Here is a 144,179-nt window from a genome sequence, read left to right as displayed (position 1 = left end):
CCCCACCTCGGGCCCGGTTAATAACGGTGGTCTTTGTTGAGCGCTTGCTCTGTGCCAAGCACTGCACTAAGCGCTGGGGTAGATACAGGATAATTAGGCCCCACATGGGGCTCACGGTCTCAATGAGAGGGAGAACGGGGATCGAATCCCCATTTTGCAAATGAGGGAACTGAGGCCCAGAGAAGCGAAGTGACTCGCCTGAGGTCGCACAGCAGGAACAGTGGGGGAGCAATTAAAATGCCATAATTCAGAGGAAGAAATATAATCAGCAAACACCCAGGGAAACAGATCATCAGGCAATAGAAAGAGACCTCGTGAAAAGAGATTTATTATCGTTATTGGGGGCTGCCTCTATTGGACTCAGAGGAACATTTTAATTAACTGAGTTAACTACCTCAGTTAATTAACTGAGTTTTAATTAAAACATGCGAAGCAATCTTAACAATCTCATTATTTCCTTATTAATCCAGGGCTCTGCGTGTCATCGATGCTCAATATGTATTTTCGGATGATGAATTAGGATCTTGTGGCCAAGAGGACCCTCTGAAGACCTGAACACTTGGTTTCGAAAGAAGGCCAGAAGTATGTAATACTGCTTGCATTTTTTTAAAATCGTATATATTAAGCGCTTACTATATTCATTCATTCATTCATCATCATCATCATCAATCGTATTTATTGAGCGCTGACTATGTGTAGAGCACTGTACTAAGCGCTTGGGAAGTACAAATTGGCAACATATAGAGGGCTCACAGTCTAAAAGGGGGAGACAGAGAACAAAACCAAACATGCTAGCAAAATAAAATAAATAGAATAGATATGTACAAGTAAAATAAATAAATAAATAAATAGAGTAATAAATATGTACAAACATATATACAGGTTCAATCGTATTTATGTGTGCAGAGCACTGTACTAAGCGCTTGGGAAGTACAAGTTGGCAACATATAGAGGCGGTCCCTTCCCAACAGCGGGCTCACAGACTAGAAAGGGGAGAAGGGAGGACAAAACAAAACATATTAACAAAATAAAATAAATAGAATAAATATGCACAAATAAAATAAATAGAGTAATAAATTCATACAAAAGAGTAATAAATTCATACAAAAGAGCCAAGCACTGCTCTAAGCACTGGGGTAGATACACAGTAATCAGGTTGTCCCATGTGGGGCTCACAGTCTTAATCCCCATTTTACGGACGAGGTAACTGAGGCACAGAGGAGTGACTCGCCCAAGGTCACCCAGCAGACAAGTGGCGGAGCTGGGATCAGGACTAAGGTCTTCTGTCTCTGAGGCCCGTGCCCTATCCAGGCTGCTTGATTGATTAATTGATTGATTGATTGATTGATTACCTGGCTGGCATGCAGATGGGACTTCCCCATGAACTGGAAGAGGTTGAGGTTGCTTCTCCTGAGGATGCCGGAGCCGGAATAGAGGATGTCCAGGCTGTAAATAGATGCGGCGTGGGGGTCGCCTGGAATCAAGGGAGAGGAGCCGATGTGAGCCAGCCCGGTGTCCGAGACCCCTGGGGGATTGGAGGGGTTGGGGGGGGGACCACAGCCAACCCGCCCAAGGCTTACGTACGTGCCACGTAGCCGGTGTAGGCGGAAGACGAGCCGCTCCCGGAGAAACGGTCGTAGTTATGGGTCACCATGTCCTTAAGGACTCGGCGAACCATTTTGCTGCGAGGAGAGGAAAGCGCGTGCTCTGTTATTATTATTGTATTTGTTAAGCACCTACTAAGCACCTACCGGGCTCAGCAGAAGGAGCCCGGGCTTTGGAGTCAGAGGTCATGGGTTCGAATCCCAGCTCCACCACAAGTCTGCTGTGTGACCTTGGGCAAGTCACTTAACTTCTCTGGGCCTCAATTAACCTCATCTGATTAAGACTGTGAGCCCCACGTGGGACAACGTGATCATATTGTATCCCCCCAGCGCTTAGAACAGTGCTTTGCACATAGTAAGCGCTTAACAAATGCCATCATTATTATTATTATTACTATGTGCTGGGGTGGATACAAGCAAATCAGGTTGGACACAGTCCCATGTCCCACGTGGCGCTCCCGGTCTCAATCCCCATTTTACAGATTAAAACTCCTTGAGGGCCCAGAGTCGACTGATCTCTCATTCATTCATTCAGTCGTATTTACTGAGCCCTTACTTTGTGCAGAGCACCGTACTAAGCGCTTGGGAGAGGACAATACAGCAATACGGACACATTCCCTGCCCACGACGAGTTTACAATCTAGAGGACCTGGATAGCGACTACTTATTCCACTGGCCTCTCCCGAGCGTTTTGGGCAGTGTCCCGCACACGGTATTTGGAAGCTTCTCAAGGACCAGGATAGCGTCTAACTTACTCTACTGAGTTCTCCCAAGTTCCCGGAACACCTCCAGCCTGGAATGCCCTCCCTCCTCATATCAGACAGGTAAGTGCTCTCCCCCACTTTGAAACCTTACTGAAGGCCCATCTCCTCCAGGAAGCCTTCCCTTTTCTCCTCTTCTTCCAGTCCCTTCTGCGCCGCTCCGACCTGCTCCTTCATTCATCCTCCCTCCGCATCCCAACAGTATGTATGTATGTCATTTACCTATTTATTTGTCTATTTGTTTATTTATATTAATTAATTCATTCATTCAATCGCATTTATCAAGCGCTTACTGTGTGCAGAGCACTGTACTAAGCGCTTGGGAAGTACAAGTTCGCAAATATAGAGACGGTCCCTACCCAACAACGGGCTCACAGTCGAGAAGGGGGAAACAGACAACATTAATGGCGTCTCCCCCTCTAAACTGCAAGCTCGTGGTGGGCAGGAATGTGTCTGCATGTTGTCAAATCGTACTCCCCCACGCGCTTAGTACAGTGCTTTGCACACAGTAAGCGCTCGATAAATACGACCGAATGAATGAAAGTGCTTCGGACAGCACATGGTAGACTGGAAACTCCTCGGGGGCAGGAATCGTGTCCACTGATTCTGTTGTTCCCTCCCAAGTGCTTCGTTCAGTGCTCTGCGCCCAGTAAGTGCTCGATAAACACGACCGGTTGATCGTCCAAAGTACCTAAAGGTGCGAGCATCCACCCGCCCACGCACAAAAAACACACACGCATGTTCACACGGAAGTCGTAACATACCTGGCAGGCATTTCGAAATGCAGAATGTCTCGGATGGTAGAGATCATGTACTTGTTCATCTCCTTGGGGAGCTCTCCGATAGAAAGCAGGAGGTTTTTGACGTCCATGTAGGAGGGCTTATTGTGCAGGATGACGGAGGCCGCCGTGGTCCGCACGGTCTTCTCGTGGACGTTTCGGTTCTGGTGGTAAATCCGGTTCATCGTCTTCTTCACCTACATCCCCGGATGGGCCAGATTGAGTCCAAGGCTTTCCCAGTCACCTACCTTCTCGGCTGCTCGGCTGGAATTCTGGGAAGGGGGCCGGGCCGGAGCAACGGGGAGCTGGGAAGCGGCCTAGTGGACTGGGAATCCGGAGAACCTGGGTTCTAACCCCGACTCTGCCGCTTTTCCGCTGCGTGACCTTGGGCAAGTCGCTTTGCTTCTCTGGGCCTCAGTTACCTCATCTGTAAAATAGGCTGTGAGCCCCACCTGGTAATAATAATAATGATGGCTTTTATTAAGCGCTTACTATGTGCAAAGCACTGTTCTGAGAGCTGGGGAGGTTACAGTAATAATAATAATAATAACGATGGCATTTATTAAGCGCTTACTATGTGCAAAGCACTGTTCTAAGAGCTGGGGAGGTTACAATAATGATAATAATAATAACAATGGCATTTATTAAGCGCTTACTATGTGCAAAGCGCTGTTCTAAGAGCTGGGGAGGTTACAATAATAATAATAATAATAACGATGCCATTTATTAAGCGCTTACTATGTGCAAAGCACTGTTCTAAGAGCTGGGGAGGTTACAACAATAATAATAATAATAATAACGATGGCATTTATTAAGGGCTTACTATGTGCAAAGCACTGTTCTAAGAGCTGGGGAGGTTACAATAATAATAATAATAATAACGATGGCTTTTATTAAGCACTTACTATGTGCAAAGCACCGTTCTAAGAGCTGGGGAAGTTACAAGGTGATCAGGTTGTCCCTCGCGGGGCTCACAGTCTCAATCCCCATTTTTCCAGAGGAGGTCACTGAGGCCCAGAGAAGTGAAGTGACTTGCCCGAAGTCACACAGCTGACAAGTGGCGGAGCCGGGATTTGAACCCATGACCTCTGACTCCAAAACCCGGGCTCTTTCCACTGAGCCACGGTGGTACATGGACTGTGTCCAACCGAGTGACTCATAGCTACTCCAGTGTTTAGCACAGTGTCCTGTACAGAGTAAGCTCATTGCGGGCAGGGAATATGTCTGTTTATTGTTACATTGTACTCTCATTCATTCAATCATATTTATTGAGCGCTTACTGTGTGCAGTGCACTACTGATAAGTACCCAAACAGTACAGTGCTCTGCATACAGTGAGCGCTCAATAAATACCATTGACTGACTTAGTAAGCACTTAGCAAATACCATTAAAAGAAAAAAAGTGACTTTCACCTCTCCGCCCCCACGATCGGGTCGCGTTCTGATTGACCATGGCATGTTCCAATTTTGCGTGAGGCCTTCCGTTTTTATCACCTCATCGCCCATCTCCCCTTAGAATAATGATAATTTCTGGGGTATTTTGTCAAGCGCCTGCTGGGTGACGAGCTCTGCAGTAAGCGCTGGGGTAGATCTGAGATCCTGAGGTCAGACACGGTCCCCGTCCCAGACACGGCTCCTCTGAGAAGCAGCGGGGCTCAGTGGAAAGAGCACGGACCTCGCAGTCACAGGCCGTGGGTTCTAATCCTGCCTCCACCAGATTAACGTGCCTCAGTTACCTCATCTGTAAAGTGGGGATGAAGACTGTGAGCCCCACGTGGGGCAACCTGATGACCTTGTATCTCCCCAGCGCTTAGAATAGTGCTTGGCACGTAGTAAGCGCTTAACAAATACCATCATCATTATTATGGCTCCATCCCCCCATCTCACCTCTTTCCCTTCCCCACAGCACCTGTATATATGTATATATGTTTGTACATATTTATTACTCTATTTATTTATTTATTTTACTTGTACATATCTATTCTATTCATTTTATTTTGTTAGTATGTTTGGTTTTGTTCTCTGTCTCCCCCTTTTAGACTGGGAGCCCACTGCTGGGTAGGGACTGTCTCTATATGTTACCAACTTGTACTTCCCAAGCGCTTAGTACAGTGCTCTGCACACAGTAAGCGCTCAATAAATATGATTGATGATGATGATGATGATGATGATGGCTCACAGTCTAAGGGGGAGGGAGAACGGGCACAGACGCTCATTTCACAGATGAGGAAACCATGGCGGGGAAAAGTGATGTGACTCTCCCAAGGTGACCCGGCACCCGGGTCTCGGGACGCAGGTCGTCAGCCTTCTGAGCAGCCTGGGTAGGGTAATGATGGCATTTATTAAGCGCTTACTATGTGCAAAGCACTGTTCTAAGCCCTGGGGAGGTTACAAAGTGATCAGGTTGTCCCACGGAAAGCTCACAGGCTTCATCCCCATTTTACAGATGAGGTAACCGAGGCCCGGAGAAGTGAAGTGACTTGCCCAAAGTCACCCAGCTGACAATTGGCAGAGCCGGGATTTGAACCCGTGACCTCTGACTCCAAAGCCCGCGCTCTTTCCAGTGAGCCATGCTGCTTCTCCAAGGGTAGCCACGATGGAGCCAAAGTGAGAGGGAAAAGAGAAAATAGGGCCCCGGGGAAACAGAATTCGAGTGTTCAAAGGAAAAAGTCTGTGAGCAGGGAGTCTGTCCCTGTCCACTCACTCATTCAATCGTATTTATTGAGCGCTTACTGTGTGCAGAGCACTGTACTAAATGCTTGGAAAGTACAGCAACAAATAGAGACAATCCTTACCCAACAACACGCTCACAGGTTGTGTCAGTGCCCTGGGCTGTCTGGGGGACAGTCAATCATATTTATTGAGCGCTTACTGTGCACAGAACACTGTAGCAAGTGCTTGTGAGAGTACACCATAACAATAAAAAGTATGCTGTAAATAATAAACAGGAACACGAAACAATCCTGAAACACCACCAGGAAACAAATCACTGGGCTGTCGGCAGGCATTTCCATTTGAAAAAGCCCAATTCCTAACAGCCTCTGAAACTTTCCCCACGCTTTTTTTCTGAGGCACTCATAAAGACGTCCAAAAGTGATCGGCGTGATAAATGTTGCCTTTGGATGCCATCTCATTACCAACTTGACATTTTGACGGCTTCTGTTTCAGCAGGGGGAAAATCCAAATGTGTTTAGAAACACCAACTCTGAATGCATTCCAGTCCAACCGGCGAGCCCCAGACTGAATTCTGTCCCCTTGGGTTGGAACGAGAAGGGTTTGCCTTTGGCGTTATCTTCCTGTATATATGGATATATGTTTGTACATATTTATTACTCTATTTATTTTACCTGTACATATCTATTCTATTTATTTTATTTTGTTAGTATGTTTGGTTTTGTTCTCTGCCTCCCCCTTTTAGACTGTGAGCCCACTGTTGGGTAGGGACTGTCTCTATATGTTGCCAATTTGTACTCCCCAAGCGCTTAGTACAGTGCTCTGCACATACTAAGCGCTCAATAAATACGATTGATTGATTGATTGATTGATCCCGCTAAACCAGAACTTAAATTAGGGAAGAAGAGAAAGACGGGAGCAACCGCCTGGAAATGCATCCCTGCCTTTTCACAGGTCTACCTCCTCCAGGCCAAGGAAATGGGGGGTCAACCGCAGATGAGTAAAACTTGAGCCTGCTTTAAAGAGAAGGCTGAAGGGATAAAAGTGGGACTTTCGCTCCCTTTTGTACCTCGTCGGTGATGAAAGAGACGTCGTATCTCTGGAGCACGGTGATGGCCAGGTGGCTGACGGGCCCCTCCCCAGACTCGGCGTGTTTCAGCAGCAGCGGGATTCCCTCAGGCAACAAAGCGTTCTTCAGGGCCAGGAGGTACATCTTCACATCCCCCTTGGATTCCGGCTTCTCCAAGCCTCCCAGGATCAGCTTCTTGGCCTCCACCACCGCCTGGAGAGACAGAACGGGCACACCTCCTCCATCCCCCATTCAGTCGTATTTATTGAGCGCTTACTGTGTGCAGAGTGCTGTACTAAGCTCTTGGGAGAGTACGATAGAGCGATAAAAGCGGCACATTCGCTGCCCACGCCGAGCTCACAGTCTAGAGGGGCATTCGGGCATTAGAGTGCGTAAATAAATAAATACCACCCTTGGTATTGATCGAGCTCTTACTGTAGACAGAGCGTTGTTCTCCGGGCTTGGGAGAGTCCAGTCCAACCGAGTTGGGCGATATTTGCCCTGCCCATCAGGAGCTTAAAGCCGCTGTCATCCGGCTAAGGTGACCAGATGCCCCAGAGCGGGAGGGACAGTCCGGCTTTCCGGGACTCTCCATCCCGATCCCGATTGGATTAGTACAGCGCTAAGCACGCAGTAAGCGCTCAGTAAATGCGATTGAATGAATTCTGAGTTTCCGACAGGGCAGCGGCGTGGCTCAGTGGAAAGAGCACGGGCTTGGGAGTAAGAGGGCGTGGGTTCTAATCCCGGCTCTGCCACTCGTCTGCTGTGTGACTCTGGTTAAGCCACTTAAGTTCTCCGTGCCTCAGTTATCTCATCTGCAAAATGGGGATTAAAGCTGGGAGCCCCACGTGGGACAACCTGATTACCCTGGATCTACCCCAGCGCTTTGAACAGTGCTCGGCACATAGTAAGTGCTTAACAGATACCATATAATCACTGTTATTATAATTCCCCGAGGGCTTCCCAGGATTCCGCTTTGGATCCTGCCCACCCTCAGGATGGGGCCAGCCGGTTCGGAAAAGGAGCGGCGCGGTGGTCTCACTCACGGGAAGTTTGCAACCTTCGTTCTGGCACAGTTTCCGGACGAGGGCACCCAAGATGATCACCACCGTCTCTCTGATGTCGTTGCTTTTGATCGGACTCCGGAACTTACCCTAGTGTGCAAATGGGAACAATATCGGCTCATTTATCCACAACCTCAGGAAGCAGTGTGGCCCAAATGGGTAGATCACAGGCCTGGGAATCAGAGGACTTGGATTCTCATCCCGTCTCCGCCACTCGTCTGCTGCGTGACCTTGGGCAAGTCGCTTCGCTTTTTTGGGCCTCCGTTCCCTCATCTGTAAACTGGGGATTAAAACTGTGAGCCCTATATGGGACAGGGTTTGTGTCCAACCTGATTATCTTGTATCTACCCCAGCGCTTAGTACAGTGCCTGGCAAAGTAAGCACTTAGCAAATACCATTAAACAAAAAAAACAAGTATACCATAGTGGGGTTTGGCAGGGTGGCGGGAGGCACTGTTGGAACAAAATCTGTTTTTTCTTCCATAACACGAAAAACAGCCAAATTTAGGTTAGCACATCATCCCGCTTTTCCATGGATGTTTCCCTATTCCATGTCCTGGCAGGCGTCGTGTGCCATTCATACATTTATTCATTCATTCAATTGTATTTATTGAGTGCTTGTTATGTGCCGAGCACTGTTCAAAGCACGCCATCTGATGAATCCTTAGAGTTTAGCTTTACGAATCAATCAATCCATCAGTGGTATTTACTGGGGGCTTACTGTGCGCAGAGCACTGTACTAGATGCTTGGTAGAGTTATAAACTGTGATAATTTGGCAGCACTTTGGCTAGAAAGATATTCTGCGGAGTTGAGAACATGGATCTGTGCTTGTGTTGGCGTACAGCGTGGCTGCCAAAACAACTTTTTATTGGATTGTAAAATGTCATTAATTTCCTGCTGTTTCTGGTGTATGTCCCCAGTTTATGACTACCAGTCTCCCCCATTTGATTGTAAACTCCTCTTTTCCTTTTATTATCTTCTCCCAATCCCCTAATGCCACGCTCTACACCCGTTGTTGGGTAGGGACCGTCTCTATATGTTGCCGACTTGTACATCCCAAGCGCTTAGTCCAGTGCTCTGCACACAGTTAGCGCTCAATAAATACGATTGAATGAATGAATGAACAAACAGGCGCTCAATAAGTCTACTGAAGGCGTGCGATGCGGGATGGCCTATTCGAAAGAACGCGGGCCTGGGAGCCGGTGGCCCTGGGTTCTAATCCTGACTCTTCCTCTTGTCTGTTGTGTGACCTTGGGCAAGTCAGTTCACTTCTCGGCACCTTGGTTTCCTCATCTGTAAAAAATGAGGATGGAATACCCGTTCTTCCTCCTACTTGGACTACGTGTCCCATGCGACAGAAGATTGCCTCCAGTCTGTTTATATTGTATCTATTTTAGTGCTTGATACCTGATAAGTGCTTAATGAAATCCATTATTATATTTGAATTGGAAGCTGGGTCTTGGAGGGAGCGTAATATAGCAATAATAATAATATAATGCTGGTATTTGTAAAGTGCTTACTATGTGTCAAGCACTGTTCTAAGCTCTGGGGTAGATACAAACTAATCAGGTGGGACACGGTCTCACTGTCTTAATCCCCATTTTACAGATGAAGTGACTGAGGCACCGAGAAGTAGTGAAGTGACTTGCCCAAGGTCACACAGCGGACAGATGGCGGGTTTAGAACCCAGGTCTCTCAGACTTCCGGGGCCGTGCACTCTCCACTAGACCACGCTGCTTCGGTATTTGTTAAGGGTTTGTTATGTTTATTATTAAAGAAGCAGCGTGGTTCGGTGGAAAGAGCATGGGCTTTGGAGTCAGAGGTCATGAGTTCGAATCCCAGCTCTGTCAATTGTCAGCTCCGTGATTTTGGGCAAGTCACTTAACTTCTCTGTGCCTCAGTTACCCCATCTGTAAAATGGGGATTGACTGTGAGCCCCACGTGGGACAACCTGATCCCGTTGCATCCACCCCAGCACTTAGAACAGTGCACTGCACATAATAAGCGCTTAACAAATGCCATTATTATTATTATTATTATTATTATGTGCTAAGCACTGAACTAAGCCCTGGAATAGATCTAAGATAATCATTCATTCATTCAATTGCATTTATTGAGCGCTTACTGTGTGCAGAGCACTGTACTAAGCGCTTGGGAAGTACAAGTTGGCAACATATAGAGACGGTCTTAATCAATTGCATTTACTGAGCGTTTACTATGTGCAGAGCACTGTACTAAGCACTTGGGAAGTACAAATTGGCAACATATAGAGACAGTCCCTATCCAACAGTGGGCTCACAGTCTAAAAGGGGGAGACAGAGAACAAAACCAAACGTACTAACAAAATAAAATAAATTAAAATAAATATAATATAATATCGTCAGACACACTCCCTGCCCACAGTGGTGGAGAGAAAGAGTCCAGTGGATCGAGACACGTGGACAGTGAGAGCTTCTGTAATAGAAGAACAATTTGTGAAATCTCCCTCAGGCCTGAGGACAGTGAGATCCCCCCCAAGTCCCTCCTTTCCCTCCCGCCATTCCTAGCGTTCCTAAGCGGGCTTCACAATGCGTCTCCTTCCCTAGCCGGCCATCGCCCCGGGACTCACGATTAAGGCTTTCAGGAGGGCTTCGTCGGGGTGAGTTGCAAAGCCACAGGCATAGAGGAACCTCTCCTGGAGAAGAACGCTATCGTCGCTTTTGAAGTCCAAGAAGTCCAGAATGGCCTCCAGAGAGGCCGGCGTCTGAGCGGAGGTCACGGCGTCCACCAGCTGAGGCCTGCAGGAGCGGAACAGGAATGGACGTGTTATTCCGGGAGCTGGAGGAGACCGTACCGCGTCGGCCTCCTCTCCAGCCCAATCTTCACTCCGCTGCCTCAGTCATCTTTCTAAAATGCTTCAGAGAAGCAGCATGGCGTGGTGGCTGGAATCCAACTCTGGGAATGAGATGTCGCGGGTTCTAATCCTGGCTCTGTAACTTGGGCAAGTTACGGCACTCCCCGTCTCCTCCTCTCCCCCGGCCTTACCTCCTTCCCTTCCCCACAGCACCTGTATATATGTATATATGTGTGTATGGATTTATTACTCTATTTATTTTACTTGTACATATCTATTCTATTCATTTTATTTTGTTAATGTGTTTTGTTTTGTTCTCTGTCTCCCCCTTCTAGACTGTGAGCCCGTTGTTGGGTGGGGACCGTCTCTTACTGTGAGCCTTCTAGACTGTGAGCCCACTGTTGGGTAGGGACTGTCTCTATATGTTGCCAACTTGTACTTCCCAAGCGCTTAGTACAGTGCTCTGCACACAGTAAGCGCTCAATAAATACGATTGATTGATTGATATGTTGCCAACTTGTACTTCCCAAGCGCTTAGTACAGTGCTCTGCACACAGTAAGCGCTCAATAAACATGATTGATTGATTGATATGTTGCCAACTTGTACTTCCCAAGCGCTTAGTACAGTGCTCTGCACACAGTAAGCACTCAATACATACGACTGACGATTGATTGATGAGTGGAAAGAGCCCAGGCTTTGGAGTCAGAGGTTATGGGTTCAAATCCCGGCTCTGCAAATTGTCAGCTGTGTGACTTTGGGCAAGTCACTTCACTTCTCTGGGCCTCAATGACCTCATCTGTCAAATGGGGATTAAGACTTTGAGCCCCCCCGTGGGACAACCTGATCACCTTGTAACTTCCCCAGCGCTTAAAACAGTGGTTTGCACATAGTGAGCGCTTCATAAAATGCCATTATTGTCATTATTATTATTCTCTGGGCCTCAGTTCCCTCATCTGTAAACTGGGGATTGAGACTGTGAGCCCCACACGGGACAGGGACTGTGTCCAACTCGAATTGCTTGCATCCGCCCCAGCGCTTAGTACAGTGCCCGGCACATAGGAAGCGCTTAACAAATACCATCATCGTCGCTGCAGAAACTCCTCTGAAACTGGCTCTCTCTACTCCACCCAAGCCAATAGCCAGACTCCTCTTCTTACCCCTGACGGTTTCTCCTCCCGCACTCGACTGAAGCTTTCTGCCCCCGCCTAGAGAGGCCTCCCCCTCATCATCATCATCATCATCAATTGTATTTATTGAGCGCTTACTATGTGCAGAGCACTGTACTAAGCGCTTGGGAAGTACAAACTGGCAACAAATAGAGACAGTCCCTACCCAACAGTGGGCTCACAGTCTAAAAGGGGGAGACAGAGAACAAAACCAAACATACTAACAAAATAAAATAAATAGGATAGATATGTACAAGTTAAATAAATAAATAAATAAATAGAGTAATAAATATGTACAACGATATATACAGGTGCTGTGGGGAAGGGAAGGAGGTAAGATGGGGGGGATGGAGAGGGGGACGAGGGGGAGAGGAAGGAAGGGGCTCAGTCTGGGAAGGCCTCCTGGAGGAGGTGAGCTCTCAGCAGGGCCGAGATCCCCTCAACGATCCACCTCTCTCCATCCCTTTCCTCCAAAATCCTGCTAAAAAGCCACCTCCTCCAGGATGCCTTCCCCTTCACGCTCTAGTCATTCCACTACTCTTAGAGATTTATCCGATTGCTCCCCACCCTCCAGCAGAACAATTACAACCTTGGTTTCGCTCAAGTGATCACCACCTCCCTCCCGTCCCCGGCTCCCCGGCCCAAGTTACTTACAGGATGTCTTTATTTTCACTCTTCAGAACCTCAAGAATCTCTTCTTTCTTAGCACTCCTGAGGCGCAAGATGAAAGTCAAGAAAGTCCTGGCCGCCTCCGCCTTGGAAAGATTCTCCGGCTGCATCTGCTTGCGGACTGTCTTCCAGAACTCGGACAGCTGTGGAATACAAGCACCAGGTCAGCCATCCATTTCTTGGCTTTGATTCTCCATCGCGCCTTGCACGATCTCTTTTCTTCCTCAGGAAATCATTCCTTGCCCAACGACAATACCCTGATTTTTCAGGGAACGTTTATTCCCAAAGCGCTCTCCTAGTTAACTTATTTAATTCTGTAGGTTCTTGTGCCTCCCTGTAAGTAGGGAGAGGAGACAGATACTACCATCCCCATTTTGCCGATGAGGAAACTGAGGTACATAGAGGTGAAGTGACTTGCCCACAGTCCCACAGCAGGCTGGGGACCGAGTTCAGACTTGAACCCAGATCCTCTGGCTGCCGGACTTGGGCTCTTCCATGCCACCATACTTCCTGTCCCCTCTCAAGCAGGATATTTTGTTACCCTGGGAATCTTGCATGGTGGAGTTTTCTGCTGGAGGTGGCATTCAATTTTGCAACCTCAATTCACATGCGTTGCCTAGTGGAAAGAGGGCAGGGCTGGGAGCCAGGAGACTTGGGTTCTAATCCTGCCTCCTCCACTCATCTGTTGTGTGACCTTGGGTGAGTCACTTCACTTATCTGGACCCCCTTTTCCTCATCTGTCATTTCAGATGGCCATTCTCCCTCCTCCTTAGACTGTAAGTCCCATGTGGGACGGAGATTGGGTCTAGCCTGATTATCGGGTCTAGTCTGATGGAGCGCTTAGTACACTAATCCCAGCTCTGCCACTAGTCTGTGGTGCCACCTTGGGCAATTCATTTAATTTCTCTGTGCCTCGGTTTCCTCATCTCTAAATTGGGGATTAAATCCTACAGCACAGCCTAATAGATAGAGCACAGGCCCGGGAGGCTGAAGGGCGTGGGTTCTAATTCCAGCTCCGCCACTTGTCCGCTACCGTGACCTTGGGCAAGTCATTTGGCTTCTCTGGGCCTCGGTTACCTGGAAAATGGGGATGAAGACTGTGAGCCCCACGTGAGACAGGGCTTGACAATGGGAAGCGCTTAACGAACACCATCGTTATCATTATTATTATTATCCCCCGTTCTGAAGCGATCCCCCACCCCGTCCCCCAGCATCACGTCCCCCTTACCGAAGGGCAGTTCTTGCACTCGGTGTGGACGAACTGCCCCACGAGAGGGCTGTTGCTGTATTTGGCGTCGACCTTCTTCACTACAGCTGCTGCCTGCTTCCCGGGGATGAGCCCGGGCCCGACCTCCGTGCTTTTCAGCTCCAGCCTCTGCCTGCGGAAACCCAGACAAACAGCTGAAGAGAACGATGGCGGAGAATAATAACGACGATGGTATTTGTTAAGCGCTTACTACGTGTGAAGCTCTGGGGTAGACACACAGTAATCAGGTTGTCCCGCGTGGGGCTCACGTCTTATTCCCCATTTTAGAGATGAGGTCACTGAGGCCCAGAGAAGTTAAGCGACTGGCTCAAAGTCACACAGCCAACAAGTGGCTGAACCAGGATTAGAACCCATGGCCTCTGACTCCCAAGCCCGTGTCCTATCTACTGAGCCACGCTGCTTCTCTAACTGCTGCTAATGCCACAGGCGCAATTTGGGGCAAACAGGGCTGTATGATTTGTAAATATTAATTGGTCGTGACTCTTTAGCCGAACATTTCCTGGGCTTCATTTCCAGATCCCCTGAAGGTTCGGAAGTTAATGCGTAAGTGTCTGCCAACGGCGTTGTATTGGACCCTCCCAAGCGCTTAGAACACAGTGCCCTGCATATGGTGAGAACCCAACAAATATCACTGATCGATGGCGTGGTAAGGAAAATTTACCCCAGGAAGCTGATGTCAGAGAAAGTGGACCCCGTCAATGGCCACTGGGGAGTGGAACCTGGTTGAGGAATCTCTGCATTATTTTAATACTTGTTTATTTGTTTATTTTAATATTTTAATATTTTTTTATTTGTCAAACCCTGGATGCAGTGTTGCAGGGATTAGCTCGGAGTGGATTTTGTCTAGAGCTGGACAGCTTGGAAGAGAGGCCAAGTCTTCCCTAGAAATCTTGGGTTTTTCCCACTTCCATGGGGAGACTGTAACCCCTAGACTGAAAACTCCCTGTGGGCCTGGAACGCATCTCTTATATTGTTCTATTGTACTCTTCAAAGTGCTCAGTACCGTTCTCTACAACCAGTAGGTGCTCAATAAATACAATTGACTGATTGATTAATGAGTCAGCGCTCAGAACAGTGCTTGGCACATAGTAAGCGCTTAACAAATAACATCATCGTCACCATGATAGGTGGACTGAGAGAGAAACAGAGGGCGGACTGGAGATTTCTCAACTCTGAGCTCCTCCAGGGAAGGAGTCGGGTCATGGGTTCTAATCCTGGACCTGCCACTTGTCTGCTGTGTCCTTTGGGCAAGTCACTTCACTTCTCAGTGCCTCAGTGCCCTCACCTGGAAAATGGGGATTGAGACCGTGAGCCCCACATGGGACGGGGATCGTATCCAGCCCAATTGACTGTACAGTGCCTGGCACATAGTAAGCGCTTAACAAATACCATAATTATTATTATGAAAGTACTCTCTGGTACTCTACCAAGCAGTATAGTGCTCAGCACAGGGAAAGTGCTTGTGAAATGATGATGATTGATTGATCGATTGATTGGCTGATTGGTGGAGACCTGGAGTGGGGAGGGACCAGCAGGATGGATTGGAGCTGATCACTCTTTTAGCCTCTTCTTTCATTCCATTGTCTTCATTGACTGTATTTATTGAGTGTATTTATTGAGGAGGAGGGGAAGGGGAAGGGAGAAGGGAAGAGGAAAGGGGAAGAGGAAGGGGAAGAAGAAGGGAAAGGGGAAGAAGAAGGGGATGGGGGAGAGGGAGGAGAAGAATTTCCAAGCCCTCCTGTACCACATAGCACTCTCAGTGGCTTTATTCTACGCTAAACACCGTCTCGCCGAAAGTAAACGCGTCCATGAGGCGGGCTTACTTGGACACGATTTTCCCAGTGAGGCTCCTTAGGTAATTCAAGCCAAAAGCGTGGATTTCCTCCGCCATCACGGCAGTAACGAAGCTGTCTTCGATCAAGTAGGTAGTAGTCGACGTGGACTTCGAGCTGATACCTAGAACCTGAAAAATTGAGAGAGGGTGGAGTTAGACGGGAATCAGTGCCTCAGTCTAGGCACCCAATTAATCGGTATTTATTAAGCGCTTACTGTGTGCAGAGCACTGGACTGAATGTTCGGGGGAGTCCAATACAACAGAGTTAGTAGACACTTTCCCTGCCCTCAAGGAGCTGACAATTTAGTTGGGGAGACGGTATTAAATAAATTACAGCTAGGGAAAGGAGCAGAGTTAAGGATACATACATAAGTGTTACGCTGTAATTACTCACATAATTGCTTCCACTGAATAATTGCCCCAGCCCAACTTTTGAGTCAGAAATCAATCAGTCAATCAATAAATGGTATTATTGAATGTTTACTGTGAGCAGAGCACTGGGAGGGTACAATAAAACATACTTAGTAGACACATTCCCTGCCCTCACAGAATTGGCAATCTAGCTGGGGAGACAGACATCAAAATACATTACAGAGAGGGAAAGCCGCAGCATATAAAGATATGTTCACAAGTGCTATGCTAGAATTGCTTCCACCGAAGAATTGCCTCAGCCCAATTTTTAAGGAAGAAATCGTTTAATCGGTGGCATTACTGAGCACTTACTCTGTGCACGTAGGAGGGCAAGGTACAAGGGAAGGTCCTTCGCTTCCCCACAGCACCTGTATATATGTATATATGGTTGTACATATTTATTACTCTATTTATTTATTTATTTATTTTACTTGTACATATCTATCCTATTTATTTTATTTTGTTAGTATGTTTGGTTTTGTTCTCTGTCTCCCCCTTTTAGACTGTGAGCCCACTGTTGGGTAGGGACTGTCTCTATATGTTGCCAATTTGTACTTCCCAAGCGCTTAGTACAGTGCTCTGCACATAGTAAACACTCAATAAATACGATTGATGATGATGATGATGATGATGATGAATAGAGTTGGCAGAAATCAACGATTCTTTTTTTTTATACCAAATCACTCTACCTTGTGGGCAGGGAAAATGTTCACCGTGGCCCTGTGAGTTCCCACCAGGGCAAAGTCCTCATACCTGATTTTGGGTAGTGAATCCGGGCCTGGCGATTTTGCAGGTGTTCAGAGACTTGATTTTGGTGACTTTATTTTGCTGGGCTTGGTAGACCACTTGGCAATTCCCAGAGATGTCCACCTCGAAAGAAATGGAGGAAAATGAGGGTCCGTGCTCAGAGGCGGGAAGAATGGAGGTTTGGGTCTTCAACTGCCCAGCCTTGCTCCCTCTTCGTCTGGTCCCGTGCCCTGATTTCTACTCCAGCCAGCCTTTCTCTTGGCCTCATCTTTAGTTCCCTGCCTTACGACCTCGCTTCAAACCTTGACCAGACCCTCCCCTCTTTCCAAAGCCACTTCGTCTATTTGAAGGCGGTCCCCCAACCGGAAATCCATCCCCGATCCTCCATCTCCTCCTCACAGTTCCCGCTCTTCTGCTGAGAGCGTTATCAATATTAAAAGGACACACAACCATCAGGATGGTAGGAAGCCCACGCCTTATCCTTAGTGTAGCCTCTTCTTGGGAAAACCTCCAGGCTGAACCGAGGCCTACTTATCCTGAGCAGTAGATAGCCATGCTCTGGGTTTTCCTGGCATCGAAAGGGGGTGATTCTGCGCCTTTTAGCCCTACCTCATTTACAGTTCCAGAAGTCAGCTGCATTTGAAAGAGGCTGGCAACACCCCTCTTGAGGTTCTCGATAGCCACGGGCTCATTGGGATGGGAATAGTAGTCCGTCACCTGAGGAAAGAAAATGAAGAAATCAGCCAAACAACATTGACTCTCAGATCTGGTAGTCTTAGGGAAGATGTCCGTGGGGAATTCTAAGGGAAAGCTGGAACCTTTTTTTTTTTTAATGGTATTTGTTAAGTGCTTACAGCGTGCCAGGCACTGAACTAAGCGCTTGGGATAGTACAAGAAAATCAGTTTGGACACAGTCCATGTCCCAGTCTTAATGTTTAATCCCCATCATCATTTTACAGATGAGTGAACTGAGGCCCAGAGAAGTTAAGGTACTTGCCCAAGGTCACCCGGCAGACATGTGGCGGAGCCGGGATTAGAACCCAGGTCCTTCTGACTCCCAAACCTGTGCTCTTTCCACTGGGCTATGCTGCTTCTCTGTCCTGTTATTCCAACAGAACATTTTCCAAGAGGAAAACAAATCTATTAGAGGAAATTTTCACTCTCTGCCGCTCACTGGTCAGTTAATCAATAATATTTACTAAGCACTTAACGCTGTGTGTAACGCTGCACTGAGCACTTGGGAGAGTACAATAGAGTATTTATTCATGATCTCTAACCTCCACGGCCTTATGCTATAGCAGAGGAGACAGACGCTAAAATGAATAGTAGATGGGGGAAGAAATTGGGTTTAAAGAGCGGTGTATTTGTGCTTTGGCGAGAGGGAGGCTGAGGGGAATAAAATGGGGAGATGAGCGAGCAATCAGGGAAGGCTTCTTGGAGGATTGCACTTTCAGTAGGCTTTGGAAGAGGGGGAGAGGAGTGGACAGAGGGGACGGGTCTGTAGGATGTGATGTAAGCAATCGTATTTGCTGAGCATTTATTTACTGTGTGCAGAACACTGTACTAAGCCCTTGGGAGAGCATAATATAAGAGTTGGTAGACCTGTTCTCCACCCACAGTGAGCTTGCAGTCTAGAGGGGGAGACAGATATTAATATAAGTACATAAATTATGGATATGGACATAATAATAATAGCATTTATTAAGCGCTTACTATGTGCAAAGCACTGTTCTAAGCGCTGGATAAGTAGCGTGGCTCAGTGGAAAGAGCCCGGGCTTTGGAGTCAGAGGTCATGGGTTCAAATCCCAGCTCCGCCACTTGTCAGCTGGGTGACTTTGGGCAAGTCACTTCACTTCTCTGTGCCTCAGTGACCTCATCTGCAAAATGGGGATTAAGACTGTGAGCCCCACGTGGGACAACCTGATCACCCTGTAACCTCCCCAGCGCTTAGAACAGTGCTTTGCATGTAGTAAACGCTTTATAAATGCCACATTAAAAAAAAATTTAAAAAGTACTGCAAATCCAAATGCAAGGGTGATGCAGAAGGGAGTGGGAGGAGAGGAAATGGGGGCTTAGTTGGGAAAGCCACTTGGAGAAGGTTTTGAAGGTGGGGAGAGTCGGTATTTGTCAGATATGAAGAAGGAGGGGGTGCCAGGGCAGAGGCGGGTTGTGGGTGAGAGGTCAGTGATGAGAGAGACATGACTGAGGCACAGTAAGCAGGTTGGGCTTAGAGGAGTGACGTGTGCGGGCTAATAGTAATGTAATAATAGTAATAATTGTGGTATTTGTTCAATGCTTTCTGTGTGCCAAGGCCAGGCAGATCCAGTGGGATTTTCCATTAAAATCCCCTCAAGGAATGTGTCTGTTCATTATATTATTTTACTCTCCCAAGTGCTAAGTACAGTGCTCTGCACACGCTAAGCGCTCAATAAATGCGACTGAATGAATGAATGAATGAGATCGAAGGTGTGAGAGACAAAATGGTCGTAGATGAAGATGGAGAATCAAAGGTAAGTTACAAGCAGCGTGGAAAAGTGGAAATCACTTGTGTATATGTGTACATATCTGTAATTCTATATTAATGCCTATTTACTTGTTTTGATATGTACACATACCTATAATTCTATTTATTTATATTGATTCTATTGATGCCTGTTTACTTGTTTTAATATGTACACATATCTGTAATTCTATTTATTTATATTGATTCTGTTGATGCCTGTTTACTTGTTTGGAAGTCTGCCTCCCCCCCTTCTAGACTGTGAGCCCATTGTGGGCAGGGATTGTGTCTCTTTCTTGCTGAATTACACTTTCCAAGCGCTTAGTACAGTGCTCCGCCCGCAGTAAGCGCTCAATCAATACGACTGAATGAATGAATGGAAATGAATGAAGGAAAACCATACGGCCCCACCTGCACTAATAATAATGGTGGTATTTGTTAAGCGCTTACTATGTACGAAGCACGGTTCTAAGCGCTGGTACAAGGTGATCAGGTTGTCCCACGTGGGGCTCACGGTCTTAATCCCCATTTTACAGATGAGGCCCAGAGAAGTGAAGGGACTTGCCCGAGGTCACACACGGCTGAGGTAGGATTCGAACGCATGACCTATGATTCCTCTCCCCCTCGTCCCCCTCTCCATCCCCCCATCTTACCTCCCTCCCTTCCCCACAGCACCTGTATATATGTATATATGTTTGTACATACTTTTTTTTTTGCTCTATTTAATTTATTTGTACATATCTATTCTATTTATTTTATTTTGTTAGTATGTTTGGTTTTGTTCTCTGTCTCCCCCTTTTAGACTGTGAGCCCACTGTTGGGTAGGGACTGTCTCTATATGTTGCCAATTTGTACTTCCCAAGCGCTTAGTACAGTGCTCTGCACATAGTAAGCGCTCAATAAATACGATTGATGATGGTGATTGATGATTCCCAAGCCCACGCTCTTTCCACCGAGCCCCGCTGCCTTGTTAACGACGGGGCTGAAATGTCCCGGGAAATTTCGGCCAGGCCCGGGAGCATTTGCCTTCCTCGACCAGTTCTCCGAGCTCTGCAGTTCCCACGGGGAGCTCTTCCCCATCCCGTCTCTCCCGTGGTTGCGTGACCGGGATTTGTCCCCGGCTTCAGTCTTCAAGGCTTCCTCCTTCAGGGACTCCATCGCTCTCTCCGAAGATACCAAAGATACCTCCCGCACTTTGACCCCGGGGCTAAGGGAAGTCACCTCCGCCAGGCAGGCCTTCGGAGGCGGTGAGGTGGCAGACACCCCGCGGCCTTTGGACGAGGAGAACTCAATCCCACCAGAAAAACTGGTCACTCCTCGCCAAAGACTTTGCCCACTCAACTGCCCCGCTGGGTGTTGTAAAAGATTGGCTTCCATTAAGATTATAAATGCAATCAGTTCTTTATCAGCCCCTGGAGTCTTGCCACATCACAGACGATTCAGAAAAGAAACCTGACCGTGTTCGGCTAAGAATTTTTGCCCTAAAGGGGAATCAACTAAATACATTTTGAGGAAACTGAGCGTGCATTTCACTCAACCGAGAATAATGTATCGTTCTGAAAGTTCGAGAGGAGTCGCTTTCTGGAGTTTCACCAGTTTGGTACGATACTATTTGTTTTACTTGTATATATTTACTATTCTATTTATTTCGTTAATGATGTGCGTCTAGCTTTATTTCTATTTATTCTGATGACACCTGTCCACATGTTTTCTTTTGTTGCCTGCCTTCCCCTTCTAGACTGTGAGCTCGTTTTGGGGTAGGGACTGTCCCTATATGTTGCCAACTTGTACTTCTCAAGTGCTTAGTACAGTGCTCTGCACACAGTAAGCGCTCAATAAATACGATTGATTGATTGTGAGCCCATTTTTGGGTAGGGACCGTCTCTGTATGTTGCCAACTTGTACTTCTCAAGCACTTAGTACAGTGCTCTGCACACAGTAAGCACTCAATAAATACGATTGATTGATTGTGAGCCCGTTTTTGGGTAGGGACCGTCTCTATATGTTGCCAACTTGTACTTCTCAAGTGCTTAGTACAAGTGCTCTGCACACAGTAAGCGCTCAATAAATACGATTGATTGATTGATTGATTGTGAGCCCATTTTTAGGTAGGGACTGTCTCTATATGTTGCCAACTTGTACTTCTCAAGCGTTTAGTACAGTGCTCTGCACACAGTAAGCGCTCAATAAATACAATTGAATGAATGAATGACTACTAGTAAAAATGTCATCATTTATTCATTCATTCGCTCATATTACTGAGTGCTCACTGTGCGCAGAGCACTGTACTAAGCACTTGGGAGAGTACAGTACAATAATAAACTGACATATTCCCTGCCCACAACGAGCTCACGGTCTAGCGGGCATTTCTAAGAGGCCTTCCCCAATTAAGTTCACTTTTCCCCAATTTTGTCTCCCTTCTGCTTCATCTACGCACTTGGACCCGTGACCTCTGGGTACTTAGTATTCATCCCAACCCTCAACCCCACAGTGCTTATGTACATATCTGTAATTAACCCCTCTAGACTGTAAATTTGAGTGGGCAGGGAACGTGGCTACCAACTCTGTCATATTGTACCCTTTCACACGCTCAGTACAGCGCTCTGCACACAGTAAGTGCTAAAGGAATACCACTGATTGATTGAGAAATGGTATTTATTAAGAGCATGTACTGCACTAAGCGCTTGGGAGATACAGCAATCCTTCAAGACATGTGCCTTGCCTTTAGGAAGCTTACACACTTAAGCGGTAGATAAATATTAAATCTTCAAAGGACAACTGTCAAACTGGTTGACTTTTTTATCCCTTGGGCCTTGAATTTGGAATTTTTTTATCGTATTTGTTATGCGCTTACTATGTGCCAGGCCCTGTAATAAGCGCTGGGGTAGATACAAGCAAATCAGGTTGGACACAGCCCATGTCCCACGTTAGGCTCACAGTACTCATCCCCATTTTACAGATGAGGTCACTGAGAAGTTAAGTGCCTTGCCTCACGTCACACAGCCGACGGACGGCAGAGTCAGGATTTGAACCCAGGTCCTGGGATTAGAACCTGGGCTTTATCCAAGAAGTTGGTTGTTTATTGTGTGGAGGGGGCAGGGATTGAACTGCCAGGAAAAGGAATAGCGAGATTAAAATTAACGACTGTATTAAGCATTTTAAAATCAGTCGGGGACTGAAGTGGAAGCAGTGTGGCTTAGTGGGATGAGCCCAGGCCTAAGAATCAGAGGACCTGGGTTCTAATCCCACCTCTGCCACTTGCCTGTTGTGTGACCTTGGGCAAGTCACATAACTTCTCTGTGTCTCAGTTTCCTTAACTGCAAAATGAGGATTCAATGCCAGTTCTCCCTCCTACTTAGACCACCGGCTTGGGAGTCAGAGGGCTTGAGTTCTAATCCCGGCTCTGTCACTTGTCTGTTGTGTGACCTTGGGCAAGGCACTTAACTTCTCTGTGCCTCAGTTACCGCATCTGTAAAATGGGGAGTAAGACTGTGAGCCCCACTTGGGACCACTTGCTTACCTTGTATCTACCCCAGTGCTTAGAACAGTGCTTGGCACGTAGTAAGCACTTAACAAAAACCCTGATTATTTATTATTATTTAATCCATGAGCCCCATGTGGGGCAGGGACTGTGTCCAATCTGATTAACTTGCATCTACCCCAGTGTTTAGAACAATGCTTGGTACATAGCACTTACCCAATACCATAAAAAATTATACTTAGCAGACTCAGCGTTTTTCTGCTTTTTAACATTTTTCTTTGCTTCTTGGAAAAGTTATTCAGGCTACTCTGGCATCTTCTTCCTAGATACATCCCCAATCTGCATTTCACTTGCATTTCCATAGCACATGATCAGGGAAGGTTTGTACCACCTTAATAGCTAAGATGCTTACTAGTCTGTTTATTCTAACATCTTCTTTACTTTTCAAATTTACCACTAACTTCTGAAAGCCACTGGAGTCCTCTTATCAGACCCGTCTCCACATTACCACTCGCTTCCAAAGTCTCTTTCCTTGGACTCTGGCTCAATATCTAGATTCCCTCAGCAAATTATTCCTCTTATCTAAATTAAATCCCTTCTCCTTCCTCCTGCTTTTGGTTGACTACTTGGAACTTTCTCAGTGATTCTACAACTGTTCCTTTCATTCCCCTGGCTAATTTCATTTAATATCCTAATTTAATATCAGATGTGCATTTCCCAAATGCGTCACTGACAAATGAATTAATGGATGAACTGCATTAACCAGAGGCTGGATATTTAGCTTCAGGGCTTCCTATGCCTTTTCTTTCTCTGCACACAGTAAGCGCTCAATAAATACAATTGACTGATTGATTTCTCCTTTTCCAGCAGCTGCCTTCCCTTTGACTTTTTTATTGCTCAGTAGTCCCTCAAAAAAGAGTGCGTGGGGGCAAATAAAGGGTGAAAACCAAATCAGGTGGAGGAGCTGTTTGTTCACAGCTCTAGTGGAAGAATTATTATTACTCTATTTATTTATTTTATTTATTACTTTATTTATTTATTACTTTATTTATTTATTTATTTTATTTGTACATATTTATTCTATTTATTTTATTTTGTTAATATATTTTGTTTTGTTCTCTGTCTCCCCCATCTAGACTGTGAGCCCACTGTTGGGTAGGGACCATCTCTATATGTTACCAACTTGTACTTCCCAAGAGCTTAGTCCAGTGCTCTGCACACAGTAAGCGCTCAGTAAATACGATTGAATGAATGAATGAAAGAATTGAAATTATTAGGTGGCACCGAGGAGAAGTGTAGCCTAATGGAAATGGAAAGAGGTTTCTCCTTGTAACCTCCCCAGCGCTTAGAACAGTGCTTTGCACATCGTAAGCACTTAATAAATGCCATTATTATTATTATTATTATTATAAGAACCCAGGCCCAGGAATCAGAGGACCCAAGTTCTAATCCCAGCTCTGTCACTTGTCTGCTGTGTGACCCTGGGCAAGTCACTTAGCTTTCTGTGCCTCAATTCCCTCATCTGCAAAATGGGAATTAAATCCTACTTGGAAATCTGGCGATTCATTTTTGAAAGACTTGAAATGGAAAAACCTAACTGTCAGGGCTAGAAAATGCTGAGCGAAGCGATTACCGCTGGGACCCGACCTGACTTTTTTCTTAATATCTGTGAAGTGCTTACTGTGTGCTTCTAGGCGCAGGCCTGTGACCTTACAGGAGACTTGCCAGCATCCAGGCAGGAGGACAGACAGAAGACAGACAGACAGACAGGTAATTCCGTTCCTGGACCCACTTCTGGATGCAGTGTGTGTGTGTGTGTGTGTGTAGTGAAGAGAGAGACGGGGAGAGACCCTCAGGATGGCCATCCTTCTTGATTCTCACACTCTCACGGCCACTGACTTTTCTCCAAATAGCAGCCTCGGGCCGCTGCCCGTTTCATCTGCCTCTCCTTGTGGCCCTACCATGCTGACGGTTTGACCCGCTGAGAGAAGACAACCTGGTCATCATGTCCTGTGCCCCCGGAAGGACTGTGGGAGGGCCAGCCAGAGGAAGAGACCAAATGGGAGCGAGGGCAAGGAGAAGGACAAGGGAAAAAAAGGCAGGATGGTTCCATCGCACTGGGGCAAGGCGGGAGTGATTGGGCCCGCTGCCTTCCAACCCGGCCCCCAGTCACTCCCGCCTCCATCCTCCTCCTCAGACGCTCCCCCCCGACCACCCCGGGAAGGGAGTACAGTGCTCTGCACACAGTAAGCACTCAATAAATACGAGTGATGATGATGATGGATTGGTAGGCCTGCCGGTGGGGGTCCCAACTTCCCCGGACCCTGGATCCAGCCCGGCTGACCCCGGGAGGGTCCAGAGACCCAGCCACATCCCGGGCTACGCTCTCTCTCACCTTCCCGTGCATCAGGTGGAGAAGCACTGGTTTCTCCAGAGAGGCCAGGTTGTCTTTGCCGAGGATTTTCTGGGAGTTTTTCCCTTTGAAGATGTTCTTTCCTCCCTTGTGTTCGTTCGCATGGTCCACGTTCACGTTCGTTATCTGCGAGCCAAAGGAGAGACAAGTCTCAGAGGAAAGCCCTCACTGGGCAACAGGCCCTGCTCCCTGCCTCCCCTTACCCCCCGCCCCGAATCCCCCAGCGTCACCCTGAAGCCTCCATCCCATCCTGCGTTGCCGGTGGACAGGACCAAAGCAGCCACAGCATATTCCCCTCCTCAAAAATCTCCAGTGGCTGCCAGTCAACCTACGCATCAAGCAAGAACTCCTCACTCTCGGCTTCAAGGCTCACCATCACCTCGTACGGTAAGCGCTCAAAAAACACGACCGAGTGAATCCTTAAGATGTCATCATCCGTAAACGCGGGCCTCTGCCGGGATGGTCGGAGCCCCCAGCTCTGGCATAGCCAAGGGATCATTTCCAGGGCAACTGCGGGACTCCCAGTTTCTGGGGGTCGGGAGAGGGAACTCATGGGCCGCCCAGCCCTGGCCTCTCTGGCTAGTCAGCGGGGCCGGTGGTCCGGGGCCCAAGTCACGAGCCCCCTCCCCTCTTCTGTCGTGGGGCTAAAGGGTTTCCTTACCTCCTCCCTCCTCCCCCCCTTAATAATAATAATAATAATGGCATGTATTGAGCACTTACCATGTGCCAAGCACTGTTCTAATTGCTGGGGAGGTTACAAGGTGATCAGGCTGTCCCACGGGGGGCTCACAGTCTTAATCCCCATTTTCCAGATGAGGTAACTGAGGCCCAGAGAAGTGACAACTTGTACTTCCCAAGCACTTAGTACAGTGCTCTGCACACAGTAAGCGCTCAATAAATATGATCGATTGATTGATTGATTGATTCTATCCATGCCCATGGAGGGAACCCCCTACCTGTTGCAGCCCGGGGTCCAGGACAGTTGAGGGTCTGCTGACCCCAACCACCTTCCTCCTTCTCCTCAATGGATCAGTGTTATTTATTGAATGCCTATTCTGTGCAGGACGCTCCTCAGCGCTCTCCCCCATCCCCACACTCATTCGTTCCTTCAGTCGTATTTATTAAGCACTCATTGTGTGCAGAGCACCGAACTAAGCGTTTCCTTCCCCCATTTTACAGATGAGGAAACTAAGGCACAGAGAAGCCCCCTTTTTAATATTAATAATAATAATAGCATTTATTAAGCGCTTACTATGTGCAAAGCACTGTTCTAAGCGCTGGAGAGGTTACAAGTTGATCAGGTTGTCCCACGTGGGGCTCACAGTCTTAACCCCCATTTTCCAGATGAGGGAACTGAGGCACAGAGAAGTTAAGTGACTTGCCCAAAGTCACACAGCTGACAATTGGTGGAGCCGGGATTTGAACCCGTGACCTCTGACTCCAAAGCCCACACTCTTTCCACTGAGCCACGCTGCTTTTTTCTCTCCCCCTCCTCATCCCCCCGCCCTACCTCCTTCCCCTCCCCACAGCATCTGTATATATGTTTGTACAGATTTTTTACCTCATTTATTCTACTTGTACATATTTACTATTCTATTTATTTTGTCAGTGATGTGCATTTAGCATTACTTCTATTTATTCTGTTGACTTGACACCTGGCCGCATGTTTTGTTTTATTGTCTGTCTCCCCCTTCTAGACTGTGAGCCCATTGCTGGGTAGGGACCGTCTCTATATGTTGCCGATTTGTACTTCCCAAGTGCTTAGTACAGTGCTCTGCACACAGTAAGCGCTCAATAAATACGACTGAATGAATGAATGAATGAATGAATGAATGAATGAGAGTGATCAGTCCAGGGTGCCACAACAAACATGTGGGAGAGCAAGGATTCATTCATTCATTCATTCATTCATTCATTCAATCGTATTTATTGAGCGCTTACTGTGTGCACAGCACTGTACTAAGCGCTTGGGAAGTCTAAGTTGGCAACATGTAGAGACGGTCCCTACCCAACAGCGGGCTCACAGTCTAGAAGGGGGAGACAGACAACAAAACAAAACATATTAACAAAATAAAATAAATAGAATAGTAAATATGTACAAGTAAAATAAGTAGAGTAATAAATCTGTAGAAACATATATACAGGTGCTGTAGGGAGGGGAAGGAGGTAAGGCAGGGGGGATGGGGAGGAGATGGGCTTTCAATAGGGGGAGAGTAGTCGCCTGTCAGATCATCATCATCATCATCAATAGTATTTATTGAGCGCTTACTGTGTGCAGAGCACTGTACTAAGCGCTTGGGAAGTCCAAGTTGGCAACATATAGAGACAGTCCCTACCCAACAGTGGGCTCACAGTCTAAAAGGGGGAGACAGAGAACAAAACCAAACATACTAACAAAATAAAATAAATAGAATAGACATATGTCAGATGAGAACCCACATCTCCTCCCTCCAGTCCTACGCTCCTCCCGCCAATCTGAGTCCAATCAATCAGCGGTGGGATTTATTGAGCTCTTACTGTGTGCAGAGCACTGTACTAAGCGACTTCACTTCTCCGTGCTTCAGTTCCCTCCTCTGTAAAACGGAGATGAAGACTGTGAGCCCCACGTGGGACAACCTGATTTCTTTGTCTCTACCCCAGTGCGTGCTCGGCACACAATAACTACTTAACAAATACCATAATTATTATTGTTATTATTATAATCAGTAAACATGTACTTTTCCCCCCCAAAAAGCACTCACACAGGGTCACACCTGGGGAGTTTCCAGTCCTCTACCTGTCTCGACTACAGGAGGGAGAATCAGGCAGAGGCCTGGCTGTTTCATTCCTAGCATGGGCAGTGGCTAGCAAGTGGCAGGCCGTCTGATACAGGGAAGATTGGGAAGCAGCAGTATGGGAGAGAATCAAAGGCGAAAACTCTTAATTTACTGTGCGGAGGGAAGCCGTAGTTATCCAATTCTGGATTTTTACCAAGAAAACTCATTGGATCCACTACCAGAACAATTGCAGGTGGAGGTGGGACATTCTGGGAGAGATGCGTCCGTGGCGTCGCCTGTGAAGACGACTCGACGGCATTAGACAGGACACATTCCCCGCCCACGGTTCCATTTTCCAAACCCTTTTGGGAAAGGGATCGACTGCCACAGAAAGCACCAGGGTCCATTCGAACGAACGCGCTGCTTAGGTTCGTTGCGCTCATTTTCCAAAGAGCGGGGAAAGAAATGGCTCGGTGAGGTGTGGGAGAGGATAGGATCTGCGAGCCTAAAGGCTGATGCTTCCCGGTCTCTAGGGTCCCAGGAGTCGGACGGCTAATGTCGGGATTGCTCCGTTAGGAAGCGAATGTCCGAGGTCGTGGAAAATCCGAGGTGGTTACTAAACTTTGACGTCGTGGGAGAAAAGAAGATAGAAAGACCTGGTCTGCCCATCCTGAGATCGTAAGCCCCTCCGGTTTAAGCAGCTGGGTTTGTGATCAATTCCCACGGTGATAAATTCCCTGCCAATTCCTGGATCTACTTTAGTCCTTTTTTTGTAGAAGCGGTGTGGTCTAGTGGATCCACAGAGGATCTGGGATCTAAACCCGGCTCTGCCGCGGAATTTTTTTATTAATGGCATTTGTTAAGCACTTACTATGTCCCGGGGGTCGATATCAACCGATCGATCAATCAATGGAAGGTATTGAGCGCGTACTGTGAGATGAGCACTGTACTAAGCACTTGGGAGATTACAAGATGATCGCGTTGGACGCAGTCTCTGGCCCCACATAGGGCTCAAAGTCTTAATCCCCATTTTACAGATGAGGTAATTGAGGCACAGAGCCGTGAAGTGATTTATAGGTTGCCAACTTGGACTTCCCAAGCGCTTAGTACAGTGCTCTGCACATAGTAAGCGCTCAATAAATACGATTGAATGAATGAATGAGTGAATTTATCCAAGGTCCCACAGCAGACAAGAGGCAGAGCCTGCTGGGTGACCTTGGGGAAGCCACTTCATCCTGCTGGGCCTCAGTTTCCTCATCTGTGAAATGGAGATTCCATCCTTCTTCACTCCCCACCCCCTTAGACTACGAACCCCATGTGGGACAGGGATGGTGTCTGATTGACTGTCTTGAATTTCTCCCCAGCACTTAGTACAGTGCCCGGAACATAATAAGCGCTTAACAAATAGCACGGTTATTATAAATAATTGAGTTTCCTCCTGCTCTTGTGTCCCAGAGCAAGAATTATTCAGAAGGGTGTGTGTACCTCAAAGACTCTACCTAAAAGGTGTCTCTTCTGGATTAACATAATAATAATAATAATACTAATGACTGTGGTATTTGTTTAGTGCTTACTACATGCCAGGCACTGTACTAAATGCTAGGGTGGGTACAAGTCGTTTGTATTGGACACAGTCCCTGCTGGACATGGGGCTCACATTCTTAATCCCCATTATACAGATGAGAAAAGTGAGGCATAGAGAAGAATAATAATAATGATGGCATTTGTTAAGCTCTTACTATGTGCCAAGCACTGTTCTAAGCGCTGGGGTAAATACAAGGTAATGAGGTTGCCCCACGTGGGACTCACAGTCTTAATCCCCATTTTACAGATGAGAAGCAGCGTGACTCAGTGGAAAGAGCCCGGGCTTTGGAGTCAGAGGTCGTGGGTTCAAATCCCGGCTCCTCCAACTGTCAGCTGTGTGACTTGGGGCAAGGCACTTCTCTGGGCCTCAGTTCCCCCATCTGGAAAATGGGGATGAAGACTGTGAGCCCCCCGTGGGGCAACCTGATCACCTTGTAACCTCCCCAGCGCTTAGAACGGTGCTTTGCACATAGTAAGCGCTTAATAAATGCCGTCATCATTATTATTATTGTTAGATAACGGAGGCACAGAGAAGTTAAGCAGCTTGCCCAAGGCCACACAGCGGACAAGTGGCGGTGCCAAGATGAGAACTCACATCCTCTGACTCCAAGGCTTAGGCGCTATCCATGAAGCCACAGTGCTTCTCACAGTGCTTGGCACAGAACAGGGGCTCAACAACCACCCCAACTGTTATCGTCAGAAGCAGTGTGGCCTAGTGAAAAGAGCCCCGGCCTGGGAATCAGTAGACCTGGGTTCTAATACAGGTTCTAGTACAGTGCTCTGCACATAGTAAGCGCTCAATAAATACGATTGATGATGATAATTCCACTCCTGCACCAGCCTGCTAGGTGACCTTGGTCAAGTCATTGAACTTCTCCATGCCTCAGTTCCTCCAACAGATTCATTCATTCAATCGTCTTTATTGAGCGCTTAGTGGGTGCAGAGCACTGTACTAAGCGCTTGGGAAGTCCAAGTTGGCAACTTATAGAGACGGTCCCTACCCAACAGTGGGCTCATCGTCAAGGTAAGGAGGTTGCCCCACGTGGGACTAACAGTCTTAACCCCCATTTTACAGATGCGAAGCAGCGTGGCTCAGTGGGAAAGAGCCCGGGCTTTGGAGTCAGAGGTCGTGGGTTCAAATCCCGGCTCCGCCACTTGTCGGCTGTGTGACTTTGGGCAAGTCACTTCAATCAATCAATCAATCAATCGTATTTATTGAGCGCTTACTATGTGCAGAGCACTGTACTAAGCGCTTGGGAAGTACAAATTGGCAACACATAGAGACGGTCCCTACCCAACAGTGGGCTCATCGTCAAGGTAATGAGGTTGCCCCACGTGGGACTCACAGTCTTAACCCCCATTTTACAGATGCGAAGCAGCGTGGCTCAGTGAGAAAGAGCCCGGGCTTTGGAGTCAGAGGTCATGGGTTCAAATCCTGGCTCCGCCACTTGTCGGCTGTGTGACTTTGGGCAAGTCACTTCAATCAATCAATCGTATTTATTGAGCGCTTACTATGTGCAGAGCACTGTACTAAGCGCTTGGGAAGTACAAATTGGCAACACATAGAGACAGTCCCTGCCCAACAGTAGGCTCACTTCACTTCTCTGGGCCTCAGTTCCCTCAGCTGTAAAATGGGGATGAAGCCTGTGAGCCCCACGTGGGACAACCTCATCACCTTGTATCCCCCCCCCAGCGCTTAGAACAGTGCTTTGCACATAGTAAGCGCTTAATAAATGCCATTATTATTATTATTATTATCTGCAAATTGGGGATTCGCTGCCCATTCTCCCTCCTACTGAGACCGAGAGCCCCAAGTGGGACCTGATGATCCCGTATCTCCCCCAGCGCTTCGTACAGTGCCCGGCGCGTAGTGAGCGCTTAATAAACGCCACCATTACTCTCGCCGAGTAGCGTGGGGCGGCGATGCTTACGGTGATCTTGATGAGCTGGTCATCGTCGCCGTCCGGATTTCTCCAGAGCAGAGCCACGTCCACGTCGGAAGAGATGCGGTAGCCCACGCTGTCGTGGAGTTGGCCTTTGACCTGGTCGACGAGCACCTCGGTGGAGTATTTGAGCTTGTAGAGCCGGTCATTATTGAGGGACAGGCCGGTGGTGTGTCCTAGGGAGAGGCGTCCTCATCATTAACCGGTGGTATTTGCTGAGCGCTCCCCGGATGCGGGGCACGGGGCCAAGCGCTTGGGAGAGTACGTTACAACGGAGTTCACTCATTCGTTCCTTCAGTCAATCAATCAATCGTATTTATTAATAAATAAATAAATAATGATGGCATTTATTAAGCGCTTACTATGTGCAAAGCACTGTTCTAAGCGCTGGGGAGTTTACAAGGTGATCAGGTTGTCCCATGGGGGGCTCACAGTCTTAATCCCCATTTTACAGATGAGGGAACTGAGGCCCAGAGAAGTGAAGCGACTTGCCCAAAGTCACACAGCTGACAATTGGCAGAGCCGGGATTCGAACCCGTGAACTCTGACTCCAAAGCCCGGGCTCTTTCCAGTGAGCCACGCTGTTTCTAAAGCGTTTTATTGAGCGCTTACTGTGTGCAGAGCACTGTACTAAGCGCTTGGGAAGTACGTTACAACGGAGTTCACTCATTTGTTCCTTCAGTCAATCAATCAGTCGTATTTATTGAGCGCTTACTGTGTGCAGAGCACTGTACTAAGCGCTTGGGAAGTACGTTACAACGGAGTTCACTCATTCGTTCCTTCGGTCAATCAATCAGTCATATTTATTGAGCGCTTACTGTGTGCAGAGCACTGTACTAAGCGCTTGGGAAGTACGTTACAACGGAGTTCACTCATTCATTCCTTCAGTCAGTCAATCAGTCGTATTTATTGAGCGCTTACTGTGTGCAGAGCACTGTACTAAGCACTTGGGAAGTACGTTACAACGGAGTTCACTCATTCGTTCCTTCAGTCAATCAATCAGTCGTATTTACTGAGCGCTTACTGTGTGCAGAGCACTGTACTAAGAGCCTGGGAAGTACGTTACAATGGAGTTCACTCATTCGTTCCTTCAGTCAATCAATCAGTCGTATTTATTGAGCGCTTACTGTGTGCAGAGCACTGTACTAAGAGCCTGGGAAGTACGTTACAACGGAGTTCACTCATTCGTTCCTTCAGTCAATCAATCAGTCATATTTATTGAGCGCTTACTGTGTGCAGAGCACTGTACTAAGCTCTTGGGAAGTACAAGTTGGCAACAACTTCAGTCATATTTATTGAGCGTTTACGGTGCGCGAAGCCCTCTACTAAGCTCTCGGGAGACGCCACGGACACACAACTCTCCTCCAGGAGGCCTTCCCAGACTGAGGCCCCTCCTTCCTCTCCCCACAGCACCTGTATATATGTATATATGTTTGTACATATTTATTATTCTATTTATTTATTTGTACATGTTTATTCTATTTATTTTATTTTGCTAATATGTTTTGTTTTGTTCTCGGTCTCCCCCTTCTAGACTGTGAGCCCGCTGTCGGGTAGGGACTGTCTCTAGATGTTGCCAACTTGGACTTCCCAAGCACTTAGTACAGTGCTCTGCACACAGTAAGCGCTTAATAAATACGATTGAATGAATGAATGAATGAGCCCTCTGTTGGGTAGGGACCGTCTCTACATGTTGCCAACTTGGACTTCCCAAGCGCTTAGTACACAGTAAGCCCTCAATAAATATGATTGAATGAATGAATCTCTCATTAGAGAAGGAGTGAGGCTCAGTGGAAAGAGCCCGGGCTTTGGAGTCGGGGCTCATGGGTTTGAATCCTGATCTGCAAATTGTCAGGTATGTGACTTTAGACAAGTCACTTCACTTCTCTGTACCTCAGTTCCCTCACCTGTAAAATGGGGATGAAGACTGTGAGCCCCCCTTGGGACAACCTGATCACCTTGTAACCTCCCCAGTGCTTAGAACATTGTATATATGTTTGTACTGTATATATGTTTGCACATATTTATTAGTCTATTTATTTATTTATTTATTTTACTTGTACATATCTAGTCTATTTTATTTTGTTAATATGTTTTGTTTTGCCCTCTGTCTCCCCCTTCTAGACTGTGAGCCCACTGTTGGGTAGGGACCGTCTCTAGATGTTGCCAACTTGGACTTCCCAAGCGCTTAGTACGGTGCTCTGCACACAGTAAGCGCTCAATAAATACGATTGATTGATTGATTGATTGATTGATTAGAGCAGTGCTCTGCCCATGCGTTCATTCATTCAATCATATTTATTGAGCGCTTACTGCGTGCAGAGCACTGTACTGTAAGTGCTTGGGAAGTCCAAGTTGGCAACGTATAGGGACGGTCCCTCACATAGTAAGCGCTTAACAAATGCTATTATTATTATTATTATTATTATTATTATTATTATTATTATTATCTCTCCCAGAACGCCCCACCTCCATCTGCCGTCGTTCTGATGGTTTATCCGGGGAGTTTTCCTGGTAAAAATCCAGAAGCGGTTTACCCATCGCCGCCTTCCGCGTGGGAAACTTGAGTCTCCGCCCTCGACTCTCTTCCGGGCCGCTGCCGCCCATCACGGGGGAGTTTTGGCTTGTAGTAGACGGCCTGCCCCTCGCTAGCCACTGGGCAAGCTAGGAATGGGATGGACAGGCCTCTGCTCGACTCTCCCTCCCGTAGCCGAGACTGGTAGAGGACTGGAAACTCTCCAGGTGCCACCCTGACAGGGGCCATAATCTTAATTTATTTTAATATCTGCCTCTCCCTCTAGACCGTCAGCTCCTTGTGGGCAGGGAGCATGTCTAGGGACTCCATAATACTGTACTCTCCCAAGTGCTTAGTACAGGGCTCTACACGCAGTAAGCGCTCAATAAATGTGATTAATTGATACTGACAATACTGAGAAGCAGCGTGGCTCGGTTGCTTAGTACAGGGCTCTACACGCAGTAAGCACTCAATAAATGTGATTAATTGATACTAACAATACTGAAAAGCAGCGTGGCTTGGTGGAGAGAGCCCGGGCTTTGGAGTCAGAGGTCATGGGTTCAAACCCCGGCTCCGCCAATTGTCGGCTGTGTGACTTTGGGCAAGTCACTTCACTTCTCTGGGCCTCAGTTCAGTTATCTGTAAAATGGGAATTGAGACTGTGAGCCCCCCGTGATCACCTTGTATCCCCCCCAGGGCTTAGAACAGCGCTTTGCACATAGCAAACGCTTAATAAATCATCAATCGTATTTATTGAGCGCTTACTATGTGCAGAGCACTGTACTAAGCGCTTGGGAAGTACAAATTGGCAACATAAAGAGACAGTCCCTACCCAACAGTGGGCTCACAGTCTAAAATAAATGCCGTCATTATTACTGAGATCCCCCCCATATATGAGGGTGATGTTGACTTGTACTTCCCAAGGGCTTAGTACAGTGCTCTGCACACTGTAAGCGCTCAATAAATACGATTGAATGAATGAACGAATGACAGTGGGAGACTGTTGGACCTGATTATTTTGTGTCTATCCCAGCATTCAATATTTGGCATGTAGTAAGCGCTTTGCAGTGTGTGGTATTTGTTAAGCAAGTACTGTAGACCATAAGCTTCTTGAGGGCAGAAATCATGTCTATTAACTCTTACCCCATGCCCCCCCGCCCTACCTCCTTCCCCTCCCCACAGCACTTGTATATATTTGTACAGATTTATGACTCTATTTATTTTACTTGCACATATTTACTATTCGATTTATTTTGTTAATGTTGTGCATGTAGCTATAATTCCATTTATTCTGACGGTTTTGACACCTGTCTACATGTTTTGTTTCATTGTCGGTCTCCCCCTTCCAGACTGTGAGCCCGTTGTTGGGTAGGGACCGTCTCTAGATGGTGCCGACTTGGACTTCCCAAGCGCTTAGTACAGTGCTCTGCGCACCGTAAGCGCTCCATAAATAAGAATGAATAAGAAGCCAGGCTGGGAATCTAGGGAAAGGATGACTAAGAAGCGATTATGAATATTTTAGACTGTGAGCCCACTCTTCTTGACTGTGAGCCCACTGTTGGGTAGGGACTGTCTCTAGATGTTGCCAACTTGTACTTCCCAAGCGCTTAGTACAGTGCTCTGCACACAGTAAGCGCTCAATAAATAAATAAGAAGCCAGGCTGGGAATCTAGGGAAAGGATGACTACGAAGTGGTTATGAATATTCTAGACTGTGAGCCCACTGTTGGGTTGGGACCGTCTCTGGATGTTGCCGACTTGTACTTCCCAAGCGCTCAGTACAGTGCTCTGCACGCAGTAAGCGCTCAATAAATAAATAAGAAGCCAGGCTGGGAATCTAGGGAAAGGATGACTACGAAGTGGTTATGAATATTCTAGACTGTGAGCCCACTGTTGGGTTGGGACCGTCTCTGGATGTTGCCAACTTGTACTTCCCAAGCGCTTAGTACAGTGCTCCGCACACAGTAAGCACTCAATAAATATGATTATATGATGGATATAATACATAAATATGATGAAGAATGAATATTCAGGTGGCCAGATCTGAGGGACCTCATATTGGGAAGGAAAGACAGAAAGGCGGAGGGAAAGATGGATAGAGACGGAGACACCCGAAGGGAGAACCGATTAATCAGCCCGTCAGTGACATTTACTGAGTGCTTACTATGCGCAGACCACTGTACTAAGCACCTGAGAGTGTACCACAGACTAAACGGATACGTTCCCTGCCCGTAATGAGCTGGCAGTCTAGAGGAAGCCAGAGGCGGATTGGGGAGAGAGGAAGAGGAAGACCCTGGCATGCCCACACCTCTGGCTCCGTACACTTGGTAGCCCAGAGTTTCAAAAACACCCCAGACGCCCTTTCCCTACCCTTTCCATTAAGGGACGTGGAAGAACGCCAACATGCCTATCTCATTTCTACCCAACACGTTTCATCATCATCATCATCATCAATCGTATTTATTGAGCGCTTACTATGTGCAGAGCACTGTACCAAGCGCTTGGGAAGTCCAAATTGGCAACATATAGAGACAGTCCCTACCCAACAGCGGGCTCACAGTCTAAAAGGGGGAGACAGAGAACAAAACCAAACATACTAACAAAATAAAATGAATAGAATAGATATGTACAAGTAAAATAAATAAATAAATAGAGTAATAAATATGTACAAACATATATACAGTTTCAGTTGGCCGGTGATTTTTCTTTTATCCTGAAGAACCCAAATCAGGTCATGGGAGTACCAAAATTGGGGTGTCAATCAATCGATCGTATTTATCGAGCATTTACTGTGTGCACAGCACTGTCCTAAGTATTTAGTACTGTACTCTCTGTACTGTCTGGTCGTCTTCGTGGAGAGAAAGGGAAGCAAGGAACAGAAGGGTTTAGAGAAGTGAGAGAAAGAAAAAGTGGAGTCCTCTCTTGCCTCTGAAAGCACTTACTACAGTGCTCTCTTCCCAAATCCCACTGATTGATAGGAAGCTGCCTGCTAGAAGTTCCCAAATAATACTAGAAGCAGAGCGACGTAGTGGATAGAGCATGGGCGTGGGATTCAGAAGGACCTGGGTTCTAATCCTGGCTCTTCCAGCCCACAGCACCTGTATATATGTTTGTACATACTTATTACTCTATTTATTTATTTATTTTACTTGTACATATCTATTCTATTTTATTTTGTTAGGATGTTTGGTTTTGTTGTCCGTCTCCCCCTTTTAGACTGTGAGCCCGCTGTTGGGTAGGGACTGTCTCTATATGTTGCCGACTTGGACTTCCCAAGCGCTTAGTACAGTGCTCTGCACACAGTAAGTGCTCAATAAATACGATTGATTGATTGATTGAACAAATACCATCATCATTATTATTATTAGTACTCTAGACTGTAAGATCATTGGGGTAGGGAACATGCCTACCAACTCTTTTATAGTGTATATTTTATATTAATTTGTACTTCCCAAGTGCTTAGTACAGTGCTCTGCACACAGTAAGTGCTCAATAAATATGATTGAGTGAGTGAGAGTGCTTGCTTTGTGACCTTAGGCAAGTCAATTCACTTCCCTGGGCCTCAGTTACCTCCTCTGTAAAATGGGGATTGAGACTGTGAGCTCCACTTGGGACAGGGACTGTGTCCAACACGATTTGCTTGCGTCCACCCCAGCGCTTAAAACAGTGCCTGATACATAGTAAGCGCTTAACAAATACCATTATTATTATTATTATTACTACTCATGGCTACCACTTAATAAATACCATTATTATTATTATTATTATTACTCATGGCTACTTGAACATTTAACTAAATGGAATGGACACCCCGTCCATTTTTTTTTGGTATTTCTTAGGCACTTACAGGCAGGCACTGTACTAAGCGCCAGAGTAGACACAAGCTAATCAGGTTGGACACAGTCCACGTCCCTCATAAGGTTTACAGCCTTAATCTCCACTTTACAGATGGGGTAACTAAGAAGTGAAATGAAAGTGCAATGAGTTGTCCAAGGTCTCACAGCAGACGAGCGGTGAAATGATGATTAGAACCCGGGTCCTTGGCTCAGTGGAAAGAGCCCGGGCTTTGGAGTCAGAGGCCGTGGGTTCAAATCCCGGCTCCGCCACTTGTCAGCTTTGTGACTTTGGGCAAGCCACTTAACTTCTCTGGGCCTCAGTTCCCTCATCTGTAAAATGGGGATGAAGACTGTGAGCCCCTCGTGGGACAACCTGATGGCTCAGTGGAAAGAGCACGGGCTTTGGAGTCAGAGGTCATGGGTTCGAATCCCGACTCCGCCACATGTCTGCTGTGTGATCTTGGGCAAGTCACGTAACTTCTCTGGGCCTCAGTTACCTCATCTGTAAGATGGGGATTAAGACTGTGAGCCCCCCGTGGGACAACCTGATCACCCTGTATCCTCCCCAGCGCTTAGAACAGTGCTTTGCACATAGTAAGTGCTTAACAAATGCCTATAATTATTATTATTATTATCTACCCCAGCGCTTAGAACAGTGCTTTGCACATAGTAAGCGCTTAACAAATACCGACATTATTATTATTATTATTATTCCCGGGGCACACCGCTTCTTTCCATACTTGTTTCCCCTCTTAATATCCAGTGTTACTGATCCTGATGAAGACTGTGGAAAGAGCCCGGGCTTTGGAGTCAGAGGTCATGGGTTCAAATCCGGGCTGATCCATCACGCCACCAATGTCCCTGGGCCAACAACAGTGGAAAGAGCACAGGCAGTCCCGGGAGTCAGAAGGACCTGGGTTCTAATCCCGGTTCTGCCACCTGCCTGCTGTGTGACTTGGGCAGGTCATTGCATTTCTCTGGGCCTCGGTGGCTTCATAAAATGGGGACTGAGAATGTGAGCCTCACGTGGGACAGGAATGGAGTCCAACCCCATCAGTTTCTATCTACCCTGGTGTTTAGAACAGCGTTTGGCACATAGTAAGCGCTGAACAAGGACAGCATGGCTCAGTGGAAAGAGCCCGGGCTTTGGAGTCAGAGGTCACGGCTTCAAATCCCTGCTCCGCCAATTGCCAGCTGTGTGACTTTGGGCAAGTCGCTTCACTTCTCTGGGCCTCAATTACCTCATCTGTAAAATGGGGATTAAGACTGTGAGCTCCCCCGCATGGGACAACCTGATCACCTTGTAATAATAATAATAATAATGGCATTTATTAAGCGCTTACTATGTGCAAAGCACTGTTCTAAGCGCTGGGGAGGTACAAGGTGATCAGGTTGTCCCACGGGGGGGCTCCCCATTTTACAGATGAGGTAGCCGAGGCACAGAGAAGTTAAGCTATTTGCCCAAAGTCACACAGCTGGCAATTGGCGGAGCCGGGATAACCTCCCCAGTGCTTAGAACAGTGCTCCGCACATAGTAAGCGCTTAATAAATGCTATCATTATTATTATTATTATTATTTTTATTATCAACATCAGTACTATCATTAACCCCTTCCACCTCAGTTCACACCATTACAGCCTCCCGCTCCGCCTAAGGCCTGGCCAGTCGCTTTGGACGGTCTTTCAGCCGCTGAAACTTAGCGGAACGTGGCTCTTCCTGGGAAATCGAGCGTGGCTCAGTGGAAAGAGCATGGGCTTTGGAGTCAGAGGTCATGGGTTCAAATCCCGGCTCCTCCACTCGTCAGCTGGGTGACCCTGGGCAAGTCACTTCACTTACCTCATCTGTAAAATAGGGATTAAGACTGTGAGCCCCCCCCGTGGGACAACCCGATCACCTTGTAAACTCCCCAGCACTCAGAACAGTGCTTTGCACATAGTAAGTGCTTAATAAAAGCCATCGTCATCATCATCATCACCCCCTGATGCTCCCTAGGAGCTGGCAGAGACTCTGGGCTACTACTGACTTCAAATCATGAGACCAAACCTCCCTTGGCGTTGCAGGTGAACCTGATACAGTTTGACTCCTGAAGTGTCACCCGTTGAGCCCTCCCCGTCGCACCAAACTTTAAATAGTTTGACTCTGAAGTGTCAGTTGACACCCTCCCCCCTCCAAACAAACTAAATAGTTGGACTGCGAAGTGTCACTCATTAAGAGAGCCCTGCCAAGTTTATAATTAAACGGTGATACTGTAGAATACAGAAGGAAGGTTACAGTAGAGGAGAGAGACAGCTGTCCTGTCCATTGATACCTCTCCTACCTACAGCCTGTTCCTAGCCAACCTCTAAATCTCCCAAGCATAGTAGATTCCTTTTTTGATGCGCAGAATGGAAAAATCACAACACCCCCTCAAAGCATATGCCGATGTGAAAATAATAAGAATCGTGGTATTCGCTAAGCGTTTACTATGTGTCAAGGACAGTGATCAGCGCTATGCTAGCTACAATGCTGTCATTGATTCATTCGATCATATTTATTGAGCGCTTACTGTGTACAGTGCTTTGCACATAGTAAGCGCTTAATAAATGCCATCATTATTATACAAGTCGGCAACATCATCATCAGTCGTATTTATTGAGCGCTTACTGTGTGCAGAGCACTGTACTAAGCGCTTGGGAAGTACAAGTTGGCAACATATAGAGACAGTCCCTACCCGACAGTGGGCTCACAGTCTAGAAGGGGGAGACAGACAACAAAACAAAACATGCAGACAGGTGTCAAAATCATCAGAATAAATAGAATTATAGCTATAATAAATAGCTATAATAATTATATAATTATAATTATAGCTATTATAATCATAGCTATAATAAATAAATATAATAAATATATAGTATAGGTATATAGCTATAGCTGCCGGATCTGACATATAGTCCCGCTCCCGCAAGGGCTCACAGTCTCAGGGAGAGGGAGAACAGGTTGTCAGTTTCCACTTTACCGATAAGGAAACTGAGGCCCAGAGAAGTGACTTGCCCAAGGTCACCCAGCCGGCAAGTGGCGGAGCTGGGATTCGAATCTGGGGCTTTTAGGAGTGTGCTCCGCATAAGAGGCCAAAAAGTAACAAATAGGCTGGTCTCGAACGGCTAAGTGGAAAAATCTAAAAAAAATCCCTAATCAAAGAGCACCTCCTTCCCCACACCCCCCCGCCTCCTCAGAGTTCCTTGTCAGAGAATCATGATATCAAGTTGGAGTCGAATCTGTGATGTGGCACGTCCTTCATGGACAAAGCATCAGATGATATCTCAGCGTCGCTCTCGTCAGTCGGATGAAATTCCCATTTACTTTCTCCTTTGCATTGCAATTTCCAGGGAAGTGTCTGCTTAGAATAGGCTGCCACTGGAGTCACCATGGTAACTTTCCAGGGACTCAAGAAAAATGATACCCTAACGACACGTCCCTAAAATGTGATGATAGTGTCACCTGAAAAGCCAGCTCTTGAAAATTTAACCCCAGCCATGGATCCGTTTTTGTACAGCGGATGCCTTGTTTAGATGAGTTGTAAAACCCCCTAAAAGACCCTTCATTCCCGACTCCACTTTGGAACTAAAATCACTCACATAGTAAACAGAAACTTTACCCCCCTCCTCCCACATTCTCAGATCACACGTTTTGGGAATTCATTCCTACAGGACAGTTTCTGATAGAGGTTGTTTTTTAATGATTTAGAGCCAGCTCGAAAACTGTTTCTTCTCAAAAAAGAGAAAAAGAAGATTGGTTACTTTACCCAGTAAGACCTTTTTAAAATGAATCCTCTTCCTCAATTAGCCTTATGGTGCTTTTTGCAAACCCAGGCCCACATAATTTACTTTTAAAAAACCTTGGAACTTGCAGTGGAGGCAGGCGGTCCAGTTTTAAGAAGCGCACATACTAAAGTTGGGTTTTGTAGATCGCTCATCTACTAAAATCCCGGTAATATTGGCCCTAATTCGTTCTTTGTGTATGTTCGGGAGAAATTCGGGAGGCAAAATTGGAAAGGGTCTGCACGGGATTATCTCAGACCGGCCAGATGTACCCTAAAACAGCTCCGTTTCAAAAGAGCGGGCATCTCAGTCCTCCTTAAAAAAGGAATTGAAATGAGGAAATGGGGTAGGGGAGACTGAAACAAGAAGCACATTGTTTAGAGGAACTTTGAGAGGCCCACCTCATGAATGGAACCGTCTTACGCCTTTTAGATTTTCCAGGCCGGCTTTTGGGGGACTCTGTTTTCCGATGATTTTCTTACTAAAACAGGCCCTTTTTCTCCGAACCCACTGTCCCAGTTACGGGAGAGCAAAGGCTGACTTACCTTTGACCGAAGCTGAATAAGTGGAAATGATGCAGAGGAAAAGCACAGTGAGGAGAATCATATTTGACGCTTCTACCGTCTAGACCACTGCATGAAGCTCTTGGCAGATGTCACCTAAGAAGTGAACTCTTCTGATAGAACAGAGGGAGTGAAAAAAAAAAGGATCAGACCCGGGAACAATAACGTTTATCTCCGGGCGGAGGGTCAGAATCCAAACTCCAACCCCTGGTCCTAAGTTCACTGGAGGTCTCCCATTAATCATTAAACTCGGGCGGTTGGCCGGTTTTATCCATTTTTCATCTTTTTCGGTTTTTATTTTTGAGCAGGCAATTTAGATCAGCCCCGGTGATTTTCCCGGGGGGAGAGCCAGCAGGACAAAAGGCAGATAGAGACAGAGTTGTTTTCCAGCAAGATCTCCAGAATCTTTCAAGAGAGCGGCTTACGTTTGGCCCCCGGATCATTACAGGCCCATTTATTCCAGCCCGGTGCTCTGATTTCTTTACAAACGCCAAACGAACTGAACGGAGTGTCAATCTTCCGTCTATTACATTTGTTGGCACCACACAGTGAATTCTGTGGACAACATTACACAGTCCCTGCTTCTTTCATCTTTCCTTAGCCAGATTACCTGAGATAGATGGGAAAATCTTTTATTTCTGACCAACTCTAAGTCCCCTGGCCCCCAAACTCTGCCTTCACAGGGCTCTCTGGGGGGGCCAGCTCTGATTTGGGGGAGATTTGTGTTTTTGGGGTATTAAGCTCTTACTCTGTGCCAGGCTCTGTATTAATTGCTGGGATTAGATCAGGTCAGTCAGTCAATCGTATTCACTGAGCGCTTACTGTGTGTAGACCACTCTCCTAAACACTTGGGAGAGTACGATGTAACAATATACCAGACACATTCCCTGCCCACAGTGTGATTACAGTCTAGAGGGGGAGGCAGACAATAAGAGAAATAAATAAATTACGGATATCTGGCTACGGTCCAGATCCCAAATGGGGCTCACCGTCTCAATCCTCATTTTGCAGGTGAGGGAATTGAGGCACAGAGAAGTAGAGTGACTCGTCCTAGGTCACACCGCAGATGAGCGGCGGAGCTGGGATTAGAAGCCAGGTCTTTTTGACGCCTGGGCCCACCATTAGGCAATGGTGCTTATGTTATGTTGCCAACTTGTACTTCCCAAGCGCTTAGTACAGTGCTCTGCACACAGTAAGCGCTCAATAAATACGATTCAATGAATGAATGAATGCTTCCCTGGTCACAGAATAGGTCCTTCTCCTCCAAGAAGCCTTCCCTGATTGAGCCCTCCTTTCCTCTTCTCCACTCCCTTCTGCATCGCCCTTTCTCGTTCCCTGTATTCATCCCCCTCCAACCCCTCAGCGCTTATGTACATATCTGTCATTCATCTATTTATATTAATGTCTGTCTCCCCCCTTTAGACTGTAATCTCACTGTGGGCAGGGAGTGTGTCTATTTATTGTTTTATTGTACTCTCCCAAATGTGTAGGATGGTGCTTTGCACATAGTAAGCGCTCTTAAAGACGACTGAATGAATAAACTGGAAATCACAGTTCAAAGTTCTTAAGGCTGACCCCCGCCCCTAAACTTACAGGGAGAAACACAGATTTTATGTACATTTTCCTCTCCCCCTCCCCATCCCTCCCACCCTACCTCCTTCCCCTCCCCACAGCGCCTGTATATATGTTTGTACAGATTTATTACTCTATTTATTTTACTTGTACATATTTACTATTCTATTTATTTTGTTAATGATGCGCACCTAGCTTTACTTCTATTTATCCTGATGGCTTGACACCTGTCCACATGTTTTGTTTCGTTGTCTGTCTCCCCCCTCTAGACTGTGAGCCCGTTGTTGGGTACGGATCGTCTCTATATGTTGCCAGCTTGTACTTCCCAAGCGCTTAGTACAGTGCTCTGCACACAGTAAGCGCTCAATAAATACGATCGAATGAATGAATGAATTTAAATAGGTATAACCACTCCACATATTAATAATCTGGTCCATAAATCATGACATGACAATAATAATATATGCTAAGCACGTACTATGTCCCACACACTGTTTCAAGTGCTGAGGTAGATACAAGATACGATGAACACAGTTTTTGTCCCATCATCATCATCATCATCATCAATCATATTTATTGAGCGCTTACTGTGTGCAGAGCACTGTACTAAGCGCTTGGGAAGTACAAGTTGGCAACATATAGAGACAGTCCCTACCCAACAGTGGGCTCACAGTCTAAAAGGGGGAGACAGAGAACAAAACCAAACATACTAACAAAATAAAATAAATAGAATAGATATGTGCAAGTAAAATAAATAAATAAATAGAGTAACAAATATGTACAAACATATATACATATATACAGGTGCTGTGGGGAAGGGAAGGAGGTAAGATGGGGGAGTGGAGAGGGGGACGAGGGGGAGAGGAAGGAAGGGGCTCAGTCTGGTAAGGCCTCCTGGAGGAGGTGAGGGTTAATAATAATGATAACAATAATAGTAATAGTAATATTTGTTCAGCGCTTACTATGTGCCAAGCACTGTACCAAAACTGGGGTAGATAGAAGATCATCAGGTCAGGCACAGTTTCTGTCCCCCAAAGTGCTCATCCATTCATTCAGTCATAGTTATTAAGCGCTTATTGTGTGCAAAGCACTGTACTAAGTACTCGGGGGAGTAAGATATAACCACTAGCAGGCACATTCCTGCCCACAGTGACCTCACAGTCTAAGAACGAGGGAAAGCAGAAATTGATCTCACTCAGAATTTGTCTGACTTTTCTCGTGGCTCAGTGGAAAGAGCCCGGGCTCGGGAGGCAGAGGTCGTGGGTTCGAATCCCGGCTCCGCGACATGTCTGCTGTGTGACCTGGGGCAAGTCACTTCACTTCTCTGAGCCTCAGTTCCCTCATCCGTCAAATGGGGGTGAAGAGTGTGAGCCCCACATGGGACAACCTAATCACCTTGTATCCCCCCCAGTGATTAGAACAGTGCTTTGCATATAGTAAGCGCTTAGCCATCATTATTATTATTATTACAATGTACTGCGAAGGTTACTGAACCACCTCCCCTCAGAAGCGGCGTGAACTAGTGGAAAGAACTTGAGCCTGGGAGTTTGAGGATCTGGGTTTCCAATCCCTGTAAGTCTCTACCCATCTGCTGCTTCGGACTCTCCCAAGCGCTTAGTACAGTGCTCTGCACGCAGTAAGCGCTCAATAAATACCATCGATTGATGGATAATCCTGGCTCTGCCACTTGCCTGGTGTATTACTTTGAGCAAGTTGCTTAACTCTTCTGTGCCTCAGTTTCTTCACCTGCAAAATGGGGATTCAATACCTGCTCTCCCTCCTACTTACACTTTTGAGCCCCATGTGGGATCTGATTATCTCAATATCTATGCCAGTAAGCGCTTAACAAATACCATTTTTTTTATTATTATTCTTTGTAGCTCAGCTTCTTCTGAAGAATGTGGATTAAATCAATCAGTCGTATTTATTGAGCGCTTACTGTGCGCAGAGCACTGTACTAAACGCTTGGGAAGTACAAGTTGGACTAAGTACAGTAGATTAAATATCTATTCCCCTTCCCTCTTAAACACTTGCGCTCCAGGTGGGCCTGGAAATGCGGCTGATCTGATTATCCTATCTACCACAGGTTTTGTCACAGAGGAAGCCCGCAAGAAATAGTAGTAGTAATAATAATAATAATAATAATAATAATGGCATTTATTAAGCGCTTACTACGTGCAAAGCACTGTTCTAAGCGCTGGGGAGTTTACAAGGTGATCAGGTTGTCCCACGTGGGGCTCGCAATCTTAATCCCCATTTTACAGGTGAGGTAACGGAGGCACAGACTTGCCCAAAGTCGCACAGCTGACAAGTGGCGGAGCCAGGATTTGAACCCATGACCTCGGACTCCAAAGCCCGTGCGCTTTCCACTGAGCTACGCGGCTCCATCATTATTATTAGCAGTACAGAAGGATGGTATTTGGTCCTTTCTTTTCTCCCTACTTAGGTTAAGATATCTAGACTTTTATAGGTAAGTTTTATCACAGGACCAGCTGGCGTGGGAAGATAGAAAACAAATCCTTGGGTAAGTCACTTCACTTCCCTGTGCCTCGGTTGCCTCATCTTCAAAATGGGCAGCATGGCACAGTGGATAAAGTACGGGCCTGGGACACAGAAAGTCATGAGTTTTAATACCGACTCTGCCACTTGTCAGCCGTGTGACCTTGGGCAAATCATTTTACTTCTCTGGGCCTCAGTTACCTCATCTGTAAAATGGGGATTGGGACTGTGAGCCCCAGGTGGGATGGGGGACTTTGTCCAGCCCGATTTGCTTGTACCACCTCAGTGCTTGGCACATAGTAAGAGCTTAACAAATACCGCAATTATAATTATTATTATCATTATTGCCGACTTCTCCCTTCTACTTAAACCGTGAGCTCCACGTGGGACTTAATTAACTCGTGTCAACCCCAGTGCTTCATACAGAGCTTGGCACATAGTAAGCCCTTATCCAATGCCACAACAATAATTATTATAATTATTATTATTTTATCAATTAAGTCCTATGACCCCTTCATAAAGGTCATGACCAGGAATGAATGGGAGTCAGAAGGTAATGGGTTCTAATCCTGGCTCCGCCACTTGTCAGCTGCGGGACCCTGGACAAGTCACTTCAATTCTCTGGGCCTCAGTTCCCTTATCTGTAAAATGGGGATTAAGATCATGAGCCCCACCTGGAACAGGGACTGTGTCCAACCTGCTTGTAATATTAATAGTAATGATAGCATTTATTAAGCACTTACTACGTGCAAAGCACTGTTCTAAGCGCTGGGGAGATTACAAGATGATCAGGTCATCCCACGGGGGGCTCACAGTCTTCATCCCCATTTTATTCATTCATTCATTTATTCATTCAATCCTATTCATAAAGGTCAAGAGGATAGCTGGGTGGGAAACAAACAATCCAACAAATTAAATCATTTTTCCCTAGAGTATTTGGGCTTCGGGTTCTTTTGCTCAAAAGTGAGTTATATAATAAGAAGAGGTCTATCTTTAGCGCTCAGTTGACACACTCCCTATGCTCTGCAGACATACAGAACGTCACTCGATTTACGGAAAATCTGGCTCCAGACTCTCAGCCCGTTTGATCCATTCGGAGATGTCTTATGCTAATAATAATAATAACAATAATAATAATAATAATGGCATTTATTAAGCGCTTACTATGTGCAAAGCACTGTTCTAAGCGCTGGGGAGTTTACAAGGTGATCAGGTTGCCCCATGGGGGGCTCACAGTCTTAATCCCCATTTTACAGATGAGGGAACTGAGGCCCGGAGAAGTGAAGTGACTTGCCCAAAGTCCCACAGCTGACAATTGGCGGAGCCGGGATTTGAACCCATGAACTCTGACTCCAAAGCCCGGGCTCTTTCCACTGAGCCACGCTGCTTTTAATAATAATGATAATAATATATGTTAAGCGCTTATTATGTGCCAAGTAGAGAAGCAGCGTGGCTCAGTGGAAAGAGCCCAGGCTTTGGAGTCAGAGGTCATGGGTTCGAATCCTAGCTCCGCCAACTGTCAGCTGTGTGACTTTGGGCAAGTCACTTCACTTCTCTGGGCCTCAGTTACCTCATCTGTAAAATGGGGATGAAGACTATGAGCCCCCCCGTGTGACAACCTGATCACCTTGTAACCCCCCCAGTGCTTAGAACAGTGCTTTGCACATAATAAGTGCTTAATAAATGCCATCATTATTATTATTATTACTGAGTTAGGAACAAGATCACCAGGTCTGACACAGTCATCATCATCAATCGTATTTATTGAGCGCTTACTGTGTGCAGAGCACTGTACTAAGCGCTTGGGAAGTACAAGTTGGTAACATATAGAGACAGTCCCTACCCAGCAGTGGGCTCACAGTCTAAAAAGTCCCCGTCCCACTTGAGGCTCACAGCCTAAGGAGGCAGGAAAACGGACATTGAACCCCCATTTTACAGATGAGGAGACTGAGGGACAATGTAGTGAAGTGACTGTCATTCAATCATTCATTCAATCGTATTTATTGAGCGCTTACTGTGTGCGGAGCACTGCACTAAGCTCTTGGGAAGTACAAGTTGGGCAACCTTGACTTGTCCAAGGTTACCCAGCTGGCAGAGCCAGGATTAGAACCCAAGTCCCGTGACTCCGGAGCCTGTGCTCTTTCCACCGGGCCACGCTGCTTCTCTGATGGATATCTTCCCCTTTGGAAATTCCCAAAAGCCCACCCCCGCAATGCCCATCTTGGCTAGACCACGTGGAGGAGCCTACGTGTCCACCGGTTAAAGTACTGTGGGTTGTCATGCATTTTCCAGAGTCCAAACAATAAAAGACATATCATTATTGCCTAATAAAAAAAAAAAAACGATGCCTCTAGTGAACATTTGCTCTCTAATAAGACTCCTGTTAGTCACTGTTAAGGAGAGGGGCATATTTCAGAGGAAGATAATGAGGGCTGTTTCCACTTGGTACGAAGCCAACTAACTTTAGCGTTTGTTAAATGTTGTCAAGGCAGGGCCTTGACCCGAAGACCAGGGACCCCGCTAAGAATATTCATTCAGTCGTATTTATTGAGCGCTTACTGTGCGCAGAGCAAGAATATCTGCTAAGAGCTTGCTGTGTGCCAAGCCCTGTCCTAAGCATTGGGCTAGATAAGCAGATTGGACCCAGTCCTTGTCCCACAAGAGGCTTACAGTCTAAGTGTGAGGCAGAACAGCTATTGAATCCCCACTTACGGATTATCTTTGTCCAGAAATGCTCTGTGCATATCACTCCCCCAGTATGTCTGGTGTGTGACCGTGGGCAAGTCACTTTACTTTTTGCGGATGTTTCCTCACTCTTCTAGACTGTGAGCATGTTGTTGGGCAGGGATCATCTCTTTCTGTTGCCGACTTGTACTTCCCAAGCACTTAGTACAGTGTTCTGCACACAGTAAGGGCTCAGTAAATACAAATAAACGTATGAATCTGGAAAATGAGGATTAAACACCTATTCTTCCTCCCTTTTATCTGTGTGCCCCATATTAGCTCTCTTCCTCTCTTCAAGGCCCTACTGAGAGCTCACCTCCTCCAGGAGGCCTTCCCAGACTGAGCCCCCTCCTTCCTCTTCCCCTCTCCATCCCCCCGTCTTACCTCCTTCCCTTCCCCACAGCACCTGTATATATGTATATATGTTTGTACATATTTATTACTCTATTTATTTATGTATTTTACTTGTACATGTCTATTCTATTTATTTTATTTTGTTAGTATGTTTGGTTTTGTTCTCTGTCTCCCCCTTTTAGACTGTGAGCCCACTGTTGGGTAGGGACTGTCTCTGTATGTTGCCAATTTGTACTTCCCAAGCGCTTAGTACAGTGCTCTGCACATAGTAAGCGCTCAATAAATACGATTGATGAGGAGGAGGAGGAAACTGGGGTACGGAGACTTGCCCAAGGTCACACAGCAGGCAAGTGGAAGAACTGGGATTAATAACAATAATAATAATGATATTTGTTAAGCACTTGCTATGTGCGAGGCACCGTGCTAAGCGCTGTGGTGGATGAGAAGCAGCGTGGCTCATTGGAAAGAGCCCGGGCTTTGGAGTCAGAAGTCATGGGTTCAAATCCCGGCTCCACCAATTGTCAGCTGTGTGACTTTGGTCTTCTCTGTGCCTCAGTTACCTCATCTGTAAAATGATGTAAAAATCTCCCCCTTCTAGACTGTGAGCCCGCTGTTGGATAGGGACCGTCTCTAGATGTTGCCGACTTGGACTTCCCAAGCGCTTAGTACAGTGCTCTGCACACAGTAAGTGCTCAATAAATACGATTGAATGAATGAATGAGTGAATGAATGTGGGACCTTGGGCAAATCACTTCACTTCTCTGGACCTCAGTTCCCTCGTCCGTAAAATGGGGATTTAGACTGTGAGCCCCACGGGGGACAGGGACTGTGTCCAACTTGATTAGCTTGTATCTGCCCCAGCCCTTAGTTCAGTGCTTCACTCCTAGTAGGCGTTTAACAAATGCCGCTTAGTACAGTGCTCTGCACACAGTAAGCGCTCAATAAGTACGATTGAATGAAATACCATTAAGAAAATGGCCTAAATAAATCTGGAATCAGGGAGGAATCAGGGGGAAACATGGGAAGCACAGTCTCGCCCTCGCTTGATACTTGATAGGAGAAGCAACGTGGCTCAGTGGAAAGAGCTTTGGAGTCAGAGGTCATGGGTTCAAATCCCGGCTCCGCCAACTGTCAGCTGGGTGACTTTGGACAAGTCACTTCACTTCTCTGGGCCTCTGTTACCTCATCTGTAAAATGGGGATTAAAACTGGGAGCCCCCCCGTGGGACAACCTGATCACCTTGTAACCTCCCCAGCACTTAGAACGGTGCTTTGCCCATAGTAAGTGCTTAAAAAATACCATCTAGACTGTGACCCCTTCTAGACTGTGAGCCCACTGTTGGGTAGGGACCACCTCTATATGTTGCCAACGTGTACTTCCCAAGTGCTTAGTACAGTGCTCTGCACACAGTAGGCGCTCAATAAATACTATTGATTGATTGATTCTCTGTGCCTCTGTTACCTCATCTGTAAAAGGGGGATTAAAACTGTGAGCCCCCCGTGGGACAACCTGATCACCTTGTAACCTCCCCATCGCTTAGAACGGTGGTGCTTTGCACATAGTAAGCACTTAACAAATACCATTATTATTATTATTATACATACACCTCATTGGGTCAGTTCTGTTTTCCCGGAATGGAAAAGGTCCTGAGGGAGAATTCAGACCAACTGTTGATTTTAAAGCTTAGGCCAAGGAGTGCTTTTCCTCCCAGCTGCCTTTCTATCTGACTACCTTTAAATCCCACACAATCAAGGGGGTTTAGCATTTTGATGCCAGGGGTGATAAGCTATCTCACCGGATGCTTTGTTATTGTGGTATTAACCCTCCTGGGGTGAAGAAATAGCTCGATTCTCTGAGCTTTTCTGGAAGACCTGGGTTTGGGGGGGTTCTTTTAATGGTATTTGTTAAGCACCTACTATGTACCAGGCACTGCTGGGGTAGATCATCATCATCATCATCATCATCATCATCATCAATCGTATTTACTGAGCGCTTACTATGTGCAGAGCACTGTACTAAGTGCTTGGGAAGTACAAATTGGCAACATATAGAGACAGTGTCTACCCAACAGTGGGCTCACAGTCTAAAAGGGGGAGACAGAGAACAAAACCAAACATACTAACAAAATGAAATAAATAGATACTGGTAGATGTTGCCAACTTGTACTTCCCAAGCGCTTAGTCCAGTGCTCTGCACACAGTAAGCGCTCAATGAATGCGATGGAATGAATGAATGTATATACGTTTGTACGTATGTATTACTCTATTTTATTTGTACATATTTATTCTATTTATTTTCTCTTGTGAATATGTTTGGTTGTCCGTCTCCCCCTTCTAGCCTGTGAGCCCGCTGTCGGGTAGGGATCGTCTCTAGACGTTGCCAACTTGGGCTTCCCAAGCGCTTAGTCCAGTGCTCTGCATACAGTAAGCGCTCAATGAATGCGATTGAATGAATGAATGTGTATATGTTTGTACGTATGTATTACTCTATTTTATTTGTACATATTTATTCTATTTATTTTATCTTGTGAATATGTTTGGTTCTCTGTCTCCCCCTTCTAGACTGTGAGCCCGCTGTCGGGTAGGGACCGTCTCTAGATGTTGCCAACTTGGGCTTCCCAAGCGCTTAGTCCAGTGCTCTGCACGCAGTAAGCACTCAATGAATTCGATGGAATGAATGAATGTATATACGTTTGTACGTATTTATTACTCTATTTTATTTGTACATATTGATTCTATTTATTTTATCTTGTGAATATGTTTGGTTTTGTTGTCTGTCTCCCCCTTCTAGACTGTGAGCCCGCTGTTGGGTAGGGACCGTCTCTAAATGTTGCCAACTTGGGCTTCCCAAGTGCTTAGTCCAGTGCTCTGCACGCAGTAAGCGCTCAATGAATGCGATGGAATGAATGAATGTATATACGTTTGTACGTATTTATTACTCTATTTTATTTGTACATATTGATTCTATTTATTTTATCTTGTGAATATGTCTGGTTTTGTTGTCTGTCTCCCCCTTCTAGACTGTGAGCCCGCTGTTGGGTAGGGACAGTCTCTATATGTTGCCAACTTGGACTTCCCAAGCGCTTAGTCCAGTGCTCTGCACACAGTAAGTGCTCAATAAATACGATTGAATGACTAGTGTCACTGAAGCCGAGGTTGGATAATGTTTCCAGGAGAACTGGTTGGTAGCCTCATTCTTTCATTCATTCAGCTGTATTTATTGAGCACTTCATTCATTCGGTCAGTCGTATTTATTTACATATTTATTATTCTATCTATTTTACTTGTACATTTTTATTCTGTTTATTTTATTTTGTTAATATGTTTTGTTTTGTTGTCTGTCTCCCCCTTCTAGACTGTGAGCCCGCTGTTGGGTAGGGACCGTCTCTATACGTTGCCAACTTGTACAGCCCAAGCACTTAGTACAGTGCTCTGCACACAGTAAGCGCTCAATACTTTGAATTTCTTGTGCACGTACTGTGTGCGGAGAACTGTACTAAGCGCTCGGCAGTGTACAAGATAACAATAGAGCAGACACATTCCCTGCCCAAAATGAGTTTACAGCCTAGAGGGTGAGACAAGCATTAATATAAATAAAGAAATTACAGATATGGACATAAACGCTGTGGGGCTGGGAGGGGGGAGATGAATATAGGGAGCGAGTCAGGGCGACGCGGAAGGGAAAGGAGGACTTAATCAGGGAAGGCTTCTTGGAGGAGGTTGCCCTTCAATAAAGCTTTGAGAAGGAAGAAAGTAATTGTTGGATTTCAGGAAGGAGGGGGCTCCAGGCCGGAGGAAGGACGTGGGTGAGAGGTTGGCAGTGAGACAGACGAGATTGAAGCACAGTGAGAAAGTTAACATTAGAGGAGCCAAGTGCGGGCTGGGTTGTAGTAGCAGAGTGGTAAGTTGAGGCAGAAAAGGGCCAAGTGTTTAGTGTTTTAAAGCCAGTGGTGGGAAGCTTTTGTTTGATGCGGAGGTGGATGGGCAACCCCTGGAGTTTCTTGAAAAGTAGAGAAACACGGCCTGAGCATTTTTGTAGAAAGATAATCCGGGCAGTGGAGTGAAATGTGGACTGGAGTGGGGAGAGACAGGAGGCAGGGAGGTCAGCAAAGAAGGCGGCTACAATAATCAAAGCTGGGTAGGATAATGATAATAATAATAATGGTATTTATTACGCGCTTACTATGTGCAAAGCACTGGTCTAAGTGCTGGGGGGATACAAGGTGATCAGGTTGTCCCATGGGGGGCTCACAGTTAATCCCCATTTTGCAGAGAAGTCTTGCCCAAAGTCACACAGCTGACAGTTGGCAGAGCTGGAATTTGAACTCATGACCACTGACTTCAAGGCCCGGGCTTGTTTCCACTGAGCCACGCTGCTTCTTCTACATTGTGAGCCCACTGTTGGGTAGGGACCGTTTCTATATGTTGCCAACTTGTACTTCCCAAGTGCTTAGTACAGTGCTCTGCACACAGTAAGCGCTCAATAAATACGATTGATTGATTGATTGATTGATTCTCATGATTTAATACTTAATCACTCAATAATAATAATAATAATAGCATTTATTGAGAGATTACTATGTGCAAAGAACTGTTCTAAGCGCTGGAGAGGTTACAAGGTGATCAGGTTGTCCCACGTGGGGCTCACAGTCTTAATCCCCATTTTACAGATGAGGTAACTGAGGCCCAGAGAAGTGAAGTGACTTGCCCAAAGTCACACAGCTGACAGTTGGCAGAGCTGGGATTTGAACCCATGACCACTGACTCCAAAGCCCAGGCTCTTTTCCACTGAGCCATGCTGCTTCTCATGATTTAATAATCACTTATTAATAGTAATAATAATAGCATTTATTAAGCACTTACTATATGTAAAGCACTGTTCTAAGTGCTGGAGAGGTTACAAGGTGATCAGGTGGTCCCACGTGGGGCTCACAGTCTTAATCCCCATTTTACAGATGAGGTAACTGAGGCACAGAGAAGTTAAGTGACTTGCCTAAAGTCACACAGCTGACAGTTGGCAGAACTGGGATTTGAACCCATGACTACCTCCTCGAAAGCCCGGGCTCGTTTCCACTGAACCACGTGGCTTCTCATGATTTAATACTTAATCACTTAATAATAATAATGATAGTAGCATTTATTAAGCGCTTACTATGTGCAAAGCAACGTTCTAAGCGCTGGAGAGGTTACAAGGTGATCAGGTTGTCCCATGGGCAGCTCCCATTTTACAGATGAGGGAACTGAGGCCCAGAGAAGTGAAGTGACTGGCCCAAAGTCACACAGCTGACAGCTGGCAGAGCTGGGATTTGAACCCATGACCTCTGACTCCAAAGCCCGGGCTCGTTTCCACTGAGCCACGCGGCTTCTCATGATTTAATACTTAATCACCTAATAAGTGATCGGATTGATGCGGCAGCAGTGCGGAAGGCAGCCGAGCGGTCGAGGGGGACTGGGATGGAGTAGAGGCCGTTGGATTTGGCAAGAAGGAGGCCATTGGTGACCTTTGAGAGGGCGGTTTCTGTGGCGTGAAGAGGACAAAAGCCAGTTTGGCGTCCAGCAAGTTATCAGATTGGCTCTGGGAGAATCCGGGTCCAAAGCAGTGCTGCCGGAAAGCCAGAACCCCCCCCAAACTTGGCTCTGGTAACAATTATAATTATTACACTAATAATAATGGCATTTATTAAGCACTTACTATGTGCAAAGCACTGTTCTAAGCGCTGGGGAGGTTACAAGGTGATCAGGTTGTCCCACGGGGGGCCTACAGTCTTCATCCCCATTTTACAGATGAGGGAACTGAGGCCCAGAGAAGTGAAGTGACTTGCCCAGAGTCACACAGCTGACAAGTGGCGGAGCCGGGGTTTGAACCCATGACCTCTGACTCCAAAGCCCGGGCGCTTTCCACCGAGCCACGCTGCTTCTCACTATTTGAGAACCACTTCATATGTGTCAGACACTTCTTTCGACACATATTAGAAGAAGGAGCGGGGCTCAGTGGAAAGAGCCCTGGCTTTGGAGTCCAAGGTCATGGGTTCAAATCCCCGCTCTGTCAATTGTCAGCTGTGTGGCCTTGGGCAAGTCACTGAACTTCTCTTTATTTATTTATTATTTATTTATTTTACTTGTCCATATCTTTTCTCTTTATTTTATTTTGTTAATATGTTCGGTTTTGTTCTCTGTCTCCCCCTTCTAGACTGTGAGCCCACTGTTGGGTAGGGACTGTCTCTATATGTTGTCAATTTGGACTTCCCAAGCACTTAGTACAGTGCTCTGCACACAGTAAGCGCTCAATAAATATGATTGATTCTCTGTGCCTCAGTTACCTCATCTGGAAAATGGGGAGGGGGAGTGAAGACTGTGAGCCCCCCATGGGACAACTTAATCACCTTGTAACCTCCCCAGTGTTTAGAACAGTGCTTTGCACGTAGTAAGCGCATAATAAATGCCATCACTATTATTATTATTATTACTTTAAGTGCTAGGGGAGATACAAGTAAATCAGATTAGACACAATCCATATCCCAAATGGGACTCACAGTCGAAATAGGAGGGATTTGCCATTTTACAGATGAGGAAAAGGAGGGGCTGAGAAATTAAAGGAGGCGCCGAGAAATTCAGTGATTTGCCCCCAGGTCAGAGAGCAAGTGCCAGAATCGGAATTCGAACCCAGGTCCTCTAACTCTTAGGCCTGAATTATTTCCTCTAGGCCATGTGGTTTAACACTGGGGAGTGGCAGAGAAGCAGCGTGGCTCAGTGGAAAGAGCCCGGGCTTTGGAGGCAGAGGTCATGGGTTCAAATCCCGGCTCTGCCAACTGTCAGTTGTGTGACTTTGGGCAAGTCACTTCACTTCTCTGGGCCTCAGTTTACCTCATCTGTAAAATGGGGATTAAGACTGTGAGCCCCCCATGGGACAACCTGATCACCTTGTAACCTCCTCAGCGCTTAGAACAGTGCTTTGCACAAAGTAAGCGCTTAATAAATGCCATTATTATTATTATTATTACTGAGGGCCGGGCACTGTATCTGATCTATTTGTACTGTGCTGACCCCAGGGCTTTTCACAGTGCTTGACACCTCGTAAGCTCTTAACAGATTCCATTATTCTCATTATTATTAGAAAATAAATTATGGAGAAGCAGCGTGACTCAGTGGAAAGAGCCCGGGCTTGGGAGTCAGAAGGTCGTGGGTTCTAATGCCGGCTCCTCCACTTGGCAGCTGTGTGACTTTGGGCAACTCACTTCACTTCTCTGAGCCTCAGTTATTTCATCTGGAAATTGGGGATTAAGACTGTGAGCGCCACATTGGGACAACCTGATTAGCTTGTATCTACCCCAGCGCTTAGAGCAGTGCTTGGCACACAGTAAGTGCTTAACAAATGCCATCATTATTATTAGTATTCATAACAATAATGATAGTATTAATAATGTATAATAATATAATATTATATGGAATAATTATATAATGTATTGTTATCATAATATAATATTGTTATATTGCATTGATATTATATTATACGTATAATGTTGTATGCTATATTATTACATATAATGATATAATATTATAATAAAATTAATAGTATTGTTATTAATGTTAATGAAAATAATAATACCTGAGGTCTCCTGGGACGATAGTGGCCTTTTGGTTAGAGGTTTTTTTTTTTACTTTACACTGGTCATAACTCCCTTTAAAAGTACAACCAGACTTCAGTTCATTCGGAACTTCAGTCGCTAATTCTGTTGTATCCTATTCTCCCAAGCCCTCCCTACAGTGCTCTGCACCTAATAAGCGTTCAATAAATACCATGGATCGATGAAACTTTTACGATACTTCTCAAATAAACCTGGTAGATATGTTCTCGCCCTTTGTCCTCCCCAGGGAAGACGGGCTTTGATCCCAACAAAGAAGTGTTTGAGCAGCTTAGTGGCTAGCAAATCCTCAGTTGGGTCTCCTGAGGAGAGGAGATGGGCCAAACCTGCAGGAAAGAAAGGATGAAGGGAAGGGATTGTGTCGGAATCAATATTCCCAACTAGCTCTGCTTTGGTGTTTAGTTGAGACTATCCTGTTACTCCTTACCATCGCTTTCACCTTCCTGATTTTCTGCTACAAGCCATCACCTCTAACACCGACCTACTCATTGCCCCTCAATCTTGTCCATTTAGGAATGTGATGGAAATCCTATGAGGGGCAGGGACTGTCCAACCTGACTAGCTTGTAAGCGCTTAACAAATACCATTATTATTATTATTATTATTACGAGTGCTTAGAACGGTCCCTGGAAAATAGTGATGGAAATCCTACACGGGGCAGGGACTGTGTCCAACCTGACTAGCTTGTAAGCACTTAACAAATACCATCATTATTATTATTATTATTACTTGAGTGCTTAGAACGGTCCCAACAAATACCATCATTATTATTATTCTTATTATTGTTATTACTTGAGTGCTTAGAGCAGTCCCTGGAAAATAGTGATGGAAAACCTATGCGGGGCAGGGACTGTGTCCAACCTGACTAGCTAGTAAGCACTTAACAAATACCATCATTATTATTATTATTATTACTTGAGTGCTTAGAGTGGTCCCTGGAAAATAGTGATGGAAAACCTACGCGGGGCAGGGACTGTGTCCAAGCTGACTAGCTAGTAAGCGCTTAACAAATACCATCATTATTATTATTTTATTATTACTTGAGTGCTTAGAACAGTCCCTGGAAAATAGTAATGGAAATCCTACTCGGGGCAGGGACTGTGTCCAACCTGACTAGCTTGTAAGCACTTAACAAATACCATCATTATTATTATTATTACTTGAGTGCTTAGAACGGTCCCAACAAATACCGTCATTATTATTATTATTATTACTTGAATGCTTAAAAAGGTCCCTGGAAAATAGTGATGGAAATCCTATGCGGGGCAGGGACTGTGTCCAACCTGACTAGCTTTTAAGCACTTAACAAATACCATCACTATTATTATTATTATTACTTGAGTGCTTAGAGCGGTCCCTGGAAAATAGTGATGGAAATCCTATGCGGGGCAGGGACTGTGTCCAACCAGACTAGCTTGTAAGTGCTTAACAAATACCATCATTATTATTATTATTATTACTTGAGTGCTTAGAATGGTCCCTGGAAAATAGTGATGGAAAACCTATGCCGGGTAGGGACTGTGTCCAACCTGACTAACTTGTAAGCGCTTAACAAATACCATCATTTTTATTAGTATTATTATTACTTGAGTGCTTAGAATGGTCCCTGGAAAATAGTGATGGAAAACCTATGCCGGGTAGGGACTGTGTCCAACCTGACTAACTTGTAAGCGCTTAACAAATACCATCATTCTTATTAGTATTATTATTACTTGAGTGCTTAGAATGGTCCCTGGAAAATAGTGATGGAAATCCTATGAGGGGCAGGGACTGGGACTGTGTCCAACCTGACTAGCTTGTAAGCGCTTAACAAATACCATCATCATTATTATTATTATTATTACTTGAGTGCTTAGAATGGTCCCTGGAAAATAGTGATGGAAATCCTACACGGGGCAGGGACTGTGTCCAACCTGACTACCGTGTAAGCGCTTAACAAATACCATCATTATTATTATTACTTGAGTGCTTAGAAAGGTTCCAACAAATACAATTATTATTATTATTATTATTATTATTATTATTATTATTATTATTATTATTGAGTGCTTAGAACGGTCCCTGGAAAATAGTGATGGAAATCCTATGCGGGGCAGGGACTGTGTCCAACCTGACTAGCTTGTAAGCGCTTAACAAATACCATCATCATTATTATTATTATTACTTGAGTGCTTAGACTGGTCCCTGGAAAATAGTGATGGAAAACCTACGTGGGGCAGGGACTGTGTCCAACCTGACTAGCTTGTAAGCACTTAACAAATACCATCATTATTATTATTATTATTACTTGAGTGCTTAGAACGGTCCCGACAAATACCATCATTATTATTATTATTCTTGAGTGCTTAGAACGGTCCCTGGAAAATAGTGATGGAAAACCTATGCCGGGTAGGGACTGTGTCCAACCTGACTAACTTGTAAGCGCTTAACAAATATCATTTTTATTAGTATTATTATTACTTGAGTGCTTAGAATGGTCCCTGGAAAATAGTGATGGAAATCCTATGAGGGGCAGGGACTGGGACTGTGTCAACCTGACTAGCTTGTAAGAGCTTAACAAATGCCATCATTATTATTATTATTATTACTTGAGTGCTTAGAATGGTCCCTGGAAAATAGTGATGGAAATCCTACGCGGGGCAGGGACTGTGTCCAACCTGACTACCGTGTAAGCGCTTAACAAATACCATCATTATTATTATTACTTGAGTGCTTAGAACGGTTCCAACAAATACCATTATTATTATTATTATTGTTATTATTATTGAGTGCTTAGAACAGTCCCTGGAAAATAGTGATGGAAATCCTATGCGGGGCAGGGACTGTGTCCAACCTGACTAGCTTGTAAGCGCTTAACAAATACCATCATCATTATTATTATTATTACTTGAGTGCTTTGACCGGTCCCTGGAAAATAGTGATGGAAAACCTATGCGGGGCAGGGACTGTGTCCAACCTGACTAGCTTGTAAGCGCTTAACAGATACCATCATCATTATTATTATTATTACTTGAGTGCTTAGAACGGTCCCTGGAAAATAGTGATGGAAATCCTACGCGGGGCAGGGACTGTGTCCAACCTGACTACCTTGTAAGAGCTTAACAAATACCATCATTATTATTATTACTTGAGTGCTTAGAACGGTTCCAACAAATACCATCATTATTATTATTATTATTATTATTATTATTATTATTATTATGTGCTTAGAACGGTCCCTGGAAAATAGTGATGGAAATCCTATGCGGGGCAGGGACTGTGTCCAACCTGACTAGCTTGTAAGCGCTTAACAAATACCATCATCATAATTTTTATTATTACTTGAGTGCTTAGACCGGTCCCTGGAAAATAGTGATGGAAAACCTACGTGGGGCAGGGACTGTGTCCAGGCTGACTAGCTTGTAAGCACTTAACAAATACCATCATTATTATTATTATTATTACTTGAATGCTTAGAACGGTCCCGACAAATACCATCATTATTATTATTATTCTTGAGTGCTTAGAACGGTCCCTGGAAAATAGTGATGGAAAACCTATGAGGGGCAGGTACTGTGTCCAACCTGACTAGCTTGTAAGCGCTTAACAAATACCATCATTATTATTATTATTATTACTTGAGTGCTTAGAACGGTCCCTGGAAAATAGTGATGGAAAACCTATGTGGGGCAGGGACTGTGTCCAACCTGACTAGCTTGTAAGCACTTAACAAATGCCATTATTATTATTATTATTATTACTTGAGTGCTTAGAACGGTCCCTGGAAAATAGCAAATACTTACCACATACCAGTATGAAAAATAATAATCATAATAAACAGGGAAGGTCCCGTGGAATTAATAGAGTTTCAGGAAGGAGTTTTGAAGATGGGAAGGCCTGTGGTCTGATGGATATGAAGGGAGAGGGAATTCCACTTGGGGGAAAGGAGGTGAGGTAGGGGTCTGAGTGGGGGGAGTTGATGAGTTGGGAGGAATGGAGAATGCAGATGTAGGGGGAAATAATGCATATCAATCGATCGATCATATTTATTGAGCGCTTACTATGTAAAGAACGTGGTACTAAGCGCTTGGGAGAGGATGATATAACGATGGATCAGGGGTGGTAGCCACATTCCCTGACCAGGTCGAGTTTAGAGTAGTCTAGAGGGGAATGTCTAAATTGGATTGCTGCAGATTTCAGATTCATTCCATCGTATTTATCGAGCGCTTACTGTGTGCAGAGCACTGTACTAAGCGCTTGGGAAGTCCAAATTGGCAACATATAGAGACGGTCCCTACCCAACAGTGGGCTCACAGTCTAGAAGATCCCAAGCCCTGGTGTGGGATGAAGCTCCAAACCTCAGAGCTTAACCAGAACGCTATTATTAAACGATTTATTATATTAATGTTGTGTACAGCTGCCAATTGTGAGCTGTGTGACCTTGGGCAAGTCACTTCACGTCTCTGGGCCTCAGTTCCCTCATCTGTAAAATGGGGATTAAGACTGTGAGCCCCCCCCGTGGGACAACCTGATCACCTTGAATCTCCCCAACGCTTAGAACAGTGCTTTGCACATAGTAAGCACTTAACAAATACCATCATTATTATTATTATTACATAGTAAGTGCATAATAAATGCCATAATTAATCAATCAATCGTATTTGTTGAGCGCTTACTGTGTGCGGAGCACTGTACTAAGAGCTTAATTATTATTGTTAATTATAATTGATTATTATTGTTATTATCAGCCATTTCACACAGGGTGTGACTGGGCTCAAGGGGACAAGATGGCTCCCAGAGAAAAATGCCCATAGGCTTAGAACAGTGCTTTGCACATAGTAAGCGCTTAATAAATGCCAATAAAAAAAAGTACGCTCCTGTTCAAAGTTTGATCTTTTTCATTCATTCATTCAATCGTATTTATTGAGCGCTTACTGTGTGCAGAGGGCTTTTCGAGCAGGGCTGCGGTGATGTTACAGTGGTAATGATAAAAATAATAATAATAATGGTATTTGTTAAGCGCTTACTATGTGCAAAGCACTGTTCTAAGCGCTGGGGAGGTTACAAGGTGATCAGGTTGGCCCACGGGGGGCTCACGGTTTTAATCCCCATATTCCAGGTGAGGTCACTGAGACCCAGAGAAGTGAAGTGACTTGTCCAAAGTCCCACAGCTGACAGTTGGCGGAGCCGGGATTTGAACCCATGACCTCTGGCTCCAAAGCCCGGGCTCTTTCCACTGAGCCATGCTGCTTCTCTATTGTGGTATTGTTTACTGGGGACTTCCCCTGGCCAAGGGGTATTTCCTTCAGGCATTTGGGGGGTTTAAAAACCAGTTTTTGACGTGGTGGTCTGCTCTTAATAATAATAATATAATAATACTGGCATTTATTAAGCACTTACTATGTGCAAGGCACTGTTCTAAGCGCTGGGGAGGTTACAAGGTGATCAAGTTGTCCCACGGAGGGGCTCACAATGGCCTAGCGGATAAAGCATGAGCCCGGGCGTCAGAAGGACCTGGGTTCTAATCCCGGCTCTGCCACTTGTCCGCTGGGTGACCTGGGTAAGTCACTTCTCCGGGCCTCAGTTACCCCGTCGGTAAAATGGGGATTAAAACCGTCAGCCCTGTGGGGGACAGGGACTGGGTCCAACTTGATAAACTTGTATCTACCCCAGGGCTTAGAACAGTGATTGGCTCATAGTAAGTGCTTAACAAATACCATTATTATTATTATTATTACCATTATTATTATTATAATTCCAACAGCCTGCCTTCGGAGATGGTGGATTAGGAGGCAGGCAGCCTGCAACCTCGTCTGGTTTGTGACCCGTTATTGAGTGAGACACTCACATTTGCTATACCCTGGTCTGCGGGGGTTTTCCTTGGAAATTCCAATCAAAAATGGTCAGCGGCTCTGGAACAGAAAACCTGTGCGTCAGAGTACGACTCGCCTATTGCAGAATTTCAGGCCCAGGCATCTAAACCCTTTCTGCCTTCCCTTCCCCACAGCACCTGTATATATGTATATATGGTTGTACATATTTATTACTCTATTTATTTATTTATTTATTTATTTTACTTGTACATTTCTATCCTACTTATTTTATTTTGTTGGTATGTTTGGTTCTGTTCTCTGTCTCCCCCTTTTAGACTGTGAGCCCCCTGTTGGGTAGGGACTGTCTCTATGTGATGCCAATTTGTACTTCCCAAGCGCTTAGTACAGTACTCTGCACATAGTAAGCGCTCAATAAATACGATTGATTGATTGATTGATTGATTGAGATGATGTAGTTATTTCTCGGGCTTCTTTCCAGACTGGCCTTTTTGGCTCTCGAGAAGAGAGAGGGGTGATGGAGCTCTTGTTAGGAAAGGTTAAGACGCCTAAATTGGATTTAGGCCGGCTGCGTGGCCTGCGTTCGGCGGCTGAGTTCCCGTATTACCGCCGATTGCGTCTTCTGCTGGTTTTCCAAATTCATTCGATCGTATTTACTGAGCGCTTACCGTGTGCACAGCACTGTCCTGAGCGCTTGGGAGAGTACGAGTCAATAAACAGAAGCATCCCCTATCCGCAACAAGCTTCAAGTCTAGAGAAGTTTTTTTATTTATTCAATTGTATTTATTGAGCGCTTTCTATGTGCAGAGCACTGTATTAAGTGCTTGGGAGAGTGCAATACAATAGATACATTCATTCCCTGCCCAAAATGAGCTTAAAGTCTAGAGTTTATTCACTCATACTTGTTGAGCACTTTGAGTCCTTGGGAGAGTACAATAGAACAACACATTCCCTGCTCACAATCTAGAGGGGGAGACGGACATTAATATAAATAGATAAATAAATGACAGATATATATATATATACATATATTATATATATATATATATGCATACACACATGTGTGCTGTAGGGATGGGACGGAGGATGATAATCATAATGATGGCATTTATTAAGCACTTATTATGTGAAAAGCACTGTTCTAAGCGCATCCTAGGTGCATTCTAAGCGCCTAGTACAGTGTTCTGCACACAGTAAGTGCTCAATAAATACGATTGATTGATTGATTCTAAGCAAATCGCCTGGAGGAGATGGGCCTTCAGTAAGGTTTTAAAGGGGGGAATAGTCATTGTCTGTCAGATTTCAAGCAGTCAATCAATCAATCAATCAATCAATCGTATTTATTGAGCGCTTACTGTGTGCAGAGCACTGGATCAAGCGCTTGGGAAGTACAAGTTGGCAACATTTAGAGACGGTCCCTACCCAACAGCGGGCTCACAGTCTAGAAGGGGGAGACAGAGAACAAAACCAAACATATTAACAAAACAAAATAAATAGAATAGATATGTACAAGTAAAATAAATAAATAAATAGAGTAATAAATATGTACAAACATATATACATATATACAGGCCTAATTTGGTCTAGAAATGGTGACAGAGAAGCAGCATGGTGTAGCATCTAGAGCCTGGGCCTGGCAGTTAGGAGGTCATGGGTTCTAATCTCCACTCTGCTGTTTTTCTGCTGGGTGACCTTGGGCAAGTCACTTCACTTCCTTGGGCCTCAGTGACCTCATCTGGAAAATGGGGATGAAGACTGTGAGCCCCACTTGGGACAACCTTCTGGCCTTGTATCTCCCCCAGCGCCTAGAACAGTGCTTGGCACATAGTAAGCGCTTAATACCATCATTGTTGTTATTGTTGTTGGTATTCTCCGGGCCTCAGTGACCTCATCTGTCAAACGGGTATTAAGATGGTAAGCCCCATGTGGGACGACCTGATTACCTTAGAACAGTGCTTGGCACATAGTAAGTGCTTAACAAATACCATTATCATTATTCTCTGGGCCTCAGTGACCTCATCTGTCAAATGGGGATGAAGTCTGTGAGCCCCATGTGGTACACCCTGATTGCCTTGAATCTACCCCAGCGCTTAAAACAGTGCTTGGCACATAGTAAGTGCTTAATACCATTATCATTATTATTCTCTGGGCCTCAGTGACCTCATCTGTCAAATGGGGATGAGGTCTGTGAGCCCCACGTGGTACACCCTGATTGCCTTGAATCTACCCCAGCGCTTCAAACAGTGCTTGGCACATAGTAAGTGCTTAATACCATTATCATTATTATTCTCTGGGCCTCAGTGACCTCGTCTGTCAAATGGGGATGAAGACTGTGAGTCCCGCGTGGGACAAACTGATGGCCTTGTATCTACCTCAGTGCTTAGAACAGTGCTTGGCACAGAGTAAGTGCTTAATACCATTATCATTATTATTATTATTCTCTGGGCCTCAGTGACCTCGTCTGTCAAATGGGGATGAAGACTGTGAGTCCCGCGTGGGACAAACTGATGGCCTTGTATCTACCCCAGTGCTTAGAACAGTGCTTGGCACACAGTAAGTGCTTAATGCCATTATCATTCTTATTATTATTCTCTGGGCCTCAGTGACCTCATCTGTCAAATGGGGATGAAGACTGTGAGCCCCACGTGGGGCAGGGACTGTGTCCAAGCCTATTTCCTTGTATCCCCCCACTGCTTAGTACAGTGCCTGGCACGTAGTAAGTGCTTAACAAATAGCGGCTTTATGACAGTTACTATTTATTTTATTTTACTTGTCCATATCTATTCTATTTATTTTATTTTGTTAATATGTTTGGTTTTGTTCTCTGTCTCCTCCTTCTAGACTGTGAGCCCACTGTTGGGTAGGGACCGTCTCTAGATGTTGCCAACTTGGACTTCCCAAGCGCTTAGTACAGTGCTCTGCACACAGTAGGCTTTCAACAAATACGATTGATTGATTGATTGATTGATTGATTATTAAAGGGACTGGGCCACCAGGGTAAGGTTGGCCTCGCCTCAGCCATCGGGCCTCCATTTCCCGGCACCCCTCGGGAGGCCGGGCGGAGTGCGCATGCGCGGGGAGGGCCGGCGGAACGCGCATGCGCGGGGAGCCGTGCCGGAACGCGCATGCGCGGGGCGGGCCGGCTGAAAGCGCATGCGCGTGGAGGGGCGCCGCCGCCGCGAGGTGATGACGTCACCCAGCGCGCCCGCCGGAAGCTGCCCTGCGTGCGGCCAACGGACACTGGGAATTGGAGTTCGGGACGGACGAAACGAGGAGGAGGAGGAGGAACCCCGCCGGTAACAAGGCCGCCGCGGAGGGCGGGGGGAGACGGACGTATTTACCATTCTATTTATTTTATTAATATGTGTTGTTTTGTTGTGTGCCTCCCCCTTCTAGACTGTGAGCCCGCTGTTGGGTAGGGACCGTCTCTAGATGTTACCAACTTGTTCTTCCCAAGCGCTTAGTACAGTGTTCCGCACGCAGTAAGCGCTCAGTGAATACGATTGAATGAATGAATGAATGACGAGGCCCAAGGCCGGGAGGGGGAGGAGGACGGTTGAATGGCCGATCCCTATTGGACGGCCTGGTGACGTAGGTTCAATGGCCGCGCCCCATTGGACGGCTGGGTTTCGTGGCCCTTCCGCCGGGGGGCTACGTCGTGCGTGGGTGGGCGGGGCCGTGAGGGGAGCCGCGGGGCTTCATGGGAAACAGGCCTGGGTTCATTCCTTCAATCCTATGTATTGAGCGCTTACTGTGTGCGGAGCACTGTACTAAGCGCTTGGGAAGTCCAATTCAGCAACAAAGAGAGACCCTCCCTGCCCACAACTGTCTCACAGGCTAGAAAGGGGGGGGACAGACAACAAAGCAAGTAGTACTATTCATTCAGTCAGTCAATCGTATTTGTTGAGCGCTTACTGTGTGCAGAGCACTGTACTAAACGCTTGGAAAGTCCAATTCAGTAACAGAGAGAGACCATCCCTGCCCACTGCTGTCTCACAGGCTAGAAAGCGGGGGGACAGACAACAAAGCAAATAGTAGTATTCATTCAGTCAATTGTATTTATTGAGCGCTTACTGTGTGTGGAGCACTGTACTAAGCGCTTGGGAAGTCCAGTTCAGCAACAAAGAGAGACCCTCCCTGCCCACAGCTGTCTCACAGGCTAGAAAGGGGGGGGACAGACAGCAAAGCAAGTAGTACTATTCAGTCATTCAGTCAATCCTATTTATTGAGTGCTTACTGTGTGCAGAGCACTGTACTAAGCGCTTGGAAAGTCCAATTCAGCAACAAGGAGAGACCCTCCCTGCCCACAACTGTCTCACAGGCTAGAAAGGGGGGGGACAGACAGCAAAGCAAGTAGTACTATTCATTCATTCAGTCAGTCCTATTTATTGAGCGCTTACTGTGTGCAGAGCACTGTACTAAGCACTTGGGAAGTCCAATTCAGCAACAAAGAGAGACCATCCCCGCCCACAACTGTCTCACAGGCTAGAAAGGGGGGGGACAGACAGCAAAGCAAGTAGCACTATTCATTCATTCAGTCAATCGTATTTATTGAGCGCTTACTGTGTGTGGAGCACTGTGCTAAGCGTTTGGGAAGTCCAAGCTGGCAACATCTAGATATGGTCCTTACCCAACAGCGGGCTCACAGTCTAGAAGGGGGAGACAAAGAACAAAACAAAACATATTAACAAGCTAAAATAAATAGAATAAACATGTACGAATAAAATAAATAGAGTAATAAATCCGTACAAACATATATACATATATACAGGTGCTGTGGGGATGGGAAGGAGGGGGAGAGGAAGGAGAGGAGGAAGGATCACTAGATCGGCAGGTGCTGTATTAATAATAAAAATAATAATAATGACAGCTGTGGTATTCGTTCAGCATCTATTGCGTGCTACGTGCTGGTAGATGCAAGTGAATAATAATAGTGATGGCTTTGGTTAAGCACTTACTATGTGCAAAGCACTGTTCTAAGTGCTGGGAAGGATACAAGGTGATCAGATTGTCCCACATGGGGCTTCCAGTCTTCATCCCCATTTTACAGATGAGGGAACTGAGGCACAGAGAATAATAATAATAATGATGGCATTTATTAAGCGCTTACTGTGTGCAAAGCACTGTTCTAAGTGCTGGGGAGGTTACAAGGTGATCAGGTTGTCCCACGGAGGGCTCCCAGTCTTCATCCCCATTTTCCAGATGAGGGAACTGAGGCCCAGAGAAGTGAAGTGGCTTGGCCAAAGTCACCCAACTGACAATTGGCGTAGTTGGGATTTGAACCCATGACCTCAGACTCCAAAGCCCGAGCTCTTTCCATTGTGCCACGCTGCTTCTGAAGGAGTGAATGAGGTCTGACAAGATCCCTACCCCACTTAGAGAAGCAGCGTGGCTCAATCAATTGTATTTATTGAGCGCTTACTGTGTGCAGAGCACTGTACTAAGCGCTTGGGAAGTACAAGTTGGCAACATATAGAGACGGTCCCTACCCAACAGTGGGCTCAGTCTAGAAGGGGGAAACAGAGAACAAAACCAAACATACTAACAAAATAAAATAGATAGAATAGATATGTACAAGTAAAACAAATAGAGTAATAAATATGTACAAACATATATACAGGTGCTGTGGGGACGGGAAGGAGGTAAGATGAGGGGGATGGAGAGGGGGACGAGGGGGATAGGAAGGAAGGGGCTCAGTGTGGGAAGGCCTCCTGGAGGAGGTGAGCTCTCAGTAGGGCCTTGAAGGGAGGAAGAGAGCTAGCTTGGCGGAGGGGCAGAGGGAGGGCATTCCCGGCCCGGGGGAGGACGTGGGCCGGGGGTCGATGGCGGGACAGGCGAGAGCGAGGTACGGTGAGGAGATTAGCGGCAGAGGAGCGGAGGGTGCGGGCTGGGCTGGAGAAGGAGAGAAGGGAGGTGAGGTAGGAGGGGGCGAGGGGATGGATGGACAGCCTTGAAGCCCAGGGTGAGGAGTTTCTGCCTGATGTGCAGATTGATTGGTAGCCACTGGAGATTTTTGAGGAGGGGAGTAACATGCCCAGAGCGTTTCTTGACAAAGACAATCCGGGCAGCGGCATGAAGTATGGATTGAAGGGGGGAGAGACACGAGGATGGGAGATCAGAGAGAAGGCTGATGCAGTAGTCCAGACGGGATAGGATGAGAGCTTGAACGAGCAGGGTAGCGGTTTGGATGGAGAGGAAAGGGCGGAGCTTGGCAATGTTGTGGAGCTGAGACCGGCAGGTTTTGGTGACGGCTTGGATGTGAGGGGTGAACGAGAGAGCGGAGTCCAGGATGACACCAAGGTTGCGGGCTTGTGAAATGGGAAGGATGGTAGTGCCGTCAACAGAGATGGGAAAGTCAGGGAGAGGGCAGGGTTTGGGAGGGAAGACAAGGAGTTCAGTCTTGAACATGTTGAGTTTTAGGTGGCGGGCAGACATCCAGATGGAGATGTCCTGAAGGCAGGAGGAGATGCGAGCCGGGAGAGAGCCGGGGCAGAGATGGAGATCTCGGTGTCATCAGCGTAGAGATGATAGTTGAAGCCGTGGGAGCGAATGAGGTCACCAAGGGAGTGCGTGTAGATCGAGAACAGAAGGGGACCAAGCACTGAACCACTCCCAGGCCCGGCTTTATCCACTAGGCCAGGCTGCTTTTCTCTGAAAGAGCAGAGGACCGCACCAAATGCATGCCTGAAGGAAATACCCCTGGACAGAGAAGTGAAGGGCGTTGCCCAGGGTCACACAGCAGCCAAGCGGCAGAGACAGGATTAGAACCCATGACCTACCGGCTCTCAGGCCCGGGCTCTAGCTGCTTCTCCAGGCCTCTTGGAAGAAATGTGATTTTAATAAGGCTTTAAAGGTAGGGCGAGAGATCGTCTGCCGTATTTGAAGAAGGAGGGAGTTCCAGACTAGGGGGTGATGTGGACTGAATGATTTTATTTTTTCATTGGAAAAATAAGTTACTTCCCAAGCGCCCAGTACAGTGCTCTGCACACAGTAAGCACTCAATAAATACGATTGATGATTGATGATAAGTGATGTACGGATTGGAGTGGGGAAGGACAGGAGGCAGGAGGCTGACGCAGTAATCAGGGCGGAATGCGGCTCATTCATTCAGTTGTATTTATTGAGCGCTTACCGTGTGCAGAACACTGTACTAAGCGCTTGGGAAGTCCAAGCTGCAACATCTAGAGACGGTCCCTACCCGACAGCGGGCTCACAGTCTAGAAGGGGGAGACAGACAACAAAACAAAGCATATTCACAAAATAAAATTAATAGAATAAATATGTACAAATAAAATAAATAAATACTAGGTCACGTTGCTTCTCTGGACCTCTGTTTTCTCCGCTATAAAATAGGGTTAAAATGCTCATGCTCTTTCCGCTAGTCCTCGGTGCCCGTAAATTAAGTTCCGATTCTTATGTTTCCGTAGCCTTCCGGAAAGACCGGCCAGCCCCCGCCGCCTCTTCCCTTCCCGGAAGCCCCGGGCATGTCGTCGGAAACACCCCCGGCTACCGCCCCTTTGGCCAAGGAGGGAACGCCGAACTTGAGCCAGGATCCAGCGGGAGACGGGAAGCTGGGATCCGTTGAGGCGGAAGGGCTCGAACCCCTGTCCAAAAGGCAGATGAAGAAACTGAGGAGGCAGAAGCAGTGGGAAGACCAAAGAGAAGTTCGCAAGTATGTCATCCTGGGGGGGGCCTGGGTCTCTCCTCCGCGGCCTGGAGGATATTCCCACAGTGCACTTGGGCAAAATGGTGGCCAAGATGGAAACCGCTGGGGCGGAAATCGTCGACGTACTGGCCGGGGGTCAGGCTTTTCCCTTTAGTCCTTCTCATTACGGAGAACAGCAGTTGAGGTGAATGAAGATGCCCTCCCTTACTCTGCGTACGAGGATAATTAGTAGTAGTAGTATATTTGTTAAGCACTTTCTACGTGGCAGGCATTGTACTAAGCGCTGAGGTACTTACACGATTAGACGCAGTCCCTGTCCCTCGTGGGGCTCACCGTCTAACTAGGAGTAGGATGTGCTCATTTTACAGATGAGAGAAGTGAGGCCCAGAGAAGTGTAGTGCCTTGCCCGGGGTCACGCAGTGGATATTGCCGAGCCGGTATTAGAATCCAGGTCCTCTGATTTCCAGGCCCGTGCCAGGCCACGCTGACAGTGCGGGGCGGCCGTTGGCCCGGACCGAAGCTTTTGTCACTAAGACCCTTGTAAGAGTTCTGAAACCTAGCGAGAAGAAGAAAAGAGAGATAGGAAATGATTTTATTATTATTTTTATTATTATTATTATTATTCCAACAGCCTGCCTTCGGAGATGGTGGATTAGGAGGCAGGCAGCCTGCAACCTCATCTGGTTTATGACCCGTTATTGAGTGAGACACTCACATTTGCTATACCCTGGTCTGGGGGGGTTTTCCTGTACTAAGCGCTTGGGAAGTCCAAGTTGGCAACATATATAGCCCACTACCCAACAGTGGGCTCACAGTCTAGAAGTCTAAAATGGGAATTTAGAGCATGAACCCCATGTGAGACAGCACCTGTATATATGTCTGTACATATTTATTACTCTATATATTTATTTTACTTGTGCATTTCTATTCTATTTATTTTTATTTTGTTGGTATGTTTGGTTTTGTTCTCTGTCTCCCCCTTTTAGACTGTGAGCCCACTGTTGGGTAGGGACCGTCTGTCTATGTTGCCAACTTGGACTTCCCAAGCACTTATTACGGTGCTCTGCACACAGTAAGCGCTCAATAAATACGATTGATTGATAATGACAGAGACCGGGTCCAACCTGATCAGCTTGTGTCTACCCCAGCGCTTAGAAGAGTGCCTGGCCCATTTTAAGCGCTTAATAAATACCAGACAAAAAGGAATCAGTGTCGGCAGGGCACTGTACTAAGCGCTTGGGAAGTCCAAGTTGACAACATCTAGACACGGTCCCTACCCAGCAACGGGCTCCCAGTCTAGAAGGGGGAGACTGACAACAAAACAAAATAAATTATTTCTTTATTTTTATTTATTGTATTATTATTATATTATTTATTATTTTTTGTATTTTTTATTTTATTTTATTATTTATTTTTATTTTATTTTTTATTTTTATTTTTATTTTCATTTTTAACTTTTATTTTATTATTTATTTTTATTTTTTATTTTTATTTTATTTTTATTTTATTATTTATTTTCATTTTATTTTTTATTTCAATTTATTATTTATTTAAATTAAAATAAAAAATAAAATGAAAATAAAATAAAATAAAATAAAAAAATGAAAATAAAAACTATATAAAAAAATAAAATGAAAATATTTTTTATATTTATTTTATTTTTTATTTTTATTTTTTTATTTTATTATTTTTTTAATTTTATTATTTTTTATTATTTATTTATTTATTTATTTATTTTTATTTTATTTTCGTTTTTATTTTCATTTTATTTTTTATTTTATTTTATTTTTATTTTCTTTTATTATTTATTTCTATTTTATTTTTTATTTTTATTTTCATTTTTATTTTCATTTTATTTTCTAATTTATTATATTTTATTATTTATTTTAATGTATTTTATTTTTTATTTTCATTTTATTTATTATTTTCTTTTATTATTTATTTAAATAAAAATAAAAAATAAAATAAAAATAAATTAAAATAAATTAAAATAAATTTTTATTTAAATAAAAATAAAAAATAAAATAAAAATAAATTAAAATAAATTAAAATAAATAATAAAAAAATAAAAAAATAAAAATAAAAAATATAGTTAAAAATACAATGAAAATATTTTTTTTATTTTTACTTTATTATTTATTTTTATTTCATTATTTTTATTTTAATTTTTATTTTTTTTATTTTATTATTTATTTTAATGTATTTCATTTTTTATTTTCATTTTATTTATTATTTTCTTTTATGATTTATTTAAATAAAAATAAAAAATAAAATAAAAATAAAATAAAATAAATTACAATAAATAATAAAAAAATAAAAAATAAAAATAAAAAATATATTAAAAAATAAAATGAAAATATTTTTTATTCTTATTTAATTTTATTTTATTATTTATTTTTATTTCATTTTTTATTTTTATTTTTATTTTCATTTTATTTTCTAATTTATTTTATTTTTTATTTTTATTTTTTATTTTATTTTATTATTTATTTCAATAAAAATAAAAAATAAAATAAAATAAAAAATAAAATAAAAATAAATTAAAATAAATTAAAATACATAATAAAAAAATGAATAAAAATAAAAAATAAAATAAAAATATTTTTCTTAATATTATTTTATTATTTATTTTCATTTTATTTTTTATTTTTATTTTCATTTTTATTTTCATTTTATTTTCTAATTTATTTTATTTTTATTTTTATTTTATTATTTTTTTCATTTTGATTTTTATTTTTATTATTCATTTAAATAAAAATAAATAATAAAATTAAATAAAAATAAATTAAAATAAATTAAAATAAAAAATAAAAAATATATTAAAAAATAAAATGAAAATATTTTTTATTTTTATTTTATTTTATTATTTATTTAAATGAAAATAAAAAATAAATTAAAATAAATTAAAATAAATAATAAAAAAATAAATAATAAAAATAAAAAATAAAATGAAAATATTTTTTTAAAATTTTATTTTATTTTTTATTTTCATTTTATTTATTAGTTTATTTTATTATTTATTTAAATAAAAAATAAAATAAAATAAAAATGAATTAACATAAAATAAAATAAATAATAAAATAAAAATAATAAATTTATAAATTTTATTTTTATTTAAATAAATAATAAAATAAATGAAAATAAAAAATAAAATAAATTAAAACAAATAATAAAATAAAATAATAAATGAAATAAAAATAAAATACTGATGCAGTAGTCCAGACGGGATAGGATGAGAGTTTGAACGAGCAGGGTAGCAGTTTGGATGGAGAGGAAAGGGCGGATCTTGGCAATGTTGCGGAGCTGAGACCGGCAGGTGTTGGTGACGGCTCTGATGTGAGGGGTGAATGAGAGAGCGGAGTCGAGGATGACACCAAGGTCGCGGGCTTGTGAGACGGGAAGGATGGTAGTGCCGTCAACAGAGATGGGAAAGTCAGGGAGAGGGCAGGGTTTGGGAGGGAGGACAAGGAGTTCAGTTGAGTTTTAGGTGGCGGGCAGACATCCAGATGGAGATGTCCTGAAGGCAGGAGGAGATGCGAGCCTGGAGAGAGGGGGATAAAATAAAATAAAAATAAATAAAAATAAAAAATATATTAAAAAATAAAATGAAAATATTTTTTTTATTTTTTATTTTTATTTCATTTTTTATTTTTATTTTATTTTCTAATTTATTTTACTTTATTATTTATTTTAATTTATTTTATTTTTTATTTTCATTTTATTTATTGTTTATTTAAATAAAAATGAAATAAAATAAAAATAAAATAAAAAATAAAATAAAATGAAAATATTTTTTATTTTTATTTTTATTTTATTTTATTTTTCATTTTTATTTTATTATTATTTTATTGTTTATTTATTTTATTATTTTTATTTTATTTTTTATTTCATTTTATTATTTATTTAAATACAAATAAAATAAAAAATATATTAAAAAATAAAATGAAAATATTTTATTTTATTTTATTTTATTATTTATTTTTATTTTATTTTTTATTTTTATTTTAATTTTTATTTTCATTTTATTTTCTAATTTATTAATATGAAAATATTTTTTTATGTTATGAAAATAAAAAAAACAAAATAATAAATAAAATAAAAATAAAATAAAAATAAAATAAAAATAAATAATAAAATTAAATTAAATAAAAATAAATTAAAATAAATAATTAAAAAATAAAAAATAAAAATAAAAAATATATTAAAAAATAAAATAAATTAGAAAATAAAATGAAAATAAAAATTAAAATTAAAATAAAAAATAAAATAAAAATAAATAATAAAATAAAATAAAAATAAAAAATAAAATTTCATTTCATTTTCTAATTCATTTTTTTTTTATTTTATTATTTATTTTCATTTTATTTTTTATTTTTTATTTTATTTTATTATTTATTTAAATAAAAATAAAAAATAAAATAAAATAAAAAATAAAATAAAAATAAATTAAAATAAATTAAAATAAATAATAAAAAATAAATAATAAAAATAAAAAATAAAATGAAAATATTTTTTTAAATTTTATTTTATTATTTATTTTTATTTTATTTTTTATTTTAATTTTTATTTTCATTTTATTTTTTATTTTATTATTTTTATTTTATTTTTATTTCATTTATTATTTTATTTCATTATTTGTTTTAATTTATTTTATTTTTTATTTTCATTTTATTTATTAGTTTATTTTATTATTTATTGAAATAAAAATAAAATTTATAAATTTATTTTTTTTAATTTTTATTTTATCATTTCATTTTATTTTTTATTTTTATTTTTTTTATCATTTATTTAAATAAAAATAAAAAATAAAATAAAATAAAAATAAATTAAAATAAATGATAAAAAATAAAATAAAATAAAAAATAGGAATAAAAAATATATTAAAAAATAAAATGAAAATATTTATTTTTCATTTTATTTTATTATTTATTTTATTTTTTATTTTTCTTTTAATTTTTGTTTTCATTTTATTTTCTAATTTATTTTATTTTATTATGTATTTTAATGTATTTTATTTTTTATTTTCATTTTATTTATTATTTTATTTTATTATTTATTTAAATAAAAATAAAAAATAAAATAAAATAAAAATAAAATAAAAAATATATTAAAAAATAAAATGAAAATATTTTTTATTTTATTTTAATTTTTATTTTATTTTATTTTTTAATTTAATTTATTTTATTTTTTATTTTTATTTTATTTATTTTTATTGTCATTTTTATTTTTATTTTATTTTATTTTCTTATTATAGTACAGCGCTTAGTACAGTGCTCTGCAAGCAGCAAGCACTCAGTGGAGAAGAGCCTGGGCTTTGGAGTCAGAGGTCATGGGTTCAAACCCCGGGTCTGCCAATCGTCAGCTGTGTGACTTTGGGCAAATCACTTCACTTTGGGCCTCAGTTCCCTCATCTGTAAAATGGGGATGGAGACTGTGAGCCCCACATGGGACAACCTGATCACCTGACTTCCCCAGCGCTTAGAACAGTGCTTAGCACATAGTAAGAACTTAATAAATGCCATCATTTATTATGAGTCAGAGTCAGACTGTGAATCAATCATATTTATTGAGCGCTTACTATGTGCAGAGCACTGTAGTAAGCGCTTGGGAAGTACAAATTGGCAACATATAGAGACGGTCCCTACCCAACAGTGGGCTCACAGTCTGAAAGGGGGAGACAGAGAACAAAACTAAACATACTAACTAAATAAAATAAATAGAATAGATATGTACAAGTAGAATAGAGTAATAAATATGTACAAACATATATACAGGTGCTGTGGGGAAGGGAAGGAGGTAAGAACCCCCCCGTGGTCACCTTCTAACCTTCTAACCTCCCCAGTGCTTACAACAGTGCTTTGAACATAGTAAGCGCTTAACAAATACCATCATTATTATTATTATTTTTGTACCGTCCTTTCCCAAGCGCTTGGTACAGTGGAAGTGCTCAACAGATACCACTGATCGACTGATCTTGAAGGTCGGCTAAATTCCGGTATTTTTATCATTAACCCCATTCGCTCCTTGCCATCTTGTTCCCATTCAGGATTCCGAATCACCGATCGAAAGGAAGACGACCCATAAAAGGTTTCCTTTCAGGGCTCGGCAGTCGCTCCAGCGTTTCGCCAGGAAGGCCGGGTTGGAGACGCCTCGAAGCTACCACGAGATGAAGTTTGCCAGCAGGACAACGGAGGAGGAGAGAAAAATCTCCTTAAAAGCGACACGGCAGCCAAGATTTTCCGAATTCGCTCTAGGCTGTCAGCTCCTGGTAGAAGCAGCGTGGCTCAATCAATCAATTGTATTTATTGAGCGCTTACTGTGAGCAGAGCACTGTACTAAGCGCTTGAGAAGTACAAGTTGGCAACATATAGAAGCAGTCCTTACCCAACAGTGGGCTCACAGTCTAAAATCAATCAATCGTATTTATTGAGCGCTTACTGTGTGCAGAGCAGTGGAAAGAGCCCAGGCTTTGGAGTCCGAGGTCATGGGTTCAAATCCCAACTCCGCCAAGTGTCAGCTGTGTGACTTTGGGCAAGTCACTTCACTTCTCTGGGCCTCAGTTCCCTCATCTGGAAAATGGGGATTAAAAAAAAACTCTGAGCCCCCCGTGGGACAACCTGATCAATTTGTAATCTTCCCCGGGGCTTAGAACAGCGCTTTGCACATAGTAAGCGCTTAATACCATCGTTATTATTAGAGAATGCACCTATCGACTCTGTTGTATTGTCCTCTCCCAACCACTTAGCACAGTGCTCTGCACGTGGTAAGCACCCAATAATTATCACTGACTGATGGATTGATTTATTTTATTCTATCTACTAGATTAATGCAGGGAAACCTGTCCGGGCCGTATCCTCGATTTCAATACAACCTGTTGAGGAAATGGCATTTTATTCGTTGTTCCCTTTGGGCACGGGCCTGGGTTCTAATCCCAACGCTGCCACTTACCTTCCGTTTGATCTTGGACAAGTCACTTCACTTCTCTTTGCCTCAGTTACTTCACCTGCGAAATGAGGATTCATTACCTGTTCTCTTTCCTGCTTAAACTGTGTGTCCTGCGGGGGACCTAATTACCTTGTATATTCCCCATGGCTTACTACAGTGCAGGGAACCTAACAAATAACGCAGTTGTTATTATCAAAGCTATGATTATTTTAGATGAAACAGCTTGGTTTCAAAGGTGAAAACCATTTCCTCCCCCCAAATGAGCAGAATAAACTACAATCGCTCACCTCTGTCATATTGTACTCTCCGAAGAGCTTAGTACAGCCCTCAGGAAATAAGACCCTTACTTTAACCGAGACCGTGGTATCGAGGGAAAAAAGTGCAAATAGCAATTGTGGAAATGGATATTAGGAGACGGAAGGGTTGGTCACAGTGACGTCTCCTCAACTGGCTCCCATCCCGGTTTCTTCTTACTACGACTTCAACTTGCTTTTAACTTTCACCGATGTGGAGAGTGAGTAGCAGTGTGGCCTAGTGGGAGTCAGAAGGACCTCTGTTCTACTCTCGGCTCCACCGCATGTCTGCTACGTGACCATGGGCGAGTCATTTCACTTCTCTGGGCCTCAGTTCCCTCACCTGTAAAATGGGGATGAAGACCGCGAGCCCCACGTGGGACAACCTGATCACCTTGTATCCCCCCCACAGGGCTTAGAACAGTGTTTCGCACATAGTAAGCGCTTAACAAATCCTATTATTATTACTACGTGGGACAGGGACTGCATCCAACCTGATTAACTTGTTTCTCCCCCAGCGCTTAAAACAGTGCTTGGCTCATAGACTTAACAAGTACCATAATTACTGAGCCCCCTTTTCCCTCTCCTCCTCCCCATCCCCCTTGCCCTACCTCCTTCCCCTCCCCACAGCACCTGTATATATGTTTGTACAGATTTATCACTATTTATTTTACTTGTCCATATTTACTATTCTAATTATTTTGTTAACGATGTGCACTTAGCTTCAATTTGTTCTGACGACTTTGACACCCATCCACATGTTTTGTTTTGCCGCCCGTCTCCCCCTTCCAGACTGTGAGCCCGTTGTCGGGTGGGGACCGTCTCTATAGGTTGCCGACTTGGACTTCCCAAGCGCTTAGTCCAGTGCTCTGCTCACAGTAAGCGCTCAACAAATACGATTGAATGGATGCAGTATTGTTATTATTCTACAATTTACGGGCCATCCCTGAACCCTGAGGCTACCCGTCACTAACGACAGATATCTGGATGCAGAGAACCATCGTCCATTTTATTATCGGACATAACGTGAGGTGAGAAGCGGCTCTCATCCAAATCCCCCACCGAGTTTTGCGTGACTCCGGCCCGCCGCAACGGGCGGAACCATCTCCGTCCAAAAGCTGGGCTCTCGGCCGATATTTAAGTATACATCAGATGTACACGTAGCAGTACGCGAACAGATACGCTCCTCACTTCCACTGGTCTGCTGACACTGTTCGACGGGGGCCTCTATCTCACTCACCTGGTTCCCAAAGGGGCCGTGGTGCTCAGGGGCAATGGCGACGGGGTCAACGGCAGATTTTTTGGGGGGGGACGTCGTGTGTTCAAAAAGCAGGCCAACCCGTAAGTGAGCGGACGGCGTCCCGAGGGAAGCAGCTCTGGAAATCCGGTGGGAGAAACGAGATGAGCGTTGTCTCAATTTAGTGGCTGAGGAGGGGGCGTCTCTCTGGGCCGGAACCATCCCGGCAGTGAGGACCGAGGTCATCCGTCACTTCCGTCTAGGCCCCTGAGCCTCTCCCTTCTCCGGGCGATGGACCGGTCAGAGTTGGGGCTGGAAGTCACCATCCAGGGAAAAGCTGGCAGCAGTCCCGGCCACCGAAAGCGAGCTGGGCTTTGGGGCCTCGCGGGGGACCAATTCACCAATTCGCTACGGTCGCTCACCTTCTTCCTTTCTCCTCTTCCTCGGAGCGGTCCCGTCCGGACGGGATTTTGGCCACCGACCGGAAGATCCAGAGCGGGTTCCTGCCCAGTCACTGGCCGCACCTTCACGCCGCGACTCCGGCGTGGGGTGGGAGGGCGCTGAAGCCCGACGAAGCGTCCGATATGTCGGACGCAGGACTGGGGCAATTCCCCACAAGCTTCTGTCTGAAGCCTGCGGGGCGAAGAAACCTCGTTTTTGGCGCACGTGATGGAACGATTAAAGAAACTGAAAACCTGCTTTCCTCTGGCGAGCCAGACGACTTGACCAGGTTCTTCCAACCAGTCTGTAAAAAGAATAAAATTAAATAATGTACATAAAGCAGAGGGGTGGCCTTCCCCTCTCACCCCTTTGCTTCAAAAGGGAACCTAGTGGGTCGGAAAATTCTCCGTTTTGGTATTGTCCTCCTTATCCGGTCTCCGTTCTCCGCGGGCTCGGTCCTGCGGATCTCCGTTGAGTTTTTCAGAGCCGGGGTCGTCGCTGTCCGAACCACCCTCTGGGTCTGGGGCCTGGTCTGCGGGCACTGCCCCTTTCCGCTGCGGTAAAATGGTGAAAAATGCCTCCTGCCAATCGCGGGTCTCCAGGTACTCCAGGATGATCTCAAACACTGTAATCGAGACAATCCCACAGAATTTCTCAACGACGGAGCCGGGCCCCCAGTCGGAGAAGTTTGTTTCAGCTGTGTGCACCTCTCCTGCTCTAATGGGAAAAGCAAAGAGGGAGAGGGAGAAGACACTCTCACTAAGGTGATGCTAAGCCGTGGGGAGGTCGTTTAAATCGAACCACGATATTTATGGAGTGCTCACTGCGTGTAGAGAGCCGTACGAAGCGCTTGGAAAAGTACGGTGCAACAGAGTTGGTAGACATTCCCTTCCCAAAGGGAGTTTACAGTCTAGAGGGGGAGACAGATATTAAAATAAATCTGGGCCTCAGGTTCCTCATCTGTACAATGGGGGCAGGACTCCTACTTTTTTTTTTTTGGATGGCATTTATTAAGCGCTTACTATGTGCAAGGCACTGTTCTAAGCGCTGGAAAGGTTACAAGGTGATCAGGTTGTCCCACGGGGGGCTCACAGTCTTCACTCCCATTTTACAGATGAGTCCCAGGGAAGCGAAGTGACTTGCCCCAAGTCACACAGCCGACAAGCGGCGGAGCCAGGATTTGAACCCATGACCTCTGACTCCAAAGCCCGGGCTCTTTCCACTGAGCCACGCTGCTCCCTATTAGACTGCAAGCCCCGGGATCAGGGGGAGACCGTGTCCAAGCCAAATATCTTGGATCTACCCCAGTGCTTAGCGCACTGCTTGGTACATAGTAAGCGCTCAATCAATGCCATCGGCATCACTGGCATCAACGCAACTCCTCCAAGAGGTCTGCCCTAATTAAGTCCTAATTTCCTCATCTACTCCCTTCTGCTTCATCCTCGCACTTGAATTTGCATCCTCCATCACCCCAACAGCACAGACTGTGAGCCCACTGCCGGGTAGGGCCCGTCTCGATATGTTGCCAACTTGTACTTCCCAAGCGCTTAGTACAGTGCTCTGCACACAGTAAGCGCTCAGTAAATACGATTGCATGAATTTATTTCTCTTAACGTCTGTTTCCCCCTCTAGACTGTAAGCTCGTTGTGGGCAGGGAACGTGCCTACCAATTCTGTTGTATTGTACTCTCCCAAGCAACTGCCAACAGTAAGCGCTTAATAAATAGAAAAGCAGCACTGCCTAGTGGATAGAACACGGGTCCAGGAGTCAGAAGGCCCTGAGTTCTAATCCCGCGCTGCCAACTGTCTGCCGTGTGACCTCGGACAAGTCACTTCGCTCTCCGGGCCTCCGTTACCACATCTGTAAAACGGGGTTGATGATGGCGGGGCATGGACTGTATCCAATGTGGTACAGTGCCTGGCACATAGTAAGCGCTCAATAAATACCATACAAGAAAAATACCCACTGAACGACGAGGGTTACGTCCATGGGTGTGCCAACTTCATTCACCACACCGACAGGAAGTGAGTGTGCAAGCATAATGGTTAAAGTCATTCAATTGTATTTATTGAGCGCTTGCTGCCTGCAGAGCACTGTACTAAGCGCTTGGGTCCTGCATTTGCCCCCTTTTCTCCGAACCGTTTCAGCTGTAGGCCTGCCTCTGGTTACCAAGGCAATCCGGTTCACCACACATAATAATAATAATGGCATTTATTAAGCGCTTACTATGTGCAAAGCACTGTTCTAAGCGCTGGAGAGGTTACAAAGTGACCTCATCTACACATCTTGGCTTTGTTCTCCCGGAGTAGCTGGACACAGGACGAAGCTACTCCTTTAGTGGATTTTTGTCCTAGAAATCCTTTACAACTCAAATTTGGTTCCCCCTTCCCCTCTCCCCGCCCCGAAAAAAAGTGCTTTTCCATGATTTTTAGGAGAAGCCAGACAACGGCAGTAGCATCACTTTCCCACTCAAAAATCTCTCCTTAGGAACCTGCTATGTGGAGAAAAATGGCTAAAAGTGAAATGAGCTCAGCCTGATGACTGGTGGTGCTTGCTATTTTCTGAAAAATCCCAAAGACAGAGAAAAAGAAAGGGAAAGGGATGATTTACGCATCCTCAAAGGCCTCCACGGAAAATCTGAAATGAGGACGAATCCCGTGTTTTCACTGCTCGGGTATTTTTTGGCCGATGCTGGGGCTGTCCGCTCACCTCGTCGGCGCTTACCGTGATTGACGGCCAAAACCTTCCGGCTGTTCATTCTCACAAAGTCTCCCAGGGGCAGCTGAGCGTGACTGATTCCTTGTTCTACTGCTTGCTTGTAAGTGACTCCCTGTAACAGAGTTATTACAGAGCACGTCAAGGGAACGTCAGCTGTTTCTCAACAAAAAAAATAAAATAATAAAATAAAATAAAATAAAAAATAAATAAAATAATAAAATACTAAAATAAAATAAAAAATAAAATAAAATAAACTAATAAAATAAACTAATAAAATAAAATAATAAAATAAAATAAATAAATAAAATAAAATAAAATAAAATAATAAAATAAAATAAAAAATAAAATAAAATAAAATAAAAAATAAAATAATAAAATAATAAAATAAAATATAAAATAAAATAAATTGAAATAAAATATAAAATAAAATAAAATATTAAAATAAAATAATAAAATAAAATAAAATAATAAAATAAAATAAATGAAAAAAAATAAAATAAAATAAATAAAATAAAATAAAATAAACAAATAAAATAAAAAATAAAATACAATTAAATAAAATAAAAAATAAAATAAATAAAATAAAACATGATATTTTATTTTAATTTTTTTATTTTTATTTTTTTCTATTTTTATTATTTTATTTTATTTTTATTTTATTTTATTATTTTATTTTAATTTTCTTTTTTTATTTTTTATTTTTATTTTATTTTATTATTTTATTTTTTATTTTTTCATTTTATTTTTTATTTTTTTATTTTAGTTTATTTTAGTTTACTTTATTATTATTTATTTTATTATTTTATTTTTATTTTCTTTTATTTTTATTTTTTATTTTTACTTAATTTTTTTATTTTATTTTATTTTTTATTTTATTTTATTACTTTATTTTAATTTTATTTTATTTTATTTTTTCTTTTATTTTTCTTTTATTTCTTATTTTATTTTTATTCTATTTTCTTATTTTATTTTTTATTTTATTTTATTTCATTTTATTATTTTAATTTTATTTTATTTTTTTATTTTATGTTTTATTTTAATTTAATTTTCTTTTATTATTTTATTTTAATTTTCTTTTATTTTTATTTTTATTTTATTTTTCTTTTCTTTTCTTTTCTTTTCTTTTATTTTTATTTTATTATTTTATTTTTATTTTCTTTTATTTTTTATTTTTATTTTTTATTTTATTTTTATTTTATTATTTTATTTTAATTTTCTTTTATTTTTTATTTAATAAATAAAATAAAATGAAATATAAAATAAAATAAAATTTTTTATTTTATTATTTTAATTTACTTTTTATTTTATTTTATTTTATTTTATTTTTATTTTTTATTTTATTTTATTTTATTTTATTTTTATTTTTTATTTTATTTTATTTTTTATTTTTATTTTATTTTATTTTATTTTTCTTTTTTACTTTATTTTATTTTTTATTTTTTCTTTTTATTTTATTTTTAAAATAAATTTTTATTTTAGGGCTGGACCGGAGGCCGAGCTACAGTCAGAAGGAAAACCCAAGTTCGGAGGCACCTTGTGATGATTGTGATCCACCAGTCCTCCGATCACGTAGGCTTTCGACTCATCGAGCTCCTTCAGCACATTAGGGGAGTCCGACGTGAGGTAAACCAGGTCTTCCTTCGCCACGAACTCGGTGTAATGCTCCGGTTTGATATGGATATCCTTCAAGACACCAAAGGGGGGGAATTGATCAGGAGCGAATCAATCAATCAATCAATCGTATTTACTGAGCGCTTACTGTGTGCAGAGCACTGGACTAAGCGCTTGGGAAGTCCAAGTTGGCAACATATAGAGACAGTCCCTACCCAACAGTGGGCTCACAGTCTAGAAGGGGGAGACAGAGAACAAAACCAAACATATTAACAAAATAAAATAAATAGGATAGATGTGTACAAGTAAAATAAATAAATTAATTAATATAAATTAATAGAGTAAAGTGAAGAGTCTCCACTCCTCCCCAACACAGGAATTTCAGCTTCTGATCAACCTACATGAAAGGAAAGTTTTAGGATATCTTCTCTCAAAGAAGATGGAGATACAGCTCAAGAGAGGGGGAAGCTCGCTGGTTTTCTTTCTTTTTTTTAATTCCCAACTGATTTATTATGGTAGGGTGGATTACCAACGACTCCCTAGTTGCTACCTTGGAGGCTGCTTCCTTGAATGAAGAAGTTCAAGGGGAGAGGCCTAGTAGATAGTCAACAGGTTTGAAAGTCTGGGCTCTAATCCCGGGTCCGTCACTCGTCCGCTGGGTGACCCTGGGCGAGACGCTTCACTTCTCCGGGCCTCGGTGACCTCACCTGTAAAATGGGGCGATCGCGTCCAGCCTGGCGAGCTCGTATCTACCCCAGGTCTTAGTATGACAACTGTATTAACTGCTTAACAAGGACCATTTTTAAGAAAAGTTCTCCCCTCGGCAAGACGGCAGAGGGCTTTCCCCCAACCTGACGTTTCTGTCAAACCAAACAAAAAATGTTTTTTGGGATTTTTCTTTTAAATGGTATTTGTTAAGTGCTTAGGGCATCTGACATCCTGTACACGACTCTCTCTTTCGCTCCCGAAATGAGAACTCTCTCCTCCACAGCCAGAAATAATGTCAGCGACTCACTGTCCTCAGCATCATATAGCCAGCCTCAAACCCAAGTGTGCCGCTTTTCTTTCTTTTTAATGGTATGATCAGTGCTTATTATGTGCCAGGCACTGAACTAAGCACTGCAAGTCACTTTTTTTTCTCTGTGCCTCGGTTCCCTCATCTGGAAAATGGCACTTATTAAGAGCTTACTATGTGCAAAGCACTGTTCTAATAATAATAATGATGATGGCATTTGTTAAGCGCTTACTATGTGCAAAGCACTGTTCTAATAATAATAATGATGGCATTTATTAAGCGCTTACTATGTGCAAAGCACTGTTCTAATAATAATAATAATAATGATGACATTTATTAACCACTTACTACATGCAAAGCACTGTTCTAATAATAATGATGGCAATTGTTAAGCGCTTATTATGTGCAAAGCACTGTTCTAATAATAATAAGATGGCATTTATTAAGCGCTTACTATGTGCAAAGCACTGTTCTAATAATAATAATAATGATGGTATTTGTTAAGCGCTTACTATGTGCAAAGCACTGTTCTAATAATAATAATGATGGCATTTACTAAGCGCTTACTATGTGCAAAGCACTGTTCTAATAATAATAATGATGGCATTTACTAAGCGCTTACTATGTGCAAAGCACTGTTCTAATAATAATAATAATGATGGCATTTGTTAAGCGCTTACTAAGTGCAAAGCACTGTTCTAATAATAATAATAATGATGGCATTTGTTGAGCGCTTACTATGTGCAAAGCACTGTTCTAATAATAATAATAATGATGGCATTTGTTAAGCGCTTACTATGTGCAAAGCACTGTTCTAATAATAATAATAATGATGGCATTTGTTGAGCGCTTACTATGTGCAAAGCACTGTTCTAATAATAATAATAATAATGATGGCATTTGTTAAGCGCTTACTATGTGCAAAGCACATAGTGATTTCTCCATCCCGCCTCCTCTCGACGTGGAATCCGCGGGCCCGTGGCGGGAATGTAAAGCCGGAGGGCGGGGACGACGAAGCTGATCCCGAGGTGGGACAGCCGGAGGCTTTCTGGGAAGAACCGTCCGGGGAAACGCTGGGGTCCGCCCCAAGCCAAAATGACGCTTCTTGAACCGGACGATCCTTACCTTCCAATTCACCCATCCTTTGTCATTTTCGTCCATGTTCTTTTTCAACTGGCCTCCGTGGCTGGTCAGATGGAACTGAGGGACAAAAGGAGTAATGTGATTCATTGGGGAGAGACAAAAGACGTAATGTGATTCATTGATTCAGTCCTATTTATTGAGCGCTCACTGTGCGCAAAGCACTAAACTAAGCGCTTCACGTGATGGGACGATATCACCATCTCTGTGGTCTTCGTTAAGCCAGGGTGCCAAGCGAGGTCCTAAGTGCTGGGGTACAAACTTGACACCTGTCCACACGCTTTGCTTTGTTGTCTGTCTCCCCCTTCTAATAATAATAATGATGGTATTTGTTAAGCGCTTACGATGTGCAAAGCGCCGTTCTAAGCGCTGAGGGGGACACAAGGTGATCAGGTTGTCCCACGGGGGGCTCACAGTCTTCATCCCCATTTGACAGATGAGGGAACTGAGGCTCAGAGAATAATAATGATGGTATTTGTTAAGCGCTTACTATGTGCAAAGCGCTGTTCTAAGCGCTGAGGGAGATACAAGGTGATCAGATTGTCCCACGGGGGGCTTACAGTCTTAATCCCCATTTTCCAGATGAGGGAACTGAGGCCCAGAGAAGTGAAGTGACTTGCCCAAAGTCACACAGCTGACAATTGAGCCCACTGTTGGGTAGGGACCATCTCTATTACGTTGCCAACTTGTACTTACCAAGCGCTTAGTCCAGTGCTCTGCACACAGTAAGCGCTCAATAAATACGATCGAATGCATTGGAGGAGCTGGGACTTGAACCCATGACCTCCGACTCCAAAGCCCGGGCTCTTTCCAGTGAGCCACGCTGCTTCCCTAATTAAGACTGATTAAGACGGAGAGCCCCACGTGGGACAACCTGATCACCCTGTATCCCCCCCCAGTGCCTGGCACATAGTAAGCGCTTAAACAGCACAATTATTACTATTATGATTAATACTGTGGAGGTGGGGCAGTCCGGGCAGGGCAGTCGGGGGTTGGAGGTGCCAGCGTGTACCTGCACCGGATGCCGGGCCCGCCGGTTCTCGGAGTAGCATCTCTGGATTTGCTTGTGAAGCTTCTTAACGTCCTACGGGAAGAGAACGGCGGCAGTTGAGCGCGGAGGCCTGCATTCCGCTGGGCCCCGCGGCGACCCCCACGGAGACCCCGTTTGCCCTGGGACGCCCCACTCCCGTCCAGGGGTGAGGCCCTCCTCCTCCTCCCCTCGGCATCTGCCAGGAACCTCCGGTGGTTGCCCATCCACCTCCGCATCAAACAGACTCCTCACCACCGGCTGTAAAGGCGTCCACTAAACTGCCCCCTCCTACTTCACCATGCTTCTCTCCTTCTGCAACCCAGCCCGCACACTTGGCGCCGTTAATGCCACCCTACTCGCTGTATCTCTACTCTCCCCCTCTCCATCCCCCCATCTTACCTCCTTCCCTTCCCCACAGCACCTGTATATGTTTGTACATATTTATTACTCTATTTATTTATTTTACTTGTACATATCTATTCTATTTTATTTTGTTGGTATGTTTGGTTTTGTTCTCTGTCCCCCCCCTTTTAGACTGTGAGCCCACTGTTGGGTAGGGACCGTCTCTATATGTTGCCAACTTGGACTTCCCAAGCGCTCAGTACAGTGCTCTGCACACAGTAAGCGCTCAATAAATACGATTGATTGATTGTATCTCGATCTCATCTTCCTCTTTACAAACCCCTCGTCAAAAGGCAATGACTCTCCCCACCTTCAAAGCCTTTCCTTTTCTCCCGCTCCCTTCTGCGTCACCTTGACTGGCTCCCTTTACTCATCTTTAATTCTATTTATTCTGACAACTTGACACCTGTCCACACGTTTTGTTTTGTTGCCTGTCTCCCCCTTCTAGACTGTAAGCCCACTGTTGGGTAGGGACTGTCTCTATATGTTGCCAACTTGTACTTCCCAAGCGCTTAGTACAGTGCTCTGCACACAGTAAGCGCTCAATAAATACGATTGATTGATTGATATGTATATATGTTTGTACGTATTTATTACTCTATTTATTTTACTTGTACATATCTATTCTATTTATTTTATTTTGTTAATATGTTTTGGTTTGTTCTCTGTCTCCCCCTTCTAGACTGTGAGCCCGTTGCTGAGTAGGGACCGTCATATGTATATATGTTTGTACGTATTTATCACTCTATTTATTTATTTTACTTGTACATACCTATTCTATTTATTTTATTTTGTTAATATGTTTTGTTCTCTGCCTCCCCCTTCTAGACTGTGAGCCCGCTGTTGGGTAGGGACCGTCTCTAGATGTTGCCAACTTGGACTTCCCGAGCGCTTAGTACAGCGCTCTGCACACAGTAAGCGCTCAATAAATACGATTGCTCTGCACACAGTAAGCGCTCAATAACTACGATTGAATTAATGAATCCCCCTCTCAGCCTCACAGCATTTGTGCGCGCGTCTGTCATTATTTTATTTCTATTAATGTCTGTCTCGCCCCTCTAGGCCATCAGCTTGTTGCGGGCCGGGAATGTGCCTGTTTTACTGTTAGACTGTACTCTCCCAAGTGCTCTCTTGTCATTATTTTATTTCTATTAATGACTGTCTTGCCCCTCTAGGCCATCAGCTTGTTGCAGGCCGGGAATGTGCCTGTTTTACTGTTAGACTGTACTCTCCCAAGTGCTCTCCTGTCATTATTTTATTTCTATTAATGTCCGTCTCGCCCCTCTAGGCCGTCAGCTTGTTGCGGGCCGGGAATGTGCCTGTTTTACTGTTAGACCGTACTTTCCCAAGTGCTCTCCTGTCATTATTCTATTTCTATTAATGTCCATCTCGCCCCTCTAGGCCGTCAGCTTGTTGCGGGCCGGGAATGTGCCTGTTTTACTGTTAGACCGTACTTTCCCAAGTGCTCTCTCGTCATTATTCTATTTCCATTAATGTCCGTCTCGCCCCTCTAGGCTGTCAGCTTGTTGCGGGCCGGGAATGTGCCTGTTTTACTGTTAGACTGTACTCTCCCAAGTGCTCTCCTGTCATTATTTTATTTCTACTAATGTTTGCCTCGCGTCAGCTTGTTGCGGGCCGGGAATGTGCCTGTTTTACTGTTAGACCGTACTCTCCCAAGTGCTCTCCACACAGTAAGCGCTCAATAAATATGACCGCCCGGCTGACGGAGAGGTGATATAGTGGGTGCCAAGAGGAGAAATCAGAGTGGGGAGACGAGAGAGGTTAGTCAGGGAAGCTTCCCGGAGGAGATGGGCTTGTAGTAGGGGTCTGAAGATGGGAAGGGCGGGCGGAGGAGGACGTTACCGGGTCCTGTCCACCCGCTGGCGACGCCAGGGCCGCCGGACGATACCTTTAAGGTCATGAGGTGGTCGAAGGCGCAGTCGACGATGAGGCGCAGGGGGCTGGGCACCGCGGCCCGGCGAACCCGCTTCCTGGAGTCCCCGCCGGCGGGCTCCTGCCGCCCGAGCTTTCGCTTCTGACGCTTCTCTTTCCGTTTCTGCCTACGGTGGGGAAAGCGGGGAGGGGCACGCCGGCCGTTGCCCTCGAACGCCCGGTTCGCCGCCCCTCCCTCCTCACACGCTCGGCCCGGGCCTGAGGAGTCCCGGCTTCCAATCCTGCCGCGTGCCCTCGGTCGAGTCGCTTCGCTTCTCCGGGCCTCCGCCCCCCTCGTCTGTGAAACGGAGACGTGTCCTCCTTCCCTCTTAGGCCGCGAGCCCCGTGGGAGGCACAAATTGTGTCTGACCCCATCGTACGCTGTATCTACCCCAGCGCTTAGCGTAGTGCTTGGCACCTCGTAAGCACTAAGCAAATGCCTGGGTAATTCTTCTTCTCCTTTCATGCACAAAAATGTCACTGTTGAGCAGATGTTCTTACTTCGAGGGCCAGGAACTGGGGTGCCAAAAGACTGTGAGCCCACTGTTGGGTAGGGACCGGCTCTATATGTTGCCAACTTGGACTTCCCAACCGCTTAGTACAGTGCTCTGCACACAGTAAGCGCTCAATAAATACGATTGAATGAATGAATACGTTCCCCCTCCTCCCCATCCCCCCCGCCTTACCTCCTTCCCCTCCCCACAACACCCGTATATATGTTTGTACGTGTTTATGACTCTATTTATTTTACTTGTACGTATTTATTCTATTTATTTTATTTTGTTAATCTGTTTTGTTTTGTTGTCTATCTCCCCCTTCCAGACTGTGAGGGACTGTCTCTATATGTTGCCAACTTGTACTTCCCAAACGCTTAGTACAGTGCTCTGGACACAGTAAGCGCTCAATAAATATGACTGATTGATTGATTGAAGTGACTTGCCCAAAGTCACACAGCCGACAAGTGGCGGAGCCGCAATTTGAACCCACGACCTCTGACTCTAAAGCCCGGGCTCTTTCCACTGAGCCACGCTGCTTCTTCACCTTGCCCTCCCCAGTCCTCACCTGACAGTTTACACTACAATAAACAAACAAAAAGGCCTGAAATTCAAATCAGAGATCATTTCCTATCTCTCTTTTCTTCTTCTCGTTAGGTTTCAGAACTCTTACAAGGGTCTTAGTGACAAAAGCTTCGGTCCGGGCCAACGGCCGCCCCGCACTGTCAGCGTGGCCTGGCACGGGCCTGGAAATCAGAGGACCTGGATTCTAATACCGGCTCGGCAATATCCACTGCGTGACCCTGGGCAAGCCACTACACTTCTCCGGGCCTCACTTCTCTCGTCTGTAAAATGAGCACATCCTACTCCTAGTTAGACGGTGAGCCCCACGCGGGACAGGGACTGCGTCTAATCGTGTAAGTATCTCAGCGCTTAGTACAGTGCCTGCCACGTAGAAAGTGCTTAACAAATATACTACTACTACTAATTATCCTCGTACGCAGAGTAAGGGAGGGCATCTTCATTCACCTCAACTGCTGTTCTCCCTAATGAGAAGGACTAAAGGGAAAAGCCTGACCCCCGGCCAGTACGTCGACGATTTCCGCCCCGGCGGTTTCCATCTTGGCCACCATTTTGCCCAAGTGCACTGTGGGAATATCCTCCAGGCCGTGGAGGAGAGACCCAGGCCCCCCCCAGGATGACATACTTGCGAAGTTCTCTTTGGTCTTCCCACTGCTTCTGCCTCATCAGTTTCTTCATCTGCCTTTTGGACAGGGGTTCGAGCCCTTCCGCCTCACCGGATCCCGGCTTCCCGTCTCCCGCTGGATCCTGGCTCAAGTTCGGCGTTCCCTCCTCGGCCAAAGGGGCGGTAGCCGGGGGTGTTTCCGACGACATGCCCGGGGCTTCCGGGAAGGGAAGAGGCGGCGGGGGCTGGCCGGTCTTTCCGGAAGGCTACGGAAACATAAGAATCGGATCTTAATTTACGGGCACCGAGGCCTAGTGGAAAGAGCGTGAGTATTTTCACCCTATTTTATAGCGGAGAAAACAGAGGTCCAGAGAAGCAACGTGACCTAGTATTTATTTATTTTATTTGTACATATTTATTCTATTTATTTTATTTTGTGAATATGCTTTGTTTTGTTGTCTGTCTCCCCCTTCTAGACTGTGAGCCCGCTGTCGGGTAGGGACCGTCTCTAGATGTTGCAGCTTGGACTTCCCAAGCGCTTAGTACAGTGCTCTGCACACAGTAAGCACTCAATAAATACGATTGAATGAATGAGCCGCATTCCACCCTGATTACTGGGTCAGCCTCCTGCCTCCTGTCCTTCCCCACTCCAATCCGTACATCGCTTATTTTTCTAATGAAAAAAGAAAATCATTCAGTCCACATCACCCCCTAGTCTGGAACTCCCTCCTTCTTCAAATACGGCAGACGATCTCTCGCCCTACCTTTAAAGCCTTATTAAAATCACACTTCTTCCAAGAGGCCTGGAGAAGCGGCTAGAGCCCGGGCCTGAGAGCCGGAAGGTCATGGGTTCTAATCCTGTCTCTGCCGCTTGGCTGCTGTGTGACCCTGGGCAACGCCCTTCACTTCTCTGTCCAGGGGTATTTCCTTCAGGCACGTTTTTGGTGCAGTGCTCTGCTCTTTCGGAGAAAAGCAGCCTGGCCTAGTGGATAAAGCCGGGCCTGGGAGTGGTTCAGTGCTTGGTCCCCTTCTGTTCTCGATCTACACGCACTCCCTTGGTGACCTCATTCGCTCCCACGGCTTCAACTATCATCTCTACGCTGATGACACCCAGATCTCCATCTCTGCCCCTGCTCTCTCCCCCTCCCTCCAGGCTCGCAACTCCTCCTGCCTTCCGGACATCTCCATCTGGATGTCTGCCCGCCACCTAAAACTCAACATGTCCAAGACTGAACTCCTTGTCTTCCCTCCCAAACCCTGCCCTCTTCCTGACTTTCCCATCTCTGTTGACGGCACTACCATCCTTCCCGTCTCACAAGCCCGCAACCTTGGTGTCATCCTCGACTCCGCTCTCTCGTTCACCCCTCACATCCAAGCCGTCACCAAAACCTGCCGGTCTCAGCTCCGCAACATTGCCAAGATCTGCCCTTTCCTCTCCATCCAAATCACTACCCTGCTCGTTCAAGCTCTCATCCTATCCCGTCTGGACTACTGCATCAGCCTTCTCTCTGATCTCCCATCCTCCTGTCTCTCCCCACTTCAATCCATACTCCATGCCGCTGCCCGGATTGTCTTTGTCCAGAAACGCTCTGGGCATGTTACTTCCCTCCTCAAAAATCTCCAGTGACTACCAATCAATCTGCACACCAGGCAGAAACTCCTCACCCTGGGCTTCAAGGCTGTCCATCCATCCCCTCGCCCCCTCCTACCTCGCCTCCCTTCTCTCCTTCTCCGGCCCAGCCCGCACCCTCCGCTCCTCCGCCGCTAATCTCCTCACCGTTAGGCCTCGTTCTCGCCCGTCCCGCCGTCGACCCCCGGCCCACGTCCTCCCCCGGGCCTGGAATGCCCTCCCTCTGCCCATCTGCCAAGCTCGCTCTCTTCCTCCCTTCAAGGCCCTACTGAGAGCTCACCTCCTCCAGGAGGCCTTCCCACACTGAGCCCCTTCCTTCCTCTCCCCCTCCCCATTCCCCCCATCTTACCTCCTTCCCTTCCCCACAGCACCTGCATATATATATATATATATATATATATATATATGTACATATTTATTACTCTATTAATTTATTTTACTTGTACATATCTATTCTATCTATTTTATTTTGTTAGTATGTTTGGTTTTGTTCTCTGTTTCCCCCTTCTAGACTGTGAGCCCACTGTTGGGTAGGGACCGTCTCTATATGTTGCCAACTTGTACTTCCCAAGCGCTTAGTACAGTGCTCTGCACATAGTAAGCGCTCAATAAATACGATTGATTGATTGATTGAGCCACGCTGCTTCTCTAAGTGGGGTAGGGATCTTGTCAGACCTCATTCACTCCTTCAGAAGCAGCGTGGCTCAATGGAAAGAGCCCGGGCTTTGGAGTCCGAGGTCATGGGTTCAAATCCCAACTCCGCCAATTGTCAGCTGGGTGACTTTGGGCAAGCCACTTCACTCCTCTGGGCCTCAGTTCCCTCATCTGGAAAATGGGGATGAAGACTGGGAGCCCTCCTTGGGACAACCTGATCACCTTGTAACGACTGACTGAATGACTGAATAGTACTACTTGCTTTGCTGTCTGGCCCCCCCTTTCTAGCCTGTGAGCCCGTTGTGGGCAGGGAGGGTCTCTCCTTGTTGCTGAATTGGACTTCCCAAGCGCTTAGTACAGTGCTCTGCACACAGTAAGCGCTCAATAAATAGGATTGACTGAATGACTGAATAGTACTACTTGCTTTGCTATCTGTCCCCCCCCTTTCTGGCCTGTGAGCCCGTTGTGGGCAGGGAGGGTCTCTCCTTGTTGCTGAATTGGACTTCCCAAGCGCTTAGTACAGTGCTCTGCACACAGTAAGCGCTCAATAAATACGATTGACTGAATGACTGAATAGTACTACTTGCTTTGCTGTCTGTCCCCCCCTTTCTAGCCTGTGAGACAGCTGTGGGCAGGGAGGGTCTCTCTTTGTTGCTGAATTGGACTTCCCAAGCGCTTAGTACAGTGCTCTGCACACAGTAAGCGCTCAATAAATACGATTGACTGAATGACTGAATAGTACTACTTGCTTTGCTGTCTGTCCCCCCCTTTCTAGCCTGTGAGACAGCTGTGGGCAGGGAGGGTCTCTCTTTGTTGCTGAATTGGACTTCCCAAGCGCTTAGTACAGTGCTCAGCACACAGTGAGCGCTCAATAAATACGATTGACTGAATGAATGAATAGTACTACTTGCTTTGTTGTCTGTCCCCCCCTTTCTAGCCTGTGAGACAGCTGTGGGCAGGGAGGGTCTCTCTTTGTTGCTGAATTGGACTTCCCAAGCGCTTAGTACAGTGCTCTGCACACAGTAAGCGCTCAATAAATACGATTGACTGAATGACTGAATAGTACTACTTGCTTTGCTGTCTGTCCCCCCCTTTCTAGCCTGTGAGACAGCTGTGGGCAGGGAGGGTCTCTCTTTGTTGCTGAATTGGACTTCCCAAGCGCTTAGTACAGTGCTCTGCACACAGTAAGCGCTCAATAAATACGATTGACTGAATGACTGAATAGTACTACTTGCTTTGCTGTCTGTCCCCCCCCTTTCTAGCCTGTGAGACAGCTGTGGGCAGGGAGGGTCTCTCTTTGTTGCTGAATTGGACTTCCCAAGCGCTTAGTACAGTGCTCTGCACACAGTAAGCGCTCAATAAATACGATTGAAGGAATGACTGAATAGTACTACTTGCTTTGTTGTCTGTCCCCCCCCCTTTCTAGCCTGTGAGACAGTTGTGGGCAGGGAGGGTCTCTCTTTGTTGCTGAATTGGACTTTCCAAACGCTTAGTACAGTGCTCTGCACACAGTAATGGCTCAATAAATAGGATTGACTGAATGACTGAATAGTACTACTTGCTTTGTTGTCTGTCCCCCCCCCCTTTCTAGCCTGTGAGACCGTTGTGGGCAGGGAGGGTCTCTCTTTGTTGCTGAATTGGACTTCCCAAGCGCTTAGTACAGTGCTCTGCACACAGTAAGCGCTCAATAAATAGGATTGAAGGAATGAACCCAGGCCTCTTTCCCATGAAGCCCCGCGGCTCCCCTCACGGCCCCGCCCACCGACGCACGACGTAGCCCCGCCCACCCACGCGCGACGTAGCCCCCCCGGCAGGGTGGCCACGAAACCCAGCCGTCCAATGGGGCGCGGCCATTGAACCTACGTCACCAGGCCGTCCAATAGGGATCGGCCATTCAACCGTCCTCCTCCCCCTCCCCCCCCACCTGGCCTTGGGCCTCGTCATTCATTCATTCATTCAATCGTATTTACTGAGCGCTTACTGCGTGCGGAACACTGTACTAAGCGCTTGGGAAGTACAAGTTGGTAACATCTAGAGACGGTCCCTACCCAACAGCGGGCTCACAGTCTAGAAGGGGGAGGCAGAGAACAAAACAACACATATTAATAAAATAAATAGAATGGTATATACGTCCGTCTCCCCCCGCCCTCCACGGTGGCCCTGTTACCGGCGGGGTTCCTCCTCCTCCTCCTCGTTTCGTCCCTCCCGAACTCCAATTCCCAGTGTCCGTTGGCCGCACGCAGGGCAGCTTCCGGCGGGCGCGCTGGGTGACGTCATCACCTCGCGGCGGCGGCGCCCCTCCCCGCGCATGCGCGTTCCGCCGGCCCTCCCCGCGCATGCGCGTTGCTCCGCCTCTCCCCGCGCATGCGCGTTGCTCCGCCTCTCCCCGCGCATGCGCGTTCCGCCGGCCCTCCCTGTGCGTGCAGAGCACTGTACTAAGCGCTTGGGAAGTACAAGTTGGCAACATATAGAGACGGTCCCTACCCAACAGCGGGCTCACAGTCTAGAAGGGGGAGACAGACAACAAAACAAAACATATTAACAAAATAAAATAAATGGAATAAATATGTACAAATAAAATAAACAGAGAAATAAATACGTGCAAACATATTAGTACAGTGCTCTGCTCACAGTAAGCGCTCAATAAATACGATTGAATGACTAAACTTAAACTTTTCAGAACTTTTCAGAACCTTTGTGAGCAGGACAAGAAGTCAGTACCGCAGCACAAGCTGGCCAAGAGACGCGTTTGAGAGTTCCAGGTTTCTCTTATTAGAGCTCAGGTCCCAATTTGGATTCAATTCAGGCCCATCTTTTTCCGAGCCAAGGCCGATCTTTTTCCGAGCCGAGGTGATTCAGGATCAGGTGCTCTCCAAAGCCTCGGCCTCATCCCATCTCTTCCCAGAGGCTCCCGGAATTTCGTCCAGTTCCTAGCAACAGGCCAACATTCCCACGAGAGTCCTGCATTCTAGAACCTCAGGTCCCTTGCCTTTTTTTTTTTCCCCGGTTGGTTGCTTTTTCGTTTTTTGTTTTTGTTCGGCGCTTACTACGCGCCCAGCACTGGACTAAACGCTGGGGGAGAGACAAGATCATCAGTTCCAGTGTGGGGTTTCCCATTCCATTGAACGGATGAGGGAAATGAGGCACAGAAAAGTGACTTGTCCAAGGTCACGCAGCAAGCAAGCGACGGAGCGGAGATTGGAACTCGGGTCCACTGACTTTTGTTCTTTCCACGAAGCCATGCTGGTTGGGGTCTGGCCTCTCTTCCTTTGACTTTGACCCTTGCAGCAGAGCCGGGACTGCCCGAGCTGTAGGATAGACAGCCATTTCCTCCAAGACACATTCTTTTTTTTTTTTTAAATATGCTATTCGTTAGCGCTTACTATGTGCCAGACACTGTACTGAGCGCTGGAGTAGATACAAGCTAATCAGTTTGGACATCGTCCCTGTCTCGACAGAAGGCTCACAGTCTCAATCTCCATCTTGCTGATGAGGTAACTGAGGCCCAGAGAGGTGAAGTGACTTTCCCTAAGTCACCCAGCAGACAAGTGGTGGTTGCGGCGGGTTTCGAACCCAGGTCCTCTAGCTCCCAGGCCTGTGTTCTACCCACTGGACCACATCGCTTCTCACTGCTCCCAGACTAAGCCCCCTTTTCCTCAGTTCCCCCTCTCCTCCCCATCGCTCCGACTCGCTCCTACCTCCTCCCCACCACAGCACTTGTGGATATATGTACATATTTATAATTCTATTTATTTCTATTAATATTCATTCAGTCAGTCAGTCATATTTATTGAGGGCTTACTGTGTGCAGAGCACTGTACTAAGCGCTTGGGAAGTACAAGTCAGCAACTTATAGAGACGGTCCCTACCCAACAGCGGGCTCAAGGTCTCGAAGGGGGAGACAGACAACAGAACAAAACAGGTGGACGGGTGTCAAATAGAATTAAAGCTAAATGCGCATCATTAACAAAATTAATAGAATAGTAAATATGGATGAGTAAAATAGAGTGAGAAATCTGTACAAACATCTATACAGGTGCTGTGGGGAGGGGAAGGAGATAGGGGAGGGGGAGAGGAAAGAGGGGGCTCAGTCTGGGAAGGCCTCCTGGAGGAGGTGAGCTCTCAGTAGGGCTTTGAAGGGAGGAAGAGAGCACTCTGCACATAGTAAGCACTCAATAAATACCACTGAATGAATGAATGAATGAGCAGCCAGGGGCGAGGAGGACAGGTGTTGGAAATTCAAAGAATGGATTTGAAAGCATCCAGTATCTGCGCTGGTCTGAGAAGGCCTCCTGGAGGAGGTGAGCTCTCAGTAGGGCTTTGAAGGAAGGAAGAGAGCACTCTGCACATAGTAAGTGCTCAATAAATACCACTGAATGAATGAATGAATGAGCAGCCAGGAGCGAGGAGGACAGGTGTTGGAAATTCAAAGAATGGATTTGAAAGCATCCAGTATCTGCGCTGGTCTGGGAAGGCCTCCTGGAGGAGGTGAGCTCTCAGTAGGGCTTTGAAGGGAGGAAGAGAGCACTCTGCACATAATAAGCGCTCAATAAATACCACTGAATGAATGAATGAGCAGCTGGGGGTGAGGAGGACAGGTGTTGGAAATTGAAAGAATGGATTTGAAAGCATTCAGTGTCTGCGCTGGATGAGACTCGCTGAAAAGCAGGCTGTCGGCTGAAAAATCGGACAGATGGTCATTTTAGCTGGGAGGCCACAGGTCTTTTTCTAGTCTGACGGGAGGGAACCTCAGTCAATCAGTCGATCGATAGTATTGAGAAGCAGCGTGGCTCAGTGGAAAAAGCCCGGGCTTTGGAGTCACAAGCCACGGGTTCAAATCCTGGCTCCACCAAGTGTCAGCTATGTGACTTTGGGCAAGTCACTTCACTTCTCTGGGCCTCAGTTACCTCATCTGAAAAATGGGGGTGAAGACTGTGAGCCCCACGAGGGACAACCTGATCACCTTGTAACCTCCCCAGCGCGTAGAACAGTGCTGTGCACATAGTAAGCGTTTAATAAATGCCATTATTATTATTATTATTATTATTATCCCGTTGCACCTTAACAAAACACCTACCCCCTCCCTTCTTTCGTCTCTGGCCTCCATCTTCAACCATTTGCTCTCCAGTGGTTTCTTCCCCACTGCTTTCAAATATGCCCACGTCTCCCCTAGCCTAAACAACCCCTCCCTTGACCCCACAGTTCCCTCCATTTATCGCTCCATCTCCCTCCTACCTTTCCTCTCCAAACTCCTTGAGCGACTTATCTACACCCTCTGTCTCAGGTTCCTCTCCTCCGATTCTCTCCGTGACCCCCTCCAATCAATCAATCAATCAATCAATCGTATTTATTGAGCGCTTACTGTGTGCAGAGCACTGTACTAAGAGCTTGGGAAGTACAAGTTGGCAACATATCGAGACGGTCCCTACCCAACAGTGGGCTCACAGTCTAGAAGGGGGAGACAGACAACAAAACAAAACATATTAACAAAATATAATAAATAGAATAGATATGTACAAGTAAAATAAATAAATAAATAGAGTAATGAATACGTACAAACATATATACAGGTGCTGTGGGGAAGGGAAGGAGGTAAGGCGGGGGGGGATGGAGAGGGGGAGGAGGGGGACTGAACTGAACTCCTCTGGTTTTCAGTTTCCTCATCTCTGAAATGGGGATTCAAGACAATCTCTCTCCTACATTATACTGCAAGCCCCATGTGGGACGCGGACTATGTCCAACCCAATTAACTTGTATCCACCCCAGATCTAATTACAGTCTGGTACATAGCAAGCGCTTAAAAAGTACCACAATTATTAATCGAAAGCAAAAGACTAGTCAGAACGGCATAGCTCCTAGTAGAACTGCTGGGAAGGAGCAGAGCCTCAACTATTTGGCTAGTGCCACGCGAGAAAGAAAGAAGAAAGAAAGTGCAAGAAAATCTTCCTAAATTTGCCGCAAACACCTGGCTGCCATCCCCTTCACTCCCCAGAAACCGCTCTCTCAAAGGTCCCATGTGATCTTATGGGACCTACCTCCTTCCCTTCCCCACAGCACCTGTATATATGTATATATGGTTCTACGTATTTATTACTCTATTTTACTTGTACATATCTATCCTATTTATTTTATTTTGTTAGTATGTTTGGTTTTGTTCTCTGTCTCCCCCTTTTAGACTGTGAGCCCACTGTTGGGTAGGGACTGTCTCTATATGTTGCCAATTTGTGCTTCCCAAGTGCTTAGTACAGTGCTCTGCACATAGTAAGCGCTCAATAAATACGATTGATGATGATGATATGATCTCCTCCTTGCCAAATCCAACAATTTCTCATCTGGCTTCAACACTGTGGACCACCCCCTTCTCCTGGAAACAGTGTCCAACCTCGGCTTCGTTGACACCGTCCTCTCCTCATCCTTCTGGCCGTTCATTCTCCGTATTTTTCACTGTCTCTTCCTCTGCCTCCCACCCCACTAACTATGAGGGGGTCCCTCAAGGTTCAGTTTTGGGTCCCCTTCTACTCTCCCTCTCCACCTTGGAGAACTCATTGCAGCGAGGCTCACTGGAAGGAGCCCGGCCTTTGGAGTCAGAGGTCATGGGTTCAAATGACAGCTCCGCCAATTGTCAGCTGTGTCACTCGGGCAAGTCACTTCACTTCTCTATGCCTCAATTACCTCATCTGTAAAATGGGGATTAAGTCTGTGAGTCCCATGTGGACTCACAGAGGCCTTCGGAGGCCTTCCCAGACTGAGCCCCCTCCTTCCTCTCCCCCTCGTCCCCCTCTCCATCCCCCCGTCTTACCTCCTTCCCTTCCCCACAGCACATGTATATATGTTTGTACATATTTATTACTCTATTTATTTATTTTGCTTGTACATATCTATTCTATTTATTTTATTTTGTTAATATGTTTGGTTTTGTTCTCTGTCTCCCCCTTCTAGACTGTGAGCCCGCTGTTGGGTAGGGACCGTCTCTATGTGTTGCCAATTTGGACTTCCCAAGCGCTTAGTACAGTGCTCTGCACACAGTAAGTGCTCAATAAATACGATTGATTGATTGACAACCTAATCACCTTGTATCCCCCAGCACTTAGAACAGTGCTTTGCACATAGTAAGCACTTAATAAATGCCATCATTATTATTATTTATTCATTCAATCGTATTTGTTGAGCGCTTACTGTGTGCAGAGCACTGTACTAAGCGCTTGGGAAGTACAAGTTGGCAACATAATTTTTATCATTATTATTATTGAATCCCACAGCTTCAACTGCCACCTCTATGCGGATGATTCCCAAATCTACACCTCCAGCCCCGATTTCTCTCCCTCTTTCCAGTCTCGCGTTTCCTCCTGTCTTCCAAACATCTCTACTCGGATGTCCACCCGGGTCCTTCTAACTCCCAGGCCGGAATTCTATCCACTAGGCCACATTGTTTCTAATTCCCGCTCTCCCACTTGTCTGCTGTGTGACCTTGGGCAAGTCATCTAACTTCCCTCTGCCCCAGTTACTTCATCTGTAAAATGGGGATGAAGACTGTGAACCCCGTGTGGGGCACGGATTGTGTTCCACCTGATTAGCTTGTATAATAATGATGGTATTTGTTAAGCGCTTGCTATGTGCCAAGCACTGTTCTAAGCGCTGGAGTAGATACAAGGTAATATCTACACCACTGCTTAGTACCTTGCCCGGCATATAGTAAGCACTTAACAAGTACAATTAAAAGAAATGGGCTTATTGCGGGAGACAGGCATTAATATAAATACCCAAAAGAAGGGAGGGGATATCACTTGGAAATTAAGCCTAGCAATAAGGGGATCAGGAGAAAGGAGGAGAATTTAAAAAAAAAGGAGGGAAGGAAAGAGAAGGTAAGAGAACTCTTGAGCTTGCTACTCAATCAATCAATCAATCGTATTTATTGAGCGCTTACTGTGTGCAGAGCACTGTACTAAGCGCTTGGGAAGTACAAGTTGGCAACAAGTTGGTAGAGACAGTCCCTACCCAACAGTGGGCTCACAGTCTAAAAGTCTACTAAAATTCTAAAAGACTTAAGACTAAAAGACTAAAAGTCTACAGTCTACTCTTTCTTCTATTGTTCTGTTCCCATTGTTTCGCACAACAGATGTTCAGTAAATTACATTAACCCTTTCTCTCTCCTCTCCCTCCCTGTAGCACCCTCATTTTAAAGAAGAAGCTACTCTCTGGGCATTTCTCTGTATTCACCCTTCTTCTCTCCCCAAACAGATCCACGCGTCTCTCACTGTGTACAATGTGTGCTACATAAATAAGAAATATTTCATTTCCTTCTCAAAAATCCATCTGGGGGTTGGGCGGTGTGGAATTATGCAATTATGTGAGTAAACACCAAATAGTTGGCTAAAGCATGGTAGGGTGTGATTCATTTATTCCTAAAGTAAGCAGATGTTAAGTGGAGAGAAGTACAGGGGGAATTGCTCTGTGGGGGTACCGGAGTAGAGCTTGGCATTCTGAAATCTTCTCTTGAGAAGCATCATAATAATAAACATTGTTATTATTGCAGCATTTATCAAGTGCTTAGTTCGCATCAAGCACTAAACGCCGGGGTAGATACAAAGTACTAAGTTCCCACATGGAACTCACTAAGTAGGAGGCATTTTTCAGACCAGCTGTTAGCTCGTTCATTTCATTCAATCATTCAATTGTATTTACTGAGTGCTTACTGTGTGCAAAGCACTGTACAAAGTGCTGGGGAGAGTACAATACAACTCTGTATTGTGTTTTTGGAGGAGGCCTCCAGCTCTGAGGCACTATCAGCAGAAATATGCCCTGCTCACAACGAGCTCACAGTCTAGAGGGGGAGACAGGCATTAATGTATGTGAATGCAGAAATAAATAAATAAAATTACTGATAAATACAGCAGTGGGGGCTGGGAGGGGGGTTGAATGAAGGGAGAAAGTCAGGGGGTGGCAGAAGGGAAGTGGGAGAAGAGGCTTCTTGGAGATGTGTCTTAAATAAGGCTAGGATGGCAGGGAGAGTAACCGGACGATGTTTTCCTACGGCAGGGAATGTGTCTACTGACTCTTTTATATTGTACTCTCCCAAGCTCTTAGTACAGTGCTCAGCTCACAGCTAGAGTCCATTATCACTTTGTAACCTCCCCAGCGCTTAGAACAGTGCTTTGCACAAAGTAAGCGCTTAACAAATACCATTATTTTATTATTATTATCACCTTGTAACCGCCCCAGCGCTTAGAACAGTGCTTTGCACGTAGTAAGCGCTTAACAAATACCATTATTATTATTATCATCACCTTGTAACCTCTCCAGCGCTTAGAACAATGCTTTGCACAGAGTAAGCGCTTAACAAATGCCATTATTATTATTATTATCACCTTGTAACATCCCCAGCGCTTAGAACAGTGCTTTGCACATAGTAAGCGCTTAACAAATACCATTATTATTATTATTATCACCTTGTAACCTCCCCAGCGCTTAGAACAGTGCTTTGCACAGAGTAAGTGCTTAACAAATACCATTATTATTATCACCTTGTAACCTCCCCAGCGCTTAGAACAGTGCTTTGCACATAGTAAGCGCTTAACAAATACCATTATTATTATTATTATCACCTTGTAACCTCCCCAGCGCTTAGAACAGTGCTTTGCACAGAGTAAGCGCTTAACAAATACCATTATTATTATTATTATTATTATTATTATTATTATTATTATGAAATGCAATTGATTGATTGGTTGAGGTGAGGGAACTGAGGCACGGAGAAGTGAAGTGACTTCCCCAAGGTCACACAGCAGGTAAGAGGCAGAGCCAGGACTAGAACCCAAGTCCTCTGACTCCCAGCCCGGGTTCTTTACGCTAGGATGTCATTTCTTTTTTGAACGCATGGTCTGAAAATCGAAATTTCCCATCAGGAACAGGTCTTGCGTTTGCCAGTGTCTACAACTGGGCATCCAGGGACTATGCTCCCATTGCCATGGTTATCCGGAGTCTCCTTACTTGGGAATATCTCCATGGTTGCCTAGGCGTTGGGATAGGAAACTAGGGTTATCTGGGTCCTGGAGAGAGAGAGACCCCTCACTCAAAATTAAGTCAATTCCCTCTGCCAAACCAGCCCTCTCGTTTGCCATCTTCACACCTGCATTAAAGCTCTGCCTTTCTGTAACTAAGCCGAAGGAAGATTCTTAGGAAAGCAGATTCAAAAGTCAAAATGAGGAAACAAGCAAACCCGAATTGGGATACAGGGATTGGGTGAAGTGTGATCTCCTGGGCTCCTCGAGATGGGATGGGTGGTTTCGACACTTTTTCTATTGCTTAGGAAAGCCCGCTGGAAGTTTGTGCCTGCCTTGGGATTTTACCAGTAAACACATAATGTTTGTATTGGAGAACTTTTGTCCTCCAGAAGGGTTGGTCTGATTGCACGAGAGCCGTATTTTAGGAAGCGGCACACCAAAACCCTATCAAAACCAGCAATGACTCCATGGATTTAAGAGCTTATGCAAGCAGTAGGAGAAAGGCACTGTGGGGACATTCTTTTCTTTCCTCTTGAGACAGATGTTTGCTGAAGCGAATTTTGCAAATAGCCGGCTCCCTCAGGCGTGTCCCTGCCGCACTAGGGAGGCGGTGGAGGTTGCTACAAACCACCTGAAACCCTTTAAGAATAATAATTTACATCAAGTTCAGGTGGTTTGTTTACATCAAGTTTACCAGTTTTCGAAAATGCTCTGGCTTTATCTAAAACCCTTTAAGAATAATAATTTACAGCAAGTTTAGATAAAGCCAGAGCGTTTTCGAAAACTGGTAAACTGGCCTTTGGACTCCCTGATGGGTGACCACGAGCAATTTATTTAACTTCTCTGAATCAGTTCCCTCAGCTGCAAAAAGGAGATGCCATATCTGTTCTCCCTCCTCCAAGCACTTACCCTATCCGGCCTTGATTACCGTATCAGCCTCCCCGCTGCCCTGCCAGCCCGTCTCACCCAACTCCATCCATACTTCACTCTCCTGCCTGGATTACTTTTCTACAAAAACGTTCAGGCCACGTTTTCCCACTCTTCGAGAACCTCCGGTGGTTTCCCACCCACCTCCGCATCAAACAGAAACTCCTCACCGTCGGCTTGAAAACCCTCAATCCCTTTGCTGCATTTATTAAGTGCTTACTACGCGCAAAGCACTGTTCTAAGCGCTGGGGAGGTTACAAGGTGATCAGGTTGTCCCACGGGGGGGCTCACAGCCTTAATCCCCATTTTACAGATGAGGGAACTGAGGCCCAGAGAAGTGAAGTGACTTGCCCAAAGTCACCCAGCTGACAGTTGGCGGAGCTGGGATTTGAACCCACGACCTCTGACTCCAAAGCCCCGGCTCTTTCCACTGAGCCACACTGCTTCTCCAATAGTATCTCCAATAGAGATGCAGTGTGGCTCAGTGGAAGGAGCATGGGCTTCGGAGTCAGAGGTCATGGGTTCAAATACCGGCTCCACCAATTGTCAGCTGTGTGACTTTGGGCAAGTCACTTCACTTCTCTGCGCCTCAGTTACCTCATCTGTAAAATGGGCATGAAGACCGTGAGCCCCATGTGGGACAACCTGATCACCTTGTAACCTCCCCAGCGCTTAGAACAGTGCTTTGCACATAGTAAGCACTTAATAAATGCCATTATTAGTAGTAGTAGTAGTAGTCGTAAGTGCTTAATAACTGCCACAACTATTATCGTTGTTACTATTTTCATGTCTACTGAACTCTCCCAAGCAATATGGAGGGATTAAGTAACAATAATAATAATTATGGTATTTGTTAAGCACTTACCATGTGCCTGACGTGACTGACTCCATTTTAGGGACAGGTATTCATTTCCCTTCCCAGCCCCACAGCACTTATGTACATGTCTGTAATTTACTGATTTATTTATGTTCAAGTCTCCCTGTGGGCAGAGAATGGGTCTGTTTAGCTGTTCACTATTATGTTGTACTTTCTCATTCAGTTAGTACAGTGCTGTGCACACAGTAAGCGCTCGTTGAATACGATTGAATGAATGGATGAGAGGCAGGCATGGCCCCCCAGGCTTGCTAAATCTCCTTCCCCGGCAGTTAGAAGGTCTGTTCCTGCGGTTTCTGAGTTCCTTAAAAACGGGGGTCCCTCTTTGGTTGCCAACGAATTAGGAGCTACCACGACTCTTGGCTTTCAACGATTCGCTCCCTTTCAAGGGTTTATCAGGCTCTTATAGACTCACGTCGGGCCTGACCCTGGGCACCCCGTAACTGGGTGATCATCATCATCATCAATCGTATTTATTGAGCGCTTACTGTGTGCAGAGCACTGTACTAAGCGCTTGGGAATGGGACTGGGTGATCCCTGGGCCCTGATCCGACTCTCGGGGACACCCGGGAAGACTCCGTGACCAAAAGCAGGAGCTTCAGGGACTCTGGCTTGTCATTTTCTGGTGGGTTTTTTTGTGTGTGTGAGTATCCCCCTTCCCCTTGCCCTGAACTGCAGCTAGGTTTACGCATAAGATTTGGTGGTTTCCTATCTTCAGAAGTCGGAGAGATTTCCCCTGACAGATTGCCCTAGAGCCACACTTACCAAAAGGTCCTGGTAATTCCCCAGAGATCCTTGATTAACTGGTTACTGGGTTTTTTTTTGTTGAAACTTCTACAAAAAAATTATCTAGACTGTAAGCTCACTGTTGGCAGGGAATGTGTCTGTTTATTGTTACATTGTACTTTCCCAAGTGCTTAGTATGGTTGAGAAGCAGCGTGGCTCAATGGAAAGAGCCCGGGCTTTGGAGTCAGAGGTGGTTCAAATCCTGGCTCTGTGTGAGCTGTGTGACTTTGGGCAAGTCACTTCACTTCTCTGGGCCTCAGTTCCCTCATCTGGAAAATGGGAATTAAGACTGTGAGCCCCCTGTGGGACAAACTGATCACCCTGTAACCTTCCCAGCGCTTGGAACAGTGCTTTGCACATAGTAAGTGCTTAATAAATGCCATCATTACGGTGCTCTGCACACAGTAAGCGCTCGATAAATACAACCGACTGAGAATAAACTTGCTGCTGTGGCTGCTACCGCAACTGCAGACACTCACGGACTTGACTCCTGCCAACTCGATGCCCAGACATACCCTTCCCCGGGTGTGACACCTAGGGCGTACGGCAAACAAGTGGCGGAGCCGGAATTAGAACCCAGGTCTTTCTGATTCTCAGGCCCGTGCTCTATTCACTAGGCCTTGTCTTGCTTGCTGCGTGACCTCGGATAAGTCACTTTCCTTCTCTATACCTCAGTTTCTCCATCTGTTTCCCTCCCTCTTAAGTTGTGAAACCTGCGTGGGACAGACCTTACATCAACCCCGGCGCGCAGCACAGAGTAAGTGTTTCACAAGGTATCAATCAATCATGCAATCGTATTTATTTGTTCATTCCTTCAGTCATATTTATTGAGTGCTTACTGTATGCAAAGCACTGCACTAAGCGCTTGGGAAAGTACAGTAGAACAACAGACACATTTCTTCCCACAACAAGCTCACAGTCTAACAGGGGAGACAGACGGTAATATAAATTAAAAAATAACTTACAGATATATATATACATATACAGCATATGTGCTGTGGGGATGGGAAGGAGCGGGTAAGAGCGGCGCAGAAGGGAGTGGGAGAAGAGGAAAGGGGGGCTTGATCCGGGAAGGCTTCTTAGAGGAGATGGGCCTTCAATAAGGTTTTGAAGTAGGGGAGAGCAATTATCTGTCCGATATGAGGAGGAAGGGCTTTCCGGGCTAGAGTTAGGATGTGGGCGTGAGGTTGACGGAGAAATAGACAAGTTATTTAGTGAGTGCTTACTCTGTGGAGAGCGCTGTACTAAGCGCTTGGGAGAGCACAAACAACAGAATTAGCAGCTACATTTCCAGCATCAGCATCATCATCATTATCAATATATATAATAGTATATAATATATAATCATATAATATACTATGGTCAGTAGAGAAAGAGGAAGTAAAGACCCTGATTGCTGCCAACCCTCCTACACCCTACTTATTCATTCATTCGATCATATTTATTGAGCGCTTACTGTATGCAAAGCACTGCACTAAGCGCTTGGGAAAGTACAGTAGAACAACAGACACAGTTCTTCCCACAACAAGCTCACAGTCTAACAGGGGAGACAGACATTAATATAAATTTAAAAATAAATAACTTACAGCTATATACATATGTGCTGTGGGGATGGGAAGGAGCAGATAAGAGCGGCGCAGAAGGGAGTCTCCCCCTTTTAGACTGTGAGCCCACTGTTGGGTAGGGACTGTCTCTATATGTTGCCAACTTGTACTTCCCAAGTGCTTGGTACAGTGCTCTGCACACAGTAAGCGCTCAATAAATACAATTGATTGATTGATTGATTGAGTGGGAGAAGAGGAAAGGGGGGCTTGGTCCGGGAAGGCTTCTTAGAGGAGATGGGCCTTCAATAAGGTTTTGAAGTAGGGGAGAGCAATTATCTGTCCGATATGAGGAGGAAGGGCTTTCCGGGCTAGAGCTAGGATGTGGGCGTGAGGTTGGCGGAGAGATAGACGAGTTATTTATTGAGCGCTTACTCTGTGGAGAGCGCTGTACTAAGCGCTTGGGAGAGCACAAACAACAGAAATAGCAGCTACATTTCCAGCATCAGCATCATCATCATTATCAATATATAATAGTATATAATATATAATCATATAATATACTATGGTCAGTAGAGAAAGAGGAAGTAAAGACCCAGATTGCTGCCAAACCTCCTACACCGTACTTATTCATTCATTCAATCATATTTATTGAGCACTTACTGTGTGCAGAGCACTGAACTAAGCGCTTGGGAAGCACAAGTCGGCAACATATAGAGACGGTCCCTACCCAACAACGGGCTCACAGTCGCAGGGATTGAACTTGAAGGATTTTACTCATTTGATCCCATTTTTATCTCCCTAATCATTTTTGTGAGATTAGAGTTAAACCACAAAATTCAGCTGGGCTAGCTGTTCTTGGCATTTTCCATCGATGTTTACAAACTGTTCTAATTCCTGTGTCCGTGATTACGCTGGCAAGATGAATTCTTCTTAGCTTGACTTCAGCCCGTAGAACCGAGATGCATTTTGCATTGGGGTATCTTCCAAGATAACTCATTCGTGGAGTCGTATTTATTAGTCAACTTGGAAGCTGCCCTAATCTTCTGTTTGTAATAATTAATTAGTTATTAATTATCTTCCCCTGTCCCCATTCCAAAAAGAGTGTCTGGAACTTCCTTAACTGAGTCCTCTGACAATTTTTTGGCTGGTCTCTCCTGGGACTGTCTGCATAGCGAAGTTCTCGCTCCCACCAAGGTTTGGCTAGGTTTAGGTTTGGGGCTGAAGCCTTTTTGTTTTTATAATGATAATAATAAAGATGGTATTTGCTAAGCGCTTACTATGTGCAAAGCCCTGTTGTAAGCGCTGGGGAGGATACAGGGTGATCAGGTTGTCCCACGGGGGGCTCACGGTTTTAATCCCCGTTTTCCAGATGAGGTAACTGAGGCCCAGAGAAGTGAAGTGACTTTTTTATGGTATTTATTAAGCGCTTACTATGTGCAAAGCACTGTTCTAAGTGCTGGGGAAGTTACAAGGTGATCAGGTTGTCCCACGGGGGGCTCACAGTGTTTATCCCCATTTTACAGTTGAGGGAACTGAGGCCCGGAGAAGTGAAGTGAGTTGCCCAAAGTCACACAGCTGACAAGTGGCGGAGCAGGATTTGAACCCATGACCTCTGACTCCAAAGCCCAGGCTCTTTCCACTGAGCCAGGCTGCTTCTCTGTAGAGACGGAGAGATGGGGAAGGACAGAGCGGGAGGGAGGGAGACAGAACCTGTCATTGGGGTAAGTCCATGACCTGGGGTAATCAATCAATCAATCATATTTATTGAGCACTTACTGTATGCAGAGCACTGTACTAAGCGCTTGGGAAGTACAAGTGGGCAACACATAGAGACAGTCCCTACCCAACAGTGAGCTCACAGTCTAGAAGGGGGAGACAGGGAACAAAACCAAACATACTAACAAAATAAAATAAATAGAATAGATATGTACAAGTAGGATAAATAAATAAATAGAGTAATAAATATGTACAAACATATATACATATATACAGGTAAGTCCTGGCTTCACAAGGACATTGCCCACCCTGGCTCTGAGCTCAAGGGGCTGCTAGCCTGGGGGGTCTGGATGTCTGCCACAGCCCCCCCCCGACTCTCTCCATGGACCCTCCTGGCCTGGGGGAGCAGGGATTTGCCTCAGGCTCCCACCAAGGGTGAGCTCATTCATTCATTCATTCATTCATTCAATCGTATTTATTGAGCGCTACTGTGTGCAGAGCACTGTACTAAGCGCTTGGGAAGTCCAAGTTAGCAACATCTAGAGACAGTCCCTACCCAACAGTGGGCTCACAGTGTAGAAGGGGGAGACAGAGAACAAAACGAAACATATTAACAAAATAAAATAAATAGAATAAATATGTACAAATAAAATAGAGTAATAAATCTGTACAAATATATATATATATATACATATATACAGGTACTGTGGGGAGGGGAAGGAGGTAAGGCAGGGGGGATGGAGAGGGGGAGGAAAGCTCCAAAAGTCAGCTGCTGGATTTATCCCGCACTTAACTGGGCCAAGAGATAAAGTACAAGATAAGTAGCATATAAGTTAAGAAGCAGCGGGGCTCAGTGGAAAGAGCCCGGGCTTTGGAGTCAGAAGTCATGGGTTCAAATCCCGGCTCTGCCACTTGTCAGCTGGGCGACTTTGGGCAAGTCACTTCACTTCTCTGGGCCTCAGTTCCCTCGTCTGGAAAATGGGGATGAAGACCGTGAGCCCCCCCGTGGGAGAACCTGATCACCTTGTAACCTCCCCAGCGCTTAGAACGGTGCTTTGCACATAGTAAGTGCTTAATAAATGCCGTCATCATCATTAGTATCATGATTGCACATGCTTAACAAGTGCTTAACAAATACCATAATTAATTAATGGGGCAGACGGGTGAAACTGAGGTCAGGGAAAGCCCCTGGGATCCCTCTGTGTTCAGAGTTTCCAAGAATAATACCTCTTCTGCTATTTATTAAGCACTTCTTATGGGTCAGACCACCATACTAAGTGCTGCAGTAGTTAAATACGAGATAATTGGCTCGGAGGCTAAGAAATCGGGGATCCTTATCCTTACTTTATCTTTATCCTTATCATTCATTCATTCATTCAATCGTATTTATTGAGCGCTTACTGTGTGCAGAGCACAGTACTAAGCGCTTGGGAAGTACAAGTTGGCAACAGATACCCAGTCCCTACCCAACAACGGGCTCACAGTACAGAAGGGGGAGACAGACAACAAAACAAAACATGTGGACAGGTGTCAAGTCGTCAGAACAAATACAATTAAAGCTAAATGCACATCATTAACAAAATAAATAGAATAGTAAATATATATCCTTATCAGAATAAGGATCCTCATCCCTGTCAGGGAAAAATAGCTTGGCATAGCGGCTAGAGCCCAGGCCTGGGAATCAGAAGGTCATGGGTTCTAATCTCCACTCTGTCATTTGTCTGTTCAGTGACCCTGGGCAAGTCATTTCACTTCTCTGGGCCTCAGTGACCTCATCTGTAAAATGCAGATTGAAACTGTGAGCCCCGTGTGGGACAGGGGCTGTGTCCAACCTAATTTGCTTGTATCCACCCCAGTGCTTAGTACAGTGCCTGACACATAGTAAGCGCTTAGTAAATACCGCAATTATTTGTGTTACCGTCCCCTTTTTTCAAATGAGAACACTGGGACACCCAGGAGTCAAGTGACTTACCCAAGGTCACACAGCAGGTGAGTGGAACCCAGGTTTCTTGATCGCCAGACTATCACAGACCCTTCTGAGAAGCACTGTGGTCTAGTGGATAGAGCCCAGACTTGGGAGTCAGAAGGACCTGGGTTCTAATCCCGACTCTGCCACTTGAATGCCGTGTGATCTTGGGCAAATCACTGCACTTCTTTGGGTCTCAATTCCCTTTCCTGTAAAATGGGGATTGAGAGTGTGAGCCCTATGTGGGACAGGGACTTTGTCCAACCCAGTTATAATAATAATAATAATATTGATGGCATTTATTAAGTGCTTACTATGCACAAAGCACTGTTCTAAGCGCTGGGGAGGTTACAAAGTGATCAGGTTGTCCCACGGGGGGCTCACAGTCTTCATCCCCATTTTACAGATGAGGTAACTGAGGCACAGAGAAGTTAAGTGACTTGCCTAAAGTCACCCAGCTCACAAGCGGCGGAGTCGGAATTTGAACCCATGACCTCTGACTCCAAAGCCTGGGCTCTTTCCACCGAGCCATACAGCTTCTCGATTATCTTGTATCCGCCCCAGCGCTTAGATCAGTGCCTGGCACATAGTAAGCACTTTGGTTTAGCGGAAACAGCCCGGGCTTGGGAGTCAGAGGTCGTGGGTTCTAATCCCGGCCCTGCCACTTGTCTGCTGTGTGACCTGGGGCAAGCCACTTCACTTATCTGTGCTTCAATTCCCTCATCTGTAAAATGGGGATTAAGACTTGAGAGCCCCACGTGGGACAACCCGAGTCCTTAGCACAGTGCTTGGCACATAGCAAGTGCTTAACGAATACCATAATTATTAATAAATACCACATCATCATCATCATCAATCGTATTTATTGAGTGCTTACTATGTGCAGAGCACTGTACTAAGCGCTTGGGAAGTACAAATTGGCACCACAGTGATGATTATTCTGATTACCCTTCCTTCCTCCCTCTCCCTTCTCCTTTTTTTCCAGTCTAGATTCCCTCTCCCCCTTGGCTTTCCCGCTCAGCAGAAAACTTCCACCTCCGAGCAGGGAGAAGAACAGAGGATACAGCGGACGCAGACTCCGGTTTGGGGCAGAGCGGCCGGGCTAGGACTGGAGAAGGGGAGGTGACTATCACAGGCCCGAAGAAGGGAAGACGAAGACCCCAGAAAAATCAGTGGGCCTGGGGTGGACAGTCCTGGCTCCTTCTCAGCTGCCCACAAAGATCGTTCGGCCCTTGGGTGGTGACAGGACTCTGGCCCAAAGTCAAGGAACAGCAGTGATAAATGGGTGGGTGTGACGGACTGGCTGGCTAGTTGCCTCTCTCCTCGTCACTTGCTGGGCGCTCCGGATTAGCAGGAGAACAGCCAGGATCCCTGCACAACGGACCTGGGCTTCGTCAAAGGAGTTTCCCTTCCAATCCCTGGAGCACCGGAGACGGGACGGAGAGAGCATGAGCACCGCAGGCCAAGTAAGCCATTCTTCCCATCCCGCCGAGTCCTCCCCGGGTGGACGGCGGAGACAAGGCGATCCGGGGAAGAGTTAAAAGCGTATAAAGGATCAGGAACAGAGAGGCCTGGGTGTCGAGCCATGGGGAAGGGGGCACACAAGGTGAAAAATGGGAGGCCTGGGGGATGATTAACTCTGCCTGACCTGTCCTGGATCTGTCCTAAGATCTATCCTGGATCGCTTTGCTTCCGTGAGCTTTGCTTGCTCCAAGAAAAGTGAGGGCATCGGCCCAGGATCAGAGGGGTCCCAAGGCAGACAGAGCAATCAATCAATCAATCGTATTTATTGAGCACTTACTGTGTGCAGAGCACCGTACTAAGCGCTTGGGAAGTCCAAGTTGGCAACATATAGAGACGGTCCCTACCCGACAGTGGGCTTCACAGTCTAGAAGGGGGAGACAGAGAACAAAACCAAACGTATTAACAAAATAAAATAAATAGAATAGATATGTACAAGTAAAATAAATAAATAAATAGAGTAATAAATCTGTACAAACATATGTACAGGTGCTGTGGGGAAGGGAAGGAGGTAAGGCGGGAGGGATGGAGAGGGGAAGGAGGAAGAGCAGTCTACGGTAGAAGCGTGAAGCAGCTGGCTTAGCGGGTAGAGCCCGGGCCTGCGAGTCAGAAGGACCTGGGTTCCAATCCAGGCTCCGCCGCGTGCCTGCTGTGTGACCCTGGGCAAGTCATTTCACGTCTCTGTGCCTCGGTTCCCTCATCTGTAAAGTGGGGATGTGGGACAGGGACTGTGTCTAACCTGATTAACTTGTATCCGCCCCAGTGCTTAGAACAGCGCTTGGCACATAGTAAGCACTTAACTAGTAGCATTATTATTATTATCATTATTATTTGTGCTGATTGGGGCCCAGCCAGTAGGTACCTTCTTTGGCATCTGAGCAGACCTTCCTAGGGGCGTCCGGCCCACCCGTCAGAAAATGGGCAGCGTAGGGGACGGGCTCAGTGCCTGGATACAATCTCACTGCAAGCCACATTATCAAACGCTGAGGACTCTCAATTCATCTCCAGCTCTTCCTCTATCCCAGCTCCGCCGCTCGTCTGCTGGGTGACCTGGGGCAAGTCACTTCACTTCTCTGGGCCTCAGTCGCCTCATCTGGAAAATGGGGACTGAGATTGCGAGCTCTACTGGTCGTGTTACTGCTGGCAGAGGGAACAAATGAATAGGGGAGACGGATAATGCAAAGTCCTTGCCAGAGTACAGGGCGCATTATTTGTGGCTACAGATAAGCAGCAACTTTGGACAATTCCGTGTCCTAGTTCCCTAATGGATCTCAAGCAGCAAGGCCCGTGGCAAGAACCTGAGCCCGGGAGTCAAAGGATGTGGGTTCTAATCCCCGCTCCACCACTTGTCTGCTTTGTGACCTTGGACAAGTCATTTAACTTCTCTGTACCTCAGTCACGTCATCTGTAAAATGGGACTCTAAACCCGCTGTCCCTCCTATTTCAACTGTAAGGCCCGTGGGGCTCAGGGACTCTGTCGTATTTATCTACCCCAGTCCCAATAAGCACAATGGTCATAATTAATAATAATTGTCGTAGTTGTTTTATTTTATTTTGTTAGTATGTTTGGTTTTGTTCTCTGTCTCCCCCTTCTAGACTGTGAGCCCTCTGTTGGGTAGGGACTGTCTCTATGTGTTGCTGACTTGTACTTCCCAAGCGCTTAGTCCAGTGCTCTGCACACAGTAAGCGCTCAATAAATACGATTGATTGATTGATTGACTGATTAAGCACATATTTTGTGCCAGGCATTTTACCAAGCACTGGGATAGATGCCAGCTTATCAGGTTGGACACAGTCCCTGCCCCACATGGGGCTCACAGTCTTAATCCCCATTTTACAGGTGAGGGAACTGAGGCACCGGGAAGCAAAGCGACCTGCCTAAGTTCTCACCACAGACCAGTGGCGGAGCTGGGATTAGAACCCATGTCCTCCTCCCAGGCCTGTGTTCTTTCCACAAGGTCAGGCTGCTTATAATGTATATTATAATAAAACAGTAATAATCGTAATGATGGTAATAACTGCCTCTACAGCAGCCGCAATCTTAATCCTCATGTTGGTCAGTTATTATCAGTACCGCTCTCCAGGTAAGGAAAAATTAAAAATTAACCCAAATCCAGTGCAGTGAGAATTTTGTTCTCTATCCCAGAGCTTAATATGCCCTGATTAACAGTTCCCAACTAAGTGTAAATAAACACCTCTTTGTTTGCCTTATGAGCGGATTTTGAGAGCTGTAAAACAATAATTTCTAGACTGTGAGCCCATTTTTGCGAAGGGACCGTCTTTATATGTTGCCAACTTGTACCTCCCAAGTGCTTAGTACCGTGCTCTGCACATAGTAAGCACTCAAAAAAAAAATATAATAATAATGGCATTTATTAAGCGCACTGTCCTAAGCGCTGAGGAGGTTACAAGGTGATCAGGTTGTCCCACGGGGGGCTCACAGGCTTCATCCCCATTTTCCGGATGAGGTCACTGAGGCCCAGAGAAGTGAAGTCACACAGCTGACAAGTGGCGGAGCCGGGATTTGAACCCATGACCTATGACTCCAAAGCCCGGGCTCTTTCTCCTGAGCCACGCTGCTTCTCTGCATGGTATTTCAGTTACAATATTTGCAGATTAGTGACTAAACTAAATATAGGTAAGCACTGGAGTGACAGTAGATGGCTTATGGAAAGAGTATGGGCCTGGGGGGTCAAAGGATCTGGGTTCAGATCCCAACTCTGCTATTTGCCTGTCGTATGACCTTGGGCAAGTCACTTAACTGTCAGCTCCTCCCTCTGGATGGCAACATCCGACCGTGATGCACTTGAATTCTCCCAAGGGTTAAGTACGGTACTCTGCACACAGTAAGTGCTCAAAAAATAAGATTGATTGGTTCCCTTTGCCTCAGTTTCCTCTACTGTACAATAATAATAATGATGGTATTAGTTAAGTGCTTACTATATGCCAGGCACTGTTCTAAGCGTCGGGGTAGATACAAGGTAATCAGGTTGTCCCAACATGGGGCTCACAGTCTTAATCCCCATTTTCCAGACGAGGGGACTGAGGCATAGAGAAGCTAAGCGACTTGCCCAAAGTCACACAGCTGACCCGTGACAAAGTCAGAATTAGAACCCACAACCTCTGATTTCCAAGCCCGGGCTCTTTCCACCAAGCCACGATGCTTCTCTAGTGAGGATTCAATACCTGTTTTCCCTTCTTCTTAGACTGTGAGCCCCACGCGGGCCAGGGACTGGGTCCAATGGGATTAACTCGTATCTACCCCAACGTATAGATCAAACAGCGCTCGGCACATGGGAAGCGCCTAACAAATACCATTAAAAAAATGGAAACCTCTTACTTCAATGTTGAGTCAGAGCAGTTTTGAACTCTCGGTCCATCAATCGATTAATGGTATTTATTGAGCACCAACTGAATGCAAAGCACTATTACTAGGCATTCGGGAGTTTACAGTTCAGTGAAGGAGAACGGCAGAAATGATTTCACATTAATGAAAGCCGGAGGAAGAATATGGAGTAATGACAAGAAGTACCGCAAATATGTCAGGATGAAATAGTCAAATAAATACTCAAACAAAAGATAGGCATACGTTAAAACCACATGTAAATAAGGGCTGAGGATAATTATCATCCTAACAATGCTATTGTTAAGTGGTTTCCATGAGCCAAGCGCAAGATCCAAGCGCTTAGTCCAGTGCTCTGCACACAGTGAGCGCTCAATAAATTCGATTGAATGAATGAATCGGCAGGTTGGATACAGTCCCACACGGGGCTCACAGCTAAGGGAGAGCACATAGTAAATCTCCAATTTACAGGTGAGAAAGCTGAGGCCTGGGGAAGTTAAATGACTCGTCCAAGGTCACACAGCAGCCAAGCGGTGGAGCTGGAATTAGAACGCAAGTCTCCCGATACATTAGTGGGTGGGATGATCGGTTGACACTACTGGGATGTTGGCAATTAATTGAACACCTACCTTCCTTTGTTCTTCCCCCCCTTCCCAGCCCCACACCACTTATGTCCCTATCTATCATTTATTTATCTGTATCAATGTCTGGGTACATAAGTGGGTGGGTGGTCGGTTGACATTCCTGGGGTGTTGGCAATTAAATGAGGAACAGGAGTTCCCGAGGTTGGGGGACCCCCTCAAATTTCAATCTGTTGCCGCCTTCTATTTCAAAAAAGTTGGGGGCCCCTTTCTGATCTCAACCAAAACTCGCTACTCTGCCCAAGGGGAATATCTGAGAGTCTCTTCTCTGCCTAATAATAATAATAATAATGATGATGACGGCATTTATTAAGCGCTTACTGTGTGCCGTGGGGAGGTTCCAAGGTGATCAGGTTGTCCCACGGGGGGCTCACAGTCTTAATCCCCGTTTTCCAGACGAGGTGGCCGAGGCCCAGAGAAGTGAAGTGACTTGCCCAAAGTCATTCATTCATTCAGTCGTATTTATTGAGTGCTTACTGTGTGCAGAGCACCGTACTAAGCGCTTGGGAAGTCCAAGTTGGCAACATTTAGAGACGGTCCCTACCCGACAGTGGGCTCACGGTCTAGAAGACTAAGTCACACAAAGTCACACAGCTAAGTGGCGGAGCTGGGATTTGAACCCATGACCTCTGACTCCAAAGCTCGGGTGAGCCCGCTGTTGGGTAGGGACCGGCTCTATATGCTGCCAACTTGTACTTCCCAAGCGCTTAGTACAGTGCTCTGCACACAGGAAGCGCTCAATAAATACGATTGAATGAATGAATGAATTTCCACTGAGCCACGCTACTTCGCTAGAGGCCCTCTCCCTCGTCGTTTACCTCCCCCTACCCAAAAATTTTCTAGAGAAAGAGGGAATGAGAGAAAAGGGATCCCCTCACCCAAATATCCACCCCCCAACCCATCCAGAATGGAAGCCCAGGCTTAGAATCGCGCAACGTGGTATTTATTGAGCGCTTCCTGTGAGCCAAGCACTGAGCTAAATGCTTGGGAAAAGACAATAGAACAACTATTGCTCTCGAGTTAGAATCTAAGGGAAAGGGGTGTGTTGTGAGCTTCCTTCTCCTCGAGGGCTGGGATCTTTTCTAACTCCATTGGACTCTCCCAAGCTCCCTGCAAACAGTAGGCGCTCAATAAATGCCATCGATTGATTGATTGGGAAGATGGAACTATCTTCTCCAGGGTAGGAGCAGAATGGGTGTGCCCAAGGCCTCAGGAGCTCAAACAGCAAATCTCTCTGTCAACAAAAGTTATCAATATTTATTTTTGAGCATGGGCTTCGGGAAAAATAAGTCCTGTAACGCCATTGGAAATCTTGGGAATTGGGCCATCGCTGGAGGAAAAAGCTTTCGCAACCGAATGAAAAACCTGATTTCCCGCCTCTGTCCATAGTCCCTATCTAGAGAAGCGGCGTGGCTCAGTGGAAAGAGCCCGGGCTTTGGAGTCCGAGGTCATGGGTTCAAATCCCGACTCCGCCACTTGTCAGCTGGGTGACTTTGGGCAAGTCACTTCACTTCTCTGAGCCTCGGTGACCTCATCTGTAAAATGGGGGTGAAGAGTGTGAGCCCCCCGTGGGACAACCTCATCACCTTGTAACCACTCAAGCGCTTAGAGAGAAGCAGCGTGGCTCAGTGGAAAGAGCCCGGGCTTTGGAGTCAGAGGTCATGGGTTCAAATCCCAGCTCCCCCAATTATTAGCTGTGTGACCTTGGGCAAGTCACTTAAATTCTCTGGGCCTCAGTTACCTCAACTGTAAAATGGGGATTGATACTGTGAGTCCCCGTGGGACAACCTGATCACCTTGTAACCTCCCCAGCGCTTAGAACAGTGCTTTGCACATAGTAAGCGCTTAACAAATGCCATCATTATTATTATTATTATTATTATTAGAACAGTGCTTCGCACATAGTAAGTGCTTGATAAATGCCATCATTACTATTATTTATTACCATGGAGAGTTTTCTGTTTGTCACCAGGAGTCAGAGGGCTGGGATTGGGGGCAGGATGAGGCTGGCAAACAGTCTTTCGTAAGTATTGACATTTCTGAGGAATTGACTGTTTTCCAAAGGAAAGATTTGCGTCAATATCCCAACTGTGTTTTACATAAGATCGATGATCTAGGTTGCTTTGCCAATCAACCAGTGGAATTTTTCTCATTCATTCATTCGATCGTATTTATTGAGCGCTTACTGTGTGTGGAGCACTGTACTAAGCGCTTGGGAAGTACAAGTCGGCAACATATAGAGACGGTCCCTACCCAACAGTGGGCTCACAGTCTGGAAGGGGGAGACAGAGAACAAAACCAAACATATTAACAAAATGAAATAAATAGAATAAATATGTACAAATAAAATAGAGTAATAAATATCTACAAACAGAAGCAGCGTGGCTCAGTGGAAAGAGCCCGGGCTTTGGAGTCAGGGGTCATGGGTTCAAATCCCGGCTCCGCCAAATGTCTGCTGTGTGACCGTGGGCAAGTCACTTCACTTCTCTGAGCCTCAGTTACCTCATCTGTAAAATGGGGATTAAGACTGTGAGCCCCACATGGGACAACTTGATCACCCTTTATCCCCTCCAGCGCTTAGAACAGTGCTCTGCACATAGTAAGCGCTTAACAAATGCCATTATTATTATTATTATTCTCTGGGCCTCAGTTCCCTCAACTGTAAAGTGAAGATTGAGACCGTGAGCCCCAAATGGGACAGGGATTGTGTCCAACCTGATTTGCCGGTATCCACACCGGAGCTCAATACAGTGTCTGGCACACATAAGCGCTTAAAAAAGACCAGTTATTATTATAGTAAACACTCAGTAAATACAATGGACTGATTGACTCATTCATTCATTCATTCCATCATATTTATTCATTCATTCATTCATTCGATCGTATTTATTTAGCGCTTACTGTGTGCAGAGCACTGTACTAAGCGCTTTGAAGTCCAAGTTGGCAACGTATAGAGACAGTCCCTACCCAACAGCGGGCTCACAGTCTAGAAGGGGGAGACAGACAACAAAACAAAACATATTAACCAAATAAAAGAAATAGAATAAATATGTACAAATAAAATAGAGTAATAACATAGTAATAGTAGCAGCAGCAGCAGTAACAGTATTCATTCATTCATTCATTCATATTTATTGAGCGCTTACTGTGTGCAGAGCACTGTACTAAGCACTTGGGAAGTACAAGTTGGCAACATATAGAGATGGTCCCTACCCAACATTCATTCAATCATATTTATTGAGTGCTTACTGTGTGAAGAGCACTGTACTAAGCACTTGAGAATTACAGGTTGGCAACATATAGAGACGGTCCCTATCCAGCATTCATTCATTCATTCAATTGTATTTATTGAGCGCTTACTGTGTGCAGAGCACTGTCCTAAGCGCTTGGGAAGTACAAGTTGGCAACATATAGAGATGGTCTCTACCCAACATTCATTCATTCATTCATTCAATCGTATTTATTGAGCGCTTACTGTGTGCAGAGCACTGTACTAAGAGCTTGGGAAGTACAAGTTGGCAACATATAGAGACGGTCCCTACACAACTGTGGGCTCACAGTCTAGAAGGGGGAGACAGACTACAAAACAAAACATATTAACAAAATAAAATAAATAGAATAAATGTGTATAAATAGAGTAATAAATACGTACAAACATATGTACATAACAGCGGGTTCACAGTCTAGAAGTCTCCAATACAGCAGAGAAGGGAGACACGATCCCTGCCCACAGAGAGCTTACAGTCTACAGGGGGAATAACTAGGCTGGGAAGGGGTGGGCTCGCACCTGTAAATCGGTGTTTCTCTGACGTGAGTGGAAGAAAAGTCACCCCCCGGTTCTCCTGGGATGGGATCGCACCTGTAAATCGGTGTTTCTCTGAAGTGAGTGGAAGAAAAGTCACCCCCCGGTCCCCGTGTGCTCTGCCCCCAGGTGATCCGCTGCAGGGCGGCCGTGCTCTGGGAGCCCAAGAAACCTTTGTCCATCGAGGAGGTGGAAGTCGCTCCCCCGAAGGCCTTGGAGGTCCGCATCAAGGTGAGCATGTCCGACCGTCCGGCCTTCTGGACTGGGACTCTGCCCTCCTCCCGCCCGTCCCCCAAAACGCCCCTCAAGGGGGGTTTCCTTTACTTCAGCCTCTCCCGCCATCGATCGTAACGATCATGTCGAGATTCGCTAGACGCTCTCTGTCTCTTAAGCCACGCGCAAAACACTGTGCTGGGCTCTGGGGTAGATACGGGCTACGGGTACGTGTCCAGAGATGCAATTTTAAAATAAATGTGGCCTCTCCTCTGCCTACATCCCCCGGGCCTGGAATGCCCTCCCTCTGCCCATCCGCCAAGCTAGCTCTCTTCCTCCCTTCAAGGCCCTGCTGAGAGCTCACCTCCTCCAGGAGGCCTTCCCAGATTGAGCCCCTTCCTTCCTCTCCCCCTTGTCCCCCTCTCCATCCCCCCCATCTTTCCTCCTTCCCTTCCCCACAGCACCAGTATATATGTATATATGTTTGTACATATTTATTACTCTATTTATTTATTTTACTTGTACATATCTATTCTATTTATTTTATTCTGTTAGTATGTTTGGTTTTGTTCTCTGTCTCCCCCTTTTAGACTGTGAACCCAATGTTGGGTAGGGATTGTCTCTATATGTTGCCAATTTGTACTTCCCAAGCGCTTAGTACAGTGCTCTGCACATAGTAAGCGCTCAATAAATATGATTGATTGATTGATTGATTCAGAGTGTGAGCCGTTTGTGGGATGGGGATTGTATCCAACCCCGCTATCTCACTGTCTACTCTGGTGCTAAGAATAGTACCTTGCATAAAGTCAACGCTTAATAAACGTTGTTATCGTGATTATTATTATTTCTGGACATCCAGGCTGGACTGGCCCCTTCAGAGTCAGCTTCTGGGGGAAAATGCCGCCAAGGCGCATGAGAGGAAGCAGTGTGGCCTAGTGGAAAGAGCGCGGGCCCGGGATTAAGAAGACCAGGGTTCTAATCATGCCTCCTCCACTTGCCTGCTGTGTGACTTTGGGCAAGTCACTTCACTTCTTGGTGCCTCAGTTCCCTCACCTGCGCAATGGGGATTCAATACCTGTTCCCCTTCCTACTTAGACTGTGAGCCCCATGGGGGACTTGATGACCTTGTATCTACCCCAGAGCTTAGTACAGTGCTTGGCACATAGTAAGCGCTAACAAATACCACAAATAATAATAATTATGGTGTTTGTTAAGCATTTACTATGTGCCAGGCACAGTTCTAAGAGCTGGAGTGGACACAAAGTAATCAGGTCGGACACGGCCCTTGTCCCTCAGTCTTAATCCCCATTTTACAGATGAGGGAACTGAGGCCCAGAGAAGTGAAATGACTTGCCCAAGGTCACACAGGAGACAAAAGGCGGGGCTGGGATTAGAACCCAGGTCCTTCTTACTTCCAGGCCCTTGCTCTATTCACTAGGCCACGCTGAAATCCCACCTGAGGCTCACAGTCGCTGCACACAACCCCGAGAAAAGCGGTCTGTCGAGAGTCCCGGCTGAATTTGGCCTCCTCCTGCATGGGTGGGCGGCAATTGGCAGGAAATCATTTTTGTTCACCCTGAAAGGGAGAGTCCGAGAGGAAGCGTCCGAGAGGAAGCGTCCGAGAGACTCTTTGGCGGCGTGGCGATCGGCTACCCCAGTCATGGCAGGAAAAAGGAGAAACTAAGCCCCCAGACACCCTAGCAGGAGGGGAGAGCTACTGGACACGTCCCTCGGGCTACCCCGCTCCTTCCTGCGGCTCACCGAGCTCTCCTTCTTCATCCGCAGATTGTGAATTCGGGAATCTGCCGCTCGGATGACCATGTGGTATCTGGAACACTGAAGTTCCCCTTTCCGGTGATCCTGGGCCACGAAGCGGCTGGAATTGTGGAGAGTATCGGAGAAGGGGTCACCACTGTGAAACCGGGTACGTGGGAGCGGAAGCCATTATACGGAGGAATAAATGGTTCAGAAGGAAAATAAGAGCAATTTCGGTCTTTGTTGAGCCCTTAGTATGTGCCAAGCACTGTGCTAAGTCCTGAGGTAGGTAGAAGGTAATAGATACGGTGAAGCCGCATGGCGTAGAGGAAGGAGGAATTGGGGAGTCAACACCTAGTCTCCCTCCTGCTTCGACAGCGTGGCTTAGTGGAAAAAGAACGGCCTTGAGAGTCAGAGGACTTGGATTCTAATCCCGGCTCTGCCATTTGTCTGCTGTGAGACTTTGGCCAAGTCATTTAACTTCTCCGGGCCTCAGTTATCACATCTGAAAAATGGGGACAGCTCACGAGCTCTATCTGAGGCAAGGACTGTGTCTGACCTGATATACTTCTTCTCTACCCCAGTGTTCAGTACAGCATAAAGAGGCAGCATGGCATAGTGGCTAGAGCACTGGCCTAGGTGTCAGAAGGTCATGGGTTCGAATCCTGCCGCTGCCACTTGTCTGCTGTGTGACCTTGGGCCCGTCACTTCCCTTCTTTGTGCCTCAGTTACTGCATCTGTAAAATGGGGATCGATACTGTGAGCCCAACGTGAAACAGGGACTGTGTCCGACCCAGTTTGCTTGTGTCCGAAGTCTTTACCTTGTATTCCTTTATTCATTCAATCGTATTTATTGAGCGCTTACTGTGTGCAGAGCACTGTACTAAGCGCTTGGGAAGTACAAGTCGGCAACCTATAGAGACGGTCCCTACCCAACAACGGGCTCACAGTCTAGAAGGGGGAGACGGACAAGGATTTAGCACAGTGCTTGGCACCTAGTTAGGACTTAAAACCCACAGTTATTATTATTACAGAACTTGGCACTTAGCAAATGCTTAAGAAATACCATTTAAAAAAAAACATAATTAGATGGGATTCAGCCCCTGTTCCACACTGGGCTTAGGGTTTTGTTTTTGTTTGTTTTTTTATGGTATTTGTTAAGCACTTACGATGTGAGCCCACCTTTTAGACTGTGAGCCCACTGTTGGGTAGGGACTGTCTCTATATGTTGCCAACTTGTACTTCCCAAGCGCTTAGTACAGTGCTCTGCACACAGTAAGCACTCAATAAATACGATTGATGATGATGATGTGCCAGACATTATAATAAACACTGGGGTAGATACAAGATAACCAGGTTGGACCCAGTCACTGTCCCACATAGGGCTTAATCCCCATTTTGCAGATGAATTAACTAAGGCACAGAGAAGTCTTGACTTTAATCCCCATTTTACAGATGAGGTAACTAAGGCACAGAGAAGTCTTGACTTGCCCAAGGCTACACAGCAGACAAGTGGTGGGGACAGGATTTAGAACCCAAGTCCCGTGACTCCCAAGGCTGCTCTTTTTCCACTAATCCATGCTGTCTAAGCAGGAGGGAGACGAGGTATTGAATCCCCATTTATAGATGGGGGCCACTGAGGCAGGGAGATGTTCAGGACAACGTGGTCCATTTCATGGGTTACTGTGTTTCCCACAGGGGCACCCGGTTGTTCCCATAATAATAATAACGATAATATTTCTTAAGCACTTCCTGCTTACTGTGCACTGTGCTAAGCACTGCTACAAGATAATCAGAGGGGACACAGTCCTTGCTTCACCCAAGGACCACAGTCTAAACGGGAGGGAAAGCAAGAATTGAATCCCCATTTCACAGATGGGGAAACTGAAGCACAGAGAGGTTAAGCGGCACGGTGCAGTGAATAGACCATGAACCCGGGAGCCAGAAGGTCAAGGGTTCGAATCCCAGCTCCACCACTTATCTGCCGTGTGACCTTGGGGAAGTCACTTCTCTGGGCCTTGGTTGCCGCATCTGTAAAATAGGGATTAAGATAGTGAGCCCATATGGGATATGGGCTATGTCCAACCTGATTATCTTCTATCTACCTCAGTGCTCCTTATCGTGCCTGGCAAATAGTAAGCGCTAAACAAATCCCATAAAAAAGTCATTTGTGAAGGTAATCTTTCTCTTATTCTAGTGGAGACATCAGATGGGCCAAACGGAGAGAAAGAAAGAGCGAGACAGAGGCTTAGTTGGCAGACATGGTCGGCTGGCAAATATGCCCATTTTTTTAACATTGTCCATCCCAAGTACCCAGTACACACGGATCGGGCTCTCAAACCGCCCAAATTCATTTCTCATTTTGAGGGGTTTTTTGTTTTGTTTTGTTTTTTTACCCAGAGAAAGGTTTCCTCTCTTTGGCATCTCTTGAAAATCATCAGTCTCGTCACCGTACCTCGTTCTCGCCTGTCCCGCCATCGACCCCCGGCCCACGTCATTCCCCGGGCCTGGAATGCCCTCCCTCTGCCCATCCGCCAAGCTAGCTCTCTTCCTCCCTTCAAGGCCCTACTGAGAGCTCACCTCCTCCAGGAGGCCTTCCCAGACTGAGCCCCTTCCTTCCTCTCCCCCTCGTCCCCTTCTCCATCCCCCTCATCTTACCTCCTTCCCTTCCCCACAGCACCTGTATATATGTATATATGTTTGTACATATTTATTACTCTATTTATTTATTTAACTTGTACATATCTATTCTATTTATTTTATTCTGTTAGTATGTTTGGTTTTGTTGTCTGTCTCCCCCTTTTAGACTGTGAGCCCACTGCTGAGTAGGGACTGTCTCTATATGTTGCCAACTTGTACTTCCCAAGTGCTTAGTACAGTGCTCTGCACACAGTAAGCGCTCAATAAATATGATTGATGATGATGATGATGACCAGTCATTCAGGGGAAAATCCCCATTTCCTCCCACCAAAGCCAAGGGATTCTGCATCCTAGCACAATCCTTTGTTTTGCTAGACTATTCCACCAGCCTCCTCACCGGTCTCCCGACTCCAGTCTCTGCCCCCTCCGACCTGTGATGGCCGCCTCTGCCCCCGTCACCTTCCAGAACCGTCTCTCGCCCCGTATCTCTCCTCTCCTCCAACCCTCCACCTGCTCCCTGGGGGTCTGTCTCTTTTCCCATCAAACGAAAACCCCTCCCGGGTGGCTTCCGGGCTCTTCCCGCTGCGGCCCTTCGTTACCTGTCCTCTCTCCCGCTTTTCCCCGTCTTGCCTTCTCCGCTCCTCCCCAGACAACGTGCTCTAGCTGTTCCTCACTCTTCCGTTTTTCCTTCATATTGGAACTCCCTCCCTTCCCCACATGGGACACACCACAGCCCTCCCACCTTCCAATCCTTCCCAAGCCAACAGCCCTTCCTGATGAATTCCCCAGCAGCCTGAACCGTATGATTTTTTCGGCCAACTCCAGGATTTACGGACTTATACCATCCTCGGCACACAAATAAATCGTAGATCGATGAGAGAGAGAGAGAGAGAGACAAATCAAGGGAATGCTCGTTGATTTATTTTTGATCGCTTTAATTGTAAGTATGTTTGTGATTGTCTCCCATCAGAGTGGAGGCTCCTTGTGGGCAGGGCAGGTGCTACTTTATTATTCTGTACTTCCCAAGCGCTTAGTACAGTGTACTTCATCAAGTGGATGCCCTCCAAAGGCTGCGACTGCCCTTACTATGACTACTATTAGGACTGCTATTGCTCTTCCTATTACAGTTATTACTCTATTTATTTTCCTTGTCCATATTTGCTATTCTATTTATTTTGTTAATCATGTGCATCTAGCTTTACTTCTGTTTATTCTGATGACTTGACCCCTGTCCACATGTTTTGTTTTGTTGTCTGTCTCCCCCTTCTAGGCCGTGAGCCCGTTGTTGGGTAGGGACTGTCTCTATCTGTTGCCGACTTGTACTTCCCAAGCGCTTAGTACAGTGCTCTGCACACAGTAAGCGCTCAATAAATACGATTGAATGAATGAATGAATGAATAGACAGCAGCGTGGCTCAGTGGAAAGAGCCCGGGCTTTGGAGTCAGAGGTCATGGGTTTGAATCCCGGCTCCACCACATGTCTGCTGTGTGACCTTGGGCAAGTCACTTCACTTCTCTGAGCCTCAGTTACCTCATCTGTAAAATGGGGATTAAGACTGTGAGCCCCATGTGGGACAACCTGATCACCTTGTATCCCCCCAGCGCTTAGAACAGTGCTTTGCACATAGTAAGTGCTTAACAAATATCATCATCATTACTACTACTACTATACTACTGTTAGTACTACTATTGCTATTATTATTAGTGTGATCAATTTCTATTACTACTATCATTACTATTTCTGCGACTACTATTAGTAAAAATGAGAGTATTTGTTAAGCGCTTTCTCTGTGCCAAGCACTGTTCTAAACGCTAGGGTAGATACAAGGCAATCAGGCTGTCCCACGTGGGCTCACAGTCTTAATTCCCATTTTACAGATGAGGTAACTGAGGCACAGAGAAGTGACTTGCCCAAAGTCACACAGCTTACTACTATCACTGTTATTACTCTTTCTGCCACTACTAACGTGATTATTACTCCTCCTCCTACAACTATTACAAATACCACTGCTACTACTACTACTCAATTCCTCTTTTCAATGTTTAATGCTCCCTAAATATTTCCAAAATATGAAATCTGCCCCAAGACAAAATAAGGATGTTGAATCAGACCTAGGAACTGGAAGCTCATTGTGGGCAGGAAATGTGTGCCTGTTTTTGTTCTACCGTACTCTTCCGAGCCCTTAGTACAGTGCTTTGCACATAGTAAGCACTTAATAAATGCCGCTATTATTATTATTATTATTATTACAGTGCTCTGCACGCGGGAAGTGCTCAGTCGCTACAATCGAATGAACGAATGAACTGGAAAGTTGCATTTTCATGATTCTGGCTGGAAGAGCAATTCTGTTCATGTTGAAACTTTCATAGTCTCCTGTTCACACACAGACTTTTTAACTGTGCCTTTTTTTTTAATTCTAGGAGACAAAGTAATTCCTCTCTTCACACCGCAATGTGGCAAATGCAGGGTATGCAAGCATCCCGAGGGCAACCTCTGCCTTAAAAATGAGTACGTTTCCATCATTCGTCTTAATCACTGTGATACTGGTGAGGTGAAGAGCTTACTCTGTGCCAGGCGCTGTACTGAGCGCCGGGATAGATCCAAGATAATCAGGTTGGACATCATCCCTATCCCCCATGGCACTCACAGTCTTAGAGGGAAGGAGAGCGGGTATTGAATCTTCGTTTTACAGATGACCTTAAGCTAGCTGTGGCCAGGGAACGTGTCTACAAACTCTGTAATATTCATTCATTCAATCAATCGTATTTCTCGAGTCTTACTGAGTGCCGAGCACTGTACTAAGCTCTTGGGAGAGTACAACATAGCAATAAACAGACAAATTCCCCTTCCACAACTAGCTTACAGTCTTGCGGGGGAGACGGACATTAATATAAATGAATCAGTTACAGATATGCTCTTCCAAATACTTAGTACAGTGCTCCGCACAGAGTAAACATTCAATAGATACCACGGTTGATTGAGGAAATTAATTGAGGGCCCAGAGACGTGAAGTGACTTGCCCAAGATCACAGGGCAGGCAAGTGGCAGGGCGGGGATTAGAACCCAGCCCCGTGTTTCTCTCCACTGGGTCGCATCTCGTTAGCATCGTGAGCCCGGATTGCAGTTGACCTCGGGTCGGGATTTCTTCTATCTCACTCGCCTCCGTGCGTGTGTGTTTGTGGATTAGTATCGAAGCTCTGAATGGAGTCCTGCAGGACGGCACCAGCAGATTCACCTGTCGAGGCCAAGCCATCCACCACTTCCTGGGCACGAGCACCTTCACGGAGTTCACTGTGGTCGACGAGGACTCGGTGGCCCGGATCGACGCGGCCGCCCCGCTGGAGAAGGTCTGCCTGATCGGCTGCGGCTTCTCCACCGGCTACGGCTCCGCCATCCGAGTGGCCAAGGTGAGAGGCCCCCGGAGTTAGCCACGACCAACGGCTCCCCCCGACCCCCGGTTTCACACCCGGCTCACCCCCGAGGCGGCGGACCGGGGGCTCGGGATTCTGCGTCCGGGAATGCCGGAGAATTAGGCCCCAAAGAGGGGCACAACTCCAAGCTCACGACACCAGTCCCCCACTACCCACCCGTAAAATCCCTGCTGAATACTCGTTTCAAAGCTCAAGACTGGTAGAGTACAGGAAACTCTCCAGGCGCCACCCTGAGAGGGGAGTAGTAGAAATAGTAGTTGTAGAAGCCGCAGTGGGTAAGTGAGCAACTCCTCGCGCTTCCAGTCCTGCTCTGTCTTTCCTCTCAGGTGACCCCCGGCTCCACCTGCGCCGTCTTCGGCCTGGGGGGCGTGGGCCTGTCGGTCGTCGTGGGGTGCCGGGCGGCCGGGGCGGCCCGCATCATCGGCGTGGACATCAACAAGGACAAGTTCGCCAAGGCCAAGGAGCTGGGAGCCACCGAATGCGTCAACCCCCGGGACTTCGAGAAACCCATCCAGGAGGTGCTGGTCGAAATGACCGGCGGGGGAGTGGATTTCTCCTTCGAGGTCATCGGGCGGCTGGACACCATGGTCCGTATCTTTTTTTTTACTGGTACCTGCTAAGCGCTTACCGTGTGCCGGACACTGTACTAAGCGCTGGGGTAGATACAGCCAATCAGGTGGACACAGTCCCTGCCCCACATGGGGCTCACAATCTTAGTCCCCATTTTACAGATGAGGTGCCGAGTGTGGTATCGTTGTGAGCAGGGAGTTATCTTGTTCTATCCTACTCTCCCAAGCCCGTAGTACAGTCCTCCACACACAGTAAGCGCTCAGTAAATACCACTGACTGACTGACTGTTTGGTGCCTGGGAGATAATAACAATAATAATAATAATAATAATAATAATAATGGCTTTTATTTAAGCGCTTACTATGTGCAAAGCACTGTTCTAAGCACTTGGGGGGGGGGATACAAGGTGATCAGGTTGTCCCATGGGGGGCTCACAGATTGCTGGGCCTGTGAGGTAGCAGCTGAGTGTTAACTCAAACCTAAGCCTTTGCTTGTTTTCAAGAATAATAATAATAATAACTGTGGTATTTTTTAAGCCCTTACTATGTGCCAGGCACTGTACTGAGCGCTGGGGTAGATACAAGACTACCTGCTAATACAGGCTGTAGACTGTGAGCCCGTTGTGGGCAGGGGTTGTCTCTATTTGTAGCTGAATTGTACTTTCCAAGCGCTTAGTACAGTGCTCTGCACACAGTGAGCGCTCAAGAAATACGACTGAATGAATACAAGCTAATTAGGTTGGACACAGTCCCCGTCCCCCATGGGGCTCGCAGTCTTAACCCCCATTTTCTCCCCTTCTAGACCGTGAGCTCGTTGTGGGCAGGAATGTGCCTGTTTGTTGTTACATTGTACTATCCCAAGTGCTTAGTACAGTGCTTTGCACTCAGTAAGCGCTCAGTATTGAACGAATGAACGGATGGATGTTCCAGATGAGGGAACGGCCCACTGCTGTCACTTCCCAGCTCCTGACGGACGAAGTCCTGGTCCTCCCGGCCCCGGGAGAAGTGATTCCGGAGGCAGGTTTCCGTTCCGCTGAAATTCCCTTCCTTGCAGGAAGCTGCCTTGGCGTCCTGCCACATGGGCTACGGAGTCAGCGTGGTGGTGGGGGTTCCGCCTGGGGCCCAGAAGCTCACCTTTGACCCCATACTGCTCTTCAACGGGCGCACCTGGAAGGGGGCTGTTTTCGGAGGTGAGGAGCGGGAAGAGGGGAATGGGGAACGGGGAGGTGGCAGGAAAGCTCAAGCGGGTGCCCGGGATTGGGTGGGCCTTGGAATCTCTTCCCCGGAAATCCCGGGAAAGGCATCCCCGTTTCCTCTTCTCCCACTCTCTTCTAGGCCACCCTGACTTTCTCCCTTGGCTCTTCCCGCCCCACATCACTTGCGTACTTAACTGTCATTTATTCATTTCTATTAATGTCTGTCTTCCCGCCTCTAGGCTGGGAGATCATTGTGGGCGGGGAATGAGCCTGCTATATTGTTATATTGTTCTCTCCCAATTGCTTAGTGCAGTGCTCTGCACATAGTGAGCACTCAATAAATACGATTGATTGTAAAATGAGGATAAAATCCTACTCCCTCTACTTAGACTGTGAGCCCCATGAGGGATAGGGACAGTGTCCAGCCTGATTAGCTTGTATCCACCGCAGTGCTTAGTAAGTGCTTAATACTATAATTACTGTTATTATTATTGTTAATAATAATAATTATTGTCTCACACTTGTCCTGGTAATCCCTCTTTTTGTATCTCTGTGTTTCATCTTCCACCTAATGATAAAAATGATTGTGGTGTTTGTTAAGCCCATGCTATGTGCCAAGTTCTGTGCTGAGTTCTGGGGTTGATGCAATATGTGTGGATTGGACACAGTCCCTATCCCACACAGGGTTCACAAGCTAAGGGGGAGGGAGAACAGGTATTTTATCCTCATTTTACTGCTGAGGTCATCGATCAATCGTATTTATTGAGCACTTACTGAGTAGAGCACTGTACTAAGCACTTGAAAGAGGATAATATAACAGAGTTGGTAGCCACATTCCCTGCCCTCAAACTGAGGCATAGAGAAAGTAAATGATTTGCCAAAAGACACCCCAAGTCACTTTTGCAGGTAGGTGGTGGAACTGGGTTTAGAACCCAGGTCCTCTGACTCTCAGGTTCCTGCTCTCTTTACTAGGACATGTGGGTTCTCTGTCTCTCTGTCCCTCTCACTCTCCATCTCCTTCTCTTTCTCTCCTTCTCTCCCCCCCCCACTCCTTCTCCCTCTCTCCTTCCTTCTTTCTTTCTCCAAGGGACTAATTGCAGAGAAGCTGCAAGGGAGTCGGGAATTCTCAGCTGTTCTCTCTGACACCCTTTCCCGCCACTCAGAGACATTCCCGTGGATATGCTAAGGGTTAATGAGACCTTTTTCCCGGACTTGTTCCCCCAACCAGGATGGAAAAGCAGAGATTCTGTCCCCAAGCTGGTGTCCGATTTCATGGCCAAGAAATTTCCTCTGGACCCGCTCATAACCCACGTCCTCCCTTTCAGCCAGATCAACGAAGGCTTTGACCTGCTCCGGGCGGGAAAGAGGTGAGATTTTTATTTAACCCGAGTGCAGGAGGAACTGTGGTGGAGTGAGGTGGGGGGAAAGATTTGGTCCACGCAATCGTGGAGCAACGAGTGTGTACCTACCGAGACCCGCGGGACGGGCTGAGCGACGTACCCTTGGGATCCTGCTGGCTGTCGGGGTGGACAGAAAGAGGCAGAAGACTTGAAATCCACTCGAGAACCTTGAATGTGTCACCTCGAATGCAGCCCTATCGGCGGTATTTATTGAGCGCTGACTGTGTGCACAGCATTGTACTAAGCGCTTGGGAGAGAACAGTGCAATAGAGTTGGGAGACGTGTTTCTTACCTCTAACGAGCTGCGTTTCCCTCATCTCTTTCCAACTGAGCCCAGCAGCTTTAGGCTAGAAGCAGCCAGAGGAACCTGGGTAATTTCCAGCTATTTATTATTATTATTATTATAGTATTTGTTAAGCACTTACTATGTGCCAAGCACTGTTCTAAGCACTGGGGCAATAATAATAATAATAATAGTGGTATTTGTTAAGCATTTACTATGTGCCAAGCACTGTTCTAAGCACTGGGGCAATAATAATAACAATAATAATAGTGGTATTTGTTAAGCACTTACTATGTGCTTTTAGACTGTGAGCCCACTGTTGGGTAGGGACTGTCTCTATATGTTGCCAGTTTGTACTTCCCAAGCGCTTAGTACAGTGCTCTGCACATAGTAAGTGCTCAATAAATACGATTGATGATGATGATGATGTGCCAAGCACTGTTCTAAGCACTGGGGTAGACACAAGGCCATCAGGTTGTCCCACGTGGATCTCACAGTCTTAATCCCCACCATCCAGATGAGGTAACTGAGGCCCAGAGAAGTGAAGTGACTTGTCCAAGGTCACACAGCAGACAAGCGGCAGAGCCGGGATCAGAACCCACGTCCTCTGACTCCCAAGCCTGGGCTTTTTCCACTAAGGCACGCGGCTTCTCTAGTTGAGAATATCCTTCCAGCTGCCCTCTGCTCTTCCTACGGAAGACGGATCTTCACACCAATGTCCCCAGGAGGAGCGAGAAGGCCACAAAACCATCAAAAATGTTGCCCTGTCACCTTCGGGGAAAGTCCAAGCGACCCTGGCAAGGCATAATCAGTCTCAGTGGACAGGAGCGCGAGGTGGCTACCTCATTCCCCTGGGCCAGTGAATTTATAAGCTGGGAGGGCTGCCGGGTTTGCCGTTGAAAATTAACGAACGAGAATCAGCCGCGAGAAAGAAGCTTAGTAGCCTGGATTTCGACCGGACAGTCTGGTTTTCAGAATTTCAGTATAGTTCAAGGATCAGACACCTTTATCAATCAATCAATCATATTTATTGAGCGCTTACTGTGTGCAGAGCACCGTACTAAGCGCTTGGGAAGTGCAAGTTGGCAACGTATAGAGACAGTCCCTACCCAACAGTGGGCTCACAGTCTAAAAGGGGGAGACAGAGAACAAAACCAAACATACTAACAAAATAAAATAAATAGAATAGATATGTACAAATAAAATAAATAGAGTAATAACTATGTACAAACATATATACATATATACAGGTGCTGTGGGGAAGGGAAGGAGGTAAGATGGGGGGATGGAGAGGGGGACGAGGGGGAGAGGAAGGAAGGGGCTCAGTCTGGGAAGGCCAGTATGTTCATTTTAATCATCCAGCCTCCCTACCCTTCCTACATTCATTCATTCAGTGGTATTTATTGAGCGCTTACTGTGTGCCGAACACCGTACTAAGCGCTCGGGAGAGTACAGTGTGAAGCAGCTTGGCTCAGTGGAAAGAGCGCGGACTTTGGGGTCAGAGGTCATGGGTTCAAACCCCAGCTCTGCCAGTTGTCAGCTGTGTGACTTTGGGCAAATCACTTCGCTTCTCTGGCCCTCAGTTATCTCATCTGTCAAATGGGGATTAAGACTGTGAGCCCCCCGTGGGACAACCTGATCACCTTGTAACCTCCCCAGCGCTTAGAACGGTGCTTTGCACATAGTAAGCGCTTAATAAATGCCGTCATCATCATTATTACAGTGTAGCAATAAGCGGGCCCATTCCCTGCCCACAGTGAGCTTACGTTGTCGAGTTCCGGGGCACGGACAAGATGCCTGTGTTCCCCGGGAGTTGGGAGGGAAATGGACAGACTCTGGGGTAAGTGTGGAGGTCAGGGGCCCTGGAGAAAGGGCCGAGGTCCAGGTGGTCACCATCAGACTTGTGCAAATTGGGGCGTAGGGCGTGCCCGGTGTAACACATATGACATCACGTGCCTCTCTGTGTCCGGTATCTGCTACAGCCGTCAGTGGCCACGCTGCTCTCGTGGTGATGGGTTTCATGTGGAGGAGGCCTGGCCTGGCCTGGCTTCCATTCTCCCAGGGAGAAGGCAAAGGACAGCTAGCTCTCAGTTCATTCAGCTGTATATACTGAGCGCTTACTGTGTGCAGAGCACTGTACTGAGCACTTGGGAGAGTACAATACAACGATAAACAGCTATTTGGAGACCCCCTTCTATAGGCTGGTATCAGGCCAGGATAGCATTGAGGTGCCAGCTATGAACTCTAGGCTTTCTGGGGTGACCATGAATCCTGGCTCCCACACTAGACTCCTTCCCGTGAAGCCGTCTGAGCCTCCCTAGGAGAGACACACTGGACGTTCTCTGGGCCCTTAGGAACCCCAAGAGGCCTCTGGTAATACCAGCTTCTTTGGTAGGGGAGGATGTTGGGAGAAATTAGGGATGGGAATCAGGAAAATTCACCTTATTTAATGCACGATGCGCCTTGACCGGTTTTCTCTCCCAGGTTAGAAATCAATCAATCAATCAATCAATCGTATTTATTGAGTGCTTACTATGTGCAGAGCACTGTACTGAGCGCTTGGGAAGTACAAATTGGCAACACATAGAGACAGTCCCTACCCAACAGTGGGCTCACAGTCTAAAAGGGGGAGACAGAGAACAGAACCAAACATACCAACAAAATTAAATAAATAGGATAGAAATGTACAAGTAAAATAAATAAATAAATAAATAGAGTAATAAATATGTACAACCATATATACATATATACAGGTGCTGTGGGGAAGGGAAGGAGGTAAGATGGGGGGATGGAGAGGGGGGCGAGGGAGAGAGGAAGGAAGGGGCTCAGTCTGGGAAGGCCTCCTGGAGGAGGTGAGCTCTCAGCAGGGCCTTGAACGAAACAAGTAGACAGGTGTCAATGCCATCAGAATAAAAAAAGAATCGTCTGAGCGGCAAACCCATCAAATCTTTTCATTCCCCTTTTCAGTATCCGCACCGTCCTGACGTTTTAAGGCGCTACCGTGACCCCCCCGGAAGATTTCTTCTTAAACAGGCCTGCCAGCCTTTAGATCATCCTACCAGAGAATCATGTCGAATCAATGAAAAACAATGAGGAATTCCACCCTCCAGAGCCGGACACAATTCAACAGAGTTGCATCTTATCCCTGACAGGTTTTCACATTTCAGTTAAAACTGAAAATGTAGGCCATTTCAATTTCAGCAGAGATCTTGGGAAAGCCGAAAAAGATCTTTTCTAACAAAGGGTTTCTAAAAAGCTCTTCTGAGCAGTGCAGTCGCGCACCAGGAGCGGTCCTTCTCTGCTTGTGAATAATCTTCTTTTGACTCCTTCCACCACACCTATGGCCTTCTGCTGGTCAAGGGCCCACAGTTCTCACTGTCTGAAGCAAGTCGGGTGAGGTTTTGGGGGTTTTTGTAGTGGGAGGGGGCTTCTGTGTCTGAAACCCCTGCCCTCTGCTTCCCAGAGTATGACAGTTCGCACAAGAAGGCAAGCCTCTTTCAAAGGAACCACCCACCCCCCTCTCAGAGCAGACGAAAGGAAAACCCACCTAAATTCCCAGGCTTTCAAATGGAAAATAGAATTGAGAAAGCGGGAAGTGCCACTGATTTTTTTTGTTTCTGCTTCTTTTTTAAAGCATATGTATCTGACAACAGCGATTTCCCTTCTGCACCAGCTCACTAGCCAATAGTGAAGGCATCAATACTTTATAGCTGTTAACTGTCGAAACTCAATAAATTAGTCGCTTGCAACCCCTCTCACGTGAATGAACCATCGGTTTGGCTCTTTAAAGAATTTAGCCCTCTCGCTTTGCAGTGCTTCTTCTATCGGTGACATTCAGTCAGAAAATTAGCAAATAGTTCTCTAGTCCAACAGCTCCCTGTGTATTTTTTGATGGGAATCTTCACATTTATATCACCGTTAACGCAAACATATTCCGTTACAAAGTAAAATACACATGTATCCCACAAATGCACGTATTCATTAGCCAAACCCATCCAGTTAAATGCATTTGTATTTGAGAAGCAGCATGACCTAGTGGAAAGAGGTCTTCGGAGTCAGAGGGCCTGGGTTCTAATTTCAGCCCCGCCACTTTCCTGCTGTGTGATCTTGGGTGAGTCACTTAGCTTCCCTGTGCCTCCGTTTTCTCATCTGTAAAATGGGGATTCGATACCCGTTCTTCATCCTACTTAGGCTGTGAACTCCATGCGGGACAAAGACTGTGTCTGACCTGGTTATCTTGTATCTAACTCACTGTTTAGTACAGTACTTGGCACAAAGTGTGCTTCACAAATATCATGGTGTTGATTACAGAGTCTTTCTGAAGCGCCTGAATGTTTTAAAACTTTGCCATATACGTATTGGAAACCACCTGCCAACAGCCTATAAAACATCCCCAAACACATTTTTAGATGTGCGATAAATGATGAAGTTAGATCGGGAACGAGGGGGAAGATTGGAAAATACACTGCAAATGATGATGGCTCTGACAAATTCTTGGAATTTCTATTATGATTTTACTGAAACCTAATAAAATAGTCTATCCTATTCTACTCGAGAATGTTTTAAGTGCGTCTCCCTCATTATACATCCCAAATGATCCGTGTTTAAAAGTGCGTGGGGACTTGGTAAAGTCTCGAATAGATCCATATTCGGGTGTGAACGGAGAGACCTACTCATACGTGAACACGCAGGTTTGAAAATCTCCGCATCCTTGGAATAACTTGGGATTTTATAAGATGGCTGGCCTCCGTCAGCCTGTTTTCAAAAATAGTGGAAATGAAAGTGGCGTGTTGTTTCACGAGCGTCAGAGACAACTCTCTTGCCGATGAAGTTATGGTGTTTCAAAGGCTGAAGAAATCGAATCTGCGCTATTGCAGTTTGTGCATGGACCATCACCTATAGCACAGCGTGCTGTAGAAGCAGTGTGGCCCAGTGGAAAGAGCCCAAGCCCGGGGGTCACAGGATCTGGGTTCTAATCCTTGCTCCATTGCTTCTCTGCTGTGTGACCTTGGACAAGTCTCTTTTCTGTGCTTCAGTTACCTCCCCTGTAAAACGGGGATTGAGACTATAAGCCTCTGCAGCATGGCCTAGTGGAAAAAACACAGGATTGGGAGTCAGAGGATGTGGGGTCTAATCCTGGCTCTGCCACTTGTTAGCTGTGTGACCTTGGGCAAGTCACATAACCTCTCTGTGCCTCAGTTACCTCATCTGTGTAATGGGGATGAAGTCTGTGAGCCCCATGTGGGACAGGGACTGTTTCCAACCCGATTTGTTTGTATTCTCCCCCAGCATTTAGGACAGTGCTTGGTACATAGTAAAAACTTAACAAATACCACAATTATTATTATCATTACTATTAATATTATTATAATACTATATAATATATACTATACTATATATAGTATGCTATATATACTATACTATATATACTATACTATATACTATATATATACTATATGTAATAATAATATTAGAGAATCAGTGTGGCTCAGTGGAAAGAGCCTGGGCTTGGGAGTCAGAGGTCATGGGTTCGAATCCCGGCTCCAGCACTTGTCAGCTGTGTGACTTTGGGCAAGTCACTTCACTTCTCTGGGCCTCAGTTACCTCATCTGAAAAGCTGGGGATTAAGTCTGTGAACCCCCCGTGGACAACCTGATCACCTTGTTACCTCCCCGGCGCTTAGAACAGTGCTTTGCATATAGTAAGTGCTTAATAAATGCCATTATTATTATTATTATTATTATTATTATTATTATGTGGGACAGGACTGTGTCCAATCTGATTACCTTGAATCTACCCCAGTGCTTAGAACAGTACTTGGCCATAGTAAGCGCTTAACAAAAGTCGCAATTATTATTATTATCACATGGACTATGTCCAACTTGGTTAGCTTGTATCTACCCCAGAGCTAAGTACAGTGCCTGGAACATAGTAAGCGCTTAACAAAACCCACAATTATTATCATTATAATTACAAGCAGCATGGCTCAGTGGAAAGAGCCCAGGCTTTGGAGTCAGAGGCCATGGGTTCAAATCCCGGCTCCGCCACTTGTCAGCTGTGTGACTTTGGACAAGTCACTTCACTTCTCTAGGCCTCAGTTCCCTCATCTGTATGGGGATGAAGACTGTGAGCCCCTCGTGGGACAACCTGATTACCTTGTATCTACCCGGATGCTTAGAACAGTGCTTTGCACATAGTAAGCGCTTTACAAATACCAACATAATAATAATAATAAGGGATTGTGTCCAACCTGATTAGCCTGTATCTACCTCAGCGCTTATCCTGGAAGATAGTATGGGCTTAACAAATACTCTAAAAAGAAAAAAACAGACAGTAAGAAGCCCCTGGGGGGCTGTTAACCTCCCACATGCTGAGGGTCCTGACTCACACATTGGACTTCCAGAAAAACCTGTTGTTTCCCTGCAGCTGAATGAGCCCACTCCATCAGGTGGTCTCCCAGGATGCTGCCCCAGGGGACCCCAGACTGAGCCCCCTTTTCCCTCTCCTCCTCCCCACCCCCCCTGCTCTGCCCTACCTCCTCCCCCTCCCCACAGCACTTGTATATATTAGTACAGATTTATTACTCTATTTATTTTACTTGTACATATTGTTGTCCACTAGCGGACTTGACATGACTGACTCCATTTTGTGTATGCTGACAATCAATCAGTCAGTCAATCGTATTTATTGGGCGCTTACTGTGTGTAGAGCACTGGACTAAGCGCTTGGGAAGTACAAGTTGACAACATATAGAGACAGTCCCTACCCAACAGTGGGCTCACAGTCTAGAAGGGGGAGACAGAGAACAAAACCAAACATACTAACAAAATAAAATAAATAGAATAGATATGTACAAGTAAAATAAATTGCAGGGCGCTGCAAATTCTGTCCTTCTCTGCTCCTGCAGGGCTCATAGCCCCCTCATCACCCCCAACTCTGTTACTCTGGACTGGAGTTCTGGGCTAGTTGGCTTCAGCCCTACTTCCCTATTCAATGTTGTGACCTTAGAGATTAGTTGACCTTGAATGTCTTTCTTTATGACAGATCTTAAGAAATAGGGAGAAACAGACACAGAGAGAGAGACCGAGACAGACTGGAGTGGCTTTGCCAGAAAAGAAGTAATCTCCTGCTGGGAAGGCCTTCTCCGGGAGGATACAGTATGGAAAATCTTCTAAACGACAAGATTTATTATAAGTAAAACTCTTGGATAGTGTGAGGGATAACAATTTTCGAAAGGAGCTTTTGGTTAAGATTCTAGCTGACAATCTATTGGAATTGTAGTAAAAATGTATTACATCTTCCTTCTTGTAGGAAAATGGATGATGCATTACTAAGCTAGAAAACATGGGGTTTCGAGTGGGGCAAGGACTAGTAGAAAGGTGAGAAGGATGATTTAATTGCTCACTTGAAAAATTTTAACACAACTTTTCTGAAACCAACACTGCCAAGGAGATAGCAGTATTTTGGGAGTTTCTTCCGTTTTTGAAATACTGGGTCAGCCTTATTTTTGGCAGTGGCATATGATACCACTGGCCCAGTGAGACAAAATCTGTATTTACGTGCAGAGAAATCAAGATTCTATGACAGTAACCCTCCATTTTGTGCAGGCCAAGAGAACAACTCCTTTCTTTTGTATTTTATGCAAGGCTCAGCACCAGATGTCTTCAAGGCCAGTAACAAGTATCTATGCAAGGCCATAGGGCAGATAACAACAGCCTGCACAAGGCAGTGAAAACAGAGAATAATGAGAATTTATAACATCCTGTCGGTCCTAATTGGATTCCTGAAATTCCCAAATGCTCCGCTCCCATGTTGCTGTAACTCAATGAAAGAAACAGTGAGAATGGGATCGTTCCTCTCCCGGGGGAGGTGAACGGGCAGGTAGCCACTTTCCTTCTTTCCTGCTCTATCTGAACTCATGTCTCCGAGTCATTTTTCCTATCTGCGTCACCACCTTGGGTACACGAACCCTGCGGCCGATTTACACTGATATTTTGCACCCTACCTGTTGATAACAAGATTTATTATTCTATTTATTTTGTGAATGATATGCATAGAGCTATAATTCTATTTGTTCTGACGATTTTGACGCCAGTCTGTGCATAGAGCTATAATTCTATTTGTTCTGACGATTTTGACACCCGTCTACATGTTTTGTTTTGTTGTCTGTCTCCCCCTTCTAGACTGGGAGCCCGTTGCTGGGGAGAGACCGTCTCTACCTGTTGCCGACTTGTACTTCCCAAGCCCCTAGTCCAGTGCTCTGCACACAGTAAGTGCTCAATAAATACGATTGAATGAATGATGGTTCCCCCAGGACAGGACACCCAAGATGATGTCCTTGGGAAGGTGCTCCCAAAACAGTGTTCCCAGAACTGTGGTCCCAGAAAGAGGTGCCCAGGATGGTGTCCCGGGACAGTGCCCCCAGGATGGTGCCCCCCGGACGATGAGCCCAAGACGGTGCTCCCAGGACAGTGCTCCCAGGGTCCGGGCTTGATGCCAGTAAAACGGGGCAGCAGTGTCCCCTTGATGCCATCGGCGGGGCCAGAGCAGGTGCTAGGCCCTCTACGGAGAGAGGAGGACCTTCTCCTAAAAACTTGGCTTTTTCTTTACATCTTTTCATATTTGTTGAGCATTTACTTTGTGCAAAACACTGTGCTAAGCACTTGCCAGAGTACAATATAGCATCGGACACATTCCCTGTCTACAACAGCTCACGGTGTCTAGCGCTTACTATGTTCCAGGCACTGTACTAAATCCCACTCCCTTCTGCGTCACCCTGATTTGCTCCCTTTGTTCTTTCCCCACCACCTCAATACCAGCCCCACAGTACTTCTGTATAGATCTGTCATTTTATTTATTTATTTATTTATTCTTCCATTTTATTTATTTATTTATTTATTTATTATTCCATTTTATTTATTTTATTTATTTATTTATTCTGTCATTTTATTTTATTTATTTATTTATTTATTCTGTCATTTCATTTATTTATTTATTTATTTATTCTGTCATCTTTATTTATTTATTCTGCCATTTTATTTATTTATTTATTTATTTGTTCTGTCATTTTATTTATTTTATTTATTTATTTATTCTGTCATTTTATTTATTTTATGTATTTATTATTCTGTCATTTCATTTTATTTATTTATTTATTCTGTCATTTCATTTTATTTATTTATTTATTCTGTCATTTTTATTTATTTATTTATTTATTCTGTCATTTTATTTATTTATTTATTTATTTATTTATTCAGTCATTTTATTTATTTTATTTATTTATTCTGTCATTTTATTTATTTTATTTAGTTATTTATTCTGTCATTTTATTTATTTTATTTTATTTATTCTGTCATTTTATTTATTTTATTTATTTATTTAGTCTGTCATTTTATTTATTTTATTCATTTATTCTGTCATTTTATTTATTGATGTCTGTCTCCCTGCCTCAAGGCTGTGAGCTCATTGTGGGCAGGGAATGTTACTGTTTATTGTTGTGCGGTACTTTCCCAAGTGCTTCATCCAGTGCTCTGCACACAGTAAATGCTTAATAAATACAATTAATAATAATAATAATTTTGGTATTTAAGCGCTTACTATGTGCAAAGCACTGCTCTAAGCGCTTAGTACAGTGCTCTGCACACAGTAAGCACTCAATAAATGAATGAATGAATGAAGGAGGATACAAGGTGATCAGGTTGTCCCATGTGGGGCTCACAGTCTTAATCCCCATTTTCCAGATGCGGTAACTGAGGCACAGAGAAGTTAAGTGACTCGCCCAAAGTCACACAGCTGACAAGCGGCAGAGCCGGGATTTTTTTTTTAATGGCATTAATTAAGCACCTACTATGTGCCAAGCACTGTTCTAAGCACTGATTTGAATGAATGAATGAGCTAATGAAGTTGGACACAGCACACATTCTCAAGTGCTTAATACAGTGCTCTGCACACAGTAAATGCTTAATAAATACAACTAATAATAATAATTTTGGTATTTGTCAAGCGCAGTAAGCGCTTAATAAATACAACTGAATGAGTTAATGAGGTTGGGCACAGCACACGTCCCACATGGGGCTCGCGGTCTTAATCCCCATTTTGCAGATGAGGTAACTGTGACAAGGAGAAGTGAAATGACTCGTCCAAAGTCACACAGCAGACAAGCGGCAGATCGGAATTAGAACCCGGGTCCTTCTGGCTCCCGGGCCTGTGCTGTATCCACGAGGCCGTGTTGGTTGTCTTTCTGATTATCAGCCTCTAGGCCCATCTGAAGGGTTTTTACGCTAATATTTCAGTCCAAGATAATAAAAATGGTATTTGTTAAGCACCTACTATGTGCCAAGTATTGTGCTAAGCACTGAGAAAGATACAAGATAAGCAGGCCTGATGCAGTCCCTGTCCCACACAGGGCTCCCTGTCTAAGTAGGAGGGACAACAGAGAAGCAGCGTGCCTCAGTGGAAAGAGCCCGGGCTTGGGAGCCAGAGGTCATGGGTTCCAATCCCGGCTCCGCCACTTGTCAGCTGGGTGACTTTGGGCAAGTCACTTCACTTCTCTGGGCCTCAGTTGCCTCATGGGGATTAAGACTGTGGGCCCCACGTGGGACAACCTGATCACCTGTATCCCCCCCCCCCAGCACTTAGAACAGTGCTTTGCACATAGTAAGTGCTTAATAAATATTATTATTATTATTATTATTATTATTATTGTTCTCTGGGCCTCAGATACCTCATCTGTACAATGGGGATTCCAGGGGCTTCTTACCGCCTATTTGTTTCTTTTCAGAATATTTGTTAAGCCCGTACTATCTTCCAGGCATTGAACTAAGTGCAGAGGTAGATACAAGCTAACCAGGTTGGACACAGTCCCAATAATAACAATAATAATAATAATAATTGTGGATATTGTTAAGCGCTTACTATGTTCCGGGCACTGTACTTAGCTCTGGGGTAGATACAAGCTAACCAAGTTGGACACATAATAATAATAATTGTGGCTTTTGTTAAGAGCTTACTATGTGCCAAGTACTGCAGCGTGGCTCGGTGGAAAGAGCCCGGGCTTTGGAGTCAGAGGTCATGGGTTCAAATCCCGGCTGTGCCAATTGTCAGCTGTGTGACTTTGGGCAAGTCACTTCACTTCTCTGGGCCTCAGTTACCTCATCCGTAAAATGGGGATTAAGACTGTGAGCTCCCCATGGGACAACCTGATCACCTTGTAACCGCCCCAGCACTTAGAACAGTGCTTTGCACATAGTAAGCACTTAACAAATACCATCCTTATTATTATTGTTATTATTATTACTGTTCTAAGCACTGGGGTAGATTCAAGGTAATCAGATTGGACACAGTCCTGTCCCACATATTAATAATAATAATGATAATAATTGCGGTATTTGTTAAGTGTTTACTATGTACCAAGCACTGTCCTAAATGCTGGGGGAGAATGCAAACAAATCGGGTTGGAAACAGTCCCTGTCCCACATGGGGCTCACAGACTTCATCCCCATTATACAGATGGAGTAACTGAGGCACAGAGGAGTTAGGTGACTTGCCCAAGGCCACACAGCAGACACGTGGCAGAGACGGGATTAAAACCCACATCCTGTGACTCCCAATCCTGTGCTTTTTCCATTAGGCCGTGCTGCAGAGCCTTGTAGTCTCAATCCCCATTTTACAGGGGAGGTAACTGGAGCACAGAAAAGAGACTTGTCCAAGGTCACACAGCAGAGAAGCAATGGAGCAGGGATTAGAACCCAGGTCCTGTGACCCCTTTCCACTGGGCCACACTGCTTCTACAGCACGCTGTGCTATAGATGATGGTCCATGCACAAACTGCAAAAGGGCAGATTTGATTTCTTCAATCTTTGAAACACCATAAAGTCATCAGCAAGAGAGATGTCTCTGATGCTCGTGAAACAACACGCCACTTTCATTTCCACTATTTTCGAAAGCAGGCTGACAGAGGCCAGCCGTCTTATAAAATTCAAAGCTATTCCAAGGATGCGGAGATTTTTTAAACCCGCATGTTCACATATGAGTAGATCTCTCCATTCATACCCGAATATGGATCTATTCAAGACTTTACCAGGTCCCCACGCACCTTAAACACGGATCATTTGGGATTTATAACGAGGGAGACACACTTAAAACATTCTCGAGTAGAGTAGGATAGACAATTTTATTAGGTTTTAGTAAAATCATAATAGAAATTCCAAGAATTTGTCAAAGCCATATCATTTGCAGTTTATTTTCCAGTCTTCCACCTCATTCTTGATCCGGCTAACTGAATCATTTATCTGGGATCTAAAACTGTGTTTT

The 144,179-nt window shown here is 45.3% G+C and overlaps 3 protein-coding genes across 5 annotated transcripts in view; 1 reads left to right on the top strand and 2 right to left on the bottom strand.

Moving 5' to 3' along the window:
* Positions 1-42,363, bottom strand: part of LOC119947697 (microsomal triglyceride transfer protein) — a 55,334-nt gene extending 12,971 nt beyond the window's left edge. Inside the window, exons 1-14 of the mRNA XM_038769309.1 lie at positions 42,247-42,363; positions 31,543-31,730; positions 25,254-25,397; positions 17,487-17,594; positions 16,884-17,000; positions 15,709-15,848; positions 13,847-13,997; positions 12,604-12,761; positions 10,558-10,726; positions 7,932-8,039; positions 6,886-7,098; positions 3,130-3,341; positions 1,585-1,682; positions 1,353-1,474 (exon numbers count right to left, since the gene is read on the bottom strand). Of these exons, the coding sequence (XP_038625237.1) occupies positions 1,353-1,474; positions 1,585-1,682; positions 3,130-3,341; positions 6,886-7,098; positions 7,932-8,039; positions 10,558-10,726; positions 12,604-12,761; positions 13,847-13,997; positions 15,709-15,848; positions 16,884-17,000; positions 17,487-17,594; positions 25,254-25,397; positions 31,543-31,730; positions 42,247-42,307 (1,989 nt within the window). The 5' untranslated portion in view covers positions 42,308-42,363. The remainder of the gene's footprint in view (positions 1-1,352; positions 1,475-1,584; positions 1,683-3,129; positions 3,342-6,885; positions 7,099-7,931; positions 8,040-10,557; positions 10,727-12,603; positions 12,762-13,846; positions 13,998-15,708; positions 15,849-16,883; positions 17,001-17,486; positions 17,595-25,253; positions 25,398-31,542; positions 31,731-42,246) is intronic.
* A 28,571-nt stretch (positions 42,364-70,934) lies between these two features.
* On the bottom strand, positions 70,935-95,495 carry TRMT10A (tRNA methyltransferase 10A). Of its 3 annotated transcripts, XR_005456522.1 has the most exons (10): positions 95,427-95,495; positions 90,997-91,241; positions 89,273-89,423; positions 86,944-87,015; positions 85,917-85,991; positions 83,699-83,848; positions 82,172-82,277; positions 79,834-80,072; positions 79,010-79,751; positions 70,935-71,087 (listed from the first exon to the last, which is right to left on the bottom strand). XR_005456522.1 is itself a non-coding variant. In XM_038769305.1 (8 exons), the coding sequence occupies exons 2-8, from the start codon at positions 91,182-91,184 to the stop codon at positions 79,834-79,836; spliced, it is 981 nt and encodes a 326-aa protein (XP_038625233.1). In that variant the 5' UTR covers positions 91,185-91,241; positions 95,427-95,495; the 3' UTR covers positions 78,991-79,833. The 3 variants fall into 3 exon arrangements, 1 of the variants encoding a protein (XP_038625233.1); XR_005456521.1 differs by having other exon boundaries at positions 79,010-80,072; XM_038769305.1 differs by lacking the exon at positions 70,935-71,087 and having other exon boundaries at positions 78,991-80,072.
* Positions 95,496-112,240: 16,745 nt separating this feature from the next.
* Positions 112,241-135,731, top strand: LOC119947594 (alcohol dehydrogenase E chain-like). The gene is made up of 9 exons (XM_038769166.1): positions 112,241-112,539; positions 120,510-120,611; positions 122,379-122,517; positions 127,409-127,496; positions 128,176-128,395; positions 128,746-129,006; positions 130,043-130,178; positions 131,413-131,551; positions 134,835-135,731. The coding sequence occupies exons 1-9, from the start codon at positions 112,522-112,524 to the stop codon at positions 134,857-134,859; spliced, it is 1,128 nt and encodes a 375-aa protein (XP_038625094.1). The 5' UTR covers positions 112,241-112,521; the 3' UTR covers positions 134,860-135,731.
* The last annotated feature ends 8,448 nt before the right edge of the window (positions 135,732-144,179 follow it).

Source organism: Tachyglossus aculeatus, chromosome X5, assembly GCF_015852505.1.
Source record: "Tachyglossus aculeatus isolate mTacAcu1 chromosome X5, mTacAcu1.pri, whole genome shotgun sequence".
In the NCBI taxonomy this organism is placed as follows: domain Eukaryota; kingdom Metazoa; phylum Chordata; class Mammalia; order Monotremata; family Tachyglossidae; genus Tachyglossus; species Tachyglossus aculeatus.
This window is presented reverse-complemented; position numbering and strand designations above follow the sequence as displayed.

Coding starts and splice junctions, on each gene's coding strand:
- TRMT10A (XM_038769305.1), bottom strand. CDS start 91,184: ATGTCGTCGGAAACACCCCCGGCTACCGCCCCTTTGGCCGAGGAGGGA. Junction 83,849..85,916: donor AAGGATGGGTGAATTGGAAG/GTAAGGATCGTC, acceptor GGTGTCTTGAAG/GATATCCATATCAAACCGGA. Junction 82,278..83,698: donor TGGATCACAATCATCACAAG/GTGCCTCCGAAC, acceptor ACTCTGTTACAG/GGAGTCACTTACAAGCAAGC.
- LOC119947594 (XM_038769166.1), top strand. Junction 120,612..122,378: donor CCTTGGAGGTCCGCATCAAG/GTGAGCATGTCC, acceptor CTTCATCCGCAG/ATTGTGAATTCGGGAATCTG. Junction 122,518..127,408: donor GGTCACCACTGTGAAACCGG/GTACGTGGGAGC, acceptor TTTTAATTCTAG/GAGACAAAGTAATTCCTCTC.